Below are 142,756 nucleotides of genomic sequence, written 5' to 3' on the forward strand. Positions count from 1 at the left end.
TTCTAGGCAGGTTTTTTTTTGAGTGGTTGACTGAGTCTATTTAACCCCACTTCCAATAATTAACCTGGTAATAACATAGTAATAACAAGATAAGTTATGTAAGAAATGTAACCAAACTTGGTGCCCTAAGTAGTAACAAAATGCAGCAGCTGAAAAGGTAGAGCGCTCGAAGTGTCCTTGGGCAGTGCCAGCACAGAGGCTAGCGCGTTTGCGACACAGTTCTGAGGTTATGAGATCGAACCCTCCTGTGTGGAGTTTGTATGTTCTCCCCGTGCTTGCGTGGGTTACCTCCGGGCACTCCAGTCGCATTTAAAAAGTAGCTGTCAGCTAGTAAAAGGAGACCCCTGCAGTTCACCATACAGCGACATCTGGTGGTCAAATAATACGTACTGTCCCTTTAAAGATGGGGTGCGTTGTTTGAGGTATCCTTAAATAGTTGAAGGTAGAATATTTTCTGTAATATATGGTAATGCACAGATGAGTTTAAATAGCCTTTATGGGGTTTCTTTTCCATCGCACCCATCTGCTGTTATCTCACTTTTTACAGTACTACCCGCAACTCAAAACACATTAGAAAGCAGGACAGGGGGAGGGGTGGAGAGTGACTTCATTCAATTGGTTTTCTGTAAGTGTGACAAAAGAATGGTGAAAGTAAGAAAAGGACTGTTTCAAATGCAGTCCAAACAATAACCCTGACCCCAAAACAGATGAAAAAAAAAATGAAGTTTATTCGACCGCATCTAAAAAATGCACGTACTTCCATGCGCCACACAGGCAGCTTGACAGAGGGTGCAATGATGATTTAAATCAGAGGATGGCGTCAAAGTAAAAATTTCAAATTCTGGACAGCGCCTTTAAAGTTAGAAGGAATATAATTGAGGTGTTTTTAACAACTCGTTGGCGGGTCATTTTGACCCGAAGACAACAGCAGGGTAAGAAAATCTATGTATATATTGTCAATTAATAAAAGAAGTAAGATTCAGTTTGAATTGATCCAAAAATAAATAAAATAGGCTTTCTATAATCCTTATTTTATTTTTTTATGTATTTCTGTCAAAACAATTTCAAAATTGTCTTAAGTAAAAACAGATTTCAACAGAAAATGTGCAAAAGAAAACTATATCGGTAACCCAGAAACCTTGTTGCTCTGCTATCGATAATGAGCAATTATTAAAAAGGGACAGTGTGTGTCATTTGACCGCTGGACCTCGCCTTGTGGTGTAGTGCAACCAAAAACGAGTACTAAAAAGCAGAAGGAAGAATACAAACTACAGAGACTCAAGGAGACAGAATCACACTTTTTTTCCTTCTTAGTTTTCACTGCTCTGCCTTTTGTGAGGGGGGGTCGTTACCTGTAGCAGCAAGATGACGGACAATGGTGTCAGCACTTTCTAGGTGAAGCTCATATACGAAAGCAAATTTCTCAACCTATAAATATTTTTTAAGAAATCCATGTTTATATGATATATCATTTATTTTTGATTTTAATGTAAATTAATATTGTTTCTTTTAATAAATGAGTTTTTTTTAAATAAAACAGAATATATGTACATTGTCTATTTCTTTTTATATTAATCAATTTGATTTTTATTGTACACTGGGGTTGGAAACAAAATGTAATTGTCATTTTTTAAATGAAAATTACAATAATTAATCTTTTTTTACCACAAGCCTTGATAAATAATACACATTGTCCCTTTTAAAACCTGAAAGTGATTTGATTGCTGGTCATTATGGGTGCAGTGAATCAAAACAAAGTCCTTAACGTGTACTATTTATTTTATTTAGAAATAGCATTAGCTGTACCCTGCAATGTGCATGATCATAAGAAAGCATCCCCCCCACACCATTCTCCCAATAATCTGTTTGGTTGAGAGGCAAATAGTCCAGTTATCAAAATCTTATATACACTTAAAAACATAAGTAGCTGTGGGAGGCTTTGAAGGAAGATCCGCAAGATGGCATTTTGCAAGGTTTGTTTTTTTTCCCTAGTCTGGCATGATACCGATATCAATCGTCCAGGCCGGGCGACTCCCCTTGTTGAATTCTTGAAGCTATTCGAATGGCTTCTTCCAAAGATGGCTGGTCGCTCAGCTGCACACAAAAAAAGAAAGAAAAAAAAAAAGAGAAAAATGTATTTAAAAGTACTACAAAACAGGCATGTTCTACTCATAACAAAAAAAAAATATATATCTTTGATCCTTAGAGCTTTTTGTGCCATGCTTTTCTATATTAAACTTTGAAAGGGATCAAAGTGACATATTGAAGTTGATCAGTTTCTTCTGTTGCCTTTCAACCTCAACTTCAAGTTTCAACTGAAAATGACTTAGTCCCTTCAAGACAATTCCTTGCCCAGTCGTGTTTATGTCGTAATTAGCATGACAAAAATGCGAATACCGGGTTTTTCCAGATTAGACAAAAGGCTCAGCGACAAAGTGGAAACTTTTGTTGTGACAGAAGACCCTCGGGTTATTTCATAGCCAGAAATCGTATTGCATAAGAGTTCAGTTTTTTTGCAAATCGACAAATTTTGAATGATCTCTTGCTGATGAGCATTTGGGCAGTTTTTGCCCAAAATCCAGATTTGGTCATTTTTTTTGTGCAACCCCCAAAAAATAATTACATGATCTCAGTCTTAAATGTTAAACAAAAAGTTTGTGGTGTCGGGTAAGCTTACCGTATGTTCCAAACTATAAAAGTTCATCTACAAACCTTAAATTGGCCAAGAAATTTGAAAGTGCGCCTTACGATCTGGTGCGCCCTCTATACTGGAAAATACTATCTACCTTGGCCATATCCCTCAAGAGGGGTGCCCGACAGCAAGACAAACACGTACAATAACAAAGAAAATATAAAAGAAAAAATAGCAAAGAACACACACAAAGATTTTTGGACCATGGCCAACCCAAATGCCCAAACACTCAAACAAGTTAGGCACCTCGGCACCTAAATTGGTCATGATTTCGTCCCTCCAGATGAAATGGGACACCAGAAAGCGGCCATGTCACTCAGGTCAGGGTGACACAACACACTCTTTTGTTCAACAGCTGAGCCCGACAGCTTTCACTGGTTTACCCCTGCCGCATCATACGGGTGCCCAGCCCATCCTTAACGTGTCCACAATCCCACTATCCTTTCACAACACCTCTCCACTCCTTCTATCACCAACAAGAGCTCTAGCTTCCATTATTTTTAGACCTCTTTCCTGCAGTGCACTCATAACGCCATCCATCCACGTCAATCGCGGCTTTCTTCTTGGTCTCCTTCCATTGACTTCTGCTCTGTAGATCCTTTTCAACATCCGCTCCTCATCCATCCTCTCCATGTGTCCAAACCAACCGAGTACTCTCTTATCAACACGCTTGCTCAGTTCCACAACTACTCCAGTTCTGTCTCTCACAATTTCATTTCTCAATCTAGCCAATCTTGTCACTTCTAACATACTCCTCAAACACTTCATCTAAAAAATTTCCTTCTTAAATCTGCGTTCAGGCTCCTAGTCTTTGCACCATATAACACAGTCGGCAAAATCACACTCTCATACAGTCCCCTCTTAACATCCATACTCATACTCTTGTTGCTCATCACTCTCCTCAGAGCACCCAAAACCTTGATTCCTTGATTCACTCTGTGCAATACCTAACATTCCATTCCACCAACTGCAGCCACATCACAACCCAAGTACCTAAAGCTTTCAACTTCTTCCAGCACCGGTCCATGCAACCTGATTTCTAACGTCATGCCCACTCCATCACGTGAACACTTCATCACCTTACTCTTCCCAACATTGACACATAACTTACGCCTATCACATACTCTTTCAAACTCCGTTACCAACCTTCTCAATGTTTCCTCAGAATCAGCCACAAGCGCTGTGTCATCTGCAAACCACAACTGACTTAACTGCCACACTGTTGTCCATCATCTCTACACCTCTGCCAAATACTCTTGCATTCACCTCTCTCACCACACCATCCATGTACACATTAAACAGCCATGGCGACATCACACAGTCTCACACCAGTCAACACAGGGAACCACTCACTTGTCTCACTCCCTACTCTTACACATGCTCTGCTGATCATATATAAACTCTTCAATGCTTTCAACAACTTTCCACCCACTCCATACATTACCATCACTCGCCACAACGCCTCTCTATCAACTCTTGTCATACGCCTTTTCCAAGTCTATGAAAGCCAAATAAACATCCTTACCTTTTGCAAAATATTTCTCACACCCCTGTCATACTGCAAATACCTGATCCACACATCCTCTTCCTTTCCTGAAACCACTCTGCTCCTTCATCACCACCTCATTCGTTCTTTCTCTCGCTCTCTTAATCAAGACTCTTCCATACAGCTTACCCGGCACAGACAACAAACTGATACCTCTCGAATTGCTACATTCATACTTATCACCTTTATACTTATACAACGGCACCACACATGCACAACACCAATCAACAGGAACCACACCATGTACTAACCAGTCAATCATAGCTGTGCTACCTTTTTTCAGGCATTCAGCAGTACAACCCTCCAACCCAGGTGCCTTCCCCCCTTTCATTTCTTTCACTGCCTCTTGCATCTCCCATGTTTCCACAGGCTTCACATTTAAATCACCCAACACGGGCATTCTCTCCATACCATCGATCGCCTCGACTCTCACTTCTTTCCCATCCTCCAAATTTAGCAACTCCTCAAAATACTCTGCCTATCTCGTCATGACTGCACTAACGCTAACCAGCAATCTACCATCCTTATCTTTCACTTTCTCTTCCTTTTCCAGACTCACTGCTTCTTACTCTTTTCATTTCTTTCCAGAACACTTTTCTCCTTTCCTCAAAAATAAATGGAAAATATGGTGGATAAAATTAGAAATGCATCGCTCCAAATAAATACTGTATATAGTGACTGTTCTGCCTTAGAGAAACATTTAGATCTTTCATCTTTGAGGGCCCTCTAGTGGTTAACATGTTAACTGCCTGTTGCCAAGATGAATTTCAATAGTGAAACCGGGTCTCATAATGTTAATTTGTGTTCTTTGAATTAAAATTTTAATTTAAATGCATTTCATTTTTATGCAACCCTACCTTTCATGTGCCTTATATTCTTATGAAAAATATATCACAAAAGGCTATTTTTGGAGGGTGTGCCGATAATCCAGGGCAGCATATGGTGCAGAAAATACGGTACATTCAGTATACAGTTTCACTCAAGAAATTGTCAAAGCAGAATTTAACTGGATTCAATCACTTTGTGTGAATACAACTCGACTCCAGCACTGTTGTCAATTTCCCAGGGTTAGTCAAAAATTGGAATCCAGTAAAAAAATAATATACTGTATCAGTGTCTGAAACTCGTGACAAAAAGTTAGCGGACACCAGGGCAGACAACTCTGAAAAGTTGCCTGACCAGCCATAAAGTTGCCTGCCCCATTTTTTACAACTTGAAACACAATAGGACGACTTGTCGCCAAAAAAAAAAAAACATTGTTGCAAAGTATTAAAGATTGATCATTGGAATATATATCAGAACAACACTTTAAATTAAGGTTTATTGTAAATCTACTTATAACATTAATTGCATGTATATGGCATCGCTATATTCCATCTGCCATCACCATGTACCTGTATTTACTCATCATCATTCATGCAATGTTTGCGTTGCGTCGTCTTCTACAAGCCATGTGAACTCCTCTTTCCATGATGCTTTTAATGTACGTTTACGTTTTGTAGCAGCATAAATTTTGTAAGCTTCTTTTGAATCTTTCTTCTGGGGCTGAGGTTTTGGCTTGATTCCTAACCACTTATCCATTTTTTTGTGTTCTCTGTGTGTCTAGTTTGCAAAATGATATGCAAATGCACGACCTTACAACGCTCGGGAAAGTCCAGAAGCACAAAGTTATTCGATGCAGGCTTCTGATTGGCTGCCGATTATGCAAATTACCGAACGAACCGAAATTTCCAATCCTGACGAAGATTTCAAAATCAGAATAACGCAAACATTTGATTTGAGGGGAAAAAACAAAACAAAAAACAAAAAACAAAAAAAAAACAACAAAATATTCTTGCGTTTTCTTGAAAAAGTTGTTGAACCACCCGGGCGGAGATGTTTTTGTAAGTTGTACGCCCGACGTAAAAGATGCACGCCCCGGGCGTCCAGGCAGGTGTTATTTCAGACACTGACTGAATGTATCTCCTATATAAAGAACTAACGCTGTTGCTAACCAAACAGTGGCACCAAGCTAGGAAGATTACCCGACCCATTTTTATAACTGACTATAATCATAAGAAATTTAAAATAGGCTCAGTCAACCACTAAAACATCTGGTCCCTGAATGATTTACATACATATAGTCTAATTGTAAAAAAACTGGAATTGGAATAATTGAAAAATTGATCATGTATTTAAAGACATTGATTATGTTAATTAGAAATCGAATTTCCTAGAATATTAGAAATATGAATTCCTACTGTTAATGACCCATCACAGTGAGCTTTATTCAGAACTGGTCTGAAAGCTTCAAATGTGTTCTAAGAGGGCACCATGTTGGCGATATTTGAAACACGGTGTAGTTCACAAACTCTTTGTTTCATTTACACACTTCTATTGCAACATCCATTGCAGCCTGTGCATCCTGGAAGGGTGATGACCTCATGTGTGGTCCCTTCATTTTCCTCATGTTGAGGATTTTGAGTTTTTCCTTGCCCTCGTGTAGGTTTTAAATCAGGGGATGGTGTAATAAGTCTGTAGTCTGTGCAGCCCTTTGAGACTCTTTGTGATTAAGGGCGACTTGACTTAATTCAAACACAAAGCCACGATCCATTACTCGTGAAAAATCAATGTGAAACGAAAAAACTAGCAATTCTGCATAATTGTTCGGACAAAGTTTTTCTAATACAAACCTGCACAGCAATGTGAGTGCCATTGGAAGTGGCCAGTAAGGTGACTGGGTGAATCTCTTCTTGCTCTTGATTGTAAGTGGTTTCCTCGACGCCTTCAAAGGAAGTCATGCCAGGTGTCATAATGGCCACCTGGGGGAGACAAATCCGCTGTAAATCAGTGGTGAGTGAGATAAAATGACAATCCGTCCAATTACGGTTTTAAGTCTGCATCAACGCTTTTATGACGTCCAATAATGATTCGTTAACTGCACTGAAGATAACTACGGGACTTTTCGGGTTTTCAATACTGCAGCAGAGCCATTGACATTATGAAGGGCTCTTCTCACCCACGAAAGCATCTCTTTGACCTGTTGCCCTCTGGTAAGGCAGATCGCTTAAAGACTAAGAGGCTCACAGACGGTTTCTTCCTCAGGGCAATCACCACCCCAAAAAAGAGTGAAAACTGAACAATACATCATGTGGCATAAATGGGAATGTTATTACTGCTCGATGTGATTCCACCATTGTTATGAGTCACTTTTTCATTGCTCTATTATTTAAACTTGGGCCCATCTCTAAGCACTACATTGTATTTTCTTTCCTAGTTATCTTGACAGTCGTTTAGGTTTTCTCTTCAGTCTTTATTACGTGTTTACTATTGAGTGCCATGTCTAACCTCGTCGCATACAATGTTTCACTACGTTGTTATCAATTACAAAAAAAAAAATCAATACAGACGCTCTTCTTCTTACGAAAAATGGCAGATACAAACTTTTTTTTCGGGATGTCGAAAAATATCCAGACATTGCTGTAGGTTAGATTTTGTGCACCTTTTTCAGAGTACAGTACAGTACTGTAGCACTTCTTTCCGCCGCTACCGGAGTGTGGCACTCTGAGAGCCCACCCAGCATCCACCCCGAACAAGAGATCCGCTTCCTCTTCCTAGTTTGTGTGTAAAAATTCTATACTGTATCTCCAGCGTGCTAAGAACTTTGATAGTTTAATATCTTGGGCATCTATTCAATATTGTTGGTGTAAAGTGTAAAGAAAAGGCGAGACATTTCTTTTGAAATGAAAGTGGAATAAGAAAGCTTGATGCGGTTGAGAAAATGGTTGGATCGCTTTTTTTTCGGCTACTTTTGTCCACGGAGGAGGACCTCTTGAAGCTCATCTTCTAAAAGTAAGTTAAACTTAACTTTATTTACCTTTATAGAGCATGTTATTGTATAAAATGTTTATTTTTTAGTACAAAACAAAACAGGTTATTTAAACAAGCCTTAAACATACGCATATAAACCTTGAACATACAAAATATAACACTAAAGCAACCTACGAAACAATTCAACGATCGCCCAGAACCGTTAGTAGGACAGCGTCCGTACTACATTTTTCACTCAGAAAATTAGGGAAGTAGGTATTTTAGTTGGAATTTCAGCATGAACCTGAAGCAAAAGGTTCATTACATAGCTGCCAAATATCAAAAATTGTTTTTCACGCAGAATTTTCAGATTATCAAAAAAAGTCACAATAGGATTTCAGAACGCCATTTTTAGGCTGAAAGTGACCCAGAGACAATGCTATCACTTAAAAAACTTGCAAACAAAAAAGTAGCAATTAATTCAATGCAAATATTTGCAATGAATATAACCGTTCAAACAATCGAACAAATTAAGTGTAATTAAACCAAGAGCTCCATCTAGATGAGTAAAAATGAACATTCCTTGATTTATCCCAGTAGTTTTCATTAAAAAAAATGCATATTTAGTCATTTACTATTAACTGGAATAGTAAACTGCAGAGGATTTTTAGTATTTTGTGGCTCTGTCATTACTACAGGATCATATACAAAATAGAAAAACACAATAGTGTCATTTTTACCTGGGCTCCCTGTGTGGAGAGTTCGTGGGCCGGGATGGTTATGGTGGTGCCTTCTTGGGTTACCATGGTGATAGTGCCACCCATTGCTTGCAAGTCTGCTTCAGTGATGCTAACCTGGGGAGGGAAAGGCCGTAAGAGTCAAAAAACACAATTTTTCCTAAATTGAATGTGAATATTCCTTCAAATATGCATCAGACCTGCTGTTGCGTCCCATCTGGCTGCGTCACTAAGGCGACGTGTTGCTGGGTGACCACCTCGTTGCTCTCTACAAGAACGTTCTCAACATCTTTGTCCTCTTTCTCCACTTTTGCTTCCTCTTTCGAGTAACTGACATTGGGGTCATCAATGGCATCTAGTAACAAGATGTTGCCCTTTAACATGTGATTTTAGCCATAATTATGTGAGATTAAAATTTTGTGTTGTGAATACAGTGCTGCGCTCACTGTCAGGGCAAAATCTCATCACTCACCTATGGGTGGCTCAAAGTAGGCCTCCTGTTCTTCCAAAATGGTCTCCGTGTCATTGTGGGCAGTGCGCTTGTGCATGGCCAGCGTTGAGATCTGCTTGTAGGTCTTGCCGCAGTGGTTGCAAATGTACGGCTTACATGGCGTGTGCACCACGTGGTGCTTGTAGAGGCTGGAGTACTCCGTGAAGCGCTTTTCGCATCCGGGCACAGAGCACACGTATGGCTTTTCCCCTGAGCAATCAGAAAGAGTAAAGATTAAAATTATATCACAGGAGTTGTGTTGTCCTTATTACCGTTTTTTAAAAAATAAATACCTTACTGTATTTGAATAGAAAAACATTGTGAAATAATACTACTTCCGGGGTTTCTGTGTCTCTCCCTATTCTTTGATCTAGTTGTCATCAGTAGTTACATAAAGGCTGACAGAACAAGTGAATGTTCTAATCGGTTTCCATCAATGTTGAAGAATTACCAAGGCTGGGGGTCAGTAAGTTTCTAAGTGTTTATATGATGTATAAACAACATATCTTGTAACTGTTTAGACAGATGGAAAGTTTAAGTACTCTATTTCTAGGAACCTATTGGAATATGCATTGTAATGTACTTTTCCCTCTTTTCACCATTCGGAGATGGAATTAAAAATACAGTTATAATTCCACTGTTGTCATGGTCCTTCTTTGATGGTTTAGCTCAATGACATATCAATGACACTACAGGAGTGGTTCCTGGCCTAAAAAAAGGACTGGTGAAATTACCAGTGTGGATCCTCATGTGGTTCTTGTAGTTGGTGGCGCTGGCAAAGGAGCGGCCGCAGTTGGGTTCGGAGCAGTAATATGGCCGCTCGCCTGTGTGCGTGCGGATGTGTACCTTGCGGATGTTTGAGGTGGTAAAGGACCGACCGCAGCCCTCCACCGGACACTTGAACGGCTTTTCTCCTGAAAAGACAAATTACATAAAAAACATACTTGTGTGACTAAAGTGCAACCTCTTATACATGGACAGTAATCCCACATTTTCCGTAGGGTTACATTCTAGAATCACATAATATTGGTGGAACAAGGCAATGATTGCTCAATATCGGTGAGAACATGTCACCTCTGTCCATGCAAATATACGCCCTTGCCAACATGTCACCATCAATTACATAAGTGAACTATAAAGGACAGCTCATAAATGGGTTCCATTCTTGAGCTACTAGCTGAAGTTTACAAAACACGAAATTGCGATTTAAATGCATATAAGTAAAATAAATTTTGCAAGCTTTTTACGTAGGTGTAAATATTAAACCCCAAGGTAGAGAAGAGGTGCATTGACTGTTTAGCCTTTTGGAATGCAGAATTCAATACACAATTAAAATCCGAAAAGTTAAAAAAAAAAACCAAAAGTAAACTGTGCAATAGCAAGGGATTCACGTTCACTAAATTATTCTTTGATTGGTGAAATTGGTGTTGTCACTTGACCTCAGCTAATCATTATCAAAAGTTATAAGATGAACGTCATTCACAATGGAAATAATGAAAAAATAAAATGAATAAATAAATAAATTTAGGCCAGATTGGCAAAGCTTCGGTTCTGATCAAAGTTGTGGTAGCTTACCTGTGTGTGTTCGAGTGTGCTTTTGAAGGTCTCCCGAGGTTTTGAAGGACTTGCAGCAGTTGAGCTCTTGACATCGGTAGGGCTTCTCGCCAGTGTGCGTGCGCGAGTGACTCTTCAGGCCATATCCTTCAAAGAAAAACATTACATTTGTGAACAAAGTAGATATTTGGTTAATTATCATAAAATACATGATCTTTGTAATCACTGATTTAAAAGATGCATTTAAATAAATCTTTAAAACTTTAAGGACCGCTTCTATGTGAACTGCAATTGGGTGCAACCCAATCATGTTGATACTACTTTATTTTCTAGACTGATACCAAAACTCAATTCACGAATAGTCAAAAAATACAAATAAATGCCATACACAACTACTACTACCAAAAAAAAACCCTACAACACGAAAGACTAAAATCAGCAACCTTTGACCTAAAAAAATGAACCGAGATAAATATAATTTATTATTCCTCGTGTGTAGGTACTTAATCCAAGCCAGGTTCACACTGCAGAGCGTAATACTCAATTATGTTTTTTGTGAGATTGTTCACATTTACAAAATAAACAAGTGTTCATCTTCCATGAATGTGGGATTTAATGAAACTCCGTTATATAGATATAGCATTGAGTCACAGTACACAAACATAGTAAACATTAATAAAAGAGAACATTAGGTAACATGTTGAAATTTGTCCGGAAAGTGCATGATGTAATAATGACGCCCTAAACCTGTAAAATAGTCCAAAAAGTCCATAACATATGAAAGGGGCCTAGGTCTGACCTGAAACAAGCGAATAGTGGTGGACTGACGGACTTCATTAGATCAGATCCAGGGCGCGCCTGTGCAAAAATATCTGATATCCCTGCAGTCTGAACCTAGTAAAAGTCAGCCTCCAGAGGGCAGCCAAAACTTTATCCGCCGCCACCACCCAAAATACCAATTCCCCTCTTAAAGTAAGGTTGATATCAGCACAGATACACTCACCTGGTTTCGCTTACATGCCCATCCCTAGTCTAAAGTGCATCCTGTTTCTCTGACAAAATAAATCTTGAATTTTGGCCAATAGTTTCAGTTAGAGATACTGATACTACTAGTGCCAGCACTGAATCAAGGCCATTAATCAAGCTTTGGGAGGTCTTCAGTGACCTAGAAAGCAGTATATAAATGCAGACCAGTAACAATTGATACAACAAAAATTAAAGGACATAGATTTTGAGAATGACCATACATCTGAACGAAGAATTTTGCATACATTTTGATAAGTTGATTTAATTTTTTTGTTCTGATTTCTAGTTGAATATCCTATACTAAAGGCCGCTGACAACTGAACATGTTATCTTGAAATTAGCCACAAAAAACTTCTTTTGATAAACACCCTTCCTTTTGAGATGCAGTATAAAATAAACCATGGTATATTTTTACAGTACATTTCATTGATTGTGGGGAATTTCTGGTACTACCTGTTGCAAACTTCTTCCCGCATCCTGAATAGTCACACATGTATGGCTTGTCTCCGGTGTGAGAGCGCTCATGCACCTAGATAGACAACAAACATACTCAGTCAAGAGGAATTAAGAGTTAAAATGGTACATACAGTGCATCCGGAAAGTATTCACAGTGCTTCACTTTTTCCACATTTTGTTATGTTACAGCCTCATTCCAAATTGGATTCATTTAATCTCTTATCTCAAAATTCTACACAAAATACTCCATTATGACAATGTGAAAACGTTTTATTTTTACTTTTTTTGAATTTATTAAAATTAGAAAACTCAGAAATCACATTTACATAAGTATTCACAGCCTTTGCTTAATACTTTGTTTATCCACCTTTGGCAGCAAATACAGCCTCAAGTCTTTTTGAATATGATCCCAAAAGTTTAGCACACCTATCTTTAGGCAGTTTTGCCCATTCTTCTTTGCATTAGATCTCAAGCTCAATCAGGTTGGATGGGAGACATTTGTGCACAGCCATTTTCAGATCTCTCTAGAGATGTTCGATCAGATTCAAGTCTGGACTCTGACTGCGCCACTCCAGGACATTCACGGAGTGGTTCTGAAGCCAATCTTTTGAGATCTTGGCTGTGTGATTTGGGTCGTTGTCCTGCTGAAAAATGAACCTTCGCCCCAGCCTGAGGTCAAGAGCGCTCTGGAGCAGGTTTTCATCCAGGATATCTCTATATATTGCTGCATTCATTTTTCCTTCTATCCTGACTAGTCTGCCAGTTCCTGGTGCTGAAAAACATCCCACAGCATGATGCTGCCACCACCATGCTTCACTGTAGGGATGGTATTGGCCTGGTGATGAGCGGTGCCTGGTTTCCTCCAAACATGGCGCCTGGCATTCACACCAAAGAGTTCAATCTTTGTCTCATCAGACCAGATAATTTTTTTTCTCATGGTCTGAGAGTCATTCAGGTGCTTTTTGGAAAATTCCAGACGGGCTTCCATGTTCCTTTTACTAAGGAGTGGCTTTCGTCTGGCCACTCTACCATACAGGCCTGATTGGTGGATTGCTGCAGAGATGGTTGTCCTTCTGGAAGGCTCTCCTCTCTCCACAGAGGAACGCTGTAGCTCTGACAGAGTGACCATCGGGTTCTTGGTCACCTCCCTGACTAAGGCCCTTCTTCCCCGATCGCTCAGTTTAGAAGGCCGGCCAGCTCTAGGAAAAGTCCTGGTGGTTCCAAATGTCTTCCATTTACGAATAATGGAGGTAACTGTGCTCATTAGGACCTTCAAAGCAGCAGAAATTTTTCTGTATCCTTCCCCAGATTTGTGCCTCAAGACAATCCTGTCTCGCAGGTCTACAGACAGTTCTTTTGGCTTCATGCTTGGTGTTTGTGCTCTGACATGCACACTCAACTGTGGGACCTTATATAGACAGGTATGTGCCTTTCCAAATCATGTCCAATTAACTGAATTTACTGCAGGTGGACTCCAATTAAGCTGTTGAAAGATATCAATGATGATCAATGGAAAAAAGATGCACCTGAGCTCAATTTTGAGCTTCATGTGAAAGGCTGTAAATACTTATGTAAATGTGATTTCTTAGTTTTCCATTTTTAATAAATTCAAAAAAAGGAGAAAAAAAAATGTTTTCACATTGTCATAATGGAGTATTTTGTGTAGAATTTTGAGATAAGAGATTAAATTAATACAATTTGGAATGAGGCTGTAACATAACAAAATGTGGAAAAAGTGACGCGCTGTGAATACTTTCCGGATGCACTGTAATACAAAACCAAGATGGTTGGCTTGTTAATATATAGTCAAGATCGCTTGCCTTGAGATGGTGTGCTGTGGTGTACAACTTTCCACAGTCCTCATGTTCACAGCGGTATGACTTCTCGCCGACGTTGGTCACTCTCCTGTTCTCCTGACCCTGTAGCACAATCTTGCAGATAAAGAAAAACAAATACTGTTATCATCGAAAAAAGACTAGGTTTCTGGAAATGAATGGTGATTGTCAATCAATCTATACCCGCATGTGCACGCCATTGTCGGCTTCCACTCTACCGAAAGGGATCAGAGGGTTCTCAATGTTCTCCACCTTGGAGAAGAAATGATGCTTGTAGGTTAATCAATGCATCTACAGAGATACTGACAATTCTAGGGGAGAAAAAAGATAAAAGGGACAAGAGGAGTTTTAAAATAGTATGTGCAACTGTGACAAGCTTTTCTTTCTTTTTTTTACTACAGGTTTCTTTAATATCACAGCTAAATTAAGAGACTTACAAGAGTTACAATTGGGTGGGATTTTTCTCGTAGAACTTTTACAGTATATTTTTCTGGCCATGTACTACAAGGACTAAAAGATGGGTGAGCGATGTGGCAAAAATATCAGATGAGTTTTTTTTTCCAACTTAAATAACAATCTTGCTTTTATCACAGTATTTTGGGTACACCCATTGTAGCTAGTGAGCAGTGTTAGCATCTAGCGGCAATGGTGCGAGTGCTTGAGGAGGGGTAAAGATAGAATAGATTTAATACATTTAGATTAAATTAAAAAGAAAGCCCTTTGCACCTACGAAAAAAAAGTAGCTCTCAGGTTAAAAAAGGTAGGTGACTCCTGCACACAGGTAAGCAGCTGCAATGCTAACATTAGTAGCTTTGTATACAATGATAGCATAAGACTACATTTGGCAGCCGCTAAAACGTTATGCGAGAGTTGGTAGCTCCGGTCACCTTGGTGTACTGCTCCAGCACGCTGATGGTTTCGGGGTCGATAGAAGTAGTCTCGCCCTGCAGGTCAGCAATGGTGCCATCGGCTTGGATGGCAAGGATGGTGTTAGCCTGCGGCATGTGCACTGTGTGCTGGATATAGGCCGTGCTGCCGTCCTCAAGCTGCACTTCCTGCAGACCGCCTTGCTCGTATGTTTCAGCTTTGCAACAAAAGCATGTACACTTAAACACGTGACATGCAACGTTTATACATTGAAATTGGACAAAAAAAGATCATGACAAATTTATATTTTGAGCAAACTAATGTAGTGTCCATTCCAACTCTGATGCACAAAAACTCCCCAACTCCCAATTCATTCACCGCATTTCCAATCAACTAGACACTTTACAAAACCTGCTGATTTTCACATTGAAGTGTCTTGATTATTGATGCCAAGACTTTCTCAGTTTATCGTATTATCGTTTTCCACCGTCTTTTAGGATTCTGAGGTAATTGACCAGCTCAGATTTTCTCACAGTATTGTTTCGAAACTAGATAATTGCGCGACACTGAGTAAATAAAAGACAATTCAAATGCATTTAAATACTATACTTTTGGGTGCATGTATATAAGCTGTCGTTCCGTCTTCAAGTTGAACCGCCTGTCCATCTTCAAGTTGTAAACTATCTCCGCCTGGAACCATCCACATGTTTTAATCAATTCCTTAGCTAATTACAACCGATGACAATGATCAATTACCTGCTTTAGGCACGGTCACATGCTGCACGTAGGCGGACGACCCGTCCTCCAACTGGATCATCTGTCCGTCCATGATCTGCGCCTCCGAGAAGGCCTGTTTAGCTTCGTGCTGGATGTAGGCAGTAGAGCCGTCTACCAGCGTGACTGCCTGCAGGCTCACTGTGTCCATGGTGTCCATCTGTTCGGCATCTAACAAGGAACACAACTTTGTGACCCACACAGAAAATGGCAGATTTGGCCTTCAACACAATTTTTCAGACGACAAGCAGGTATGAAATGATCATTAATAGCCTTGTAATAATCTAAAACTTAGCTGGAGGTTGTGTCACATAAAGGAACCTCACAATTTGTGAAGTATTTTTACACTATCTGACATAAATAATCAAAGCTGGAGTGGAGTAAGATGCCACCATGAGAAGTCATTAATCACCGTTTGTGGCGGTCTGCACATGGCACAGCCCTTTTTGTTTAAGTGTGTTACTCCATCTTTGTGGAAGCACGGCAGTTGGAATGAATACAACTTCTGTTTTAAATGGAAGCAGAGGGACAAGACACCAATTCCTTCTACGCTGTGCCATTGTTCATTCTGTGTGGTCTGCACTGACATTGGTTCTAGGTTGGACAGGATTAGGTTATTCAAAAGAAATAATCAAATAATCAATAAAGATTATACAACTATTATGAGTTAATATTGGTCACATAGGTTTTCTTCACATAAAAGACAATTTTGAAGTATAACATACTGAAATAAGGCTTATATGTGCATATTTAAATGTGTCAGCAGTAGCAAACATACGCACCCTGCAACAGAATATATGGTAAAAGTGTCCTGAATATCTGTAATTTTTTTTGTAAAACCATTTTAGCAATACATCATGCCTGGAAAAAAAATAAAACGTCTGTCCTATACTGCTGACTCAAGCTGAAAGAAATAAAGGCTGCTGGAGAAACAAGCAACCTGGAAGCAGCAAGAAAGTTTGACGTGTATGAAACCAATTTCAGACTATCGAAAAAGGATTTATCACTGGAAACTGCACCTAAGGCCAAACATGCAAAAAGGTGAGTGAAGACAAAAAAAAAAAAACATGGACTGTACCCAGAAATAGAGAAGAAGATCTAAGAGTAGTTAAAAACCCAAAAACAAAAGGGAAAGTGTACCTGCTAAGTGTTTGTTCGCAGGCTCTCAAGATTGCACAAGCCAAGAAATATGAAGGCTTTAATGCTTCCACAAGTTGGTGTACACACTTTCTTCGGCTTCGTTTAGTATGTGGCTATTTTAAAGCATTATTAGGGGTTCAGCTTATATGCAAGGGTATATGGTACTTCTATCAATCCATTAAAACATTATCTCTAAGTGGGTGACACTCTGTCAACAGAGGTAAAACATCTTTTTCGCCACCTTATCTCTTGTTAATCAGCGCCTACACACACGTGCGACTGTGATGCAACGATAGTTCTAACCAACCAATGTGCCGCAACACCTGTCTTTGGGACTCATTAGGTGACCAGACCACCCAATTTCAACCCCTAATGCCGAGCGCCAAGCAGAGTAATGGGTACCAATGTAGCAAGCCTTGGGTATGACTCGGCCGAGGCACTAACCAATTACCTCCCAATCTTGGAGTGGACGTCCTACCCCCGAACAGGGTAAAACATATTAGTTACATATGTAAATAGTTTTTACGTTTGAATAGCTAACAAGTTAATACAAAAAAATAGTCTGTGTGTTATGTTATCCTTTGCTGTGTACTTCCTACCATCTTATAGGTTAGAAAAAAATAGGAGAGCAATTATTTTGAAAAAAACTGCTCAGACAAATGAGGCCAGTTTTCGTAAGGTTACCTCCCACAGTCACTGTTTCTGTCAAGCACAGCGTGACCGGCTGCCCGTCTGCATCCTGAAACTCAGTCATTCCTTGGGAGTCTCGGTTGAGCTGCGCCAGGAGCATGCTTTAGCCGCTGCAAAGACACAATCCATGAGTGATGCATGCAGAAAAAATGGGCTGAGCACTCATCGGTGCCATTAGCGCTAATGAAGATACAAAGGCATACAACACATAAAGTGTAAAAGGTTGCTCTGACGACGTGACATATACATACATCATGCTCTGTTGACCCATCAACCGCTATGGAATTAAAGATGACTTAAAAAGTTTGGATCTTTGCTCCGAGTGTGTGATTATCAAAGACCGTGTTAAACAGCACCCAGACCCACCCAAAAATATAGATACATGTTTAGGACTATGTCAGAATTTGTTAGGAACAGCTTTGCAGAGGCTCAGAAAATTCCCATGACAAACCAAGACCATGTGCAGTAAATTTTGGTATTTTTTTTATCATTCCTGAAAATATCTGATCAAATATGACATTAAGCCAAAGAGGGCTTTACCCGAAAAAAAGCAAAAACAGAGGCACTCACACTATGGTTGAGATAAAAAAAAAACTTTGAATTCACCATGAACAGTTGATCAGAAAACCACTGTGTTTCAGCCTCTGTCAGCCCTCAATAGGGCAAGCTGCTGTTGAACGAAAGTTCAATTTTTTTTTAACCACAACTCTACATTCAGTGAATCTCATCAGTGTTTTTTTTTTTTTCAAATTTCAGGATTTGCAGCATATCCCTTGCACTTTTAGAAGAAACCAACAATCGTTAGTTGGCCAGTCTGAATTGTCCCTAGGTGTGAACGAGTTGTCTGTCCCTGTGTGCCCTGCGACTGGCTGGCAACCAGTTCAGGGTGTTCCCTGCCCACTTCCCGAAGATAGCTGGGATGGGATCCAGCACCCTTGCGACCCTACTGAGGATAAATGGTGCAGATAAGGGATGGATGGATGAATAACTCTGCTAAATCCATGACCAATCTGAAGTGTAGCATCATAAAAACACATGCTAGTGTAACAGAGTTGAAATTTGATTGATTATTGAGGTTTTTTTTTTATTCTCACAAAATCGGTTTTTGTAGCATTACTGTTAAAACTCTGGTACCGCATTCATTTGTTAAGCCAAGGGCGTGTGCGACTGTCTTTTTCGTTTGGCACTTTATTGGCTTCTGCGCTTCCCGTACCTTCAGCTATATCACCTCGTCCTGAAGGTAAGCTGTGCCCAATATCAGTTTGGGTAAAAGTTCATATTTTGCTAAATATAGGAGCTGCTTTTAAAGAACTATTTTTGAGCATACATGAATATAGGTTGTGCTAAATGAAGCAGAGTTTTAACAATAATGCAACAAAAACACTGATTTTGTGAGAATTTAAAAAAAAAACCTCAAAACTATCAAATTTCAACTCTGTTACACTAGGAAAAAAACGTTCTACTCCCTGAATGTGGACGTTTGATAAATATTACTAAATCTTTGGGTTAACGTTTTTAAGGCTTTTGGATTTAAGACATTTTATTGCCAATTAAGGCCTTGTTTTTACTATAATGAATTCAATGCCTTAAAAGACTTTTCAAGGGTCCGCAGGAACCCTATACGCCATTTATTACGATGTAATGATGGAACCTGACGTTTATATTAACTTCAAAGTGACACCAGAATATTGTGTTAAAACGCAAAAAAGGGGGCATTATGCTAAAATTGAACATCGATGCCATGATCTTAACAAGTCAGCCACTTTCATGTTTCTGACTATACGTCCTAAAAATTTATTTGCACTTTTGACACCCTGTATATAAATATTGTAGCTTTTAATTCACACACAGATATCGGACTCAGCTATGTCTTGGATCACACTTCTACCTCGAGGTAGCATCCATGCTGACTGCGGCAGCTAAGAGCTGTCACAGCTAAATTAAACCTTTGTTTTAATGTTTGGAAGTAATCTCAAAACTTTAGCAACTCAAAATGAATTTAACTAGGTTTGTGTACTACTTTGCACATAACCTAAGCGCTAGAAGGTAAGCTAACGATGGTTAGCCACCGAGCTGCTGCTGCTTCATACTTGACTAAGTCGAGCGGTCATCAACGATAACATTTTTCGCGCGCCGCTGACAACTCAACGTTTATTCCCGGGCTAAAAAACGACATTTCCCGGCCGTCTGACAAACGCCGGCCGCCGTCGGTCCCACCCTCCGTCAGGGTGACGGCTGTGGGAATACTGCACACTGGGTAAAAAACAATTTAGATACGAACCTTGGGAAATTTTTTCCAACAATTCCTCCCGTTCGACCACCATGCACCAGTGCAGGAAACACAAGACACCCGGAACATGTATGGAAATATATCGGTCCCGGTGAAGGCCCGCCTTTACCGTATTTACACGGATTCTGATTAGTTGGTTTTTAACAGGACGTCGTTTATTGGTCAGAAGGTGAGTCGATCTAACAATCGTGATTTTACCTAGTTTATGGGGTTGGCGCCGAGCTGTGATAAATCAGCCATGTTGGAAGGGGCGTAATTGTATGTTATTTCATCATACCTGTCACCCTGTACGATTTTGCCGTACAAAGAACGTTTTTAATGCATTTTAAGACGAGTACGACGTACAAGGAAATTTGTACGGAACAGAAGAGTGTGTTGTGTCACCCTGACCCGAGTGACACGGCCGCTTTCTCGTGCCGCGAGGGGATTTCCCATCATGCATCATTCCAGGAAAAAAAATATGGTGTACGATTATTTTGTACGGGAAAATACGAGTTTGTACGGGAATGGAGCCGTGGAGGTTGACAGGTATGTTTCATTGTCAACTTTATTGTCAAATATACTATTTGCACAATACGAATGAAATGACTTCCTCTTTCCTGCATGCAACAACACAATAAATAAGACACAAACTGAAACAACAATTAGGTTAGAAAATAGTATTCATATGAAAATATAAAAATTTGAGAATACATATAATGTGCAAAGTATAAACCGGAATCTCAAAAGAGCAGTTGTGCAGAGGGGTGTAAGAAGGTGGGGCAGGAAGAGAGTTAAGAACCCTGACTGCCTGATGGAAGAAGATGTCCTTTAGCCTGCTGGTTCTGGTGTGAAAACTCCGCGGCCTTTTCCCTGACAGCAGCAGGTTGAATGGATCCTTGCGGGGAAAATAGCTCAAGGTAGGGGTGGGCAAAGTATGGTCTGTCAGGCTTTTTTATTCCAGCCCACTGAACAAATCCCCTATAAGTGAACACCCAATGTAAATATCTTCTACTTTTACATGTCCACACTTTGTGAAAATATTTTGTGTTCATAAACATCCAAATTCTTTTTAATCTTTTATCTTTACACTTAAATGTGTAACTGGAGTGCCAAGTCCAATTTCGTTGTCACAATATGTTCAACCCATTTCGTAAAATGATAATAAAGGTATACGGCTCTTTAAATTATTTTGTTGCTTTCATCCATATATTATTGAGTATTATGTAACATGCACGAAAGGTAGGTAGGTAGGTAGGTAGGTAGACAGTGCATGGAAGGAGATTAGACATGGCACTCCAAGGTAAACCTGTATTAAAGACTTGAAAGAGAAAAAATAGATGACTGTTAAGATAAATAAACACAATTTAACATTGTGCTTAATGACTTAGTTTTAGCAGTTGAAAAGTAAATACATGAACTTTGTGGCAATCGAGTCGTTAAGATGACATCTGATTCGGAAGTTACATAAATCATGCTTCCCCATCCAACATGGCGGCGATATTCACGTCCCTCTCAGACACACAAGCGTCATGTTACAATGAGCGGAAATAATAGTCCTATACATGTTCCCGGGCCTCTGACAGGCGCCATTCCGCGTCGATTTTCGATTGTTTAACGCATTTGGACGCCAAATCGTGCCATTAAAACGTGTCGCTGTTACAAAAAGCGTAAAAAGTTTCACCCCACGACGAACGTGGCATGCCCCCGTCAATAATAGTCATCTCGACCGCGAACACGGGGCGAGTGGAACGTGCATGTTGAAAACAAGGCCGTATGGGAAAACACAAGGGCAGTGTGGGGGTTGAAGTTTAACGGACGCTACAACCTTTAAACGAATGATGAAAATTGATTGTGAAAAATGATGAGATGTAAAATTAACCGAATATGCTGTGTGTTTCCTGTTTGGGGTTTTTAAGGGTTATTGTTCTATCTTCGTTATTCATTATCCATTATCCGTTATCGGTCAGTTCATAATACGCTACAAAGCCTAGGAGCCGGGACACTTACTCTCAGCCAAAAGGCCAAGCTAAGGTCCTAGCCCTAAAGCATTGCTGCGATCATTGCGAATGCACCGTTCCCGGAGGTACTGCAATACCGGGCCGATGCGTGGAGTGGACAGAGCAAGCTCTTATTCCATCTCCGGATTGCAAAAATCAAAGATCATGGCAAAGGCCAAGCTATGTTGAGTCCTAACCACAGGGTGACTCTAATTCTGTTAAAAGCGAGGTGCGTCGTATGATGTGTCCGTAAAAGGTTAAAAGTAGATTTTACCCCTCTATTAGGTATGTGTTAGTGCCTAACTGAGTTCAAATAGCCTCTTTTTCCCACCGCATCTGCTTTTGTTTTACTCTTATCATCGTGTTCCGGCCTCGTAGATCATTACGTTGGATGAAAGGAGGCGAGCTGATTGGCAGGAGGAGTTATTTCACGCGCGTGCTCGTGGTTTTCTTCGATTCTAGGATGAAAATGGTGAAAGTAAGAAAAGTACTGTTTTAAATTTGGTTAGTCCAAAAAACAAACTGCAACCCCAAAAAAGGTGGAAAAAGAGCGCGTCTAAGAAAGCCAACATACTTGCGCGTGCAGCAAAAGGTCATGACATAGGCTGCAATGATAGTTTTAGCCAGAAGATGACGTCAGTAAGTAGAATATTGTGACGTTACGGTACACCACCTTTTAATATACTGTATAGACGGATATTAAATGTTACCGTAATGATAAAAGGAAACTTCACAATAAAAACATCAGTTTGTAAAATACTGAATTCATACAAATAAAACATCATTAATTCAAACAAGCAAAAACACACATACTTTTTTTTAATTTGTATTTTCATAATACAACTTCCAAAACGCTGTGGGCCCACCCAACAACCCGAAAAGTCAAGCAATGACCCGTTTTTGGATGGGCTCATATTTGCGGAAGCTAAAGCTTGTACCATACAATCGTTTGATTCCAGTTTCGTTTAATTTGCCACCAACACATCTCTTTATTCGGGATTTTTTGAAGAAGTTTGATTTGGAAACACAAGAATGTCACACTTTACAAAACCACAGGGCCCTTATTGCTATTGTGCAAGAGCGAGCTACAGTAAGCCCTGTGCGGGGGCTTGCGTTTGGCGAATCCACAACGGTTTGGAGCAACGTCAATCATCCTGCCCTCCCAAACAGACTACGAGACTTGTCATGGATGGTGGCTCATGAAGTTCTCCCAGTCAGAGCTGTAATGCACCACCGAGGAATGTCAGCGACTTCGACGTGCCCTCGACCTGGCTGTGGCGCCCAGGAGTCGGTGAGGCACCTTTTTTGTGAGTGCAGCGCTGCCCAGGTCTTGTGGACAATGGCCGAACAACTAGGAAAGTTCCCGGACTTGCCAGCAGGAGAGGTCCCTGATGCACAGTACGTGCTTTACGGGGTGAGTCGGTCGAGGAGGCCTCGGAACGACTTTGCCAGGGACTGGCTCACTCTCGCCGCCATCAAGGACGCCATCTGGACCTCCAGAAACCTGCTGGTATGGAGGTGCAGGCAGATCCCCCCCGTGGCTGTGCTCCAAATGGCTGCAGATACCATACAATCTGCGAGCGGCGGGCCTAGGACGCAGCCATAAAGAAGACTCGTCTGCACCCACCCGGAGGGGGGAGCCGGAGCTACACTGTGGGAGTCCCGGCAGCAACGGCCTGGGTTGTGGAACCCAGAAGGGAGAGGACCCACGCAGAAGGGAAAGGACCCACACAGAGGACTGGAAGAATGCTGCTTGGGAGGGTGGGATGGCAGAGCTATGCCCTTGCACAATAGTATTGCCTTTTACACGCTGGTTAACTACTGTTAAAAGAAAATAACTCTGACATTGTTTAATTGATGTTGAAAATGTCAGGAAAAAATGTTAAAACGTCATATCGTCACGTCATATTGTCAAATATAAAAAAATTGTGAATATGCTTGATGGCTGTGTTTTGCTGCTTTTGGTGTCGGTGGATTTGTTCAGACCGAGGACAATCGACTTTGGCCTGGACGGATCTATTGACACTAACAAAGATGTTATATAATGAAATTGTGAATATGTTTGATTTTCGAGAAGGTTTGTTCAAACCTCACTTTGTGTTTGCTGTTAAAAACGTAATATTGGAATATAATGTTGTGAATGTGCTTAATTGCTGTTGAGATTGTCATGATTGTTTTCTGTTTTTAGTGTCAATAAATTTGTTCAAACCAAAAAATACAACTTAAGATACCATTGGAAGAAGCTGATATTTTTGCTGCCATCTTACCTCTACGGGAGCCCGAATGACCATTTTGCGAGATTTGCTTGTTCTAGTGGTGCTTTTAGTAATAAACAGCCACTTCCAAAGTTTAGTGCTGCTGAATGTCTACTAAACTTTAAACTTATCTGTCTTATATAGCGACCCCTAGTTGTCTCATTCCTTTAAATTAAACACTATTCATTCAAAAAATAGGCAAAAACACACGTACAGTACTCTCATAAACATTAATTCTTTAACGGTTTGTCTGTTTGAAAATTTGTCATTATATTACACAACCCGAGACGCCGTTTGGAGAAGATTACATGTTTAGCTGCCATCTTACAACTACTGAAGCCTGAATAACAATTTTGCAGTCCTAGTAGTCAAGTCATGTTTATTTGTGACGCCCTTTATCCCAATGAGTCTTAAAAGGCTGCATAGATTACAAATTATTGCAAACCACAGACTATTATTACACCATCCCCTGATCTAAAACCTACATGAGGGCAAAGAAAACTCAAAAACGACAACATGAGGCAAATGAAGAAACCCTGAGAAGGGACTGCACATGAGGTAATCCCCCTTCCAGGATGACCAGGCTGCCATGGATATACTCAGATATTGTCATCATGAAATATAGGTCATTCATAAGCTATAGAAAAGAAGTGTGTTTTAAGCCTTGAATGGTTTTTAACACTGAAATGTCACCCCCACAGCTGAGCCCATAATGCTTGTATCTTGGACTTTTCCCCCCACTGTTTCCTTCTCTAGCCTCTCCTGTGAGCCACTTGGCAGAAAGCTATGGCTCACTGCTATTGGAATGGTACCCTTCAGTGTTTTCTAGTTCCATTCTAAGTTACAACGACCTCTAATGGTGAATTATTACACATAATAGCTTTAATGCAATGGAACAGATGACAAATGTTTTAAAAATATCCTATGATATATATTTTTTTTTAATCTGGATGGTAAACGAAGGAGTAGAAGCAAATAATAAAATAAAACATTTCAACTTTTATAAATTGGCCACACAAAACACTTGGGGAATTATATTCATTACGAATGGTACGCAAACTGCTGCTCTTCTTTCTAGCGACCCAAATAAAAGTAGGACATTTTGCTAAAAATAACACACAAAAAGACAAATGTGTCACGACGAGAAAGGACATATATATATTTTTCGTGTTATTTATAGCCATACACTGTGGAACTCCTTTTTAGTGGAAATGAGGTCTATTTAAAAAGTATCACTATAATGTATAAAAATGACAGAATGCCGTGAATTGATGCATCTATATAATTTAAATTTCTAAGACAACCTGTAATTACGATGTAAGATATGCACGTACTTGATGAATGGGCGTACTGAGGCTGTGATCATGACTTTAAGCCAGGAAAGTTTTCAATTCTGTACAGCACGATAAGTGGTTCAGAAAATTGAAAAATATGATATTTAATCAGCTATTTAGTTGAAAAATGTATGTTTGTTTCTCACGAAAATATTCAATTTCCTTCCTCTACTTACGAATTCAATATGTTCTGGGAGTAGCTTCGTGACCTGAAATCTTTGTAAGTAGAGACGCATTTTGAATATAAATGTGCCAATCCGTTCCAAGCTTGTTTGTATAGTATTATATGTTTTTAGTACATCATAAAAGAGCATCAGAACATGAAACAAATACCCAGACCAAGAATCTAACAAGGATCTGATTCTTCATAGAGCTCCATATCAAAGTTGCGGAAGAAATTGGATTATTCCTTTGGTCTTGACTGTGGAGGACTAAACTTTGAGAATCAGAGTACTTTAAGAACATACACATGGATTTGGGATACCCTAAATTAGAGAACGTCTAAGTTCAGTTTTTTTTCTGCTTATTTTCTGAACTCTTTTGTCATTCATCTGAATTGTGTTGGTGTAATAATAGTCTGGAGTATGTGCAGGTCTTTGAGACTTCTTGTGATTAAGGGCTATACAAAAAACATGGCATGTAAGTGAATATACTGGACTGTCTCAGAAAATTAGAATATTGTGATAAAGTTCTTTATTTTCTGTAATGCAATTAAAAAAACAAAAATGTCATACATTCTGGATTCATTACACATCAACTGAACTATTTCAAGCCTTTTATTATTTGAATTTTATAACAGCAAAACTAAATCAAACATTTGAAAATGTCCATTGATGCACTCAGTACTTGGTTGGGAATCCTTTTGCACGGATTACTGCATCAATCCGGCGTGGCATGGAGGCAATCAGCCTGTGGCATTGCTGAGGTGTTATTGATGCCCAGGATGCTTCGATAGCGGCCTTCAGCTCATTTGCATTTGTAGGTCTGGTGTCTTTCATCTTCTTCTTAACTATACCCCACAAATTCTCGATGGGGTTCAGGTCAGGGGAATTAGCAGGCCAATCAAGGACAGTGATGCCATGGTCAGTGCACCAGTTACTGGTGGTTTTGGCACTGTGGGCAGGTGCCAGGTCATGCTGGAAAATGAAATCCTCATCTCCATAGAGCTTTTCAGCAGATGGAAGCATGTAGTGCTCTAAAATCTCTTGGTACACAGTTGCATTTACTCTGGACTTGATGAAACACAGTGGACCAACACCAGCAGCTGACATGGCTCCCCAAACCATTGCTGACTGTGGGAACTTCACACTGGATTTCAAGCACTTGGATTTTGCTCCTCTCCAGCCTTTCTCCAGACTCTGGCGCCTTGACTCCCAAATGAAATTCAAAACTTGCTTTAGTCTGAAAAGAGGACTTTGGACCACTCTGCAACTGTCCAGTGCTTCTTCTCCATAGCCCAAGTCAGACGCTTCTTCCGTTGTCTTGAGTTCAGAAGTGGCTTGACCATGGGAATACGGCTATTGTAGCCCATTTCCTGGACACGTCTGTGAACTGTGGCTTTTGATACCTGGACTCCAGCTTCAGCCCACTGTCTTTGAAGCTCCCCCAAATTCTGGAAGCGTCTCTTCTTCACAATTTTGTTAAGGCTGCGGTCATCTCTCTTGGTTGTGCAGCGTTTCCGGCCACATTTTTCCCTTCCAACAGACTTTTTGTTGATATGCTTTGAAACTGCACTCTGTGAACAGCCTGCTCTTTGAGAAATTTCTTTTTGTGTCTTACCCTCCTGATGGAGGGTATCAATGATGGTCCTCTGGACAGCAGACAGATCAGCAGTCTTCCCCATACTTGTGATTTAGTTTACTGAACCAAGCTGAGTGTTTTTAAGGCTCAGGAAACCCTCGCAAGGTGTTTCGTGTTAATTAAATGATTCAGGTGATTAGTTGAATAGCCTACTTGTATACTTTTTCATGATATTCTAATATTTTGAGATAGGATTTTTGAGTTTTCTTAAGCTGTAAGCCAAATTCAGCAATATTCAAATAATAAAAGGCTTGAAAGAATTCAGTTGATGTGTAATGAATCCAGAATGTATGACATTTTTGTTTTTTTAATTGCATTACAGAAAATAAAGAACTTTATCACAATATTCTAATTTTCTGAGACAGTCCAGTATATCGGCTTTCAGACTTTTTGACCAGTTGTTAAGCACAAATGTCATTTAGTTGGATACTCACATGAGAAAACAGGAAGTTGCTTTTCAAAATAAAATTGGTTAAGTCACAGATGGCTTTCATGTACTGTTATTTTCGTATTGCATTGTCTTTCCCTGTGTAATGGATTCGCATCCAAATGTTTAACACAGTTTTTAATCTTTTTTGCAATATTTTTTGTTCATTGTGATTTTTTTTGCATCCAAGTGAAAGAGGTTGCTTTTATTTATTGTTATTTTTACAGTTTGCAATATTTTTTGTTTACCGGCATTATTTGTATTCAAAGTGGGACTTTGCTTTTATTAACATCTTGTTTACTGTTGTTATTTGTTTGCATATGGATGCGCGATGTTGCTTTAATTACTGTTCTCCTAGTCCGGCGCCTGTATACAGGAAATGCAACAAATTAAATTCATAATGTATGGATTTCTATAAAGTGAATAAGCAAAAAATGTGAAGTTTTTTTGACTAGCTATGTGGTTATGTAGCTAGCTAGCTAGCTTCCTACCTTTTTAGCTATTTAGCAAGCTATCTAGCTAGCTTTTTACATTTTTTTTCATGCTATCTATCTAATACTTTATCTTTTTTGCGAGTCATAAAGTTGAATTTTGGTCTAATTTCTAGCTTGCTATCTAGCTTTTTTGCTCTAGCTCATTGTTTGGCTATTTAGTTGGCCTTTTATTAATTTAGCTAAATATCTAGCCCCCTTTTTAGCTACCCGACAAGCTACTTTTTTTTAGCTATTTATCATGCTATCTAGCTAATATTTTATCTTTTTTGCTAGTTATAAGGCTAAATTTTGGTCGAATTTGTAGCTCGCTATCTAGCTTATGGCATTATCTCAGGAGGTAGAGCGCTCGTCTTGAGATCAAGAGGTCGCAGGTTCGATTCCCGGCTCCTCCGTGTTATATGTCGACGTGTCCTTGGGCAAGACACTGAATCCCTGATGCCCCTAATGAGCAGGTAGGCGCCTTGCATGGCTGACTCCCTATTGGTGTGAGAGTATGTGTGTGTTAATTGGTAAGTGTGAAGCACATTGTAAAGCGCTTTGGGAGGTCTTCATTGACTTGAAAAGCGCTATATAAATGCAGAACATTTACCGTTTATGTTTTTATTGTTTACCTTTATGATCTATTTGTATCCAAATGCATGATAATACTGCTTTGTTTGTTTAACATTTTGTTTAATGGTATAATTATTTTTTAACCGAATGCGTGATGTTCCTTTTACTTACTGTTCTCTTTGTTTGCAGTGTTTCGTTTACCTTTATAATTCATTTGCATACATATGCGTGACGTTGCCTCTATTAACTGCTCTTTGTTTGAGAAACGTTTGGTTTACCCGTGTACATCCTTAATTTTTGCATCCAAATTTACGCCTGAGAGGGGGTGCCCGTAACTTCCGTATTTTCTGGCTGAAATCCTCATCACAGCTCATTTTGTTGCGTGTGCAAATATGCTCAATTCTTAGACACGCTCAAATACACTCGTCCTTTCTCCTCTCTTTGGGGTTTGGGTCGGCATTTAGACTGTGTTTGAAACAGTCGTTTTCTTACGTTCACAATTTTCATCGCATAATTAAAATAAAAGCGCCAAGACACGCGTAAAATCGAACCCTAACAACCTCACGGTTGTCTTGGCTTCGCACGTGGTACAATCATCTCCGTGTGTCACAATACCGTAAATACTTGCACAAGATCTATTTTATCTCCGAGCCTAATGTACTCATGTAAAGAGCTATAGATGGCTCGCGAGCCATAGGTTCCCGACTCCTGATACAGCAGAGAGGCTCGATGTAAAAAATATATTCTGTAAAGGCTCCTTGAACTGAGTCAGGCATTATTAAGGCATACCTAAGAGTGAAAATATTGAATTTTAAACATTTTAAAGACACCCAAAGTATGCACCCCTTTTTAAAAATGGTGACTTTTGCGATTAAAGCATATATAGTACGATGAAATACGACTGTGCATTTGACGTTCCCTTATGTTGGGTGGAGATTTTCTTATCGTACGTTGATTTTCTTTCCTACAGCACATCGAATTGCATTTCGGTGTCTGAAAAGTGATATCCTACTCCATTTTCATTTGACTTGTTATCCTTGAATTTATTTTGAAAACCACTTCCGGCAACTCGCCGTCATCAACGCCAATTGGAGGGAAAGGGGAACGTCCTCGTCCTAGGTGATATTGACGTCACTCGGCCAGGGATTCCTCCACGATCGAAGGCGGTCACGACTTTAAAATTCATTTTAAAAATGTTAACCCTGATGATGAGAGAGAACTGCACCGAGCCTCGCGAGCCAAAATCGGCCGCCGTGGATGCTGCGACGCTGAGGCAACAGAGGAGACTGAAACAGGCCATCCAGTTTTTGCACAAGGATTCTGCAGACCTTCTACCTTTGGATGGACTTAAAAAACTTGGAACGTCCAAACAAGGAGTAAGTTTGCCTGCTAACTACGTGTGCTTTCCCCCGAATGTATGCTTTTAATGACATGGCCGGACATCCATTTTTCGATACATGTCAAATTACAGGCACAACGTACGGTTTATAATTCTAAGAGAAGTATTTCTATTGCCCACGTTTTGAGTCCCCTTTTTGTTTTTCCTGACAAGTCAGCGAGACTTCGGGTCCGTTTAAAAGTCAAGCGCGCTTTAATGCAACCGGAAGCGCACGCGGAAACAGGAAGAAACATTGATTTAAATAAGCAAAAATACACAAGGTTTCAAATGAAAGTGCATTTTAAGTACTCATAGGTCGTAAAATTCGCATGTATTTTACATAATGCAAGCCTCACTTAGAGTGTGGGATGATTTTCCACCAACTTGCTGCTTCGGGTGTCCCCAAAAACAAAAACCTTGCACAAATATTTTCCGATGAATAACAGTGGAGTTTGGTCACTTTGAGTCTCCGTAGTTTGTATTATCTTGTGATTTCTAGCATTCGTTTTCGGCTGCATGACACGATGGCATGTTCCGTAAATTCCGGACTATAAGCCGCTACTTTTTTCCCTAACTTTCAACCCTGCGGCTTATTCAGTGATGCGGCCAATTTATGTAATTTTTCGAGTGTTGCTACCATTAACTGCCCTGTCAAAGCTATATTATTATTATTAAAGCTTTGAAAACTCTCTCGGTGTACCGTCTTTCTTTGTAAATATGTGTAACCCATGTATAATATGTATTTGCAACTGCATATTTTTGTAATGTATTTATTTGTATTTATTTTAGACACTTATTCTGATATGTTTTGCACGGGTGAACGAAAAATGAGGGGCAGAACAAACGGGGGGTGCCGAGTTTAAGTGGGGACCGCTAAAGGTGAGGGACAGACAAGGAAAGAAGAGGGGGTAAAAAGTTGGTTAAAGAAAAAGGAGTTGCGTGAGTAAATGTGTTCATCTGATATATTTTTCCCACCCTTACCTTTGGAAATAAACATTTTTTTCCTTGGATTACTTCCAACGGGACCTGGACTCTGCAGGTCTGCATCAAACCTTGAGTACCGGTATCATTTCCCGTTCATTTTGCCGGCTGTGATTTTTGGACTGTGGACTTTAATGAAGAACTAGGCTTTGTAGTGTATTATGAACTGACCGATAACGGATAATGGATAATGAATAACGAAGATAGAACAATAACCCTTAAAAAAAAAAACATTATTGTTGGGATATGATATAATGAAATTGTGTGTTTAATTGCTGTTAAAAATGTCGAAAAAATTGTTAAAACGTCATATTGTCAGATATAACAAAATTGTGAATATGCTTAATTGCTGTTAAGATGGTCGAGAAAAATTGTTCAAACCTCACATTGTTTATTTGCTGTTAATAGTGTCAATAAAATTGTTAAAACAAAAAAAATAGTTTCAATCGCGGGACTTGAAGTCGGGTTTGGGTTAATTCAGGTGCGGCTTGTGTATGTACATAATCGGTTTTCCTCTTAAAATGTGGTGGGTGCAGCTTATAATCAGGTGCGCTCTATAGTCCGGAATTTACGGTAGTTTTCGAATAATATGCACTGTAGCCCGCAGGCCAAACGTGGTCCACCATATCAATGTCGAGAAGCAAAAGAGATAAAGTAGCTGGATCGTGTCAAACAGTGACAGCTTTATCTTATTTTTATCATCTGTGTTCAGGCCTCAGAGCGCATTACTTTAGGGGGAAATAGGCGAGGGGGTGAAGGAAGCAGAGTTATTTTAAGCGCGTACTCACGGTTTTCTTAGATTCTAGGATGAAAATGGTGAAAGTAACAAAAGGACTGTTTCAAATTCAGTGAGTCCAAAAGCCAACTGCAGCCCCCAAAAGGATGGAATAAGAGTGAACATAATTGAGCGCACAACAAAAGGTCATGACGAAGAGTGCAATTATAGTTTCAGCCAGAAGATGGTGTCAGAAAGCAGAATATTTTGAAGTTTTAAATGTGTACCTGGGTGTCACTCAAGCCAGGGGCCACTGGAAAAGCACCCAATTTAGCTGTGATGGCTACTATTTATCAACCAGAGAACATTGAGGTAACCCACCTTGAAGTTACTTAAGAAAAAGTACCTGACACACTGTTTAAAAGGACAGTGTGTATTATTTAATGCGTCCTAGTGGCACAAAAAAAGTAAAAACAGTGATTTGAATACTAGGCATGTATACATGAACTATTATACCAATGTTCATTTTTATAAATATTCATAGGTCGAGAAATTTGTATTTCTTTTACATAGCAAAATCCACACCTCAGAGTCATCGCCATGTTTGTCTTGCATCTTGCTGCTTGACAGTGCTCATTTTGCACTGTTTTTTTGTTGGCATCAGACAATAGAGAGCCATCTAGTGGTCAAAGATTACACAATGTACCTTTAAGAGGAAACCGAAGGAAGTAGAAATGCTGTGGGGGAATTTCAGCACACTCTTCTTTGCAAAATTGTTTCAAATCTGCCATATTGGGGGGTTTTCTAGCATGAACTACCCGTTTCAAGTCACACCGCAGCTTTTTAAATGGATTCAAATCCTGACTTTAACATGGCCACTCCAGAACCTTCAATTTGTTATTTTGAGCGCTTGAGTTTGAGGGCACAAACTGACGTTTAGATGTTCTCTTTCGGGATCTTCTGATAAACTTCATTATTATTCTGTTATATCTTCATTATTCTGTAAACCACAGCTAGTTGTCCTAGTCCTGATGTAGCAAAGCAGCCCCAGACCATCACACTACCACCACCATTTTTTACATTTTTTTTTTGCATCATGTTCTTTTTGTCAAATGCTGCGCCATTTTTACGAGATTTAACGGGCTGCACACCTTCCAAAAAGTTCAGTTTTTGACTCATCAGTCCGCAAAATGTTTCTCCTAACATTTTGAAGGTAATCAAGATGCCTTTAGGCAAATATGAGATGACTCTTTGTCTTCTAATGTGACTGTAGTGGTTTTCGCCTGGGAACTCTCCGATGGATGCCATTTTTGGCCAGTTTCATTTTTATAATGGAGTCATGAACACTGACCTTAACTGGGTTGCTTTGAGGTCGTCAGAAATTAAGGTAGCGCTTAGGGAAAAACTGCAGACTTTTATCACAAAAAGACACAATTGGACGGTTAAGGGAGATGCTCGATGAAAACTGAAACATTTGAAATACATTCTGAGACTCAAACAGAAACTACAATCGCTGGATCGCTATTTTATGTCTCCAGGAAACGAACCGGCACAGAGGGTGGAAAACCTTGCAAATACATTTAACTGACTTTTTACATTTTTACTTTTTTTTTTGACCGTTCTTTGCTAATAAAGTTTGGTACTGTACAGTAAATGTATCTTTTAAACTTCCTTATGTCAAGACCAGAACGAAAAGAGGACCCAATTGCGTATCGTTTACCACAAGTTTTATTGAAGGAAAGAGGAAGGGCTGCGCCCACGATCCAGTGTTTGCTGGGCGCGAGAAGAAAGTCGCTCTCGTACTCGGATGCTCTGACCGCGGAAGCGGATCTTCCGTAGTTAGCGATGTATGCCAGGGACGGAAAAACTGGCTGGTAGCCGGGACTGGGAGAGGAAGGTCTGGTCGGAAACCAGTCGTAAGCCAGAACGAGGGAGTAGACGTAGTCGGGGACAAAAAGAGGTCGTAAGCCGGGACAGGAGAGTGGACGTGGTCAGGATCAAAACAGGTCGGAGACGGACGGGAGCAAAAACGGGACTGGTGGGAGTCAGGGTCAGAAAATGCTTGCCAGGGTTCAAATAGTGACAGGGAGCCAATCAGAACCTGCGGCGGTTGGCGCCAAATGAGCAGGGCCAGGTGAGTCACATCAATAATCATGACACCTTAGCCTTATTTGTTTTATTTATAGTATGTGGTATATTTATGAACATTGACAGAACAAGTGTAGTTGATTTAATGGGGGTTTGGTTGGATTTGATGACCTCGGAACAGATGAATCCTGTTTCACTTCATTTCAATGGGAAAACGTGTTTCAATTTACAACAATTTCATGACATGTCACTGCTAAACCAGTTATATTAATCAGTAAAGGCACCACAGTATTTTCCAAGCTCATTTCTTCTTGTCTATCTGTTAGCAGCCGCGTCACATCCTTCAGAAACGCCTGCTGGAGGCCAAATTAACCCGGGGATGGATCAACGGAATCAACATGACGTTGCCATGCAACAGCACCAAGAGCGTCCTCCTGAAACACAATCCTCCAAACTCTCAGGAAAGGAACAACAGCGATGAAGATGACTTGATATATGTTTCTTGTGAGGTGAGCCCCGTTGCAGCTGGCAAAGACCTCCACCAAGGCCTGACGATTTTTTCCACTTTTGTAGTGTTTGGGGCAGGACCTCAACGTGTTAATTGACAGCGGCTGCAAACACAACTTGATGTCCTCAGCCACTGTGGAGAGATTAGGGTGAGAATTTTGATATTTTACTGGAATGGAAAACAGGTCAAAAAACTATTTGGGGCGGCCACTAAAGACTATTTTAATAGTCGACTAGTCACGGACTGTGCTAACGATCCGTAGCCTAATCAAATGATTTGTTATTGCTTCAATGTATCATGAAGTTGATGTAATTATACAGTAAATTATAAAAAAACACAATGAAAAATAATTATTTTGTAGAACATACTTTGGATTCTTACAGAAATTAAACAAAAACGCCCTCTCTAAAACCAATGAGGTCAGTAGAGACATGAAATGAAATGAGACATGAATCCATAAATAAACTTCTGCTCATTTTTAGGTACAGGCAAATAAATGTTAAATTCAAATCAAGTAAAAAAATACATCCCTGTATATTGAGAACAGGCTCATTATCAGCAGCAGCGGAACAGTAAATAAAACAAATATGTGCGTTTTGTGAAGTACATTCAGTGGTCGACTGCAAAGTCTGTAACAAAAGTACTTTTGAAATCAAATGGTTTTAACTGACGTTTGTTCATCAGACTGCATTTATTTTATTTTAAATCCAGTTTCGTAGGCACAGTCGGGAATAACGCTCAAGCTCTTTTTCTAAAGCAAAATATCTGCATAGAAAATGTACAGTGCATGTCATCAAAACCGTATTGGCTTAGATGTTACTTGAATCTTCCAGAGGCGAGTCAGACTCTGTTTCGTCCAACTGTTCTTTAAATGTGCGTGCGTCACTGAGGTACTGCCATGATACGCAACAGACTGCTTACCTTACAAACTTTGCAACTAGTCCAGGGGTCGACATCCTTTTTGATGCTGAGAGTTGCTTTTTGTTATTAGTTAGGACAAAAGGCACCCACTTTAATTAACAGTCCTAAAATAGCAACTTAGCTAGATGGCTTGTTAAATAGCTAAAAAGTAGCTTGGTAGTTAGCTAGAAAGGTAAACAGGTAAAAAACCAAAATGAAATGATCTGCATTTATATAGCGCTTTTCAAGTCAAGACTTCCCAAAGCTTTTTACAGTGTGCTTCACATTTCCCAATAGCGGCCTTGTATTGCAGCCATGTAAGACGCTAACCTGCTTATTGGGGGTATTAGGTGTTCAGTGTCTTACCCAAGGACACTTCGACATGTAACACGGAGGAGCCGGGATTCAAACTGCAATCTCTTGATCCCAAAACGAGCGCTCTACCTCCTGAGCTACTGCCGCCCCAAAAGGGTGCTAGATAACTATCTAAAAGAGTAAAAAGCCAACTGAATCACCAAACAGAAAGTTAAAAAAGGGTAGATAGCTAGCTAGAAAGAAAACCAAAATTTAGTTTGATAACTAACAAAACTGTAAAATGTTAGCTAGATAGCATGTAAAAAGCTAGGTAGGTAGCTTGCAATTAGCTATAAAGGTAGACAGACACCTAGCCAAAGAAAACTGCACATTTGTTCGGTCCTGTGAAATAGATAAAAAGATGAATGGTTGGTTGGTTGGATCCCTTAACCACTCGGGTCGTAGGGGCACCATTTCTTGTGGTGTGTCTTAGGCAAGTACAGCCTGTGGCGCCCATCCCTGGCCAACATATGTTTCCGGGGACCTTTCCTATGATAGACTCAGTCAACCAATAAGAAAAACATTTTACTAGAAAATCAAAAATGACCCATCACTGATTTTCAGAACAGGGCCGCAGGGGGCCTCAGGGGGCAACCTGGTGCCCGCGGGCACTAGAATAGAATAGAATTTACTTTTATTGTCATTCTTTGTAACCATGCATACGGAACGAAATGTCGATACAACTGACCCGTACAGTTAAACTGTAGCGAGCTAAACAGGGCGCAGCCATTTTAGTCATTAGGTGACCAAACCCCCCAATTCCAACCTTAATGCCGAGCGCCAAGCAGGGAGGCAATGAGTACCAATGTTGTAAGTCTTAGGTATGACTCAGCCGAGGCTTGAACCAACGACCTCCCAGTCTCGGAGCGGGCGCCCTACCATCTAGGCTACCGAGCTGGAGACCTCTGGACTAGTCAATACATTCGCCGTATCCAGGCTAAAATACGTCCAAACTTTTGAAGTTTTGTTTTGAATACGTGATGTTGATGCCGTTATTTCGGTATGTTGCTGCCCGAGACCGAAACGGCATTGCGCCTGAGCGACTATCAGCAACAGACTATGTTCATTGTAGAGTAAATTGCTTTAAATTACCTTTATTTAATCCAGAATCTAATTTGCTGGTTACCGATTTGGCCAGCATGTAGTACTCACGGTTTATCACCTGAATTAATTTGACATAGCCTCATATTGTCTCGAGCATTTATTATGTAAGAAGCAATACTCACATTTTAATCTTACTCCTAAATTATCGATTTTTCAGTTCATAGATATGGATGATGATTGATCAGTCCAGAAGGAAAATAGTACGAATACTCAAGTCAAGTCATTTTTATTTGTATTCATTTGCCCTTAATCACAAAGAGTCTTAAAGGGCTGCACAGACAATTTTTTCAGACTATTATTACACCATCCCCTGATCTAAAACTTACAAGAGGGCAAGGAAAAACTCAAAAACCTCAACATGAGGAAAATGAAGAAACCTTGGGAAGGGACCGCACATGTGGTATCCCCTTTTCAGGATTACCAGACAGCAAAGGATGTTGCAATTACAAATAATACACAGATATTGTCCAAAAAAGTATACAGGTAGGTTATTCATATGCTATGGAGTAGAAGTGTGTTTTTAGCTTAGATTGAAACATTTCCACTCAAATAAATAATGCACGTGTTTGATACAAACAATCTACATTTATTTACATGAAAAAGGAGAATTGAATCACACAAAAGAATAAAAGGACAATGTGGACACAAGCCTTCGTAGTCTTAGAAGGCGGGAACGGGGAAAGAAATCCGGTAGCAATAATGACATTTGAGCTCATTTGATGGAGTTATTTTTAATACATGTCAGAAATGAAATATTGGTTGCCCCTGCAAGAAAACAGTCAGTTGTGAAATCTTTTCTTGGTTTACCTCACTGGAACCCAAAGGTATCTTGTTGGAAGAGCTTGTTAAGAAGGATGGCGGACCAGAAGACACAGACCTTTTGCTTTCAGGGCCGCGAGGAGTCTCGGCCTTCTGAAGAAACAAAGGTCAGCCCGTGTTCTCCCAAGGGGGAGTAGAGTTGGTCAGGGGGGACCTTGGCGGGAGAGCTGGTGTCGAGCAAGGCGCGTGTCGGGAGCAAGAGGGTGAGGTCGTAGTGTGCGTGGTGGGAGGCGAGGTTGTGACTTTAACATGATAGGTCGACCCTAGGCCAACCCATCCCTTGTGGAGTTCAGTCACTACTTCTAAGTGGAGTCGGCTGGCGGCATTTCTCCTCCATCTTGTAGAGATGGAAAAACATGTCTGGCGACATTTCTATTATTGTTTTTTGTCGACGGTAATACACCAAATTGCTGGATGGCAACCGCCATTAAACTCGAAGGACAAATTTGTTCTGTTTTTCCAGGTTAAAAGGGGTGAAGGAAAACAACAAAATAGAAACAGACGTGTTCCCGCTGCATCGCAAATTTCACGTCGTCGCCACGATCGAGGAGCTCAGCTTTGTCATCGGACAAGTAAAAGAAGCGTGCTCCTTTCTCGTCGTAGGTGAGTAACCCGGGATTCCCGACTTGTGGCTTATAACGCTAACAAACTTTTTTCGCAGATAGTAACAAGCCGCTTATGTCTCTGGGGAGCAAAACGTTAAAATTGTTCAAGGTATACGAAATAAGATATACATCACAACTTCGTGATTAAAGTATACTTTGATTTCGAAGACTTTTGTGTGATTGTTCGCCACAGTGCGTGATCGATATGGACAACCAGACTTTTACGTTCGGGAGGACCACACAGGAGCAAGTTCGGTTTGTGAAAATGACATAAAGGTAAAAGGAAATTTCCAGTATTTGGTAATCATTTCTTTTTTTATTGTATTTTTTTTACATATTTATATATATATATATATATATATATATATATATATTTATTTTTTTTTTTTTTTTTTTTTTTTACTTTTAGTAAAATATGAATCAAAATGATGAAACTGATTAGTTTTAAAATAATGCTTAAGTTTATATTGTTTGTTACAAGTACAATACAGACGCTTCCTTACTTATGAATGAGATACATTCGGACAATCGTTCGTAAGTTGAATTTGTTCGTAAGTTGCTTCAGTGCTATATTTTGTATGTTTATGGTTTATGTAAGTATTTTTAAGGCTTGTATAAGTAACCTGTATTGTTTTGTACTAAAAAATACACATATACAAAAAATACAAATTAAAAAAAAATTCATAAAATAATATGCTCTATAAAGATCAATAAAGTTAAGTTTACCTCACTTTTGTAAGATGGGCTTCAAGAGGTCCTCCTCCTTGATAAAAAGTAGCCAAAAAAAAGCGATCCGACATTTTTCTCAACCGCATCAAGCTTTCTTTTTCCACTTTCATTTCAAAAGAAACGGCTTGCCTCCTCTTTACACTTAACACCAACCATATGGAATGGATGCACGAGACATTAAACAATAAAAATGTCAAAGTTCTTAGTGACCTGGAGCCACAGTATAGAATGTTTACACACGAACTAGGAAGAGGATTTCTTCTTTATGGTGGATACTGGGTGACCTCTCACAGCGCCACACGCCGGTAGTGCCAGAAAGAAGCACTACAGTACTGTCCTGTACTCGGAAAAGGGTGCACCCAATACAAGATCTGACTTACAGCAATGTCCGGATATTTTTCGACATCCCGAATATATGTTCATATCTACCGTTTTACAAAAGTCGAATGGTCGTAAGTAGGGGAGCATCCATATTCATATTTCAAAATTGTGGTGAATGTAATAATAGAGTCAAATTGTTAATAATATTAAGCTCTTAATCACAAGGAGTCTGGAAGGGCTGCACAGACCACAGATTAGGGCTGCAACTAAAGATTAATTTTTTAAACGATGGATTGGTCAATTATTTTTTTCAACGAATCGTATTGCAAATTTCCCCCCTATTCATTCAAATATTGAAGTTTTGTAGAGATGGACGATGCACAAAACAAAATATTCTATGATATAAAACAATAAAATAAATCCTAATCCTAAGTGTTTGTCAGTTAATTTGATCATTTAAAAAATGCATAGAAATGCATACTATACACTTGCAAATATGTAAGATACTCTTTTCCTACCATTAATCTAAAGATAATACTATTTTTGGACTTATCATACAAAACAAAAAAAGAAAAATCAATACATTTCAATTTGTTTAAATTTTTTTTTTTTTTATCCCCGGCCCTAAAAAAATCAAATTTTGGGGTTTGAACAATTTTATTGACACTATTAACAGCAAATAAACAATGTGAGGTTTGAACATTTTTTCTCGACAATTTTAACAGCAATTAAGCACATTCACAATTTCGTTATATCTGACAATATGACGTTTTAACAATTTTTTCCGATATCTTTAACAGCAATTAAACACACAATTTCATTATATCATATTGCAACAATATGAGTTTTTATCAACACTTTTAACAGCAATTAAATACATTCACAATTTCATTATATCATGTTCTAACAATGTGGTTTGAACAATTTTTATCGACACTTTTAACTGCAGTTAACCAATGTGTAAAGGGCAATACTGTTGTGCAAGGGCATAGCTCTGTCTTATGCAGAGTACGAATGGGATTTAATATATTTAAATATATTATACCGTCGGTGCCATGTGTTCATTATAAAAATGGTCCCGGTGTTGGATATTAGAGGGTTATTTTATGAATACTTGTTTTTATATATCGGTGAATATTAAATGTATTGTTGCTTTCATTTTTTCTAAATATGATGTTTTCTAGATAAGCGATTTTCACATGACAATATACATAAGTATGTGAAGTCTGGTTTCACATAACTTATCTAACTTAACAAAACAGGGACGTCTCACTCTTCGTGAAACAGAATTCCAAAACAGAACGGATACAATCATACAACAAACAAGATTCTAACCAGAAAACAATCTATAAAATGTACGCGATTAAAAAATATATACATATATTTTCAGCATGGTAAGCTCACTTTTAATAGCAACTGTGATATGTTGTCGACAAACAGGAATTATTTCATTATATGATTTATTCATGTCTACGGTAAAAGAGAAAAAAAAACAAAGTTTACTACTCGTCAATTAATAAAAAATTGTTCTCTCTTTACAGAAAAATGTAAATGAGATCAACACAGCGGTGGAATGAAATCTAATTGTGTCTTCATGTAGCTTTGGAGGATCCTAAGCAACCTTGTAGCAGCATCTAGACAACAATGTTCTCGACCAGGAGCATCAAGAGTTTAGATCAGGGTTCTCAAATTTGAGGACCCCAGGATGATAGTTTAACCCCCCGCCGTAATATGAAATTTGAAAGGATGGCGTGTATTATTTGCCCACTAGAGGTCGCTGTACTCTGTCGTGCCACCGAAAACGAGTGCGAAAGCACAACGGAAGAAGACAAAAAAACGGAGCTTCTACGTGACGAAAAGGCACCTTATTACTTTTGACAAGAGAAATAAAAGGAAAGAAGACAAAATAAAGAAAAAAAGGACAAAAAAAAGGAAAAATGAAAACACAAAAAGTAAAACTCAGGAAAAAATTAAGTAAAATTAAAGAGAAAATTGCATTTTTTTTTTCGTTTTTGTGCCTATTCTCTTTAATTCCTTTATTTATTTTTTTCTGTCTTATTTCAATTTTACTTTTTTTGCTTTCTTCTACCAGATTTTTACTTTTATTCACATTTTCTTTTTTGCCTTTTTTCTTAGTTCTTCCCTATTTAATATTCCTTTAGGAATACTGTATATTTATTTTTCCCTTCTTTTTGTCTTTCTCTGAAAAAGGCTGGGTAAAAAAACAGAAGAAAAGGGTGCTTTTTTTGAGAAGACGTCGTTGGGCGTCACCCCAAAATATACGCAGACAGAAATATGACGGAGAGGGAATGTCCTTTATTCAGCATTCATTCAACAACGTTCATTGTTTCTCTTTTCACGTCGGCAATTTTAGCGTGTTCAAAACAAACTACAGTGGGACCTCGCTACTTTGCGGTTCCACGTTCGCGGGTTTCGAGCTTCGCAGGTCTAAAAAATAATAATAATAAAATAAAATAATTAAAAAAAAAAAACAAAAAAAAACATTTTTTTTCCTTAAGCATTAAGCGTTTTCATTTGTATAGCCCTTAATCACAAAAAGTCTCAAAGGGCTTCACAGGTTATTACACAGACTATTTTTTCAGACTATTATTACACCATCCCCTGATCTGGAACCAACATGAGGGCAAGGAAAAACTCAAAAACCTCAACGTGAGGAAAATGAAGAAACCTTGAAAAGGGACCGCACATGCGGCATCCCCCTTTCAGGATTACCAGACAGCAAAGGATGTTGCAATCACAAATAATACAGAGATATTGTCCAAGAAAAGTATAGGTTATTCATATGCTATAGAGTAGAAGTGTGTTTTAAGCTTAGATTTAAACATTTCCACTAAGGTTCCAGAACGGATCTCAGGGGGAAGAGCATTCCACAGCACCGGTGCCCGGATGGAGAACGCTCTCGAACCAGCAGAACACTTCTTGGCTCTTGGGATCAACAGAAGACCGGCGCTCTCAGAACGAAGGTTTCGGACCGGAACATAAGGGGAAATCAGATCTGAAAGATATAAGGGGGAAAGTCCATGTATGATTTTGTATAATACTAAGAGAACCTTGAAATCACATCTTAGGCTAACAGGGAGTCAATGCAGGTTAGCCAAAATTGGGGTGATGTGATCGGACTTTTTTGTCCTAGTTAAAAGCCTCGCTGCGGCATTTTCTACCAGCTGAAGAGACTTGATTCTAGACTTTGGGAGACCAGAGAGTAGTGCATTACAGTAATTGAGACGGGAGGTAACAAATGCGTGAATAATAATCCCCGCATCCGACTGAGACAGTACAGGACGAATTTTAGCAATGTTGCAAAGATGGAAGAAAGCGGTTCTAGTATTTTTCTTCACATGTGTTTGAAAGGACAGATCGTGGTCAAATATGACACCTACATTTTTAAGTGAGTCACTCTGTGTGATGTGACATTTGTCAATGTTCACAGCAGTTTTAGAGAATAAGTCGCGGCATTTAGATGGACCAATAACTAACATTTCGGTCTTTTCAGAGTTAAGACGCAAGAAATTGAGTGACAGCCATTATTTTATCTCAGTGAGGCAGGCCTCCAAATTTCCACAATTTAGTGTGGCAGACTCCTCCAACGGAAGATATAGTTGAGCGTCATCTGCGTAGCAGTGGAAATTGATATTATAATTTTAAAAAAAGCTATTTTTTTAAGCATTTTTGAAGGGGCGTCGCTACTTTGTGGTTCCACGTTCGCGGGTTCAGAGCTTCGCAGGTCCCAAAAATAATAATAATTTAAAAAAATAATTAAAAAAAAAAATGTTTTGTTTTTTTTAAAAGCATTTTTGAAGGGGCATCGCTAATTCGCGGATTTTCACTTTTCGCGGGTGGTTTTGGTCCCCATTAACCGCGATAACCGAGGGCATACTGTATGTTTATTTTCCGGCCAGCTCGCTCAGCATAACAGCTTGCTCCCTTTTAGTCTTCCTTGGACTCATTTTTGCTTGCACTACACATTACAGCGGCATCTAGCAGACATGGGGACTTGAGACTTAGTGACTTGGACTCGAGTCGACTCGAGTCGCTGTTTTTATGACTTGTGACTTGACTTGGACTTGGAAATCTAAGACTCGGGACTTGACTTGTGACTTGACTTGCCCAAGAAAAAAATACTTGGGACTTACTTGGGACTTGAAGGTGAAGACTTGAGACTTACTTGAGACTTGCACATGTGTGACTTGGTCCCATGTCTGGCATCTAGTGAATAAATGCAAAACACTTTCCTTTTAAAAACAGCGTAATGTTTTTTATCAGCGCTGTTTTTGTGGAAAACTCCATTTGGCCCAATCTCACCCGAACCCTAGCTTCAGCACTCCCCGACTCAATTAAGTTTGAGACCCCTGGTTTAGAAAAACGTTTTATCCCCGTGTAATGTACGCCATCTTGTGGTTAAGTAAATATACGACTGCACCGGATTAACATACGCGTGATAGAGTTTAAGCATGGATATCAGAGTCGTGAAGTAACTTTTCTATGTTAGAACGATTTTATCGAAGATTTATTATAAGTTACTTGTATTGAGGATGCTGCTTTGTACGAAACCCAGATGTGATACTTGAATGTAGCGAATGAAAATGGTATTTATTGTGTATTAGAAAAAAATAAAAACTCTTCACTCTAAGTCAAATAAAATGTTCTATTTGTGCATTGGACATTGATAAGAAAAAAAAAACTTTTGGGTACAAAAAAATAGGAGATTCTGACCAAATCCCCAGGATCAAGGGTTAACATCTTGGTTCGAAGCCGTGGACTGGGACGATTGGGGCTGAGGGTCCACGATCCGAAAACGTCGAAGTCGTCCGCCGGTGCACCTTGAATCTGGGCCTAAAAACCAGGGGTGGGGGCGGGAAAACTAATAATTACCCAACGAGGTCCTTCATTTTAGGATACAATGAGCTTTAATAGCTTATTCTCCAAAGATGAAACAATTTGTTTCAAGAGAGGTCCCTTACCATTGGCTGTGTGGCAGTCTCTCCCAAACGAGTTGGAGTTCTGTCAAATAATAATCATTTTAAAAAAGGTACAGTGAGTAAGCAAAAATGAATGATGTCATCATGTCACAATCGGCAAGTTTTTTGCTTTCCTGCATCGTAAACTTTCCATAAATGCAAAAATAAAACCCTAAAAAAAAAACATAGAAAACTATTGAAATAAGTAATCTCCACATCTCCAAAATGTTTCTTTTGGGCCACATAAAGAAAAATTGAAAAATATCTAAATGTACTGTATCTATTTAAAACAAACCCAAATATATTTTAATTAGGTCAGTTTAAAATGTTTAAAAAATTATAAAAAAGTAACTTTTTAGAAAATGTGAAAAGTTCAGATGCATTTTTGAGTATACATCTTTTTTTTAAAGTGTATGAAACTGTAAGGGAAATTATAGTCTAAATATGCCTTTTATACTACCGTATATTTTATACTCTAATACCTTTATATACTTTTTATACTCTTACTTTTTTACTCTTATATCTTTTTACGTTTGTATTTTCATAGTATACTCAATAAGTGTGTGGTTTTACGATTTTGAGTCAGTTCTAAAATTTTGGAGGAAGCACTGTCTTCTATTATTTTTTGCATTTTAGTTTGATTACATGGATTTTAAATATACCCCAATTCAACAATAAGAGTACATGAAAGGCTACAGAATTTCATAAGGCTTTTCCACAAACCTACTATACTAGATTTCAGTAGTGAAATAATTCTGACATATTCATCATAAATATCTCTGGCAGCGGTGGGATTCGAACCCACGCCTCCGGAGAGACTGGAGCCTAATTCCAGCGCCTTGGACCGCTTGGCCACGTTACCTCATATGCATATGTCAACTATATTCAGACTTGGCATCTTTGTGACTACCTGAATATGTATTAAACAGAATTAAACTTCAATTCAATTCAATTCACACGATTAAGATTGAAGGTGCAAGGGAATGAGATGACATATTCAACAATACTGTTCCAATATTCTGTGGTCTGTACAGCTCTTTGAGACTCCTTGTGATTAAGAGCTATACAAACAAACATGGCATGACCTCAGAGGCAAGCGCCTCCAAGGTCAAAAGAATGACCAAAAATGTGCCTCTAATTAAAAAGCTAAAACTTGAGAGGCCACTAGCAGCTTCTCAGGCTACTCCTATCTATTATCAAACAATTAACTACTATGGGGTCCAAAACTCCTCTTGCTAAAGCCTATCACATGAATCGTTCTGCTCCTGGGAACTGTTAGATAAAAAGGAAGTCTGTGATACGCTAAAAGAAGGTACAGCCTTCGATAAATATTGTTATGTTAACTTGCTCCTTAGTGGAAGAGTGTACTCTCTTCTTTCCATGTTTATTAGATTAGAATACCCTTTAGTGGCCAGCAGTGTATATCACACCATGTAACCGAAAAAATTGTCCAATCAGAATGCTTCTTGCGTGCGTGTGATATATTTTATCCTCCAATCCGGATCCTTGTAGCGGAATAATAAAGGCGCTCAAGCTTCAGTCCGTGGGATTTTTTTCATGGTAATCCAAGAGTGCGGTAGCCTTGTGCTTGCTTTTGTTTAATTAATAAGTTTGTTTGTGACTCAAAAAGAGTCTCTTACATCAACCTGACATAACACATTTTATTACAAGCAATGATTTGAAGTACACATTTCAGTACATATAATCTCCCACGGGCCTTAGTTTGGACATCCTTGGAGGTAAAATGCTTCGAAAGGTATATTTAAAATCTCTGATGACTAATCTCTTTATTAAAATAGAGATCATTTCCGGTGTTTGTGAAAAGACATGAGGGTAAAACAACATTGAAACATACAGTAGATCCCAGAATACAGCAACCTCACCGTATGATATTTTCACTTAAGTTGTGGTATAAAATGGGCCTTCACCTCCGGTATACAGCATTTTCCTCATTATATGACATCAACAACAAAATAAGTATTGTATTATAAAAATATAACTTTGCAGTGTTTCTCTTTGAAGTGTTAGATCCCTAGTATGCCTATCAGCTATCTATCCATGTCATAAAATGCTGGTCCGCTATTGGTTTGCGTTGCATAATCATAAAAATACAGAAAAGCCATCGGCTGAACTACCTCCCACAATGCAGTTCTATTTTTCAGTTTAGAATTTTGTGTACTTTGTAAAATAATTTGCGTATTGGAGATACGAAAGTCCTGTAGCTTGCAGTGATGCTAAAGGGAGAAGTAAAAAAAAAAAAAAAAAAAAACATGGAAACGAAGCCTGCAATTATGAAGAACTACAAAGAGGGCACACGAATCACAACATTTGCAAAATTGCATGGCCATATCCAGTCTACAACCGGGACAACTTTTAAATTTAAGGAGGCGATCAAAGCGGTGGCAGGCCGGCTGAGTGGATAGTGCGCGTCCGTGGTACAGTTCTGAGGTCATGGGATCAAATACAGTTAACAGCCTTCCTGTGCATAGTTTGTATGTTCTTCCCGATCTTGCGTAGGTTTTCTCCGGGCACTCTGGTTTCCTCACACATTCCAAAAACATGCATGTCAGATTAATTGTCCGGTTCCAATTGTCCCCTTGGTGTGAATGAGCGAGTGAGTTGTCTGTCTCTGTGTGCCCTGCGACGGGCTGGCAACCAGTTCACGGTGTCCCCTGCCAAGTGCCCGAAAATGGCTGGGATGGGCTCCGGCACCCCCATGACCCTACTGACGATAAGCAGTGCAGATAATGGATTGATGGAGGCTGTTAAAGCACAAGATAATCTTCTAGTGGTTTGACCGTCCTCCTCTGTGTAAGGTTTAAAATCTGTTTTAATTTTAAACTGCTTCCTACCCTTTCTGCATTCACCCGCTACTTTAGTCAACCAGCTTAAGTCCTGTCACATTAAAGGTAAGACCAATTTCTATTTTCCTTCACATGTACATTTATTTTTAATGTTATCTAATCATATGTAGGTATATTACTCACAAGTGGACTTTTGAACTATGTATGAAATAAACTTTTTAACATTAGCTAATTAGCATAGGTTTAGATCCTTTGCTATAAGGCAATTTTACTTTGCCAACCCCACATTAGAATGAAATAATGTCGTATCGCAAGGGTCTACTGTAATTATGATGCAATTGGAGTGCGGTGGGGTGGGGGTCAATCAAATTAATTAAAACAAATTCCTTCGTTTGAATCCCTCAAAAATGAACTGCGTATGAATATTTGCACTTACATTTTGGCCAGTTTGAGACGAGGGGGTAACCCATGTGCACTTATGGTACCGAGGCGGGTGTCTCTTCTCAATATTGGAACCAAAAGCATATCCCACAGTGTCGTAGAACTTCTAAAACAGAAATACAAAAGAATAACCTCAAAAACCGCGACAGAGTTTGGGGATGATCATGTCACACACTTTGCATTGAATGTGTGTCCCCGCCATCAAGTCCAGGACAGAGGAAAATGCTTCATGAATCTCCACTTTAGCTTTCTAGAATAAAAAAAAAAACACATTTAACTTCTTAAATTATTCCCAATTTTTACATGAATGGATGCTTTTTGTTCTTAAAGCCACTCACTATGTGGTATTCCGCCACCCTGTCTTCCACCGACACAGGTTTATTGACCTTAAGCTGCAAGGTGTCCCAGTCTACTCTGCGCCTGGAGGCTCGCTCCAGAACTTCCAGTCCTCTACGTGTAGATTGGCGCAGAGAATACTCCAGTCCGACCAATGTCGCCATGAGAAAAAAACTGTAAAGCAGTGAAAGCTCAACTATTCCGACTTCAGGACCAACCCAATCATCTATAACATGAACCGTGACCCAAATCAAGAAAAAAAATCCACTTCTCAAATAGATCAAATTAAAGGATTGTGCAGTTTAAAGCAGAGATAGTAGAATAGATTCACTTTTTTCTCTCGAAAAAACAGAATGACCAGTAAAAACAAAGCAACTTCAATTACCATGTAATGTTATAAGCCAGTGTTTTTCAACCAGTGTGCCGGGGCACAATGGTGTGCTATGATGCTCTGTGTAGTGTGTGCGTAGGAGATTGACCAATGTTATCCTTGCAAAAAAGCATGCCATTGCTCAATACCGATGCTTTCTTCCGGTGACCAGCCAAGTAACAACCATTTATCCTTACTGGTAGGTTGCAGCAGTTTAATTTTATCATTCTCTTTTTATATTTCTAATGATTTGTTCATGGGGTAGAACTGTATATTTAATAACCCTTTTTGTTATAGGAAGCTGTCTAAGGTTGCACTGCAATAATTTATATGAAAGAAGGTAAAAAGATTGCACATGAATTTGCCGATTTTAATTTTTAGAAATGACAAAATAGTTGGACTATGGTAAAAAAAAATTCACTGACTGATATTTTTTGCTTATTTTAAGTGCATGCTAGTTTTCTAATATATATATATATATATATATATATATATATATATAGTTAATCTTGAAACACAGGTTAAGGTTTTTGAGTTTTTCCTAGCCCTCGTTTAGGTTTTAGATCAGGGGATGGTGTCATAATCTGTGCATCTTTTTGGGAATTCTTGTGATTAAGGATTTTGATTTGACATTCTAATATTTTGAGATGGGATACTTGCGAGTTCGCCATAATCAGCAATATTAAAACATATATTTTTTTTGTGCTAAATTTCAGTTATTTTGTGATAAATCCAGAATGGATGAGATTACTTTTTCTTGTATTATCGAAAACCATTTGATCACGATATTTATATTTTCTGGACAGCCCTATACAAATAAACAGTACGTGTAGAATTCTCTTACAATATTAGAATGTCTTCTCATGCTTTACTTACCAGATAATATAAAAAAAATAAAGTGTCGACTCTCAAAATGACCAAGTTCATGCAGCTGGATAGTCTGGGTTCAGTTGTTTTAAAGTTAGCTCTTAGTGTTAGTAGGCCGCACCATTTTCTCAACATAAACATCTTAAAAGTTTTTTCCTCACATGTGACAACAAAATTGACCTCCAGCTACATGTTAAGGACTTCATAAGAAGTTGAATAATAAGCCAATTGTCATTTTAGCGTCACTTTTAGAGCGTCGTCGGGAAATCTCGCGTGAGATTCTGCAATTAGCGAAACGGAGACACGTTTGGGCGATTTTGAAACGTCGACATGTGTCAAAGTATTGGTGCAGAGAATACTCGCCTTTGACTCGTCACCTTAAGCCTTAGAAATTACAATTTACACACACACAAAAAAAGAGCAGAGGAAGGTAGAAAATCCCTCCTTTTTAAGATACGCCTTCCGGAAGTGAAAACACAGCGAGTGCCAGCAACTGTACGTCAGGACGTCGGCCATATTGGATTGGGTTACTATGTCTCTCGTTGACTCGAATGATGCCTAAATAGAATATTTTTCCGAAGAACAGGATACAGCATATCATAATAAGCACAAGGGTAGACAGCTATTGCAGTTTATGGAACCATAATTTAATTAGTCCTTTCTAATTCAAACCTTCATAAAGATAAAATATTTTAGTTGTACCTGAAATAGTATTTTAAAAATCTATTATCATAAAGACAAGGCAACAGCTGGAAGTAGCAACAATTTTGCCTAGTATCCGATTGAAATCCAAAACAAAATTTAAAACACTCAATTTTTGGGGAACCTTTACAAGACTTACTGTAATGTCATTCAAAACCTATACGTTTTTAAATGCTTTAAGTACAGTGCGCATTAATTGACCACTAGAAGTTACTCTAGTCGAAAACCATTTCTAAAAAGCTCAAGAATACAAATGAGACTGTGTAGGAAGATTTACCCTTTGCAAAGAGAACCAAAAATGTCTGGCCCTCTTGGTGAGGCTCATGTTATATCAAATACAATTTCTCAACTCACTAGAACTAAAATTGCACCGTTGTATGATACAATTCATTTCGCTCATTGTTTGTTTTTTTTACCACTACGGGGTGTAAAATAATACACTGTTCACCATTTCAAGAGAAAGAACTCCACGATCGAAAAATACATAATAGGAGATTGAAACAGGTCACACAGTCACTTGTGTGTTTAAACAGTTTATTCTTTCCCCAAAACGCAGATGAAGCATTTACGCCATCAGAACACAAGCTCCCCCAATGGACTTGATCTTCTCCTCAGCCCGTCGGCTGAAGAACTTGGCCTTGACAATGACGGGCTTTTTTGGAAGCTTGCCTTTGCCCAAAACTTTATAGTAACCCTGAAGATGAAAAAGGAAAAACCTTTTAAGATCTGATTGCCGTCGAAACTTGACAGGGGGTGCGAGGGGGCACTCACGTGTTTCACGGTGTTGATGATGGGTGCAGGCCCATCTGGCTTTTTGCTGAAATTGACAATAGTCTCCTCTTTCACCAGCGTCCACAGCTTGTCCAAATTGATGGTTGGGCAGTAGGTGGTGTTTCTCTTTAGGTGGTAATGTCTCATACCAACTTTACCAAAGTAGCCAGGGTGACTGTGGGAATACAGGATTTGGATGAGCACGACATTTCAACAAAGATCCTTGACTTTCCCTTTAATCAAATAGGACACCAAACAAGATTACAAGGGTACAACTTTTTGTTTCATACAGATGATGGAATTTACATTCGAAAAACACAAAATAAAATGGAAAAAAACCACAAAATCTAACCTTTATATTATTATTTATATTTATTTGCCTAAAATCCCAAACAATCTCAACTTAAATGAGAGAATATGAACGATTTTGGTCTCTTGAAAGTTAGCACTTTGAAGCGTTGTCCCCAACTGCAATGCTACTAACATTGAGTAATCCAAGTTGGAACACAAAGAAATGGGTGTTTGTTCTGTCTGAATGTTTTTAGAACCACATGCCTGCAGAGGAGTGTAGCACGGAAATCTTAGCTGAACATCACATTCATGCCAAGTACTACGGTTCTGCCATAATGAGTATGGTTATCTTGAACAATGCAAGACAAAGTGGTTTAGGTTTTATGTTCGCCATTACATTCCCGAAAAGTGATATAAAAGTGAGATAAAACTAAGTAAAAGTGGTTATAGTAGCTAGGGGATGCCAATCTCGGCAGGGATGCATTTCTCGGCATAACACCGGCGCGATGAGGGGGCCCTATCGTGGATGCAGTGCCGCAGCTAAGGCTAAGCGGCGTTAAAAGTCTTCTGTACCATCCGTAATCATGGCAAATGCGAACTAGACCAAATAATTCCGAGGAACTGGCTGTGCTGGTGAAAAAGCGCGCAGGAAGTGCAGTTTTCTGTGTTTTACGGAAACGTGGCTCACGTCTAGCATCCCGGACGCTAACATGGAGCTACCTGGAGCAGCCGGTAGCTACTGGAGTTAACCTCCTCTCCGATTCCCGGCTGCGGGAATCGGAGAGGTGGACTCGCTAACACGAGGTGGTGTATGCCTGGGCACGAAGATTAATATATATATATATATATATATATATATATATATATATAAATTTTTTTGTTTCTTATTGTATCAAATATTGAAAAAAAAAAACTGAGGGTTTTCCATGACTTTGTTGTATTAAATACATTATTTAGCGTTAAAGAACTTTCATTTATTTAATTGAAAGGTCAGCAGCTACTATTAAAAAAAATAGTATCTAATCAAGGAAGTTTTTTGGGGTAATCATAATTGTATTCCATTAAGGCACAATCGCTAGACCTGGGGCTCCCAACCCAGGCCTCGAGAGCCGCATGTCCAGCATGTTGTTTGAGTTTCTTTGCTCCAATACAGAAGATTTCAATCACCCGGATTGCTGTCAAGCTACCAAACAGCTTGTAAATGAGCTTATAATTTGCAATACCCATTTAGACAAGAGAAACAACCAAAACATGCAGCTCGCAAGGACTGAATTGTCCGACATTAAAACAAATCTCTGTACTATCCAGATTTCATTTTACACTTGGTGTTCTAATACACATTTATCCCTATAGTGCAGACCTGGGCACTCCGGTCCTGGAGGGCCGTATGTTCTGCATGATTTTTGAGGTTTCTCTGATCCAATACAGGTGATTCCAATCACCAGTATCGTTAACGAGCACTTGCTAGCTTGCTAACGAGGTTATAATTTGTATCACCTGAGTTAAAGAAGAGCAAACTTCAAAATCTGGCAGGACGTATGGCCCTCCAGGACCGGAGTGCCCAGGTCTGCTATAGTGTCTTGTCTAATCTTGCTGTACACTATATTGTAATAAATGACAATTAAGATAATTCTTATTCCACAGACATGAGCTGCACTGTCAGGCAGACACCATCTATCCCAAATAACTTTTGATCACAAAAGCTGCATCATTGTTTTCACACACCAAAATACAAGCAGAATACTACTGCATGTGCAGGTCACATCTTTGAGAAATGAGTCTGAGATTAATGTGGTAAAACAAGCATTGTCTTACACCATACAAACAGTTCGACATAAGTCTTATTTGGATGTCTAAACAAGAAAAACAGTTATACACCGTAAGAGTTAAGTTTGATTATTACTGTAACTGCACTATGTCTAATCACAAGCTATTGTAACCTAGCTTTGCACCTGGATAAAAGACAAAACAAAAATATAACCATTCACAATGGCCGCTCCAAACTAAAATAAACCTCAACTCAAGTCATACAGAACTTACTATTTGTCGAAGTTAATCCTATGGTGATGCATGCCACCAGCATTTCCACGACCTCCGGGATGCTTTCTATGTTTTCCTGTAGATGAACACAACAAATTATCTCTTGTCGATACGAAAAGTAAACAATAGAGATTAATAGATGAACTTACCAACACGACCGTGTCCGTGGCTCACATGCCCACGGAGCTTCCTGGTCTTGGACTTTTTAGTCGGCTGTGAGAAAAGATGATCATCAGTTAACATGAACACGATCAAAAGAGAAGTTTATTGCTGTCACAGGAGACATAGATAGCATAACCAAATTTGAATTCCGAATGTCACTACTGAGGTATTCGGATAATAATCATCACTTGTTTTGGATCATGCAAGATCCAGCATGCTAGGTGGCTAAGTGCTAACACCAGTACCATTATACGTGAGAGTGAAAATGATTTCCCTCCTACAATTCAGCTTTGACTTCGGTTTACTTTATAATACCCATAAAAGATAAACCCGATAATACAAAAAAACATGGGTTCATTTGACACATTCGGCCAGAAAAGGCCGAAAACGGTTCACTGAGAACCAACAAACCACTGGTCAAATGATCAATAATTCCTGATAATATTCAGCCTTAGCTTTGAAGATATCATTATTATGTTATTTTAATCTATATGATAGTGCCAGTTAATATTTTAAAAGGTGGATGGACATAGATTTGCGTGGCTACCAGAGCACAACGATTAGCAGGATGTTGCCTACCATCTTTGGAGGGTGATCGAAAGAGGAATAGGATTCGCAAATCACGCGGTTTTACGCGAGGTTTGGAACAGAGCGACAAATAATTGGCAGCGACCTCGGGTGGCCGGATGACAATAATCATTCGAAAAGCTTTACAGAATTGTAAAGAAATGATATCGGGGTTTTGTTGTAAATTCAAAAAGAAAAAAAAAAATCTAAGTCAATTTTCATAAGAGCGTCCTCCATACCAACGTCCCTAAAATTTGTTATTACAATACATTGTCGACATACATATTTGGTGGACAATTATTCTTTTAGATTTTGCAGTGTTTTTTTTAATAGTTATTTACATGTATATATAATTGACTGGTGGCGTATTTTGCCGTGATTCTTTAAATTATAAAACCTCAGTAATACACAAAGAAATCCCTAAAAATAAAAAATAATATAATACTGGCAATACTATCAATAAACATTAATAATACAAAATATATTCATTCATTTGGTAACATTATTGTTTTAATTAACCCATTATGTATTTTCCTGTCACTTTTTTTCAATCATGCACCCTTAAAAACACAAAATAACCTCCAATAATAATAATACTACATAATACAAAAATAATATTAATAAATATTTTCATTATCTTAATCCTAAACTAAAAAAGATATGAATTAATATTTAGTAACATGAATAAATGTCTTGGTTGACCTATTTTCCTGTCATGGTTTTTTTAACCGCACACACTGAAAATATTCTAAAAATACAAAAAAAAACCTCCAATAATGATTACAACATGTTGATGATAACAATAGTCTGAATAAAAATATGAAAAATGATGATAATAAACTAAAAAAGACACGTATTTCTTATATTTAATAACATTAATGTTTTAATTGAGGCAGCACGGCGGCGCAGTTGTTAGCGCGTGTGCGGCACAGTTCTGAGGTCGTGGAACCTCCTGCGTGGGTTCAAATCCAGCTCCCGGCCTTACTGTGCGGAGTTTGTATGTTCTCCCCGTGCTTGCGTGGGTTTCGTCCGGGCACTCCGGTTTCCTCCCACATTCCAAAGACATGCATTTCAGGTGAATTGGCCGGACCAAATTGTCCCTAGGTGTGACTGAGCGAGTGAGTTGTCTGTCCCCGTGTGCCCTGCGATTGGCAGGCAACCAGTTCAGGGTGTCCCCTGCCTACTGCCCGATGATTGCTGCGATGGGCTCCAGCACCCTGCGAACCTGATGAGGATAAGCGGTGCAGCTAATGAGATGAGAATGTTTTAATTGTCATGTATTTTAAACCATGCATCTTAAAAACTTTTCAAAAATATACAAATAACGATAATAATCAACCAAAATACCCAGGTTTTCTTTGTATTTCCATTCCTGTCATGCTTTTTAAATCACACACCATAAAAAGCTTCTAAATATACAAAAAAAACTGTCATGTTACTCAATGCACTCACCTGTGCCCGCTCGTTTGGCACCAGCTGCTGCTGATTCCCCTCCTATTTATACCCAGTGTTCCAGTCAATTCTTGTCAGTCCGTCAGTGAACCTCTGCATACGCAAGGCAAGTGACTCTGGCTCCCGTCAGTCCTGTCTTCATCCTTATCTTACTCGTCTGTTCCTGATTTTCCGTTTGTCTCCGGCTATCGACGCGTTTTGTCCATTTGACCACGCTCTCATCTCCCGCTCCGGCTACCGACCTCTTTTTAACCACGGACAACGCTCTGATCTCCTGCTCCGGCTAACGAACCATTTTTGACCACAGACCACGCTCTGATCTACCACTCCGGCTAACAACCCGTTTTTGACCACCGACAACGCTCTGATCTCCTGTTCCAGCTAACGACCCGTTTTTGACCACTGGCCACGCTCTGATCTCCCGCTCCGGCTATTGACCCGTTTTGCCCATTTGACCACGCTCCGATCTCCCAGCCCTGGAAATCCACTCCCGCATTCCGATCATGCTCCGATCCCGTGAGCTGCTTGCTTCCTCCGTCCAGTGAGCACCGGATCGCTGGCGCATGTTGCCTCCAATATCCCAATAAACTTTTGAGTAAAATTTTAGGCGTTTGGGTCTACCATTTGTCCTTGTCCTGAAAAAACCCCCACCAATAATAGAAAAAAATAACACTAACAATATTACTTATACATTTACAGTGATACAGTGCAAGCATGCTATATAATGGCTGGACTGATGTTTTACATAAGAGGTAACCAACAGGTTATTGGAAAAGTCCATCAAGGTTCGAAACTGTAAACGTGCACTCAGTCTGCTTGTTGTTTGTGAGCATAGAACGCCCTGGAGAACAAGGAGACATCATTAGCAAGAGACTTACTTATGGGAATTTCAGATTTAGTCCAATCAAATCCGTCTGGATTCCTCCCTCACGACACTTCTTAAGACAACACTGTATCTCTCGGTGTCACCTCTCTTCTAATCTGGAAAGAAAAGTCGGCAGTTTGTCTCCGTTATAACAAGGTAAGTTGTTTTTGGCGGGGAATGTGCGTTTATTAAAAAATACATTGTTATAAATTTATTTCATACAAATGTCATTTTGCTTTTTTGACAGATTACCACTATGGAAAGAAAGCGCAAAAACGGAACGTATCCCTCTAGTGGAAAGCAACATTTTGCAAATACTTTATTAAGCAAAATAAGGTAAAACTATGGAATTTTATGAAATATTCAGTGCTGTCTAGTGGTCAATGATGTAATGCAGTCAACATTTACTAGAACTACGATTATAAAGAAACGTAGGTGGAAGTCATTGTCTCGAACTTCTGTTTCTTTAAGCTACTGTTATTAAGGAAGGTATTGGACCTCTTTGAGTCTGAAAGTGGGTTTGTTGTACTGTAATAATGAAATGTGTCACTACCTATATTCATTAATTCATTTATAATATGAGTCTTAACAAACGCCAGCGATTCAGTGATCGCTGGGGAGTAGAATCAGGAAGCCCACGAGATCGGAGCGTGGTTGGAGGGTGGAAACGAGTCAAGCAGCCGGGACGGGAGATTGAGCGTGGTTGGTGGACAGAAACAAGTCGGGCAGCCGGAGACGATCAGGAATAGGATACAGGATAGGCCGGGACCGTCGGGAGCCAGTGTCAAAAAGTGCTTGCCTTGCATGTGCGGAGGTTCGCTGACGGACTGACAAGGAGTTAATGGGAGTGTTGAGTTTAAATAGGAGGGTAACCAATCAGGAAACGAACCGCAGGTGGAGCGAAACGAGCGGGCACAGGTGAGGGCAATGTGCAAATCTTGACAGAGAACCTACTTTCTCGCTACCAGGAATCAAAAGGAAGAAGAAAAAGATGGTTTACAACAGCCCTGTTCTGGGTTGTTTTTGAAACGTAATCCCTACAAAACAACAAGGTTTTACTGTAATTTTGCTTTCTCAGGATTAGACCAGAAGATGAGAAAATTCTGAAAAATTCAGGCGAAGCTGTCGTGAGACTGGAACGTCTGAACCTGGTGTCCTTGGTTCAACCGCCGTTCCAAAACCGAGCTGAGCTCTCAGAAGAATGCTTGGATCTTCCTTGGCGGGTGCGAAAATAAAAAAATAAAGAATATTGGATCAGGAATCGATTTTTTATGCGTTGCTTCCTTTCTCAGAATGAAGTAAATATAAGTCAGGGGTCACCCACCTATTTAAATCTGAAAGCTACTTTTTTGCTAATGGTTTCCAAAAAATATCAGTTTGATATTTATTTCTAAAATAGCAACTTTATGTTCTTACTTGTAGCTATTCTGTTATTACCAGGTTGCACTTATTAGAAGCTAGAGTTAAACAGGCTTAGTCAACCAACAAAACATCAAGCCAATGAGAAATCAAACACTGAAGTGCTATCTTCAAAAACGTCAGCAAGCTACTCCGCTTTTCTTAGGGGGCTACCTGGAGCTCACGGGCACTATGTTGGTGATCCCTGAACTAAATTCATTTGAGAACATGAGGAACCAAAAAATCAAGGTGGGGCACTAGTTGGGTTAAACAAATGTTGACTTCACTACTGTCTGATCTCTGACAGGATGACAACACAAATATTACCAAGCTAGAAGCAGTTTATCCTAACGGCTCTCCAAAACCTAAACCACCGTACATCTTGATTCAGTCCGGAAAGGCTTACCCAGATACCTTCTACTTGGATCCTGACCAGGAGATGATAATGGTGTTGGGATCAGATCCCCAAAAGTCCATGGAATCACCTCCAAATGAAGAACCGGTCCAAAACGAAAGCCAGAAAATGGAGAACGAAGATTTCTGTGCCGTGTGTCTAAATGGAGGAGATCTGCTGTGCTGTGACCTTTGTCCTAAAGTTTACCACTTGGCCTGTCACCTTCCTTCGCTGCTTGGCTTCCCCACGTGTGTGCTCCACTACTATTTGTAATAACTGGTAAAATTACAACATAGTAGTTACTATGCTAGCACATACAGCATAGCAACCAAAGTTGGATGCTACTTTAAAAAAGGGGTAAACAGACTTTAAACATTTGATAGGGTAGATCCCCTGGGTCACCAACCTTTTTGAACCTGAACAATAATTTTTTTGCTACTGATTTTTTTTTTGGTAACTGTGTTTCTGAAATAACAACTTATCATGTTATAACTGTTATCACTATGTTTCTATTGCTAAAATAATAGTTAGAATAGGCTCAGTCAACGACTAAAACACATGCCTTGTATAGGGGCAGTTATTTTCATATAAATATTAAGCTAATTTCAAAAATAATTTGGGAAGAATTGGTTGTCATGCTAGTTACAAATCAGATTTCTTAAAAAAAACTCACAATTATCTATCAATGGTGAGCTATTTTTTTAACTGGTCTGCTGGCTAGTGAGGTATTCCGAGGAACAGGGCAAGAACATTTTAGATGACTAATGGGAATGATTAAATATTGTTTTAATTGACAGAATCCAAATGGATGTTATGCTAATTTTGGAGAGGACGTCGTTGGGCATCGCCCGAAAATATAAACAGAGCCGAGAAATGACAAAAAGGGAACGTTGTTTATTCAACAACATTCATCCACGTTCAAGCCCGTCTCAGAGACGGTCAGCTTTTTATACTGTGCCCTCGTGGTTACGTAAGGTTTTTTTCTCTAACCCGACAGTGTTTTTCCCGCCCAGACTTGGCTCAGTCAGCACCATGGTATTTCCTGGATCAACATTGTTTCATAACATCCAAATGTGTTCTATCAAGCCGACTTGAAGTTAATCCACAACAATCCACCCCTTGGGAGTTAATCTCCCACACAGACAAACAAAAACAACCAAAAAATGAAATTTAAAAAATAACACAGAGTAAAGGTAAAGTATACAAAATCATATACGCGGACACAATGACCCGAATTGTACTTTTAGTTGCTGGCGCGTCAGCCTGCTGTATTTAAATGATTTAACTTTTATTGTTAACGCTTTGCTTAAAAATCTCTGGCACTTCAACATTTACTTGAACATTTCAAACCATGCACTAGTCCCCCTCTTTTATTTGTTTATTTATTTTTGACGTTAATCCACAACACTAACATGTAGCACAGGAGTCACCTACGTGGCGCCGGTGGGCACCAGATATCCTCCAAAGAACACCTGGGTAGCCTGTGGATTGGTTCTAAAAATAGATCACCAATGATGGGTTTTTCAAGGAAATTTTACTTCTAACCCATTTTAACTCTCCTTATAGTAATTACAACCAGGTAGAAACTTTATAACAACACAGTAACAACATAGTAATAACATGATGTTATAATTTTAGAAACCCATATCAAACTGGTAGCTTTTTGAGCTAAACTGTTTAAAAATGTAGCTCACTGCTTCCAAAAGGGTGGTGATCCCTGCTTTACTAATATACTGAGTCGAGAATGAGCTAAATCTGTCAAATTGTCGTAATAAAATGCTTACGTTGTTCTAAAATGAAGCTATGCTGTTCTTTAGGGGTGACTGGGCGTGTACATTGTGCAGGACGGACCCAGACCCAGCTGAGAACGTTTGCCACGAGGGGATGGACACTCCTTATGCTATGTCACACCGTGACCAAAGGGTGATCATTGCACAGTAGTGTAATAGATTACATCTTAAAGTATTGATATCCTACTCATTCCAATGCATTTAAGTATGCAGTATCAATATATTATTGAGTAAAATAGCATAAGGTACTGTACAATACCATGATCACACTATGTAAAATGATATCAACAGGAATTACACATTGTACTCTTGAATTGAAATTGTTTCAGATGTGGTTCTTCAATTCAATTATATTTCCCAACATTTTTGAGTAAACAGTTGATCAAATTGTAGTATAGTGTCTCAAAATACAGGTTGGTAAAACGTATAATATTTCATTGTTACTGTAATATATGACAGCATGAATAAACAGGATGCACATCTCACACTTGATGTATAAACATAGCAATGGTTAACTTATAATACAATGCGGGTAATGCATTAGCGCGTCATGCAACAAATTAACTTAGCCCAATGTATTGTGTTACACATAATATCTTTTAATCTCATATCTTAATGTTAATTTTTATGCTCAATTCGGTAAAATATCTTAGAATGAAATAACGCATTACAGTACAACATAATATTGTAACATTGTACTTGAGGACTGTCATGAACCGGAACAGGATCAGGACCCAAATGCGTGACATTTCTCACACAAGCCTTTTATTTTACGGGACACAGGGAGTCATCCACGTTAGGCAGCAGTCTGGCGTAGAATGATAGGAAGCCAGAGGCCGACGAGATCGATACCAATTGCCAGAGTAGATATCGGACAGATGGGGTCGATACCGGACAGGACGGGACAGACAGGATTGATATCAAAACAGGATATCAAAAATAAACAGGACAAACTAGACGGGAACAAAACTTGAAACCGATATTAAATAATAGGACAGACAGGATTGATATCAAAACAGGATATCGAAATTAAACAGGACAAACTAGACGGAAACGAAACTGGAAACCAATAATAAACAGGACAAAATAAACGGGAACAATACCGGACAGGAAATACCAACAGGAAACAGGACCGAGTTGAAACCCACGTCTTGCGGGACAGAGGTTCGTTGACGGACTGACAAAGGAAGAGTGAGAGCACTGATCCTAAATAAACGGAAAGCCAATCTGTCAACGAGCCGCAGCTGGCGTCACATGGGCAGGGCCAATTGGGGGCCATGGCAACCGTGACACGGACAGCATAATCACTAGCGCAATGTATGTACGGCAGGCTAGCTGAGTGTTTGCCAACCTTTTTTGAGCAAAGAAACATTTTCATTTAATACAGATTATTTGGAGTAAATATTTAACTTATTTTAATAAATGAAAATGATTGCATTCAAGATAGGTCATGTGAGCTAAACTCAAAATTCAATTAATTTCCTTTGTTTTTATAAAATAAAAAAACAATACTGAAAAAGTATTTGAATTATAAGCAAAAATATAATAAAGGACTTAAAAGAGAAAAATAAGATAAAACATTATATGCGAATAAACAGGCAAATACAATATATGTAGTGCAAATGTGCACGTGCGTGTGTACATGGTTTAAGTGTGAAGTACATTGTGAAGCGCTTTGAAGGTCTTCAGTGTGCTATACAAATGCAGTCAATTTACCATTTGATGCGCAAGATAAATAAATATATATATATATATATATATATATATATATATATATATATATATATATATATATATATATATATAATTATTATTATTATTTCCACAGACATGTGTACTTGCTCTGTGGAAGAAGATGATTCTGAGACAAATAGCCCTTCTCTTTAGTGTCTGCCAGGGGGCAGCAGGTCAAAGGGGTGGTGGGAGGGCTCCTTAGTACAGACGCTGCCCTACTTACGAACAAGGTTCTGGACAATCGTTCGTAAGTTGAATTTGTTCGTAAGTTGCTTTAGTGCTATATTTTGTATATTTAAGGTTCGTATAAGTACATTTTAAGGCTTGTATAAGTAACCGTTTTTGTTTTGTACAAAAAAATAAATATTTCATAAAAATAATATGCTATATAAGAGATAAAAAAAAGTGGAGTTTAACTTACTTTTGGAAGATGCACGTCAAGAGGTCCTCCTCCGTGGTCAAAAGTGGCTGAAAAAAAGCATTCCGACCATTTTCTCAACCGCATCAAGCTTTCTTCTTCCACTTTCATTTCAAAAGAAACGGCTTGCCTCTTCTTTATACTTTACACCAACCATATTGAATGGATGCACGAGATATTAAACAATGAAAACGTCAAAGTTCTTTGCGCCGTACAGAGTCAATACAGTATGTTTACACACGAACTAGGAAGAGGAAGCATATTTTTTTACTTCCGGGTGGATGCTGGGTGACCTCTCACAGTGCCACCACACGCGACGAAAAGGAGCACTACAGTACTGTCCTGTACCTGAAAAAAGGTGCACACAATACAAAATCTAACTTGCAGCAATGTCCGGACTTTTTTCGACATCCCGAAAAAATGTTTATATCGACTGTTAAGTCGAATGGTCTTAAGTAGGGGAGCGTCTGTAATGGCTCTGCTGCAGTATTGCGAGCCCGCAATGTCCAGCCAATGATTTTCTGGGTTGTGTTGATGACTCTCTGTAAGATTTCTCTATCTTTATGTATACAACAACAACAGCAACATTTTATAGTTTTGTATTCCACTTTGATACTCCGAATACACTCTGTAGCTTCCTTTTTCACCTTTTAGGAGTGCAAATCGAACTTTTCCTTCCCACAGAGATGCGAGAAGTTGACATTACTGATGTACATCCACCCGCTAAGCACTCCTTTCCACGAGCCCGTCAGTCGCCTGGTGGGTAAGCCTAAACGCTGCCAAGGCATTTTCTCCTGACGTTGAAGAGGTCTTTTTGGATGTGCTTCAGGCCAGGAACTACTACCAGGTCATCAAGAGGCCCATGGACCTGTCGCTGATCCGCAGGAAATTGGACCAGCGCAACACTTTGCACTACTTCATGCCAGAACTTTTTGTCCACGACGTTCTGCTCATGCTCAAGAACTGCGCCACTTTTAATTACGTGAGTCTGAGTTGGCAATGATGAATTATTGGGTTGGATGGGAAAGAATTTTCACATCATATACTTTACGTGTTGAAGTGTTTCTTAAACTTTTTCCGATTTACCATTGATTCACTATTTTTTTTCTTCAGCTAAGGTCCCACCAAACGAGTGCTTCACTTATAATTCTACACGGCAAAAAGAAACAAACAAAAGAATACAAAAACAACGAAAAAATAATAAACGATTTTCAGATTGTAAAAGGGATTTCTTTTGTTTTGAAATATTTTGTATATTCTCTAGATAGCAGATAATACTCAGTATTGTTTTTCTTATGTGGTAGACGAAACATGTTTTTTTTCTTATTATTCAAAAAATAAATAGTTAAAGGAGCAATATTCTCCTCTATCTACGGCACTAGATAATGTTGCTAATTAAGGATTACATTACAAAAAATAAATTAGATATAAAGTTTTCATTCATTCATTCATTCATTCATTCAATTATTAACGATCTGCCATAATCTTTTATTTGTTTTTTGTTGCTGAATTATTTTCTCTACTTTTATTTTATCTTTTCAAACCCGAAAAGAAAAAAAGATAACTGGTTGAAGTAAAAGGCTTACAGAAAACCTGTTATATTATTATTTTTATCATTTTTGTTATTTCTAAAGTAATTTTAACCTTTTTAACAACATCATTTTTTTATGGGTAAATGTCGCCAAAGGTCATTTTTGGTGGGATAATAGTGATTTTTCTCTCTTCTGAGGCAGAAAACAATAGAGAAAAGGGTTTTCAACATAACAATTACAATTTTTAAACTTTTTGTAAAATTGGAACAATTCATCCATCCATTATCTGCACTGCTTATCCTCAGTCGGGTCGCGGGGGCGCTGGAGCCCATCCCAGCCATTATTTCACTCTGAAATGGGGTTGGCAAAGTAAAATTGCCTCATGGTGAAGGATCTAAATCCATGCTAATTAGCTAATGTTAAAAAACTTTTGTTCATACATAGTGCAAAAGTCCACTTGTGAGTAAAATACATACTCACAACAACATACCTATACATGACAAGATAACATTTAAAACAAATGTACATGTGAAAGAAAAATGAAATTGGTCTTACCTTTCGTGTGACAGGGCTTAAGCTGGTTGACTAGAGTCGGGGGTGAATGCAGAAAGGGGAGCGGCGGTTTAAACACACACACAACTCATTCGCTCATTCACACCGAGTGACCAATTAACCTGACATGCATGTTTTTGGAATGTGGGAGGAAACCGGAGTGCCCGGAGGAAACTCTTGCAAGTGAACATGCAAACTCCACACAGGAATATTTGATCCCATGACCTCAGAACTGTACCGCACACGCGCTACTCACCACGCTGCCTTGCTGCCCAAAATCGGATCAATGATTACCTTATTTTCTAGACTATAAGGTGTACTTGATTATAAGGCACACTATCAAAAATACCGCCATGTAAAATATATTTTGTTTTTTTATATATAAGGTGCATCAAACTCTTAAGCAAAGAGACAAAAAAAATCATTCAATCACACATTTCACAAAAAAAAATCCGTATCTCCGGTTCTATAAAGGGTCACCGGATTATAAGGTGCACTTTTGAATCTTGGGCCTATTTGGGTTTGCTTTATAGTCCGAAAAATACAGTATATGATAATTTCTCCAAACGTTAAGGATTATTTTTCTTATATTATTCATAAATCTCATTCACTGCCAATGACAGCCAGAGAGGTTTGGGGCATTGACTGATCCACAGGCAATGACTGCTGTAAACATCAATGTCAGTTAATGAGTTAAAATCAATTGAAAACATACTGCAATTAAAAAACGAAACAAAAATTGAGCAAAATGAATTGCCTGTCGGCAAGAATTATTTGTTTTTTTGTGTGTTTAAGGTAGAGGTGAAGGAAGTGCTATGATTCTGCGTTAATAATACATTTCAATGTATACTGAAAAAACCTCAAGTAGTGTCCTCAAGCCCCCCCTCAGAGTTAAAACACACCCCAGTCAAGAACCACTGCTCTACAGCATCAAAACTCATTAGACAGTATGTAGTTGACCTCATAACTTATAGCAGTTTCTAATTAAAGTCGTACAAGTTTTTGTAAAAACAGAAAGGACTTTCAGGAAACATATCAGCTCTCATTAGAGTCCCTGAGCGCCAGTGCTTTAAAAGTCAACTAATCAGGGCCTCATTAGCGGTTTGATGTTGAAGTCACATAAATGTAACAGGCTCTCTGACCCCTCCCTGCAGCCCGACTCGGAGGTGGCCCGGGCCGGGCGGAACCTGGAGCTGTTTTTCCTGAGCAAACTGAAGGAGATTTTCCCAGACAGGACCATTCTGTCAACCAACCGGGACAGGATGGAGTGAGTTCGCCTGCGGTGGAGGCGCCAAGGGGACGAGGGAGGGAGATACAAGCTCCCGGAGTTAGGAAGATTTTTTTTTTTTTTTTTATCGATAAAATCAACAGTTTTGGAAATTGGAAACAATGATGAGAAATATTGTTCTTTCAAGTTTTGTGAAATGAAAATAAAATAATGTCAGAACCAGAACAAATGGTAGACCCAAACGCATAACGTTTCACTCAAAAGTTTATTGGGATATCGAGGACACAAACACCAGCGATCCGGTGCTCGCTGACAGGGGGAGTAAGCAGCTCACGGGATCGGAGCGTGATAGGAATGCGGAAGTGGATTTGCCGGAGCGGGAGATCGGAGAGTGGTCAAATGAACAAAACGGGTCTTTAGCCGTGGTCTGTGGTCAAAAACTGATCAATAACCGGAGACAAACGGAAATCAAGAACAGACGAGTTGGATACGAATGAAGACGAGAGCCAGAGTCAAAGTGCTTGCCTTGCATATGCAGAGGTTCCCTTACGGACTGACAAGGAGTGACTGGAGTACTGGGTATAAATAGGAGGGGACAGGCATCTAGCAGCAGCTGGCTCCAAACGAGCGGGCACAGGTGAGTGCAATGAGTAATCATGACAAATAAAGATTCGAACTTTGAGTAACACTAATAAGGCTGCGTCCCATTCTTCTCACTTTCACTCGCTATTTGCCCTAGTCACTCGGTTTTGCGCGTTCAAGTGAAAATGGGATGTGTCCCAATACTCTCAAGACCGAGGGAAAAGTGCCCTCAACCTATGACATAACCACTTCAGATCGAGGGAGGTCGGTACTACCCAGAAGGCTTTGCGAATTCTCAATATCGACAAACATGGCTGGAAAGGAAACACACAAATGTAAGTAGTTTTCCACAACTACGCATGTATTTGCAATGAAATATATTGAGTTATCTTAGTTTGACGCAAATGCAATAGAAAATCGTATTTTTGCGTTAAAACATGAACATTGCAAAATCGCTACTTTACACAGTGAGCAAATCTACCGAGGGAGCCGCAAAAAACTCCAAACCGTTGAGTTGGATAACCACAGAAAATCACGGTTCAGCCTATCCCTGTTTTTATCTTAAACGAGTCGTGCTTTTGCATCTACATGGCCAGTCGCTAAAGCAGCATAGTCACAATAACGTTCTGGATAAATACGCTTGTTTACTGCACACAATTTCGGGTGTCGTGTTTCATTTACAATATGATTCTTTCATGTGAGATCAGAATGCATTAGTTTTCATCATGCATCATGAGTAATGTCTCCGAATTTCACGAGGAAATACAGTTGAAACAAATAACTATCACATAGTCCACAGGCTTCTCTGTAAACACATATTAAATAAACTAATAAACTTCTCAAAATGTTGTCCAAATGTGGAGACAATTCTAAAGCATGTGTGATGCTGGCCAATAGAAGGCTCTTACAGCCATAAGAATAACATGTCAGGTTTGTGGTTCTATTCACTATCAAATAATTATCCAGAAGACATCCTATAATTTCCTGTCTCACATCAACTTGTTCAGCATCCTATACACAGTTGTTTTTGTACAATACACCGGCATTAAGTAATTCTTGTTTTTTCCACCCAACCTAAAGACCACTGTAGAACGTCCCGTGGAAGAGCTGGTCACCATCACAGCTACCACACCATCCACACCACTGGGCACGTCGTCATCTTCCAATCCGGCGCCAAACCCCAAATCACCCAGAAAAAAAGGAAGCACGATACACTCCTTGACTTTTTGAAAGAGGAGTCTGCCAGAGTGAAGAAAAGGCACGAGGAAACTGAGGCCAAAGCTGAGCGGTTCCCGATCCTTTTTGCGAAGCTCGTGGACACATTTCCAGAACAGTGACATCTCTGCAATGTTTCCCTTTGTTTTATAACATGAAAATATTTTATTTTATTATGAACTCAATGAAGTTCCAGTTTGTGTTTTCCAGTTTTATGGAAGTATTGGTATATTTTTATTAAATTGTGTGACACATTATTTATTTACTCTTATGTATTTCGGCCAATGTGAGTTTGTTTTTCTGAAAGTAAACTATTATTTAACCTGGAGTTATTTGTAGTTGTTTTCTGTCCAAGAGTCACATAGTTCACACACAGTATCTCACATCATTTTGAAATAAACCACCAAGGTGTTACTCAAAATAAAGACGTTTATTGAATAGTAATGCAGAAAAGCACAGGATGCAAATGTGGGTCTGACTCTCAGAGCCTGAAACATGGCTTTTGGGCAATTTATTCCATATTAACTGCGGACAATTCTGTGTACGGTGGACCTGGGAACACTGAAGACTCGTGACACCACACGGTAGGACAGACCGTGGGCCAGCCAGTACACGTAGATCAGGACCTCCAGCCATGGCCCTGTTCCCTCTTCAGCAGCTCCTGCAGGGCCCACAGTACCTTCTTGCTCAACCTTAAGTCCTGAATGAGTTCTGATTCCACATCGAACCATGAGCACAGGATGGGAACACCCCTACTATATGTCATAAAATAGCATTAAGATACTAATAAGTAGGTTGTCATTTATGTCTACACAAACATAGGGTATTATGTGAACGTGCGTTGTACGTTAACCCTTACTGTATTTGACCGAACGGGTCATTTTTTCAAATGAGTGGACGTACCTTGTAAAGATGAATCAGTGCTACATGGCGCCGAAGCAGTCTTCAATATCGCGCATTTCTCCTCCGTTGATTGGAGACACGGAAAAGCTTCCAGGCAATCGGTAATAACACAACTGTAGCGGGCATTTAAACGTTGCACGGACTCTCCAACTGCCATACCACAGGTTGAGACTCAAGTTGTTTACATGTGACGTAGGCCAATATGTCACTGAGGTCTACAGCCAATTCGTATTACGGCCATCTACTGGACTGGGGTGGAACCTTGCAAGTCCCGTCCAATTTCTTAGGGGACAATCTTCACTTTGCACTCCACTCACCTAGGGGACTTCCCTATGGAGGGACCTCACTGGAGGGTTCTCAGGGCCAAGTGAGAGGAATGGGATTGGGCCATGGACTCTCACAGCAAAACTGGAAAAGAAAATCCAGGCTTGGGAGATGTAATGCTACAGGAAACATCTAGGACTTCCTGTATGCATATGGACACGATCTTTCTGCAAGGCACAGTCCAAGGGGTAGAAGAAGAGAAAAAAAAACAAAAAAAAAACTGGGCCGACAACATCAAGGAATGAACTGGTGCCAAATTTGCTATGACCCAAAAACAGGCCAGGAGCCATCGACAGTGGAGGAAACGGTCCAGAGTTGCGTCCTCATCTGTGCCCCGACGGGCTATGCGGTAAAGGGATACGTGAACCGTGAAATATCGGAAACAATCATCAAAAATGTACTAATTTGAGATTGGTAATTTAAAAATACGTAGACTCTAGTGTAGAGTATTGTAACATTACGTAACAAACTAATGTATTGTGTAAAAGTACTGAGGAGTGTCATAAATCTTAGCATATTAACAGATACTCTACAGTCTACACAGTGTGGTATCTTATTATAACGTATTGTAAAGCATGATAAGAACTGTAGTCCTTTAAGAAAAATGAATATAAAGAATTTAATACTCTAGTGTTTTGTAACATTTGGTGTCATTTATTGTATTATATAGCGAACTGGTTGTTTTATTGTGAAAATCACATCACCTTAGTAGATAGATAGATAGATAGATAGATAGATAGATAGATAGATAGATAGATAGATACTTTATTCATCCCCGAAGGGAAATTCACTTTTCCAGCAGCATCCCTAAGCTGAGAACAATCGAAAATAACTGAGAACAATCGAAAATAACACGGGAGCTGCTGGAGTGGCTGCCATTCGTGACGGCGCCGGAGAAACGATTCAATTTGAATCATGTACAAACAAACAAACAATTGAATCATGTACAAGAAACGATTCAATCTGAATCATGTACAAACAAACAAACAATTGAATCATGTACAACAAACAAACAAAATATTTATGTTTCAATAAGTGGAGTGTTAATAAAATGGGGGGAAAATAATTTCTGATACTGATATGACCAGTATACTTTGACTGTCAAAATGCATGTGTCACAATTGCCCATTGCCCTCACCTGTGCCCGCTCGTTTGGCACCAGCTGCTGCTCGTTGCCTGATTGGCTCCCCTCCTATTTAAACTCAATGCTATCATTCACTAATGGTCAGTCTGTCAACGAACCTCTGCACTTGCAAGGCATGCAGTTTGACTCTGTCCGATATCCTGGTCGTGTATCCAGTATCGATCCCGTCTGTCCCGTCCTGTCCGGTATCTTGCTCATGTATCCAGTATCAATCTCGTCTGTCCCGCCCTGTCTGGTATCTTGCTTGTGCATTCATTATCCAGTATCGCTCCTGTCCGTCCCATCCCATCTGGTATCTTGCTCGTGCATCCTGTATCGATCCCGTCAGTCCCGTCCTGTCTGGTGTCCTGCTCGTGTATCCAGTATCGATCCCGTCTGTCCCTTCCTGTTCGGTATCTTGCTCGTGCATCCTGCATCAGGTATCGATTCCGTTTGTCCCGTCCTGTCCGGTATCTTGCACATGCATCCTGTATCTGGTATCGATCCAGTCTGCCCTGTCCGGTTTGGATCTCGTCTGCCCCTGGCTTCCTGTTTTCCCGCGCCTGACTTCTCCGTCTCACTTCTTCTGCCCAGCGATCGCCGAATCGCTGGCGTTTGTGTTCCCGCAGAGGACTGCCCCATTTCCGTCAAATAAAGCTTGGTGTGAAAACGTTATGTGTTTGGGTCCACCGTCTGTTCGTGTTCTAACAGCATGATTGACAAAAAGTAAATGACACTACAGAAATGTAGCAAATATTGCAAATGTCAACCACACCTATGGCATTTGGTGAAAGTCTGGTGTCAATTATTTAATTACTCTATATAGCACCCTGGTTGTTTTATTTTGAAAATTGAATCTAATTGCGAGTCAAAATGTGTGGTCGACGAAAAATAAACAAAAATGTGGGGAATGTTGCAAACGACGACCACAGTAATATATTTTTGCAAAGGTTTGGTGTTTTCGTTATAAAGATTTCCTGGTTGTTTCATATATGAAAATCCGATCAACCTTAATTACAGAACATTGCAACATGCTGTATCATAAGGTCCAGTGTACTATTTTAATTATTGGAACATATTGTAATGTATAAATATTTAACATACCGCAAACATTGCTTTTCTTTTTTTCCCCAAAACACTCTTTTAAAACATTTAGCTTGAACGTGAAATTATTTGTCAGAGAAAGAATCATAAACAGACATTCCGGGGGAGAAACTGTACTGATAAGGCAAATCTGTAAACGCTGGCTCGGAGATTAGAGAGAAAAAACACGAGGGAGTATGTTTGGATCTTTTAAGGGCCCTGTGCATCACAATCAAATATGTTAAAAGGAATTGAGCATATATATATATATATATATATATATATATATATATATATATATATATATATATATACGGCAGACACGTCCCCGCCTTACGATGTTTCCTTTTTAGAGTGTGTAATAAGATGTTTTAGATAAAATGCAGAGAGGGCACATAAATCGCTACCCTCGCTAAATTGCAGATGCTATAACCAATCGACGATCAGGCATGTTAAAGTTTTAAAATCAGACTCATTTTTAATGCCCCGTTGTCGTCTCCTCCTCCCTCTGCATCCGCCTTCTTCTCCACTCAACCAGCTCAAGTCACGTCACACCAAAAGTAAATCAAATTTCATTTTTCCCTTGCATGTTAAGTCTGTTACTATTGGATAAGTGCAAAGGAAATTTCATGGGATGCCAGTTCCTTACTTAGACTCACTGTTGTTGGTTGTTTTGACTATTGCATTGTCGTCACTATTAGCCAATCATATTGGTGTTCTTGGATTTTCACGCCCTTTAGGGCTGATCTGCTTTTTGTAACTTTGAAGATTTAATAAAAAAAAGAGGGGGCTCAGAAGAGGGCTTTATAAAGTGATGGATTTTTTGTTTTCTGAGAGCTCTTCTTCCAGTGTTTTGCTAAAACGTCCTACCTTGTGGAGACATCCTACCAATGCCGAGTGCACAAGCGCAAAAGGCTGATTGCGATTTTCTACGGAGAGTACTTACAATTTTAGTTATGATTTAGTCCTATTTGACTCTTTCACTGCTTCAAAATACTGTTGTCTGACCTAACTTTTAAGCCTGGCTTGTTTTTCTGAGGTAGATTTTTAGCATGGTGAAACTGTGTATTATTTGTTATTGCAGCATTCGTTGCAGCCTGGTCATCCTGGAAGGGGGATTACCTAATGTGCAGTCTCTTCTCAAGGTTTCTTCATTTTCCTCATGCAGAGGTTTTTGAGTTTTTCCTTGCCCTCATGTAGGTTTTAGATCAGGGGATGGTGTCATAATAGTTTGTGCAGCCCTTTGAGACTCCTTGTGATTCAGGGCGTCACAAATAACCATGACTTGACTAAGATAATCACTCACTGTAGGTATGCAAGCCAACTCTTGTATGTCATGAGTAAACATTGTTTGCAATAATTTTGAGTTTCAGTGTTTTTAGTTTTACTTGTAAAGAAATTAAACAATAATGGCTGTCAGATTAGCCCACAGTAGGAAGTTTCGGCAGAACACCGGTCCTCCTTGCAAGTTCAGAATCCATTGATATCTTGTCACCTTATTTTGAGTGTCAACTTGAGTTTAAACTTAATACATGTATTTATCTGTCAAGAACTGGAACAGGAGGAGGACCCAGATGCATAATGTTTCCCACACAAGCTTTATTTTATGGGAATGGGGCAGTCATGCACATTAACACAAACGCCAGTGATTCGGCGATCGCTGGGCGGAAGAAGAAAGACAGAAGTCTGGCGTGGAACAACAGGAAGCCAGAGACCAACGAGATCGATACGAGACGATATTGGTCAGATGGTGTCGATACCGGACAGAACAGGACTTACAGGATTGATAACAGATATAGGAGGCAGATATCAAACAGGACGAGATAGACTGGAACGATACCAGACAATGGAGACCGGAGACCGATATCAAAACAGGACGAAATAGACGGGATCGATACCGGACAGGATACAAAAACAGGAAACCGGACAAAGTCAAAACACACGTCTTGCGGGTGCAGAGGTTTGTTGACGGACTGACAAAGGGCGAGTGAAAAAACTGAGCTTAAATAGGAGGAAAGCCCATCAGTCAACGAGCCGCAGCTGGCGCCAAACGGGCTGGGCGAATTGAGGGCCATGGGCAACCGTGACATTTATCTATAATGTTACTTATTTACATACATGTTATGTATATTACACAGAAGTTGTACTTACTATATACTATTCTGTTATTTTAAGATTTCTATCTGTTGTACAATAGCTGCTATAAGGCAATTTAACTTTGCTATCTCCAACTCAGACGGATTCATTTTGTATCCTGGGGTTTTCTGCATATATGTATATATTTTTAATCTCTTGCGCCTCAACTGTCCTTTATTCCATCCAGTAAACATTACGTTTCTTTAGGACCTGGAATGTTTTGCTAGCACATCAAAAGAATGAGTGATGAAGATGAAAAAGAAGAGCTTCATATGATGTTTATGAGGAGGTTGTCTCTCCTCCTCCTCGTGTCATTCGGGGTCACCCACGCTCATTTCCTCCCTAAGAAGCCGCGTTACGATGCAGGATAAGTGCGGGATGTTTAGCTTGGATGTTGAATCGGTCTGTTGGCTAGATTGAAAATCGTAATCGGGGACTTTTGAAAGTGCAGCGCCGGGGAGCTTAAATAAAAATGCACAAATAGAACGGCAAAAGTGACCAAATTTGGGGATAACTTCAAGGCGTTTTTTTTTTTTGTTCACAACTGATACTAGGAAAATGTTTAGCAGTTGACTAAGCCTATTTTAACCCTGCTTATGATACAGCCTGGTAATAACATATTAGAAACGTAGTGACAACATACAAGGAGTAATAACTCGATAAGGTATGATTCTCATGATTACCGATGTGAATCACCTATGCCCGCTCTTTTGGCGCCAACCGCTGCGGGCTCTGATTGGCTCCCTGTCAGTATTTGAACCCAGCCTTGCCGTTCCCTTTTTGTCAGTCCGTCTGCGAACCTCAGTGTATACTAGGCAAGCCTTTTTCGACCCTGACTCCCACCTGTCCCGTTTTTGCTCCCGTTTGTCTCTGGCTACGACCTGTTTTGATCCTGACCACATCTGCTCTCCCGTCCCGGCTTACGATCTCTTTTTGTCCACGACTACGTCTACTCAACCGTTCTGACTTACGACTCCTTTCTGACCCCGACCACGCCTTGCTCTCCCAGTCCCGGCTACCGACCAGTTTTTCCATCTCTGACACCGCCATCGCTCGCTACGGAAGATCCACTTCCGTGTTCGGATCACAGTCCGAGTACGAGAGCGACTTGCTTCCCGCGTCCAGCGAACACCGGATTGTGGGCGTGGCCCTTTCTCTTTCCTTCGATAAAATTTGTGATACGCTACGCAATTGGGACCTGTTTCCATTCTGGTCCTGACAATGATATGCATATCAAACTGGTAACCCTTTGTGCTAATCAGTAACAAAAAAGCTTCAAAAAGGTTAGTGCTGTCGGTTTTAGTGCCCAAGAGAGTAGTAATTTTGTCTAGACTAGCTTCAAATTTGGAAGATAATTGAAGAGACAAATTTTGAATATTTATATGATTTATTTGGCCCTTGTCTAGAAATCACTCGTAACATTGCAGATTAAACAGCTAAGCAGAATAAACACAAAACTTGCCAGACAGATGACTCGATGCAAGCGTTATGTAAACAGATTGCTTTTTAAAGTTTTTTTTGCATAAGTTTTTTTATTCTACTCCAAAAGAATAAAACAAAATGAGTTTTGTGGAAAAATATATCTTACTGTGAATATGTATTATTATTATTATTATTTTTAAAATTATTTTTTCATTTTTTACTTTTCAATTATTTTCTCAAACAGATAACATTTTTCTCAAGGATAAACAACTTGTAAGGTTACAGCATTAGAAAAATGAAAACATTTACTTTGTGTAACTGTCAAAGTTGATGATTTTTCTTTTCCTCGTTCCAATTTAAAAAAAAACAACACTATTTCTGTACAACCAAACATTTTTCGGCATCCTATTTTTCCCCAGATTATTCAGATAGAACCAGAACCGGATCAGGACCCAAACGCGTGACGTTCTCACACAAGCCTTTTATTTTACGGGAACTGGGGAGTCATGCACGTTAGACAGCGGTCTGGCATGGAAATACAGGAAGCCAGAGGCCGAGGAGATTAATTCCAATTGCCCGAGCAGATATCGGACAGATGGGGTCGATACCAGACAGAACGGGACAGACAGGAATCATAATGAAACAGGATATAGAAATAAACAGGACAAACTAGACGGGAACGAAAACTGGAGAGAATAATAAACAGGACAAAAATAGAAGGGAAAAAAACTGGAAAACGATATTTAACAGGACAAAAATAAACGGGAACAATACCGGATAAGAAATACCAGCAGGAAACCAGGGCCGAGTCAGAACCCACGTCTTACGGGGCAGAGGTTGTTGACGGGCTGACCAAGGAAAAATGAGAGCACTGAGCTCAAAGACAGAAAGCTAATCTGTCAAAGAGCCGCAGCTGGTGCCACACGGGTGGGGCCAATTGGGCGCCATGGCAACCGTGACAGATGTCTTTGAAGTTCTGTGCTTCTCTTTTGAGTCCTTTTAGCAACAGAAAATGAACATGTTAATCACAAGAGGCCACCAGAAGACCACTCAGTATGTTTCTCAAAGGCAGAACAGTTACGGTATGCAGTATTGTTTAATTGTCACTACTCATTTCAAATTGTATCCTACCAAAGTTCAGGCAGACGGATTATGAGAGCATTTATGATATCCGGACGATTTGGTGGAGGTTTTTTTTTTTATATAAATTTGACCGAGATTTTCTCAAGAGTAGTGAGAGGTACCAATATCAGGTGTTGTTATCCGTGCTGTTACCAACAATTTCTCAAGAATTATTTCTCACAACAGTAGCCAATACTATCATGCCTGGTTGCTGTTTAACAACCTGAAATTAGAGGCAAGACAAATAAGCCATGAATAAAATGTGGTAAATATATTGTTATACAGCACGGCGGCGCAGTGGTTAGCGCGTGTGGGTTCAAATTCAGCTACCGGACTTCCTGTGCGGAGTTTGTATGTTCTCCCTGTGCTTGTGTGGGTTTCCTCCGGGCACTCCGGTTTCCTCCCACATTCCAAAGACATGCATTTCAGGTGAATTGGCCGGTCCAAATTGTCCCTAGGTGTGAATGAGTGAGCGAGTTGTCTGTCCTTGTGTGCCCTGCCATTGGAGAACGGAGCTTGGGTCGGGGATCGATACAGAAAACAGAATCAGGATACGATAGCCGGGACAGGAGAACGGAGCTTGGATCGGGGATAGATACAGGAAACAGAATCAGGATACGGGCAGCCGGGACAGGAGAACGGAGCTTGGATCGGGGATCGATACAGGAAATGGGTCGGGATCAAAACGGGAGCCAGAGTCAAAAGTGCTTGCCTTGAGGTTCGCAGACGGACTGACCAGGTGTGATTGAGAAAGACGTGTTTAAATAGGACGGGAACCAATCAGGAAACCAGCAGCAGCTGGGACTAAACGAGTGAGCGCAGGTGAGAGCAATGGGCAAATCATGAGACAATTAAAATGTTATTATTGAAAATCTATAGCTCTGATTATAATTCTAACCATGAAAATAAACTTGTTAGACAGTAACTGTAATATTATATAGGCCACATTTTTTAAATCAATAATCTTTTCACCTTATTAAAAATAATTTTGGGAAAAAATGTTTATGTTTCTTTTTTTTTCTTCCAGATTAACTTTAGCTTTTTAAAAGATATACCCATAGAAATATATTCCATTTTGTCTAATACAAATACACCTTTTCCCCACCTAAATTGTTCCTATTTCAGTGTGGCCCTCGTTTCTAAATCTGGGCTTGATTATTTCGCCCTGCAAAAGAGTATAAGTGATTTCTAAACACTGCTGAGTAAAGCGAACATCATTCGGTAAACAAATCCGACGTATTCATTTCATCATTCGACCTGGGCACGCAGTAGCCGTCGGAGCGTTCAATAAATTCAACACGAAACATCCAAAAAAGGCTAACAAGTTTGCTTGATTGTCTAATTGTAAGATTCTCGAATGAATTTTGAGCTGCTTTGACTACCGTAAACATCCAAGATCATGAGCTCGTGTTTCATAAACAATGCTCATCTACTTGGTTATAATCGTTTTAGTTGGGAGAAAATTGGAAGGTTGCATGCAACGAAGCACCAATAAACGAGAACTTGGAAAGGAGAGCAAAGTGGCGTGAAAGCGGGTCCGCCTAGAAGAAAAATGTGGTTTTGGTCTCAGGAACAAGAGTTCTGTTGCTCCACATGAAATGTAAGGACATGTTAGGGGATTTATAGATCGCGTGTGCCACTTTTTGGGAATTCTCACGCGATGTGTGTCTGGGTAACGGTGTTCCTCCTGCCGAGTTTGGTCCGTGAAAAAATAGTCAGCATTTTTTCCTGGTGGTGTCACCAAATGAGAATTCCATAAATTGTTTATGATTTCCATAAAAATGACTTTCCTTGGAAGTGACTTTTATGATGTCTGGAGCGAGCAGAAGTCTTAACCTGAAAAAATGGTCCTTTGATGGGTACTCAATAGGAAGCCTGAACTATATGAAATTCCAAGTCCTGGAGGTAGGTAGTTTTTCAATTTTGAAGCACTGGTATTGGCCAAAACATGTCTGCGGACTGGCTCCACTTCCTGAAAGTGAAAAACAACCCGGAACAGAAGCTTCTGGTGTCCCTCTACAGAGAGACAGAGGAACAAGAGGACCTAGCAGAGAGTCAGCAACACAGCCCAGCAAATCATCTTCCCAGTCTGGAGCACATCACAGTAGAGCCGACATCATTAAGAACTTCTCACACCTTGGCCACCACCCTTTAGACCAACTGCCTTCTGGCAGATGCTACAGGTCCCATAAGACAAAGTCTAAGTGCCCAAGAGATATTTTGTCCACCTAGATAAACACACAAAACACTGGAAAAAAATATCTATTCTGCCTATGCATAGAAAAAAATTCTGTATTCATATTTCATTTCTGTTACGACCAGAACAGAATCAGGACCCAAATGCGTGACGTTTCTCACACAAGCCTTTTATTTTACGGGAAATGGGGAGTCATGCACGTTAGGTAGCAGTCTGGCATGAATTGATAGTCAAGTCAAGTCCAGTCATCTTTATTTGTATAGCCCTAAATCACGTAGGAAGCCAGAGACCGACGAGATCGATACCAATTGCCCGAGTAGATATCGGACAGATGGGGTCGATACCGGACAGGACGGGACAGACAGGATTGATATCGAAACAGGATATCGAAATTAAACACGACAAACTAGATGGAAACGAAAACTGGAGAGAATAATAAACAGGACAAATATAGACAGGAACGATATCGGACAGGAAATGCAGGCAGGAAACCGGACAGAGTCAAAACCCACGTCTTGCGGGGCAGAGGTTCGTTGACGGACTGACAAAGGGTGAGTGAGAGCACTGATCTTAAATAGAAGGAAAGCCAAACTGTCAATGAGCCGTAGCTGGCGCCACATGGCCAGGGCCTTGGCAACCGTGACAATTACTCGCCACTTATTTTAGAAATATGTTGCTGCTTTTGACATTGCCCTGTTTTTCATTGCATTTTTGTTCTGATGCGCTTACAACTCAGGTCAGTCTCCCAAAAATATATACAGTACATGTGTATATACCGGTATATCTTGATTATATATAGGAAAATCAGAATTCATATGTTATTATCTATTCTTATTTTTACACAATGTTGCTGTTATATGTCATTGCACTATTTTATGATGCACTTACAATTTTGACCAATCTATAAACATTACCTTGTAAATAGTACCTATATGTCTCATTGGTTTTAGTTTTTTTCTTTTTTATATATGTCTTTATTACATGATTATCCCGAAATGCCACAACAGAAGTTGTTGTAAACAATGTACTCTATGTAGTCAAAAATGACAATAAAGATTATCCTATTCTATTCTATTCTATTCTATTCTATTCTATTCTATTCTATTCTCATCTCATCTCATCATCCGTACCGCTTATCCTCATTAGGGTCGCGGGGGGGGGCTGGAGCCCATCCCAGCCATCTCCGGGCAGTGGGCAGGGGACACCCTGAACTGGTTGCCAGCCAATCGCAGGGCACACAGGGACAGACAACTCATTCGCTCATTCACACCTAGGGACAATTTGGAAACCCACGCAAGCACGGGGAGAACATACAAACTCCGCACAGGATGTCTGGAGCTGGATTTGAACCCACGACAGGTTCCCATGACACTAACTGTGCCGCACAAGCGCTAACCTTCTATTCTCATCTCATCTCATTAGCCGTACCGCTTATCCTCATTAGGGTCGCGGGGGGGCTGGAGCCCATCCCAGCCATCTCCAGGCAGTGGGCAGGGTCTATTCTATTCTATTCTATTCTATTCTATTCTATTCTATTCTATTCTATTCTCTTTTGTTTTGGTTCATTCTAGTCTATTCCCTTTTGTTTTGGTTCAATCTAGTCAATTGTATTTTATTCTATTCTATTCTATAAAATGAAACACGTATTTTCCATACGATCACCCTTTTTCCAAAAATATTTGTTCAGTTTATTTTTTAGTATATTTTTTCCTTTAAACTTAGTTGAAACAATAAGCATAATTACTAAAAACACTATTTGCTATAGATACTATCACTTTTATTTACCTTTTTTATTAGCTGAAAACATACTGGTACAATAAGTATATCAAAAATGAGCAAAATTATTTAAAAGAGAAAATCTACTCATATTATTACTTTTTACTAAAATCTTTTGTACCTGTTCTATTTAACATTACAAATACGTAGAATTGCTTTCATGTGAAAAAATGAATGGATCCAAAAATCATTTTGGTATGATTGGTTTTTATTTTCAACCTCGTAAATAAAAGATAAATAGATAAAATAAATAAATTAATTAACCAATTTTGGAGATACGTGTTTTCCACACATAGAGATGATATTTAAAAATGTAATGAAACTGGTAAAATGATTGTGTAACACTGCTCATTTTAGGGTTTTTTGGGTCATATTTTTGTTCCTTTGGCCCATTCACTGCCAATGACGGCCACAGAGATTTTTGGCATTGACCCATTCACTAACATGATGGATGTGGACGTCAATGGCTGTCAGAACCCAAACAGATGGTGGAACCAGACGCGTAACGTTTTCAGACAAGTTTTATTTTGCGGGAAACGGGCAGTCATGCGCGGGAACACAAACGCCAGCGATTCTGGGCAGAAGAGATGGAAACCGGACAGGACAGACGGGATCAATACAATATACATGTGATCGATACTGGACAGAAACGGGACGGACGGGATCGATACCGGATGCTGGTTATACGAGCAGGATAACGGACAGGACAAGACAGATGGGATCTATAACGGATACTGGATACTGGAGCAAGATACCGGACAGGACGGGATCGATACCAGATACTGGAGCAAGATACCAGACTGGACGGGACAGACAAGATCGATACCGGATCCTGAATACACGAGCAAGATACCGGACAGGGCAGGACAGACAGAATTGATACCGGATACTGGAGCAAGGTACCAGATACTGGAGACTAGAGCAAGATACCGGACAGGACAAGACAGAAGGGGTCGATACCGGATACTGGAAACTGGAGCAGGATACCGGACAGGACGAGACAGGCGGGATCGATACCGGAGACTGGAACAAGATACCGGACAGGACGAGACAGGCGGGATCGATACCGGATACTGGAGCAAGATACTGGACAGGACAAGACAGACGGCATTGATACCGGATACTGGAGACTGAAGCAAGATACAGGACGACACAGGCGCGATCGATACCGGATACTGGAGCAAGATACTGGACAGGACGGGAAAGGCGGGATCGATACCGGATACACGAGCAGGATACCGGACAGGGTCAAAATACAAGTCTGGCCAGGGCAGAGGTTCGTTGAAGGACTGACAAGGAGTGAATGAGAGCACTGAGTTTGAATAGGAGGGAAGCCAATCAGGCAACGAGCAGCAGCTGGTGCCGAACTGGCGGGCCAAAGTGAGGGCAATGGGCAACCGTGACAATGGCATTGAATAAGTTAAAAGTAATCTGAAGCATACAACAATATGAAATTAGCAAAATTGTGGAAATATTATTTATCTTCCATACTATCACCTTTTTCCTTCAATTGTTGCGTCAAAGAAACCGACCCATTTCATGTTTTAGTAAAAATTGTATCTTATGTGTATTTCACATCATTTCCGTTCACATTTAAAATAGCACATGCATAAAAATATCCACCTGGAATCTGTTGTTTGGACTTCACCATTACATTTGCTGCCTCTTGTTCCAAGAAACAGGAATGCTAACAGCTCTACAAGACGTCTCCTCGCTGGTTTCCTGACAGGAGAAAGAGAAATATCAGTGCAGGAAAGGAAATAAGGAAACCAGATGCCCCGGGACAAAAGAGGACAGAGAGAGGGAATGACAGAAACGCAGAAGAGGGGAGGGGAGCGCTTGTTTTCCCTCCCCTTGCCTCTTTTCTTTTTTAAGACGAGCTTTGGTCATAAGAAATCAATACACCGCAAGAGAACAGACGGGCGAGGATGAACGACATCAAGTTGGCTCTGCTTGGAAGTCCAGGAACTGGAAAATCAGGTAAACTTCTGTCTTGAGGAGGTTAATGAATTGTATTTTCTGTCAAGTTGTCAATAATAGGCCACACTTAAATGACATCAAATCAAAATTAAATCCAAATTGATTTTAAATGCATTTTTCAGGGAAAGAGTTGACACTCAAAGTTCTATATAAAAACATTCAGTATAGTTGAAATGATAACAATCATGTTGCTTATGTAATATAGTTACATCATGATTTGTTTTTGACAGCACTGATGTGTTTCTTAATTCAATTAGACTTAAGGAGTGCTGAACTTCAAATATTCAGGGCAAAGAATATAGAAATAAATAAATCACAAGTACATTAACATTTTAACTATCTAAGAAATACAAAACAATACCAATAATAATTATAATAACTTATATATAAAGCAATATTCGCAAAAAAATCCTTTTGCATTAAAAAGATATTTTTGCATATAAAAAATAAGAAAGAAAATAATATTAATAGGTTAAATTTTTCATTCAAACTAATAATTTTTATGACAAAATACCTTTTACATAAAAAATGATTTGATGACTTCAGCTTTCATATACATATTTTATTATGATTCAATATTGACAAATCCATCCATTTGGGGGGGGGGGGATGTTGGAAACAATGTATTTTAAAAGATTTTGGGTCATATTAAACTAAATTGTGTTCATATCTACAGACAGAAAATTGAGTTTCTTTCTAGTGATTGATTTATCTAAAACATTATTAATTACGAATAATTATATATATATACAAACATATATATTCATTCTAGTAGTTGATAAAAACATTTCTAATTAAATGTAATAAATATATAAATATGCTTAAAAAAACGCTCTAATCCATCCATTATCTGCCCTGCTTATCATTAGTAGGGTCGCACGGGGGGTTGGAGCCCATCCCCAGCTATCTTCGGGCAGTGGGCAGGGGACAGGCAATACACTTGCTCATTCACACCTAAGGACAATTTGGACCGGCCAATTAACCTGACATACATGTTATTTGGAATGTGGGAGGAAACCAGAGTGCCCGGAACATGAGAACTCCACACAGGAAGATTCGATCTCATGACCTCAGAACTGTGCCGCACATGCTCTCACCACTGCGCCGCCTGGCTCTAAACATTTTGAATTTTATTTTTCATCTTTAGTTTTCTTATTTAGAGCTCACAATAAAATGCATTCTTAATGATTGCAGTTATTTGTTTGTGTTTGTATTATTTAGTCTTTTTCATTCTGTATATTCATTCATCAATATTATATATTTTCTGTTTTCACAATTTATTTTCACCATTAAAAATGCCAGAATATTAATTTTATATTTTTTAAATTTTGTTTGTTTGTTGTATAATCATTGGATGTTGACCACTTTTCGGTTCTAGAAGAAATTAAATCTTTTTTATATGGATGCAAATTTAACAATAGTTTTGGTAGGTGAGGCAGCTCTCAGTATGCTGCAGTGCACATCGGCTAAAACAAAGGGATTAATAAAGGAACGCCTCATTAAGTGGTGCAGGTGTATCTAATGTTGTGTCCACAGAGGATCTTGAACAGCACTCAACACTTGAGTTGCTGATTGAAAGTGATGTGGTACAAAGCCGCAAACTTGGCCCACAAGCAAACAAAAAGCTCGGCAGGCCCTCCAGCCGCCTCTTTTATGTGGTCCTTGGCTTTCACTCCGACGCTTGCAGGGACTGTAGAAACCATCTTTGTGCAATTATATTGAAATCCTGCTCCACACTTGAAACCTCCATGATACTGGTTACGTTTACATGCAGGCATGATTCTGATTGGAACGGGACCATCGCCAGCGGTTGATTTATCCAGTACATTTCCTTTTTATTTTCGGCCTCTATGGACAAAATGCTACAGGTGTATATATATATATATATATATATATATATATATATATATATATATATATGCCATGTTATTCCTCGTTTGTTACAGTTAATATTGACTACGATATGCAAATGTCTGCGAAGTAATCCCCCCCCCAATTTTTAAATTGGGCACTCACTCCATTCCCACTTGCAGTAATAGTTATCCGGGGATAATGTATCGTGGCCGCTTACAAACTGATATAAAATTTAAAAAGCGCTTCCAACCAAATTTCCTTCTCCTGGTTCCAGCTCACAGCAATACGAGATTGGGGATCGCGGACGCGCAAGTGCAGTTTATTTTAAACGAAATTAAAAAAGTAACGGCAAAAAAAGAAGCTGCCAGGCTTGACAAAAGTGCAATCTGCCGGTCCCCTTTTGCAGCAATATGTGATCAGGGATAAAGGATTGTGGCTACACAAATGCAGTTTACTTTTTGGTGGACAGAAGGGCAAAAAAGAGCTGCCAAGCCCAACTAGAATGCTGGCACCTGCTCATAGCAATATGCCATTGGAAATAATGGATCCTGGAATATTTTAGCGAGGGATTACAGTTTTGGATGTCACAGTTGTATCCATATGTACAAAGTGTAAGTCTATGCTCTTTGCTAGCTACGTACAAGCATGTCTTGAAAACACACGAGAAGCAGAACTAGAGTTCACTTTTGGATGCGGGTGAAACAATCACGGTATCTCATAGAATTTGATGAAGACATGAATGAACTCATCCTTTATCTAAAGTATAAAAGTCTACTTGCACAAAGATGTCGCATTCGCCCTTGTAATCGGAACACTTGCCAACACTAAGTTTACATGATTATTTGTTTGTCTCTATGCATGTTAACGATTTCTTCAGTTTGCTTCCAAAATCCGACATTTGATCCCAGTCCGACTATTGCTTGCGTGTAAACGTAGGAACTGATATTCCTCAATGTGTCTTTCTGTCCAGCTGTCCTTGTACGCTTCCTGACCAGGCGTTTCATCGGAGAATATGCGTCAGACACCAGTGAGTGGACAAACGTTTGACAACTTGATACAAATTTATAACTTCTTGTAAACATTGGAATTCCTGCAAAACAAACATGAAAATGAAAATTTTCTTTTAAGGCTATCTTGGCTTGCTGTTTTCATCATGTTTGATCTTGCGCAGACAAACTTATTATGGAGGGGTAACCAACCTTTTTGAAGCTGAGAGTCCTTTTTTGTTACTGATTAGTGCAAAGGGCTAATTACTATGTTAGTCACTATGTTAGTTGTCATTATTAGTACTACATTTTTCTCCTTTGAATTAGTATCACAATAAACTATCACTGGTGAGCTATTTTCACAACTTGTGCAAGGGCTACACAGGAGTTTTCAAGTGGATACCTTTCGCCCATGTTGGTGACCCCTGCATTCACGTTACGTAATTCTGGAGAACCTTGGCACATTGGCATCCAGGAATGAGACGAGGAGTATGAAAACAAGAGCCACCCTGCAGAAGAGTTTGCTCTCTCTTGTGGTTTGAAATGTCAAAAAGAATTTCTTGATACTTCAGTTTGTTGCCATCCAACAAAAATGGGTCTAAAAAAAACCCACACAGCCATCATCTATGACTTTGATTGCTTCTTTGTGGATCTTGGATCCATCCCGTTTCCATCAGCGATTAGGATGAAGTTCAAAGTATCATTCATGACTCAGAGAAAAATCAATATTTTGCCAATTTTCCAGAGTACATCTTTTGTTGGGACTATGAACTTTGGCAAGTTCGGGATTTATTTTACTTTCTTGTTTCGTGGCTGTTTAGGAACACTAGCTGGTTCATGAACAGTTGTCTTCTCGGGCTTGTCATGGATGTCAACAGTATTTTCAAATTGTTTTCTCATCTCTCAATATGTTGATGTCTGTCACAGCATCAGCACTTTTTGTTCTTATCCTGTTGACACCAGGGCTGTGGTCTGTGGTTGAGTCTTTGGCAACTGTTATATTTAGTTTTTGGTGAGCTAGGATTTCGACACGACTGGGGATTTTGCCAATTCTAGCATTTAACACAGGTTGAAATCTGGGAATGGTTCCATCATTTCTCAACACGACTTTTGTCCTTAAAAGAAAACACACGGGAGTATGGCATTCAACCAAGCTGAGAACAATAAAACATTCTATGTAGAGTGAAGCCTTGTATCTTATATCTCATAGGTAAGAAACAATGTTTACTGGATGGAATACAAGCCAGTCAATGGGCAAGATAAGAATAAATATATACTGTAGACCCCCCAGGATAGAACATTAATATGTTTTGAGGGGGGAATACAAAGTGAAATTGCATCATTGTGTCAGGAACCAGGAACGGAGACTGGAACCCAATTGCGTTAGTTTCTTAGTTTTATTTGAAAAGAGACATAAGCTGGCACCCACGATCCAGTGATCATAAGTTGTGGGGAGCAGGTCGCCCGTGACGCGGAAGTGGCACTTCTCTGGCGAGCAATAGCGGTGTCGAAGAGGGAAAAGCAGGTCGGGTTACCGGGGCGCAGGAGCAGAGACGTGATCAAACGGAAACAGGTCGAAGCCGGGAAACGTACAGGAGTCAAAAACAGGGAGTCAGGTTCGGAATGAAGAGAAAGGCCATGTGGGAGGTAGTTCAGCCTATAGGATATTGTCAAATTCGTGATGCTGTGACACAAACTGTTGACCAGCTTTTTATTTGATGTTGACCAATGGCAGACAGACATCTTAGAGACCTATGTTACTCAATATATGCACAGACACTGCAAACCTGAAGATTATGGGATTTTGTGCACGCAAAACAAGTTCTTGCTGATGTTGTATATTAGGGAAAATTCCATCAGGGGTTCAATCCACAGAACCTCTATTTCTGATAGATGGTCACTTTTCTAATCAATAAATAGTTGAAGTTATTTATTAGATGTTATTGCGTAAGTAACAAAATGCTGATGACAATGTCATGCGGTGTCTGTTAGTGATGTGTGTAGGTGTCACCTAACTCTAGCATTTGCTGGGTAAAAATGCTAGCTCAGTTTTAGAGTGCCTGCTTCGTACAGTATGTATGAAATCATGGGTTAAATCTCCACTATCGCCACTTCTTATTGTCCTTCATGACATGATTACTAATTAGCATCACCTGTGCCCGCTCATTTGGCGCCAGCCGCTGCAGGCTACCTGATTGGTTCCCTGTCCCTTTTTAAGCCCAGTCCTGTCACTCTCTGGTTGTCAGTCCGTCAGCAAACCTCTGTTGTTACAAGGCAAGCATTTTGACCCTGACTCCCGCCTGTCCCGATTTTGTCCTCGTGTTTCCAACCGTCCGTTCCTGATCTCCCCATTTGTCTCCGGCTCTGACACGATCCGATTGCATGAGCGGCTTGCTTCCAGCGTCCAGCGAGCACCGGATCGTGGGCGCTGCCCTTCCTCTTTCTATCAATAAACTTGGTTAACGCTACACATTTGGGTCCTGATTCCGTCCTGGTCGTGACACTTCACAATAGCCATTTACAGGGTATAACAATATATGAGATTACTTTTGGAAGTCCTAGCAACAGAAATTTGTTGATATTTTGAGGTACCAGAAGAATCTAGATTTTTACGAATAATTTTTCTTTTAGGGACTGATCAGTCAATCAGAATGCAGTACACACTAGATGATGAAAATCTGTGAAGCAACGACAGTGGACGGTGACCAGCGTTATAGCAAAGAATCACTGTAGTTTTAAGTTCCAGAGATTAAAAGAACCATTCGCTGTATAGATTAGATTAATTTTAATCAACGTTTTCTTTACTGCAGATTCTCTGTATCGAAAAAGGATGTCCATTGATGGAAGGCAGCTGAATCTGGAAATGTTTGATCCTTGCTCACAGGTACCACTTATTCAATGTTTACCTCAGAGCATCTTCTATTCTGTGCTAGCTTAACCTCATTATTTTCCCTGACTTCATTGAGTCACCTCAAAGGCATAACGCATCTGTTTTTGCTTTCATAATTGCGGTGCATGGTTGTGTCTGTTATGCCGTCTATTAGCATTGTGTTACTATCAATTCAACACGCTTTCTTAGCTTAACAACTTTGTTTTTCTTAATTTTCTGGTGTCTCTTCAAAGTTACAGTACTGCTCACCCTTCTTTCTGGAATGGATTTAGTGACAGTAACACATTCATTTTGCATTGAAAAATAAAACGAAATTCAATATTCCATCATTTGATTTTTAGGAGTAAGGAGCCAAACCTCAACTAGTAGATAATTCCTAACATTGAGTAAAACAGAACCGCTAAATAGACAAGATCAAGGTAGTTTTCCATGAGAGAATTTTATACAAGTTTCCAGGCTAAATGGAAATCACTTTTTACAGACCTGAAATTGAACTTTGGCAGCCGTGACTTGATCAGGAATGAAATCCGACACGATCCACACGAGTATCTGAAGGCTATACATCTGCTGTCTCTTTGAAGACAAGAAACTCCTAACTCCTAAACATACAAAAAAGTTTAAATTAAATGGCCTCAAGCTCTGTAAACATTCTTCCATTCTATGGAGCTCAAAGACACCATGAAGACATTTTGTTGGTTTAGGTACAGGACCTTTTTGAATCTGACTTTGAAGGTTGGGTTTCACAAACAGTAGGAGAAAATACTTCAGAACGGGCATTTTTGAGAATGGAAAAAACATGGCAAAGGTTTATCAAATGAGTTCAAGCAGATCGTTAAAAAATGATCAGTACAGGGATGCACACAACATGATAGAGCCACCCAGCCTTAGTGTACTTAAATGGTTCATGTGAAATCATCCACTTAACTAATAACTAGATGCAAAAAAATGGTTGTCTCCAGAACACAAACTCTGTAAGTGGCAGTGCTGCTGCTTTAGTAAGTATTTCAAGGGTTCATGTTTTGTGTTGTCTGTTGTCAGCACTCCAAGACCAAATGCATACTGGATGAGCCGGTGGCGTGGGCAGACGGCTTTGTGGTGGTCTACAACATCAGCGACCGCTCTTCTTTCGTCGATGCAAAAAATATTTTGCGACAGATCCGTGAGGCCCGTCACCGGGACCAATGTAAAGGGTCAGAACCAACCCCCCAATCTTCAAATTAAGTTTAAATCTTTAAATACCATACCATGGATGGAATCTTTTAATCAGTGTTTGCCAACATTTTGGAACCTGAGAGATACTTTTTTGTTACTGGTGAGCGTTAAGGGCTCCCTTTAAAAAAATTGCAATTAATGTTATTAATTTGTTGTCATTATGTTTTTATTATGTTATTACCAAGTTGGAATTATGAGAAGTAGGGTTAAAATATGCTTATTCAACCACTAAAACATATGTCTTGTATAAGGGCACCTAGTGATTTACACATAAACATGATTGGATAATTATTTAAAAAAAAATGAAAAGAACTGATCATGTCAAAAATATCTCATAACAGTTAGAAATCCATCCATCTTTTCTAGGGTTGCAGGAGCCCATCCCAGCTATCTCCGGGCAGAAGGCAGGGGACCTTCTGAAGTGTTAACCAGCCACTTGCAAGGCACACAAAGACAGACAACTCCCTCATACATGGGGATAATTTGGACTCTCCGTTTACCTGAAAATGCATGTTTTTGGAAAGTGGAAGGTAACCAGAGGGGCCAGAGTGAAGCCAGGCAGGCACAGGGAGAACACACAAACTCAGCATGGGGAGGCTGGTAACTAGAATTGAACCAAGGACCTCTGCAACGTGGGGCTGTGCTGAGCCGTACTGCCGGTTAGAAATCAAAATTCTTCCAAAAATAACAATAACCCATCATTGGTGAGCTATTTTCAGAACTGATCCGCAAGATACTCAGATGTCCTTACAGAGCTACCTCGTACCTGCTGTAAATTATGGCATACATCTAGCTTTTTCAGACCTATTCTTTGGACATGTTGAGATAAGCAAAAAAAAATTGTTTTTAATCTTCATGAAAAAGTAGTTTCCTCCTGCAAAAATCCCAAAAGTGAAGACATGAAAATAATAATACCGCGTGCCTAAAAGATATAAATAACATTAACAAAGGGCTTGTCTACTTCCTTTGAAGCTGCGCATAGCACACTGATCCTCATGCCAGGATAGCTAGTTGGAATGCTCCCATTACAGCTGCCCACTGATTCCTGATGGATTGATTTTCTTCAAGAACAGCAATGGACAAATGCAGTGCTCAGAGGCCAGAGTTTTTCTTATTTTTGTGTTCCTGTTTTCTAAAACAAAGATCATGAATTTACTAGGCAAGGGTGGTGCACCAGGGAGTCAACTAAGAACACTGCTTTAGTCCAAAGACTGGTTCTGAAACTGGCTCATTAATGATGAAACCTTTTAACTTTCTAGGATATTTTTAACTGGCATGATATTTTAGTGGTTAACTGAGCCTATTTTAACCCAACTTCTAATTACTACAAACTATTGATATCATCAAAAAACATGGTGTCAACTAAGTATTGACATAATAAGTAATTATTTTCAACATGCAAGTTAAATGGGTAGCCTGTCGCTTTAATCAGTCACAAAAAGTAGCTTTTAGCCTAAAAAATGTTAAAAAATGCTTTGCATGTATGAGGTCCTGGGTTCAATCGGTCCTGGGTTCAATCCCTAGCATCTCCATTATAGTAATGTCTACTGTTTGATCACAATTTACTGAATTTTGTAGCAAGGACCCAAATGTGGTGCACCAGGGAGTCAACTAAGAACACAGCTTTAGTCCAATGACTAGCTCTGAAACTGGCTTATTAATGATGAAACCTTTTAACTTTCTAGGATATTTTTAACTGGTATGATATTTTAGTGGTCAATTGAGCCTATTTTAACCCCACTTCTAATTACTACAAACTAGTAATATCATCAAAAATCATGGATGAAAACCAGGGTTGGGTAGGGTTACTTTAACTTGATTACTTTCAATTACTTTTGGATTACTCCAATACCAAATATGCTAATAAAAGACAAAAGAAACTAAATATGAATAAAATTATAACTTACAACACGTGGTAAGCTTTCTCTCCTGGCTTTGATCTCTTTGATCTCCGACAAAACTAACATAAAATGCGACAGAAACAAAATGAAAATAAATCCAAACAGCTTGCCAACATCATTTTTTGCCGTTCCATGTATTCCGTTACTCCTCAAGCCTGCACAAAGTTTAGTAATTTTATTCATATTAAGTTTATTTTGTCTTTTATTAGCATATTTGGTATTGGAGTAATCCAAAAGTAATTGCAAGTAATCCAGTTAAAGTAACCCTACCCAACCCTGATGACAACTAAGTATTGACATAATAAGTAGTTATTTTCAACATGCAGGTTAAATGGGTAGCCTGTCGCTTTAATCAGTAACAAAAAAGTAACTTAGCCTAAAAAAAGCTAGAAAATCCTTCTCTAAAGTCAGTGCGGGGATGTAGCTCAGTGATAGAGCGTATGCTCCGCATATATGTCCTTGGTTTAATCCCCAGCATCTGCATCATTATGATGTCTATTGTTTTATCATAATTGAGTACATTCTATAGCAAGGACCCCAATGTGGTGCCCGTGGGCACCAGGAAGTCACCTAAGAACATCGCTTTAGTCCGAATACTAGTTTTTAAACTAGCTTATTAGTGATGAATCATATTAACTTTCTAGGATATTTTTACTGGCATGATATTTTAGTGGTTAACTGAGCCTATTTTAACCCAACTTCTAATTACTACAAACTGGTAATAACATCAAAAAACATGGAGACCAGCTAAATGGGTAGCCCATCGCTTTAATCAGTGACAAAAAAGTAACTTTTAGCTTAAAAAAAACTTGGAAAACCCTTTTCCGAAGTCAGTGTGGGGATGTAGTTTAGGTCCAGTCCCATGGCTTGATTTGATTTCCATATGCCATGCAAATCTTGGATCATTTTACGCCAACTTTCAGGTCAGGTTCGGACCGACACTTTTCAGGAAGTTGACAGAAAGTTGCCAGGTGGATCTAGCTTAGTGGTAGAGTACATGCCTCACATGTCTGAGGTCCTGGATTAAGTCCCTGTCATCCCCACCTTCATCATTGTTCTGAATCTCTATTTTTTTCCCAGGGAGCCTCTTGTTTGTCTGCTTGGGAACAAGCAAGACCTGTGTCATGCACGGCAAGTCCGCGAAGAGGAAGGCCGCTGCCTGGCTCAAGAACTCCGCTGCCAATTCCAGGAAGTGTCAGCGGCCGAGAGCTACCAGGACATCGCCAGCCTCTTCACCCAGCTCATCAGGCACATAATGGAGCATTTGAAATATCGTGCTGACCGCCGTCGATACAGTGGCTCCAAATCCATGGCCAAGCTCATCAACAACGTGTTCGGAAAGAGGAGGAAGTCCGTGTGACCGACAAATCACCGAAGCTTGTGGAGACGTTTTTAATTGAAATGGGAGATTTTATCTGCAACTGTGCATTTACCTGGATATATCTTACTTTTTTGTATTCATCCATTTTTATATTTTGTTGTTTTTAGGCAGGAGGTTGATGTAAATGTGAATAAAACAATGCTTATGAGATACTAGCTGCTTTATTTTGGCAAATAACCAGGTGGAAGGTAACTATGCTCATACTAAATTGAAATTTACATACCAGTCTGGAAGCTTGGAAGCTGGCCTTGTACAAATAACCTGTGATGACTTGTGATACCTTACATTGCATCTCCATTAGGTCTGCAACAAGCAATTATTATAATAGTGACCATAATACGTTTGGGATTGGTATTCAAACATCAAATTGTACAATTGAAAATTGAATAATTTTTTCCACAGTAAAAATAATATTAATAGCAGTATTTATTTTTATACGTTCTTATGCCTTACAAAAAAAACTAAACAATGGCAATTACTTAAATATTGACATTATAAAAATGAATCTTAATAAAGATACAAGTATAAGACAATTCTAAACCGTTAACTTTACCTTAAAGCATCGGTTCGATCTCAGACATTCAAATTTGAATAAACTGTCGATTATCCTGTCCATTAATCGATATATTGGTTAAACTAAAAATTATTTCATTTCAATCCTCCATTTGTAAAACATATCAACAATTCACATTTACATTAATAATTCTTATCCCGGAATAAAGAAATTCACTAGTGTCATGGTAAATCCACATAATAATTATTCTAATAACAGTCAATCATTTTTAGTTTGAAAATATAACCCCTTCGTGTGTGTGTGATATATATGGAATTTACCAGGGCAGCACGGCAGCGCAGTGGTTACCAAAGTGATGCCCAGAAGCACAAGGTAGCCCCTAAGAGCACCAGTGATAGGTCAATGCGATTATCTAGGATATTGAAGTAATCTGTGTCTTTCAATAGATTATCAATTCATCCTGAATTATTTTTAGAGTTTGCAGATAATCGATATATGTTAATCGCTCAGTCTTTTTATACAAGGCAGATGTTTCAGTTGACTGAGCCTATTTTAACACTACCTCTGATAATTGCAACTTTTTAATAATATAATAGTAACATTACATGATACCATTTAATTTTAGAAATGCATGTCAAAATGCTAGCTCTAATCAGAAACAAAAATGCATCTCCCAGATTCAAAAAGGTTGGTAACCATTATCTCACTCACCCCAAGACCTTAGTCGAACACACTCAAAGACAAGTTTTGTTTCCCTGTTGCTTTAGTAAAGGTCAACAGTATTCACAACCATATTGTAGCTCATCTTCTGTTTAGTGTGTGAGTGTGTGTGTGAGTGGGTAAGTGTGAAGCGCATTGTAAAGCGCTCTGGGAAGTCTTCATTGACATGAAAAGGTCTGTATAAATGCAGTCCATTTACCATTCTATTTATTTTAGGTCTAAACTAAAATGCTACACTTTGAAGCAACTTTAGGCAACCAAAATGGCCGCTAGATGACAGCAAAGACATTTTTTAGACCGTCTGAAAAATAAAACGACGGCTATAAAACAAGTTTGTATCAAAAATGTTTTATTTTCTTACCATACGTTGGTGAAGCTAATACAAGAGATTTTAAGCGTTTCCAACACCACTTTAATAAGCCTTTACCTTCAAAAAGACCCCAGTTGTGCATTGATTGTCCGCATAGTTAAGTTATTATGGCGGATTTTTGTCGAAGATTGCTGCTGAATATAGAAGCTGCCGCAAAGACTTGTCGTTAAGTGAACGTTAAAACTCACTCATTTTTTGGATATGAGTAGTAAACAATAACGGCTATTTTTACCATCGAAAATTATTATAACTGTTTTTTTAATTAATGATAAATCAACAAATAAATTCAATAATTACACTATAGAATCGTGATACTAATTTGAAAAAAATAAAACAAACATACCACTACTCTCCCAAACACTCTACTACGACTCCTACTACTAATAATAATAATACTTCAATTATTCGTATTCAAACATTTGAAAAATATAAAAAGAACATGAGTGGCAAAAATAACAATAATATTTTATTTTACATTTCAAAAAATAATAATCAATACAAAATACCTTATTTAAAAAACGGATTTGGTAACTTAGACTTTCATATACTTTAATATTATTAGATAATAATAAATCAATACATATATTTTTCAGAAACCGTATATATTGTAGAACAGACATATAAACATTTTAGAAAAACATTTTAAAAATAGAAAAACAATAAAATTATAAAGATGATATAATTCATTTACATTTAACAAAATCATATTTATGACAAGGGCAGCACGGCGGCGCAGTTGTTAGCGCATGTGTGGCACAGTTCACGTCTTGGGAACCTCCTGCGTGGGTTCAAATCCAGCTCCAGACTTCCTGTGCGGAGTTTGTATGTTCTCCCCGTGCTTGCGTGGGTTTCCTCCGGGCACTCCGGTTTCCTCCCACATTCCAAAAACGTGCATTTCAGGTGAATTGGCCGGTCCAAATTGTCCGTAGGTGTGAATGAGCGAGTGAGTTGTCTGTCCCTGTGTGCCCTGAGATTGGCTGGCAACCAGTTCAGGGTGTCCCCTGCCCACTGCCCGGAGATGGCTGGGATGGGCTCCAGCCCCCCCCGCGACCCTAATAAGGATAAGCGGTACGGCTAATGAGATGAGATGAGATATTTATGACAAAATACATATTGCATTTATATTAAAAATGATTTGATGACTTACTTTCATACAAATATTTGGATTTTACTTAATATTTAAAAAAAATCAACCCGTAATTTTGTAGAGAACATATTTCAAAACATCATTATTATTATTAATTTTTAAATAAATGTTTTATACATTTTTATATAATATTTATGAATGAATTTCCTCAAGTAAAATGATTATTTCCTTCTGTCTTGTGGTTGATTTATGTAAAAAAATGCCAATAGATTGTTCATAAAAGATAAACACAGGAATTCCAAAATATTAATATGATATAAAAGTATGACTAATTAAAAGGATAGTATTACTATTCTATTCCTGATCATTTAAATAATAATAATAATATATTTAATATCTAATCGAATAACTATCGGCCGGTATCAAACCTGCCTGTTTTAGGGAAAGTCCTTGAGAGAGTTGTTTACCAACAGCTCAGTGATTTTCTTCTAATAAGCAACTGCTTTGATAATTTCCAGTCAGGCTTCAGGCCCCATCACAGCACTGAGACCGCTCTGATCAAGGTGACAAACGACATCCGTCTGAACACTGATGCGGGTAAAGGCTCAGTCTTAGTCCTGCTGGATCTGAGTGCTGCATTTGAAACAGTCGATCATGTGATCTTGTTGCAGAGGTTAGAGGACTGGGTAGGCATCTCTGGTCCTGCCCTGAAATGGTTCCAGTCTTACCTCGAGGACAGGAAGTATTTTGTTCGGATGGAAGACTTTGGGTCAGACCAATTGGCAGTGATCTGTGGGGTCCCCCAGGGGTCCATCCTAGGACCCCTCTTGTTCAAATTTTACATGCTGCCCCTGGGCCAGTTAATACGCAGTAATAACGTGTCCTACCATAACTATGCAGATGACACTCAGATTTACATCTCGCTGACAGCAGAAGAACATGGGCCCGTGAACTTTAGCGCCTTACATGGTTGCAAGGCCGCTATTGGGAAATGTGGAGCACATTGTAAAGCGCTTTGGGAAGTCGTTGACTTGAAAAGCGCTATATAAATATAGATCATTTCATTTCATTTCATTGTCTTTGGCCCACAAAACCCAGAGAAAGTGTCATCAGTCATCTGGAATCACTTAGTTTAAAAGCTAAAAATCAGGTTAGAAATCTCTGGGTAATAATGGACTCAGACCTAAACTTTAACAGCCACATTAAATCCATAACATCATCAGCCCTTTACGATCTCAAAAACATTGCCAGAATCAAATGTTTACTGTCTAAACCAGACTTAGAGAAACGTATCCATGCATTTATCTCTAGCAGGTTAGACTACTGTAACGGCCTTCTGACTGGACTTTCTAAACGAGCTGTAAGACAGCTTGCAGAACACCCAGAACGCTGCTGCTCGAATCCTGACTAGAACCAGGAAGTACGACCATATTAGTCCTGTGCTCAAGTCTCTGCACTGGCTTCCTGTCGCTCAGAGAATAGACTTGTGGAATGCTCTTCCCCCTGAGATCCGATCTGCAACCTCAGTGGAAATCTAAGCTTAAAACTCACTTCTACTCTATAGTATATGAATAACCTAAATTTCTCATGTGTAATAACCTGTGAAGCCCTTTGAGACTCTTTGTGATTAAGGGCTATACAAATAAAAATGACTTGACTTGACTTGACTTTAAAACAGCTCTGCTGGTGTATAAGTCTCTTCATGGTCTAGCACCAAAGTACATCTGTGACATGTTGGTCCCATATGAACCATCTCAGACCCTGAGGACCTCAGGGACAGGCCTTCTGCTGGTGCTCAGAGCCAGGACTAAACAGGGTGAAGCTGCGTTTCAGTTCCATGAAGCTAAACTCGGGAATTGTCTTCCTGATGACGTCAGACAGGCGTCTACTCCGACAGTGTTTAAGTCTAGGCTGAAAACAGCTCTGTTCAACTGTGCATACAACTGAAAGTGTTCTATCTGCACTTTTAATTTTACTTTATTGATTTTATTGTGTTTTATCTGTGGTTTTAATGCATTTTAAAAACCACGTTTTATTTTTCTTAAAGTCTTTTATTGTGTGTTTTTAACCTGTCTGCCATTAATTGTTTAGCCGTATGTCACGGTCACCATGACGACCAGTATGCCACGCCCCCGAACTCAAGCTGAAGCAGATCAGCTGATTGCTGTTCTGCTATTTAAGGCTGGATTTTGGGTTTGGCGGGTGCTGGTTCATTAATACTCATTATTCACAATCCCGGTCTGTTATGCCTTGTCCTGTTTTAGTCTGTTATGCCTTGTCCTGTTGAGTTCGTGCCGGAGGAACTCTGTATTGTTCTGTTTTGCCTCGGAGTATTGGGCGACTTTTATTTTATTAAATAAAACCTATGGATCGTCAACGCATTTGAGTTCTCCCTTCATGCCTCCTGCTTCCGTTCTGGTCCGGTCACCTTCCTCGCCACCACGCTTCGTGACAGAATGAACCAGCCAACAAAAAAACCAGCGAACGATCCCAGCGCGACTTTGGGAGAGCTGGAGTGCGCAGTTTGGCAGGCGCCTACTGAGTTGGCCTTCCCTGCCCGTTCGAACCACGGCCCCGCCCGTCGTGGCCCTTGCTGTGCCTCGAATGGGGTCCCAGGAAGAATTGACGCCTGCCTGCCCGACTCCCGTGCCGATTGCCTGCTATTCCCTCTCCCCTGCGTGCAAGTCCGACTCCGACTCCGCTGCCCGTCGGGCCAACTCCGACTCCGCTGCCCGTCGGGCCGACTCCGACTCCGCTGCCCGTCGGGCCGACTCCGACTCCCAAGCCTGCCTGTTCGACTCCCAAGCCTGCCTGTTCGACTCCCAAGCCTGCCTGTTCGACTCCCATGCCTGCCTGTTCGACTCCCATGCCTGCCTGTTCGACTCCCATGCCTGCCTGTTCGACTCCCATGCCTGCCTGTTCGACTCCCATGCCTGCCTGTTCGACTCCCATGCCTGCCTGTTCGACTCCCATGCCTGCCTGTTCGACTCCCATGCCTGCCTGTTCGACTCCCATGCCTGCCTTGAGTCTCCCTGTACTGATTTGGTTCAGTCTTTCCTGTCCTGTCTTGTCTGTTCTGAATCTGATCCCCCCTGAGTCTGACTCTTCTGAATCTGATCCCCCCCTGAGTCTGACTCTTCTGAATCTGATCCCCCCCTGAGTCTGACTCTTCTGAACCTGATCCCCCCCTGAGTCTGACTCTTCTGAACCTGATCCCCCCCTGAGTCTGACTCTTCTGAACCTGATCCCCCAGAGTGCGACTCTTCTGAACCTGAACCCCCAGAGTGCGACTCTTCTGAACCTGAACCCCCAGAGTGCGACTCTTCTGCATCGGCCTGACCTGAGTGCGACTCTTCTGAACCTGAACCCCCAGAGTGCGACTCTTCTGCATCGGCCTGTCCTGAGTGCGACTCTTCTGCATCGGCCTGTCCTGAGTGCGACTCTTCTGCATCGGCCTGTCCTGAGTGCGACTCTTCTGCATCGGCCTGTCCTGAGTGCGACTCTTCTGCATCGGCCTGTCCTGTTTATCTGTTCTGATTTTGCCTGTCCTGTTTATCTGTCCTGTTCTCGTCGGTTCTGCCTGTCTGTCATCCCCTGTCCAGTTGGCCACCAGACCCCCCCTGCCGAGCGCCGATTCCGATCCGCCCGACGCAGATGGCGCCTGGCTCTCCCCGTTCCTGCGTGTTCGGAGGAGGGAGCAGGGTTGCCCCAATCGCGATCGTCAACATTCCGGGGCGCGAGGTAGTAATTTTTTCTTTTTTGGGACCTCGGGAGCTGTCCCTTAAGAGGGGGGCTCTGTCACGGTCACCATGACGACCAGTATGCCACGCCCCCGAACTCAAGCTGAAGCAGATCAGCTGATTGCTGTTCTGCTATTTAAGGCTGGATTTTGGGTTTGGCGGGTGCTGGTTCATTAATACTCATTATTCACAATCCCGGTCTGTTATGCCTTGTCCTGTTTTAGTCTGTTATGCCTTGTCCTGTTGAGTTCGTGCCGGAGGAACTCTGTATTGTTCTGTTTTGCCTCGGAGTATTGGGCGACTTTTATTTTATTAAATAAAACCTATGGATCGTCAACGCATTTGAGTTCTCCCTTCATGCCTCCTGCCTCCGTTCTGGTCCGGTCACCTTCCACGCCACCACGTCTCGTGACACCGTATGTATTTAAACAGTAAACAAACGTAGAAAGCTCCATTAGTAACAAAATAATTTACTTTGAAATATTTTTATTCCTACTCATTTAAATAACAATAAAAATATGACATATTTAAAAAATGTCAATGATTGTTTATTCACTTCTATTTAAACACTTATCAAACGTAAAAACAATAAAATTGTAGAAAAACAAAGAAAACACTATTATTAATAAATTAGTTTGTTTAAAATTAATGACTAAATATGGTACAAATATTATTGTATTATTTAAATAGATACATTACAATATAAAAAAAATATTTTGGGGAAAATATTTCAAAAGACATTTTGGTCTTTTAAAAACATTTACAGTTTTAAGTATGTCATACCCTTAATAATATGTATACAGTGGAACCTAGGTTCTCGACCATAATCCGTTCCAGAACCCTGTTCGAAAACCGATTTGGTCGATCACCGAAAATCGTTTTTCCCATTAAAAGTAATGTAAAATCGTTTTAATCCGTTACAACACCCTGAACGTTTACCATGAAAGTAAACATGAAGCTAACCCAGGCTAATCGTACTTTCGCGTTAGCGTAATCTTCCGTACGAAAGATTACGCTAACATGAACGTGTAAAAATAAAAAAATCAGGTCGTTTACACGTCATTTAGCACCCGGGTCTCCACAACAAGTGGTGACCGGTTAAAGGATAGAGAAAAGATTTATGTATAGGCTTTCTTACCTTTGTGGCGCTCAGCAGAAGCCATGCTGTATGTATAGCAAGATCGGAAACCCGCACACCTCCTTCATATTTTGCTATTATTTCTTTCTTAAATGCAATAGTTGTACGAACTACCCTTCTTTTTTCACCTGTAGCAACTTTGCTGCTTGCACCGACCTTCTTCGGAGGCATAATTAGGGGCTAAAACACTCCATTCACTGATATATAAAGCAAAAGCGATAAGAAGTGCGCGCGCACGTCATAACAGTTCTTCACGAGGGGTGGGGGCAATCTACACCCGTACGCCGCGCAGCGTCGCCCCTAGCGTACCGGTGTTCGAACTCCGATTTTTTGAACGAAAAGCGATGCAAAAATTTCTCGAAATTTTTGGTCGAGAACCGATTTGTTCGAACTGAGAGGCGTTCGAAAACCGAGGTTCCGCTGTATAAGTATTTTGGAAAGTATGTGATATCAAGTAAACTACGTCGTACCTTTCACAATATTTATAAAGTAATTTTGGAAAGTATTTGATTTAAATTAAAACTATATCACACATTTCATAATGTTCATGAAAGAATAATCAAAATGTGATATTTTCTAAAATGAAAAAGAAAGAAACCAACCCTTTTAAATCCCTCCTTTTGGATAAACCCGTCAAAGTCCCGCCCACTTGCCGTTTGATTGACATGTAATTTCAGGGACTGGCTGCTGAACAAACCAAGATGTGATTAAAAAGGAGTGAAAAAGAAATCACACACTTAATGCAAAACTATCACCTCTTTTCCCCCAATTTCCTCCGTAATACTATGCTGGTGTTTGTAATTTAAGTCCCTTCATGTTTCCTGGCCCTCAACGTGATGTTTTTTTCCCGCAGACAAGATGGAGACGGCGCCTCCGAGCGTGGCCCTGAAGCTTCAGGTCAGTGCTCTTATTTGGCCCCCGTGAGGAGGAAGAATTGCTTTTGAGGACCACGGGGGGATTGGATGCTTGGTGGGCCGCGGCTTCAGCCAATCAGGACGGCCATCGATCAGTTCTTCGCAATCTCACAGCTGGTGAGCACATCCTCCGTCGCGCCAATCTCAAAACTCTGCAGCAAATTGGATGACTTCCAAAAGACGGGGATCTTCATGGAAACGGACGCCGACAAATCGAGATTGCTGCATTTTTTTAAGTCCGTTGCAAAATAGTGACTTTGGAAGAAAATGTGCCATCCCTTGATGTTTTTTTCGTCTCGGTAGACATTTTAAAGGCTTGAGGGGTCGTTGCGGTCATGCTCTGTCTGGACACGTTTTTACATATTACCTATGTTGTTTATTTTTATTGATGTTCACTATGTTTTTTGCATTGTTACCCAAGGTTATTGCACCCTGGTCCTCTTGGAAGGAGATCACCACTTGTGTGGCCCCTTCTCAAGGTTTCTTATTTTCCTTGTGCTGAGGTCTTTGAGTTTTACCTTGCCCGCATGTTGGTTTCAGATCAGAAGATGGTCCTTTGAGACATTTTGTGATTAAGGGCTAACAACAAATGTGACTTGACTTAAAAGGAAATGAATTCAATACACATAGGAATAAATACAATACATTATACAAAAACATCTATTGTTGCTTGGTCTTCCTGGAAGGGGGATGACCACTTGTGAGGGCCCTTTCCAAGGTTTCTTATTTTCCTCATGCTGAGGTCTTTGAGTTTTACCTTGCCCGCATGATGGTTTCAGATCAGGGGAGGGTGTAATTGTATTCCTGTGTAGTCCTTTGAGAATCTCTCCAGAAACTGGGGGTATCTGTCTCTAAGTCTAAAAAAAAGAGAAGACTTAAAGCCCCAGTGTGTAATATTTGACCACAAGATGGCACTGAATTATCTAGTGCGAACGTAAACCAGTGCCATGGAGCACAAAGGAGCAGCAAGATGCCAGACAAACACAGCGGCAACCTTAGGTAGTGATTCCAGTATTTAAAAGGAATGCAAATTTCTCGACCAGAATTTTTTAAATAAAGATCATAATTGGCATGATACTTCATGTATTTGTCCCTAGTATCAAAAGCAATGTTGTTGTTTTTCTTTGAATGAAAGTTTTTTTTAAAATCCCAATTTAAGGGAGGGTGTGAAATATCAAATGACTCTTAGTTATACAAAAAAACTTTTGTTGAGTTAAAAAAAACCTTGATTTCAATATGGGGCAAAAATACATGAACTATCATACTAATGTTTATTTTTATGAACTCAAAAGGTGGAAAAATTAATATTTCCTTTACTCAGTGAAAGCCCCACCTAGTAGTTTCCACCATTTTTGTCTAGCATCTAGCTGCTACGCAGTGATCATTTGGCACCGGTTATCTTTCGCATTAGACAACAGTGCCCTCAAGTGGTGAAATATTACACACTAGGGCTTTAAAATAAGAATAAACACACTCAAAAGTTATTTTCTTTCCTTTATTTTTAAATCTTGAAAACATTTTTTAGAAAAATTCAAACATGGTAAAATAAGAAAATAAAACAAATATTTTTCATACTATATGTTTGTAAAAAGAGTAAGAAATATAATTTTGAAAAACAAACAAAAATAAAATGAAAATGAATATACCTAAAAGGGTAGTTTCTTTAACTATATATTTTTAAATATAGTGTCAAAAATAATTATTTTAATAAAAAAAGGAAATAATGAAATGAAATGATCTGCATTTATATAGCGCTTTTCAAGTCAAGACTTTAAAGTGTGCTTCACATTTCCCAATAGCGGCCGTGCAGCCATGTAAGGCGCTAACCTGCTTATTGGGGGTTCAGTGTCTTACCCAAGGACACTTCGACATGTAACACAGAGGAGCCGGGATTCAAACTGCGATCTCTTGATCCCAAGACGAGCGCTCTACCTCCTGAGCCACTGCCGCCCCAAAATAAAGAATATAGAGTCTCCGTACTACTATATATTGTTTTGAAATAGGACAATAAATGGTGAAAAAAAAAAAATCAAACAAGGACAATATACCTACTAGTGATCCCAAGAGCCAAGAAGCAGGTTCGAGAGTGTTCTCCATTCGGGCCTCGGTGCTGTGGAATGCTCTTCCCCCTGAGATTCGATCTGCAATCTCAGTGGAAATGTTTAAATCTAAGCTTAAAACACTCTTCTATTCTATAGCATATGAATGACCAATAATTCATGTTGACAATATCTGTGTATTATTTGCCCTCATGTAGGTTTTAGATCAGGGGATAGTGTCATAATAGTCTGTGGTCTGCAATAATCTGTGGTCCGTGCAGCCCTTTGAGACTCCTTGTGATTAAGGGTGTCACAAAAAAACATGACTAGACTTGACTTGAAATGGTTTCATCAATTATTTGTCATACAATAATTTGGGGTCATTTTAAGTATGATTTTCCTATTTACTTGGAAAACCAAGTTAAAAATCGAGTAAAGTAATACTTAGAATAAGCAAACTGTGGTAAATGGAGCAAAAATGTAAGGGCGATATGAAGAATATTTGCTCCGTGTAGAACAACCCAATATGGTGAAACTCCGTCGAAAAATAATCAGTGCGGCAATCAATTCGATTTGAAGCAGTGTCATTATCCAAACCTGCTTTTTAACTTAATACCCGATCCCCGAGAGTTTCCTAAAATTGATACTGGGTATCGCATTAAGTCACATTAATTGATATTGTGACAAAAACAGCCGTCCGCTATCAACAACAGGCAGCTGCTTTGAGTTGAGCTGACTAAATATGTTCTATATCGGTCTTTGCCCTTTGTTTTCTCCCCACAGAGGACGCCAGCAGATGGCCAAAAAGCTTTTCCTATTTCCACGGGCGGCTAATTAGCGCACTAACCTCAGCTCACCTTTAATGTCAGCTACAGACAGCTCTTAGCGCAATTAGCCTAATGGTGCCCCCGCGTCTGAGAATAGGCCTCCGTGTTAAGCCGTTGGCGTCTTGGCTAAAAGTAGCAAAGTAATTGAGTAGATTTTTCCAGCCTTTTTACTTGATAAATATGTTGACAGTGATAGCTCGGCCGTCGACTATAAACAGTCCGGAATCGATGTTCGACCACCGACTTGTTCGCGCGTTCCAAAATATCCAAAATAAGAATCAAACATCTACCTAAACAACGATAATTAATTAAATGTGTGGATAATGAAGATTAAACATAATGAAGATAATACTGTACGCTTGAGCAGTGATTTGATGGCTGACACTTAGCATAATCATTCATAATAACTCAATCATTGTTCTAATTTTTTTTCTTTTCTATGTTTTAAATGCTAACTTTCTTGGGACCCATTATGAGCAGAAAAGCTATAAAGCATGCTAAATCAAAATGAATCCTTCACAAGAGTAGTCAGACTTATAATATTCTGAAAATAATGCTAACCGACAGGAGTAGCCAAGATGGCCGATCATTGTACTCAGTCACATGTTCAGCTTTGTTCTGCCGTGTTCAGGTCTCGATTGTTTTTGCATCCAAATAACGAAGCAAAAATTATTCGAATGTTTTGGTCGAATACGCACAAACACCGCAATGTTAGAATTTGTATATTTTTGGGCATGTGAGAGAAATTTTTGTTGATGTCGTCAGTGGGGAAAATGCGATAACAAGGGTCTGAAAAAATATTGAATGAGCCATGATTACTGATGTGATTCACCCGTGCCCACTCATTTGGTGCCAACCGGCGCGGGTTCTGATTGGCTCCCTGTCACTATTTGAACCCAGTCCTGTCAATCCCGTTGTCAGGCCGTCTGCGAACCTCTGTGTATACAAGGCTAGCCTTTTTTGACCCTGACTCCCTCCTATCCCGTTTTTGCTCCCGTCTGTCTCCGGCTATGACCTGTTTTCATCCTGACCACGTCTGCTCTCCCGTCCCGGCTTACGACCCGTTTGTCCCCGACTAGGTCTACTCTCCCGTTCTGGCTTACGACTTGTTTCCGACCCCGACCACGCCTTGCTCTACCAGTGCCGGCTACCGACCAGTTTTTCCGACCCTGACACTGCTATCGCTCGCTACAGAGGATCCACTTCCGTATTTGGATCACAATCCGATTGCGAGAGCGACTTGCTTCCCGCGTCCAGCGAGCATCGGATTGCGGGCGCTGCCCTTCCTCTTTCTTTTAATAAAATTATGAGAAAACGTTACGCGATTGGGTCTACCCTGTGTGCTGGTCGTGACAGAATGACTTATTGTTACATGAAAATATCGTTAACTAGAGGAGCGGGGAGAATGCTTTAACTAGGGGCTGTAGTACATCATATCCCACGTAATGTCACACATTTTAACATGAAAATATCGTAAACTAGTGATAAGGGGTAAATGTTGTAACAACTGGCCTAAAAAATATCTTATTCCACATTGTAACTTGAAAATATCATGAACAAGTGATGCTGGGAAAATGCCTTAACGAACACATGGTTACATGAAAATATCGTAAAGTAGGGGAGCGGGGAGAATGCTGTAACAAGGGGGCCGTAGAACATCATATTCCACATTGTAACGTGATTATATTGTGAACTAGGGATGCAGGGAAAATGCAGTAGTCATGGACCGAAAAACGATTTTAGAGTATTTCACTTTATAAGGTAAAAATATCGTAAACTAGTGACAAGGGGTAAATGCTGTAACAAGTGGCTGAAAAAATGTCTTTTAATCAAAAATGTAACCTGAAAATATGATAAACAAGTGATTCTGGGAAAATGCCTTAACGAGCTTCTAAAAAAATATAGTATTACAAATCATTACATGAAAATATCGTAAACTAGGGGAGCGGGGAAAATGCAGTAGCGAGGAACGGAAAAACAGTATGTGCAGTATGTCATTTTGCAACGTGAAAATATCGTAAACTAGGGACACGGGGGAAATGTTGTAACAAGTGGCCGAAAAAACATCGTATTCCACATCGTTACATAGTAAGTATTTTAAACTATGAATGCGGGGAGAACTCGAAGGGACTTAAAAACATTGTATCCCAATTGTAAAATAAAAATATCGGAAATAGGGACACGGAGAAAATGTTGTAACGAGTGGCCGAAAAAACATCGCATGTGACAATCATCATGTCAAAATATCGTAAATAGGGACGCGGGTAAAATATGTAATGTATTGCAGAAAAATCATTGGATCTGACATCAGTACGTGAAAATATTGAAACTGGGGATGCGGGACAATACCAAAATGAATGTCCGAAAAAAAATCGCATTTTAAATCATAATGTGAAAATATCGTAAATAAGGATGCGGGGAAAATGCCTTAATGATTAGCTGAAAAAACATTTATAAAGTCAAAGTATCGTAACTAGGGATGTGGGCAAAATCCCATGAGTGGCCGAAAAAATCTCATCTGACATCATTATGTAAAAATAACGAACTATGGATGTGAGGAAAATGCTGTGAAGTGGGGCTGAAAAAATATTGTATCCCACATCGTAACGCAAAATTATCTTAACGAGGGACAAGGGGAAAATGCTGTAATGAGGGGCTAAAAAACATTGTATTTCATAAGATTCCACGTCCTAGAGTGAAAATATCTAAAAAAGGGACACAGGGAAAAGACTAATGTGTGGCCAAAAACACATTGCATCCTACATCGTAACGTGAAAATATAATAATGTAGGGATTCGGGGAAAATGCCGTAACATGGGATCAAAAAACATTGTATTCCACATCGTAACATGAAAAAGTCAGAAAGTAAGGATATGGAGAAAATGCCATCACAAGGGTTTGGAAATAACGTTGTATCCCACATCGTAAAGTGAAAATATCTAAACTACATGCTGTAAAGCCTGTAACCAGTTGTCGAAAATGCCTTGTATCCTACATGGTAACGTTAAAATATCGTAAACTAGGAATGCGGAAAAAATGCTGTAACGAAGGGACAAAAAACTTACTATTCCACATCGTAATATGAAAACATTGTAAACTAGACCCCCGTAACTCTGAGGGTCTGCTCTTTAACAGAAAATTATTCGGAAATAAATTGTGTTAACTTTCACTTCAAAGAGAGAGTAAATTATACTCTTGCCAAAAACTTTGTAATTATATTGTGGAATTATCATAAACTAAGGATGTTGGGAAAATGCCGTAAAGACTGTCTGTAAAAACGTACCCCACATTGTAACGTGAAAATATCGTAAATTAGACATAAACTGCTACTTTAAAACCGAACCCTGTTTGGAAAAAAATTGTTAACTTTCACTTCAAGAAGTGAGTAAAACATTATCTTGCTAAAAATATCCCGTCCCACATTGTATTTACATGTAGAGTGGAAATATTGTAAACTAGACAGTATGTGTTTGCCTTGCTGTCTGTCACTCCTCTCGAGGGAGATGACCAGGGTAGATAGATAGATAGAAAAATTGCAACCCGGGAGGTCTAAGCAAAGTCGTGTCTTCACTATGTCACCAGTCACTGAAATATGTCATTGGAAAACATAAACTCTTGGAATTCAAGAAATGTCCACCATTTCAAAATGTACTCATACAGAAACATCACGGTAAGTCTGAAACAAGGTACCGGAAAACTACAAAGCCGGGAAAGCTCACCAATAAGTCCCCTGGAGGTCACCTCATGGGATCATTTTTTGCAAACGTGGAGTGGTTACATATAGGACTGTCCAGTGAATCCAACCTTGTAAAATATTACACACGATAATGCAGACAGATAGAAAAAGGCCGCCTAAAAGCATTTCTGCATCGGTTGACGTGCAATCGGTCTTTTTCGACACATAATTTCTGTTTGTAAATAAACAGACTTATTGAATTATCTCCAATCTAGCCGTTATCCCCTGACCTTTTAATTGACACCACTCTTGGCGAATAGCAAACGTTTTTCACGGTCCACAGCCCGCATTAGCCTATAAGGGCCTGTATTGAAAAAAACGGAGATCGCATTCTTTAGTTCCGAATATCTTTAGCCAGTAGTAACCGATTCAAATGATGATTGACACATTGGTTAATCAATGATAGTCTCAAAAGAACGATATGCAGATATTCAGTGTGTATTCAAATTACACCCCAAAATAAACATGGGTAAGGCCACTCAAGACTCATTTTTAAGCAACATTATTATGCTCAAGTGTGCACAATCATTGATTGATTTCTGGAAAGAGAAGTCAAACATTTACAACGCTTTCAAAATGTCTAAAAATGTCGTTTTTCAGATTGTGATCAAATGTGACAAGGTACCAGTTAAGGCCTTAAACTGTTGTCTCACCTGCTTTCCAGCTAAGATGCCGATGCTACTCTTTTGCAAGCATTTTGCAAAAAAAAAAAAAAATCAGTCAAGAACAAAAACCTTCTTTTTCTGTGTGTTCCAATTCAGATTACTAATTGTTAGTAGCACTTGCCGTGATTATTTCAGTTTGGGATAAGATTTCAGTGTGTTACCCTTCAAAAGAAAAAAAACGTCCTTTTTCACCAAGTGGTTCAAGAACAGCATTCAATTTACCTGGGGTACGTCTTGGAGCGGGATTTGGGGCAAATTCTACAGGAACATTACGGTTACCAGAAAATTATTCGGAAATCGGTTGTGTTAACTTTCACTTTAAGGAGAGAGTAAACCACACTCTTGCCAAATACAAATAAACCAGGGATGTGGGGAAAATGCAGAAACAAGTTGCTGAAAAAAGACTGTGTTACGCATCTTAGCTAGAAATGATCGTAAACTAGGGACACCGTAACCCTGAGTTAACTCTATAACCGAAGATTGTTCCGAAATAATTTCTGATAACTTTCACTTGAAATAGAGAGTAAACTACACACTGCCGACTGTTTGCGATAGCTTGCAAAATAATGACGCAGCGCCCATTTTTCACGGCCAAGATGATTACCAGGAGAAACTATTTAATTAGGCGCATTAATAATGCAACTAATTAGCTCCCGTGTGGGCCGCTAAAGACGATGAGCGTAGGGGAAAGCGCACCTCATCAGCTGATTAATTAGCGCTCCGACGGTTGAGCGCCTTGACGGCCTACATGCGATCGGATGAGAGTCGGCATAATGAGAGTACATTGGGTCGATGGTGCTGGTTAATTAGCGCGACCTGATCCGGGGGCCGATGTTGTTTACGCCGCAACGTCTAATGAGCTCGGCCGAGAGGCTGCTCGGCATTCGTCTGACCAGAAAATCATTGTCATGTTTCGATAATCTATCTGCAGGGGCTAATAACGCGCTCGATAGTAATGATAAGTAATGACCTCGCCACTCTTTGTCCTATTTAGAATCTCCACTAATGAATAAAACGACTCGAAAGATGCCTGCGGGGCCCAAGGCTGCCAGGCGATCAAAGTTTTATTTAATAAAGTTATATAGATTTGAAAGGAATCGATGCTGTGTCACAGATCCTCCAGCAGGTGGCACTGTGTTGAGAAAAACAAAACAAATAATGACTCAACTCTAATGTACTTACTCAAGCTCCCGATCGACCCTTTGCATGTGATGTCAAATTGCGTACCCGGAAGTATAAGCGCCATGACCGACGGCAAAAGCACCTTAGCGAACAGCAGTTGCATAAACATTTGAGTGGAAACAAATATCAATAACCATGGCGGAAGAATATAACCACGACTTTTTACTATGGTGATTTTTTGCTGTGAGGTGGGCTGTGCGAAGCTGCAAGGTTCTAAGCCCATTTTGCATTTAATCGTGTCTCTTTTGATACAAACAGAAGAAGGCGATGGATATATGCAATCAATCAAAGTACTCCAGGACTTGCAGCAAGCATTATTTACGAGGTACGCTTTCTTTATTTCAGAGCAATTTTATGTTTCGTAGACACGAGTCACGTCAAAGACACTCAATGTAGCTACCAATAAGTCAGCTACTGATGCTGTAGCTAAATAAATAAACTAGTCTGTTTGTTAGTCGATTTGAGATTTGACGGCACCCTGAATAAAACATATTAGCATATACAGATAACGTTAGAGTCTTACCTTTGCCATTATGGGGTACCTACCCTTAACATGCATACCGTTAATCCAATCAGCTTTTATAGGCTTTTATATCAGCACCGGTGTATGGGGATACTCCATTTACAATGGTCGTGTGGACTGAAGTCAGGCAGACTGTGTCACGGTTGCCATGGCGCCCAGTTGGTCCCAGCCGGGTGGCGCCGGATTCTTTCGCGGTTGCCACGGCGCCGAATTTGCCCCGCCCATGGACACCAGCTGAGACGCGTTGACTGATTGCTCCTTGGGAGCACTTAAACGCGGTCCTTTGAGCCGTTAGTTGTCTGAGCATCTGTGGTACTTCTGTGAGACTTCTGCAAGACTCCTGTTAAACTCTGTGTTAAATGTCTAGTTCTGCGAATCTGCCTGTGTTTGATCCTGCTTTATTTTTGGCCTGATCCATTTGTTTTTGACAACTTATCTTGTTTGGATTTCAATCCTCTTCTGCGACCATCGATCCCCGGATCGAGTGCGCGCGCATTCCTCCTCTCCCTAATAAATTGTGAGTACGTTACGCTATTGGGTTCTAAATTCTGTTTCCTGCCCTGGTCTTTGACAGACTGGATGTTTTGGTTAGATCTGTGAATATGTTAGCTGAAAGAAGGTATAGGTCGGTAGCATAGCACTGACATTTTTGTCCGTGCGCAGTTGAAAACGGCTCTTCGTATGGTCCAATGTGCCCTCAGATGGTATCCTGCACCGTTTTGTTTGTCACATTGGCTAAGTAGCTGATGTCTAGAAGTTTTCTGGAGCATCGGATCTCCAAGGCCTAGATTTTCTTTTCCCGCTTTGCCGTGAAAGTCCATGTCTCTCAAGCGTAGAGGAAGATGGAAGTAACCAGCGCTTGCATGAGTTCACTGCTCTGTTCTTGTCCCTCCAGATGGGTTTAAGTCTGGCAAGTGCGGGTGTGGTTTGAGCGATCCTGGCCATGATCTCTGGTTCTGACCCCTCTTCTGATATGACAGCTCCAAGATGTTTAAATTTGGTGACAGGTTCGAGCTCTCTGTGGTTGATGGTGATGTTTGCAGTGATAACTTGGGGATTGTTGGTTCTTACTTTAGTTTTTTTCTGTGTTGATTTCCATCCCATACTTGATGCTTTGTCCAGATTCTCCGTGCTTTACTGTTCTATTACGTGCCCCCCAAAATTAGATACAAAGTCATTTTAATAGTGTTTGCACTAGGGGGGGCATTTCATGCCGGGGGGACAATTTTTAGAACAACCGGGGCACAGGCATCGCGGTATATATCCCACCGATCATATTCTTGTTTGCGCGACACTGTCCACCCGTGCGCCTCCAGCAGATCGTCTGGTGTGTGTCGGCGTGGATGCCAGGGCGCCCCAGAGATAATTGCTGTCCTTGGAGTTGAATAAGCTCATTCGAAAGCACCTCAGGCCGAGCCAGTCCTGCATGGTGTGTGACTGCGTATTGAATAATTGATTCGGGGGAGGAGGCGGAGGGCTTGCAAAAAGGGGGGCTTTTTACTATCAGAGCCCAGCGTAATGACTTCATATAATTAGACCGAGAGAGCGACAGAAGGGGAGAGGGAGGTAAAGTTCTAGAGAGGGGGGGTGGAGGACGGATGCAGTGCACAAAGCCCCAGCCTCCATGAGCGTCGAGCGGGAATGCTTGAGCATTGACATCAGCTCAGATAAGACGCAACATTCGGAGGAGGAGGAGGGAAAAGGGATCTTGGGGTGGACCACTCAAAAACAAAAACAAACGGCAGTGGACGAGTGGAGGAGTGGAGCGACTGGAGCTACTTTCACGCTTGGCAAACTTTTTTTAAGAGGGTTGATTGCTTCCCGAGAGAGCAGAGTGGAGTCAGTGCGGTGCTTGGAGAGGACGAGGATGGTGCTGGACAAGGAGGACAGTGAGTGATTGTCTCTTGTTGTTTGTTTTGGTCAAGGGGAGCGTGCAGGTCCCTATGCGGTATTAGTTCTCTATGTTGGATGAATCGCAAGGGGAAAGTGGACATGTTCAAGATATTGAACTGTGATGAGTTATTGAAGCGAGTCTTCTTTCTATGATAAAGATATCAGAAATACAATTTCTTAATCAACAGGGGATTTAAGACTCTGGTATTTCAGCACAGGCTGGTCACTTTGGAGCATTAGTTCACCATGTTGAATAAAACACAGGGTTAAAGGGGCACAGTAGAAAAAAAAATCCAGAATGTTGAACTGTTAAGTAAATGAAATGAGGTTTGGCTTCTACGATAAAGACATCAGAAAGAAATGACATAATCAAGAGGGAGATTTAAGACTGGCGAGTCTCAGGAAATTTGTGCCATTAACTCACCCTGTTGAATTGCATTATTAATAACACTCTAACACCCAGCGTTGTGAAATTACAACAGTCCCATTTTTCCCAAAAGTGGTGGGGATGTCTTTTCTTGTTGACTTTCTTCACAGTACCATGACATTGTGAGCTATTGTTGGGACTCACAATCATTCTGGGTGAGAAATTTGTATTGAAGCCCCTTCCACATGTGCAGAACATTCACAACCTGCAAAACTTTGCCGATTCAACACTTTGTTACCTTGGACTGGATTTATCGCATATAAGTATAATAAGTATAATAACGTTCCAATCAAATTTTACCCCTCAAAATTTGTTTTTGCAAACATTTCATTTTAATCTCCAAAGGCCTCCCACAACACCATATAAGTGGTTTAAGGATGTTATTTAATGGTTTTTTCCATATCTGTTACTTACAGGGTTAAAAGTAAAAGTGTCCGAAATGAAGGGTCTGGGTTCTCCATCAGAAAGAAATGGCATAATCAAGGTGTGATTTAAAACTGATCTAAGCATGCAGGTCAGTCACTTTGCGGCATTAGTTCACCATGTTTGAATAAAGCGAAGGGTTGAAGAGGGTCTTAGTATGGGAAATATGTCCAAGATGTTGAACTGTGTTCAGTAAATGAAAAGGGCATGGCTCCTACAATAAAGACATCATAAAGAAATGACATAATCAAGAAGGAGATTTAAGACTTGGGGGTGTAAGCATAGAGGTCAGTCATTTTGAGGCATTAGTTCCCCATGTTGAATGAATTGCATTCTTGAAGACAGAAGGTAAAAATGTCAAATGTTGAGTAAAAGGCTTATAAAATAAAGACGTCAGAAAGAAATGACATGATCAAGGTGTTGTTTAAGACTGATCTGAGCATACATGTCAGCCCCTTGGAGGAATAAGTTCAAGGTACAAGAGGGTCTTAGCACGGTACAAATGTTTAAGATGTTGAACTGTGATGAGTCATGTCAAGTCATGTTTATTTGTGACGCCCTCAATCACAAGGAGTCTCAAAGAGCTGCTCAGACAGCAGACTATTGCAAACTACAGATGATTATTACACCATCCCCTGATCTAAAACCTACACGAGGGCAAGGAAAAACTCAAAACTTCAGCATGAGGAAAATGAAAACACCTTAAGAAGGGACCGCACATGAGTAAATGAAAGGTCAGGGTTTTACGATGAAGACATCAGAAAAAAAATTAAATAATCAATTGGGAGATTTAAGACTGCAGTGTCTAAGCATGCAGGTCAGTGACTTAGTTCACCATGTCGAATGAAGGGTAGGAGGTCTTAATAGAAATCTTGAACTGTGATGAGTAAATGAAAAGATTATTGCTTTGACGATTAAGACTTCAGAAAAAAAGAAGACATAATCAACAGGTGCTCCGAATTTGAGACTCCTGTCCCAGACTATTTTGAAAACAATGTTTTTTAGGTGTTGATACAATCTGTTATGACTGACAACAAACTAAAAAAACTATGATCAATACATTTAAAGCAATTTTAAGAAATTCATATCTCACCTGCTATTCCAAAGGCGTGTCCCTGGTGTCCCTCCAGTCCAGAGAGAAACCACGCGGCTGTGCCGGCTGCAACAACAGGATCAGGGACCGCTTCATGCTGCAGGCTCTGGACCGGTTCTGGCACGAAGACTGCCTCAAGTGCGCCTGCTGTGACTGCCGACTGGGCCGGGTGGGCTCCACCCTCTACACCCGAGCCAACCTCATCCTCTGCCGCCGGGACTACCTCAGGTACCCTGACAACAGCATACCCAAGTATTTACTGCGATACTTGGTACTGTATTTATAATGGATTATTATCTACGTACAGTGAGCCTAAAAACGGATGAGCCTGTTAAGTTGAGACAAAATCTCAGACCTGATGACCAGAAATTTAAGGTGCCCAAATCAAGCTGAGAAGTTGGGATCACTTATAGACCAACTATTTTAGGATACATGGCATAAGGTTTCATACCTGCCCGAAGACTGTCGCACATGGTGTTGCTATTCTCACATACAGTTAACTCCAGAGCTTCTTAGTCTAGAATAGTTTCACGCTACAATACAGGACATCATGTTATTACAACCCTTTATTACAACATTTGCCTCCTGTCCCTAGTTTACTATATTTGCGTGTTACAATGTGGAATACGATGAGTTTTTTTAACCCCTTGTTATGGAGGTCTCTCCGCATACTTAGTTTATGATATTGGGACTTTTAGATTTTTATTGAAAAAATAATATTGGGGTGATGACATGATGTTCTTTACTTTTGTGACATATTAAAGTCTCTATGTCCGGTTAAGGACATTGCGTAAGAACCAAGACTTAAAAGTTGAGAGTAGGCCAATACTTGAAGAAAGTGACACAAAGTGGTCAAATTCTAGTCTTAGAAACATTAAAACTAGAGATCAAGTCCATAGCCAAACCCGATTTTTGCTAAAAACAGTTGAGGGTCCACAATACTGACACCAGCCTCCCAAAACTGGCTTAGAACAAGGTGTTGGACTTAATCAAATTTTACCTTAGGCTTGCTGATGATAGGACCAAGACTTTAGGGACTTAACATAAAGACCTAGAATTAAAAGTTGAGGGCAGACTTATGAAGAGGTGAGAAAAAGTCAAAACCAGCACTTTAAGGTACCAGAAAAGGCAAGAGGAATAGCTAGAGTAGTAAAATTCAAGTATTGCAATATTGAAACCAGAGATCAAGTCTATGGCCAACCCACCTTCTTTCTAAAAAAACATTGAGGGTCCAAAAATCTGACCCAGCCTCCCAAAACTTGTAGAACAAGTTGTAGAACTGCATTAATTTTTACCCTAGGCTTGCTGATGATAGGACCAAGACTTTAGGGACTTTACATAAGAACCTGGACAGAAAAGTTGAGAATAGGCCAAGACTTATACAGAGGTGAGACACTGTCAAGACCAGGACTTAAGGGTGCCTGAGAAAGTCAAAAAGAAGATCCTAAGTAGTCAAAATGTCTTCGAAACGTTGAAAGTAGTGATCAAGATTCCAAGGAAAGAAGTCAATGGCCAACCCCCTTCTATCTAAAAACTGTTGAGAATCCACAAGACTGACCCCCAACTACCTAAAACTGTTGTAGGGCAAGTCGCAGATCTGATTCCAATACTACCCTCGGCTTGCTGCTGATAGTCAGGACCAGGACTTTAAAAGGTACCCGACAAAGTCAAGAGGAAGATTGAAGTGGTCCAATCCAAGTTTTGGAAACGTTGAAACCAGAGCTCAAGTACATAGCCAACCCCCAATTTTCTAAAAACAGTTCAGGGTCCATAAAAGTGACCCAGACAGTTGGAGAACCGAATCCAATTCCACCCTAGGTTTGCTGATAACACTTTGCAGCCATTTCATTTATTTTTTGACAGGGATACCCTAGCCCTAACCTCAACCATGAACTATTTAGCAGTTCTCAATACAACATCGTTGCTAGATCTGGAAGGCAACTACTACAGCACACAGTCCATAACAAAACCAAAACAACAACAACATTTTCATGTATCGAAACCTCCAAAATCCCCACCGCCCCCTTAAAGCATGTAGCCGTCGCCAATCATCATAGTACGTCCGGGCTATCTATTACGGGATAGCGCTTGTTTCCCCGTACGAGTCCTTCGAGACTTCTTTGGGGCGAAATAACGAGCTCAGCGGTCAGCTGCACACCTCCTGATTCGCCAAACTCATGCTCGGCGCGCGCTCCATCTGGATTTGCTGGCCGCTAAGTCGCTCATTAGCCGCGCAACGCACTTAGCCCGGCAGAAAAAAAGAAAAGGGGAAAAAAAAGCCCCCTTTGACGGTTAAATTGGCCCCGTCGCCTCCTGCTTTCCTCGTCATGGGCCCGGCCCGGAGCCCTTTGAAGAGTGGGATTAGAACCATGTGATTTCTTTTAATTGGGCCATTAGCGGAGAATTAGCATTGAGCCGCGTAGCCCTCGTTAAACGGGGGGCAGAGGGAACGGACCCCACCGGGTGCCGAACACTCGTTAGATGACAACGTGGCGGTCGCAGAGGCTTTTTTCTCTCCGCTCGTTCGTTCGTTTTCTTCTGGGCCTACTGTTGAGCGCTAGGACTCCGCAAGATGAAGGTTTATCTTCACGCTTGGGCTTGATGTGTGTTTATTTTTATGTAAAAGCAGCACCGGTGAGGCTGCTAATGAGTCACCCTGCTAGAATTCAAGACTAAGTTTATCATAACGATGACCTACCGTGTTTTCCACTCTATTTGGCGCACCGGACTATAAGGCGCATGAAATCAAAACTACTTTAAACTGTGTATATTAGAACAATGATTGATCAGTTGAAAACCATCACGGATCAAAAACGCCAAACATTGTATGCAAAGGGAATGAAACCCAGGTCTTGGTGGTGAAATAACCAACACTTAACCACTAGACCACAGGTGTAAACTGGCCCGCCAAAGGTTTTAATCCACGAGACAACATTGAAAGAAGCGCAAGAGAAAAATGAGCTGCAATTTGAAAGATGTCCACTTCATGTCAATTTCTCTCTCTCCCTTTCTCTCTACCTATTTTTCTCTTTTTTAGCTCTATTTCTTACTCTTTCTTTTCTCTCTCTATTTTCCTCTAACTTTCTTTCTTTTGTTCCTTCTCTCTTTTCTTTTTTATTACTCAACCTCTCTCTCTCTTCTTTTTCATTTCTCTCTCTTCTTTTTAATCTCTCTCTCTCTCTCTCTCTCTCTCTCTCTCTCTCTCTCTCTCACATTCTTTTGATCTTTATCACTTTATTTCCCTATATATTTTAAATTTTTCTTTTTCAGTCTTATTTGTTCTCTCTTTTTATTTTGTCTCTCTCCTTTTTCTCTCTCATTTTTTTCTCCCTTTCTTTAGTGCTCTCTCTCCCTGTTTCTCTCCCTTTCTCTCTCGTGCTTGCTTTAATTTTTCTAACTCTTTCTATCTTTTCCGTCTCTCTTTTGTAAACTTTCTTGGGGCCCATTATTATGGGAGGTAGAAGGAAAAAAATCACAATAAAGTGAAGTGTGGTCCCCCTCAAACACAGTTGGGACGGTGCTGATTGACTGAACAGGAAGAAAAGATCAAGCAGGGCACCATCTACTGTTGCGGAGTGTTATTAACCCTTGTTTTTTTTCTTCTTTCCATTATTTTGCCAATGCAAAGACCCACGAGCCACTGAAAACAAGGCAGGAACGCACTTTTGGGCCCCCGCCCATAAGTTGAGACACACTGCACTAGACAACCATCCATCCATCCATCCATCCATCCATTATCTGCACTGCTTATCCTCAGAAGGGTCGCGGGGGTGCTGGAGCCCATCCCAGCTATCTTCGGGCAGTGGGCAGGGGTCACCCTGAATAGTGCCAGAAATGAATGGTGAAAAATGGAAATAACAAAGTCGCCTTCAAACATATAAATAAACACAAAAAAGCAAGACGAGGGAAACGACTTTTTGATGTACGTGATAATAAATGGAATTTTGCAGTTTTTTTTAATCTCCATTATCTAACATTTGTTAAGGCACCACGGGTAAAACTGGTGTGATAATGAGATAAAACCAGATTCCTTTTCATATGTCATCTGTACCCCTGATGTTCTGATGGACAAGTGTCAGTACTCTGTGAAACAGTGGTAAGCACATTCGCCTAACACATGAAAAGTCCCTTGTTCTAAACTGGGTGAGGAGAAATGGGCGCCACTGGGCTGTACCTGCCGAAGACGAACCACAGAAAATGGTTGGCCAAATGACCCCAGTGGTGAAGGGAACACTCTTATCCCAGCGACCCAGGTTCAATTCCCGTTGCACACGATGCTTTTCGATTGATCAATTATTGCATAAATGCGGTAGTAACCGTAACACCTCATAGTAATGAACACAAACATAAACATTTATATCATGTATATAAGGCGCACCGGGTTAAAAGGCCCATTATTTTTAAATTTTAGGTGCACCTAGTCTGGAAAATACGGTAATTTATCATAACGATGACCTACTCCTGGCTGGAAGCTTTTCGTGATTTGGAGTTTAATAGGTCTATAAAATGGTAAGTTTTTGCAAATGGGGGGATATTTTTAGGGGGAGTCAATGGAGTTTGGCGTTCGGATTGTAAACCAGTTTAATAGTGAAAGGTTATGACAAGGGTTAAGGCTTCTCCTGATTTATAAAAGAAAGTGAGCTTTTGAAAGACTCCCAGCCCTAAAACAAATCCTGAATTCCGGATTTATTGGGTGAGAAATTTGCAATGGTTTGGGGTTACGCAAATTAGCTTGGTGGAGGTCTGAGCATGGGATTGACTTGGTAAGGGAATGGGATATAGCGGACTTATATTCTTTTTTTTTAACCAAAATAACTATTAAGATTTTGTAAAGATTTAAAATAGAGAAAAACTCTTTTTGCAACAAATTAAACTCTTTCCAACAAATTTTTTACATGTTTTACTCATAAGGCATTGATACAAAGAAACTAGCATTAGCAGCAATCAACCATGCTTGTAAGGCTAGCATTAGTCACGAAATTATTTAGTATTAACTACCAACATGATGCTAGATGCTAAAACTATATTCTATTTACATTTCCGGCAATTTTTATTACATGTTTTACTATCAGGCATTGATGCAAAAAAAAAACTAGCATTAGCAGCTATGGAACGTGCCCGCGAGGTCAGTATTAGCAACAAAATTATTTTGTATCCACTACTAACAAGAAACTAGCAGCTAAAACTTTTATTTATTTTACATTTCTGACAATGTTTCTTACATGTCTTACTATTAGGAATTAAGGCAAAGAAATTAGCATGAGCAGCTATCAACCGTGCCTTTAAGGCTAGCGTAAGTCACGAAATTATTTAGTTTTAAATTTTCTTTTAAAGTGAAAATCTGAAATTTTAGGTATTGTATCTATCTTGTGAATATGGTTTGGATTAATTTGTGCATATTTCATTGAAATTTAAGAGTTAATATTAGGACATTAATGCAAAGAAGCTAGCATTGGCAGCTATCGACCGTGTCCACAACTTCTGCAACACTACCAATAGCTACAAAGTACTAACTGCTAAAGTGCTAATAGCAGCAAGCCGTAAGCCAGCCACAAGAACGATGCTATTTGCGAAGGCGACGAGCGGCTAACGCAAATAGCATAAACTTGTTTACCGTAAGTTCTCACGATTGAACATCATCATATCGCCTACCCAGACTTACGTTTTCTTTTCTTTGTGTTTTTTTTCAGGCTTTTCGGCGTGACGGGAAAATGCGCCGCGTGCACTAAACTGATCCCCGCCTTCGAGATGGTGATGAGAGCCAAGGAGAACGTTTACCACTTGGATTGCTTTGCCTGTCAGCTCTGCCGCCAGAGGTGAGATTAGCAATAGCATGCTAGTTAGCATAGCTGACCATATGTTGGAAGTAAGAGTATTGCACTGATTAGTACAGTAATAGGTTTATTCTCTTTTTAATATATGACACATGAAAGGGAGATAGTATAATATGCCAGTTCATTATTTTGACTAGTATACTTCACTATAATTTGTTATTTGGACTATTATGCACTGTTTACTTCATTGCTGCTGTTGGCTAATTATGTTGCTTTTTTTTAGGTTGGACTTTCTTATTTCAGGGTTTTGGTCTCTCCTGTTCTCCTTGCAATTTCAAAATCCATTGATGTCTTCCCTCCTTATTTTGAGTGTCTACTAAATTATAAACCTATTGTTTATCAATTTGTTCTACTAAATTACATGTGTCAAAGTCATAGCAAGTGAAAATGTTTGGAATTTGGCATTGTGAGGTTTTTCTTGCTGTTTCTTTTGCCAGTTTAATATTCACTGATGTCTTCTCTCCTTATTTTGAGTGTCTACTAAAATATAATCTTATCACATAGCGTAGTTGCTATGATAATCAGGAAAGAAAACATTTCGTATTTTTTCGTACTTTAGACATTGCAGTAAAAACAAGTTGTCTCGTGGGTCCAGGTTTTGCGTGGGCGACCGTTTCTTTTTAAAGAACAACATGATCTTGTGCCAGATGGACTACGAAGGCGGCCATCTTAACAGCAACGCGGAGAAGCCGTCTCAGTGACGGGTAAATGAAACACATGTTGTTATGCATTTTGATCAATTCACCGTTTTGTTTACAAAACAAAATCGGTGTTGAATTCTTCTTTTGTTGTTAATTGTAAGCGACTTCTTTATTTCAGTTAAAAAAGAGACTGGATGAGACGCTCTTTGGACTTTCTGGAGCTTGTGGAAACTTTTTGGAGGCAAACTGTTTTGAATGAGAAGATGTCAAGACATGGACGCACAAACTAAAGGATCAGCACGTAAAGGACTCTGTTGTTTATGATTCTTTTTAAATAAAGCTTTATTTAATGGTGAGTTCGTACAGGAGTCGTGAAAAAGCTGAGAGACCATCAGGTGTTTTTTTATTGAATCAGTTCAGCGTTTTTTTTTTTTTTTTGGTACATCTGAGAATTTTGGCGTCAATTAAACCAATCAGGGAGCAGTCTTCCTGGGTGCTGATTGGAACAAGCATAGATGTCACAACCAGAACGGAATCAGGACCCAATTGCATAACGTAGGAAGAGGAAGGGCAGCGCCCACGATCCGGTGCTCGCTGGACGCGGGAGCAAGCCCCTCACAAAATCGGATCACACAATCGGATCTTGATCCTAATACGGAAATGGATCTATCGTAGCAGGAGATGGCGGTGTCAAGGACGGAAAAACAGGTCGATAGCTGGAAAAGAGAGCAAAAACGTGGGCGGGGTTTAAAAACTGGGTCGTAAGCCAAGACGGGAGGGACAAACGGGTGCAAAAACTGGACAGGCGGGAGTAAGGGTCAAAATGCTTGCAATGCAAAAGTCCGAGCTCCAACGATCGCATTAGATTCTGTTTTGATAAAAGTATGCCAACATGCCGGCTTTTTTTTCTTTAAGGTGGTGTATGTAACTTCAAAATATTATATTGCTGACGTCATCTTCTGGCTGAAATCATCATTGAAGCCCCTGTTGCAAGTGCAAGCATGTGAAATACTTTGACGCAAATAAACTCTTCCTTTTCCATCTTTTTGGGGGTTTGGGTTGGCACTTGGACCATATTTAAAACAGTCCTTTTCTTACTTTCAGCATTCTCATCCAAGGATAAATGAAAATCGGGGGCATCCCGGTCACCTTTACCCCATAGTAAGACGCTCCGTGGCCGGAACACCGAGGGTAAAAGTAAGATAAAAGCTGATAGACACGGTGGAAATCGTATGGAAAATGTATAAAGGCTCTTTGAACTCAGTTGAGCATTGTAAACACATACCTAAAAGCCCCAGTGAGTAATATTTGACCATTAGATGGAATTGTTGTCTAATGCGAATAAAAATCAGTGCCAAATAAGCACAGTGTAGCAGCAAGATGTCAGACAAACATGGCGGAAACTACTAGGTATCGGTCCCACATTGTAAAAGAATACAATTTTAATAATAAAAATTCACATTGGTATGATAGTTTGTGTATTTTTTCCTTCTATTCAAATTGATGTATTTTTTTTAACTGAATGAAAGTTCTTTTTTTACCACTAGGAGGCAAATAATATTACACACAGTCCCTTTAATAGAGAACATATTTAAAGATGGGGTGCAACACATCAAAAGTTAACGCTGCAATCATGACTTTAAGCCAGGAGATGGCAGAGTAACACATAATGTGTGTGCATTTCTTACACACGCTCGAATAAACTCTTTTTTTTTCCTCTTTCGGGGGTTTGTTCCGCCCCAAACTGGCCTGATAAATGCAGGTAGGCACAAAGGAAAATAAAGCATAAGATCTCAGTTGGACATTGTCACACATACCTAATGAAGAAATTATATAACTTTCAACCATCTAAGGCATAGGTGTCAAACTCAAGGCAAGCGGGCCACATCTGGCCCGGTGTACAATTATATCCGGCCCGTGAAATCATGTCAAGTCAAGTCAAGTCATTTTTATTTGTATAGCCCTTAATCACAATTAGTCTCTAAGGGCTTCACAAGTTATTACATATAAGATTAGGTTACTCGTATGCTATAGAGTAGAAGTGAGTTTTAAGCCTAGATTTAAACATTTCCACCGAGGTTGCAGATCGGATCTCAGGGGGAAGAGCATTCCACAACACCGGTGCCCGGATGGAGAACGCTCTCGAACCAGCGGAACACTTCTTGGCTCTTGGGATCACCAGGAGACCGGCGCTCTCGGAACGAAGGCTTCGGGCCGGGACATAGGGGGAGATCAGATCTGAAAGATATGAGGGGGAAAGTCCATGTATGATTTTGTATAGTAGTAGGAGAACCTTAAAATCGCATCTTAGGCTAACAGGGAGCCAATGCAGGTTAGCCAAAATTGGGGTGATGTGATCGTACTTTTTTGTCCTTGTTAAAAGCCTCGCTGCAGCATTTTGTACCAGCTGAAGACTCTTGAGTCTGGTCATCGGAAGACCGGAAAGTAGTGCATTACAGTAGTCGAGACGGGAGGTAACAAACGCATGAATTATGATTTCCGCATCCGACTGAGAAAGTATAGGACGAATTTTAGCAATGTTACGGAGATAGAAGAAAGCGGTTCTAGTAATTTTCTTCACATGTGTTTGAAAGGACAGATCAGGGTCGAAAATGACACCTAAATTTTTAAGTGAGTCACTCTGTGTGATGTGGCAATTGTCCAAGTTCACTGCGGTTTTAGAGAAAAAGTCACGGGACTTAGAAGGACCAAAAACTAACATTTCAGTCTTTTCAGGGTTAAGACGCAGGAAATTGAGTGACATCCACTCTTTTATCTCAGTGAGGCAGGCCTCCAAAGTTCCACAGTTTAGTGTGGCAGATTCCTCCATCGGGAGATAGAGTTGAGTGTCATCTGCGTAGCAATGGAAACTGATATTATACTTACGAATAATATCACCTAGTGGAAGCATATAAATGCTGAAGAGAAGGGGGCCAAGCACTGAACCCTGCGGAACACCACAAGTAACACTAAATGGCTCAGATGTCAATTCGCCATATTTAACGCAGTGTGTCCTATCTGAGAGGTAGGATCTGAACCATAATAGGACGCTTCCTGAGAGACCAATCCATTTTTCCAACCGTTCTAGCAAGATAATATGGTCCACTGTGTCAAATGCAGCACTAAGGTCCAGCAGCAGCAAAAGTGATGATGTGCCCGAGTCCATTGCCCGTAGGAGATCATTGGTTACCTTAATCAGAGCTGTCTCAGTAGAGTGGTTAGCCCTGAATCCTGATTGCATTGATTCAAAGAGATTGTTCTCGGACATGAAATCATTCAGCTGCTGTGCCACTACTTTTTCAAGTATTTTAGAAAGAAACAGTAGGTTTGACACAGGTCTATAATTACATAAGTTTTCTGGATCTAGGTTGGGTCGTTTCAGTGTGGGTTTAATGACAGCGGACTTAAAAGCAGCTGGAACTACACCTGAGGCGAGTGATATGTTTAAAATATTTAGAACTGAAGGTGCAAGAACGCCAAAGAGACCTTTGATAAGTGAACCTGGAAGTGGGTCGAACTGGCAAGTCGTCGGTTTGGCCGTATTCACCATCTGTTTAAGATTTTCGAGTGACAGTTCACTAAAACGGGACAAAATACCTAGACAGCCACCATGTCGTGCATCTAGAGATTTGAGTGCTTTAGTATGTGTTGAATTAATACTGTCTTTAGCAATCTCTTCCTGTATGCTTTGGATCTTCTTAGTAAAGAAGACCATTATGTCGTGGGCAGAATGGGTGGAGCTATCTGGGATAGTCTGTTGCCTTGTTAGCGATGCTACAGTGTCGAAAAGGACCTTGGGATTGTTCTTTTGTGACGCAATCACTTTCGAAAGGTAGGCTGATTTTGCAGAGGCCAGGGCCGCTTTATACTTCAACAAACTATCACACCAGATTTGATGGAAAACTTCAAGCTTGGTAGCGCGCCATTTTCTTTCAGATTTCCTGCATTCTCGTTTAAGGGATCTAGTTTCATCATTAAACCAAGGTGTGCGTCTTTTAGGTCGTGATTTATGCCGGATGGGCGCAACTGAATCCAGGGCATTGGCCAGGGTAGCGTTAAATTCATTTAGGAGTGGTTCGATGGAGCCTATGTAGGAAGGAAAGGACGCAACTGCTCCTGGAAGAATATCGGAGAGTTTAGAAACTGTGCACATCTACAGTAAGGGCCCGGCTCTATGAAACGCTAATAACTGTTAAACTGCAGATCCCACAATGCAGCGCTTCAGCTGCCGCCACAAGTCTTTCCGGAAATGGTCAATCGAGTTGGCTGTAGCCTGACGAGCGCAGACACTTTTTAAACTATCGACTTACAAACAACACGTCGGCCAGTTGAAAAACATGATCGACAAATGCATTATAGTAAGTGTTTAGCGTCAGGAAGCAGAGACGCAATGCCCAGGGACGAACTTCAATCTATCACCGTATAACGGAAGGCTAAACGAAGAAAATCAGGGTGCTCTTTCTGTTGCTGTGCATTACGCCGATGTTAAATCCTCACATTGGCCGAGAAAATCGTTGATTCTGAAAACAGCCTTTCAAAACCGATCGGAAGATGGGCCTATCTTTACTGGCATTGCCGGTAAACCCATGAATCTTCTCTGTGGGGATTGCGTGGCCGTAATTAAGGAATTTGATGAAAAACGCCACTCCAAGACAAAAATTCAGAGGAAATACCTGAATGCACAGCAGAAAAAGAAAGTTGAAGGGTTAAAGAAGAATATGAGGACATACAAAATCCCGAAGTGAAAAGCACAATTTTTATTAAATTTCCATTTTTTTGTTCATATTTTGAATTTATAGAGGGCTCCGCGCTTTGTGCTAAAAATAGTAACACGGCTTCGTGCCTCCATCTTGGAAGTCTGTCGATTACAAGCGGTGATAGCGAGAGGAGCAAATATTTACTCAGTTTGTCTATTTATTTACTCAACTAGCTTCGTTTGTGTACGGATTTTGTCCATCAACACTATGGAAAACTACGTGGAGAGTTTAGACAAGCAAGCACGCGAGCGGTACGCTGCGAAGTTGCATTTTATTGGAAAATTGGATCCCTACAAAATTAAAAACAAGGACTGGAAGTCTGATCCCGATTTGTTGCCGTGTGTGACTTACATCGAACTTGTTAACTATCTTATTTTCCACCCAAGTCCCTTTTGTGAACTGAAGGATTTTAAAAATTACAAAAGTATGGAAGCCTACGACAGATTTGTTGAGGAATCCTCTTACTGTGTTTGTCAAGGTTTGTGATGTGGCGAAAACATGCGAACATTGGATGATACTACACTGAAACTCAAAACGCTATTCTGCCCCTCTCAGCCATTGTAAATTAAAGGTGTTAATTATGAGCCTTTCATCTAAACAAAGATTGAAAATAAATACAATTGCAAACAGCGCATACTTCATGTTTGTTTGATACATGTGTATGGTGAAGTAGTTATTTAATAATGTTATCCACTGAGAGAGAAGAAATATCTCATCAAAGTGGATGAAATGCACATTTACTATGTATTCTTGGTATATACTTGTTCAACATCTAGATCTTTTAAGAATATTTTTTTCAGAAATGTTACTCAAGAAGCAACACCTACAGTATTTAACCTAGCCATACTTGAATGGTGTCGACAGATGTACATGAAGTGCACATGATGATGATCTGCATTTCTATAGCGCTTTTCAAGTCAATGACTTCCCAAAGCGCTTTACAATGTGCTCCACATTTCCCAATAGCGGCCTTGCAGCCATGTAAGGCGCTAACCTACTTATTGGGGGTATTAGGGGTTCAGTGTCTTACCCAAGGACACTTCGACATGTAACACGGACGAGTCGGGATTCGAACTGGGATCCCTTGATCCCAAGACGAGCGCTCTACCTCCTGGGCACATGTCCCATAACCTTTTTAAAATGTATTTCTACATCATAAATAATTCAATTTACCTGTCAGAAAGTGGTCAGAACAAACACGAACACAGTCAAGCTTTGGCAAATTCGACCGGTTGATAGCTGCCAGCCACATTCGTCTTCGCCGTTCACTTTTCTCCTGAGCTTCAATCCCCTGATTGTAAACACACTTCGGAAGTCTAAAGAAGCCCTTCCCACCCTTTACCCCTCGGCTACAACAGCCAACAATAACGCACGTATTCGGCATTACAATGTAGAATCTAACTGGTTCGCTGAACAATAACAATGAAGTGAAAAGTTTTGTGGACTTCCAAAATGGCCGCCAGCAATGCATTGTGGGTAATCTTAGGACCTCGAAGCACTCTATAGAGCTTTGATCAGCTCGGTGGCCTTGGGGGTAGGGCGCCCACCCCGAGACTGGGAGGTTGCTGGTTCAAGTCTCGGACGGGTCATACCTTACATTACAACATTGGTACCCATTCCCTCCTCGGCATTATAGTCACCTAATGAATCAGTTGGGTTAAGCGAGGGGGCTGGGAACACCCTCCTCTGTCACAATTTCTCAGAAAGTGTCAAAAATGTGAATGTGTTCTTGACTCTAGCCCCCTCCCAGTGCTAGGGGGATATGACTCCGATACATATATATTACATATAGTTTTGACAGGAGATATTTTTATGGAGAGCAAAGTTGTTCAAAGTATTTTAATGTTTAAGTATGTTCATTCTGGAATAATGTTCCTGTCTGTTTTTGATTCATATTTATGAATAAAAAAGGCAAGTTTTAGTGTATTCAATAAATATTTATCCCGTACGGCCCGCACGCGACCAAAAGTGTGGTTTGAGTTCTGTCCCTCTGTGCAATTGAGTTTGACACCCCAAATCTAAGGACACTTGAAACTACGCACCTCACCTTTAATATTAAACTTTTTAAGGAGACCTCCAACTACGCACCCCCACCTTTACATATTATCATACCTGTCAACCAGTGCGGTTTTGCCATACAAAGTACGTTTATTATGCATTTTAAGACGTGTACGACGTACGAGAAAATGTTCGCAGCGGAAGCCTCTAACTCTGTATCGTTTTTTTGGTTGAAAACGAAGCGAGCGGTTTGATGTAGTGCAAGAAGTCCGTCTCTTTTTAGAGAACCAGCTTTTTCGGCTCAACGCATTAAAGAGAGCAGGCTCTTAAACGGCTCACTTGCTTTGATAAGTAATTACGAATTATTATGTTGTATAGAGAAGTTAAGAAAAAAAGGAAGTATAAAAGGAAAAAAGACAGGTTTGTGGTTATCCCTTTAATCGGTATATTATCAACAATAATTCAATGCAGAAAATGAATTCATAATTTGAATAAGAAAATGTATTATTCTACTTAATTATATTTGCATGTATTTTTTCCTTCTTCAGTGAACGTCCAAGCTACTTCATTTTTGAACTTTTTTTAAAATAAACCTCCTTCATGTCGAGCAGATCAGGATCTCACAACAAAATGTTAATTAACAATATATATGATATAACGAAACACGTGTACATGTTAAACTACATAAATAAACACGTATGGTGCAAGATTATTTTGTAAGGGAAAATACGACAGTTTGTAAGGGCATGGAGCCGTGGAGGGTGACAGGTATGTATTCTGGAGACGGATTGTGTTTCGCGTGAAAAAACAGTGCTCGATAACATCTACCGATTTTTAATGTCGAAACGTTGACATCTATGCAAACTGGAGAGAAAATTCCTGAAACAAAATACTGTAATATCAAATAAATGAATGGCATCCTATGAGCTGACTAGGATACTCATGCAGCACTTTAGCGTCACCCCGTGGCTGATTCCCGCTAGTACATCAAAGCGCCCACTTCCGGTTCCGATAGGAAACCCAATCGCTCGGCGACCTGTGTGAGAAGGGAAAGGACAGAGCGAGCATCCGCAACTGTCATTCAAAATCCGATTGACAGCTGTCAGTTTTGCCGGATGTTGCCATGGTGATGTCCACCTTTCAGAAAGTCACGCTGGCCACGTGTCTCGTGCTGTGCGTGGCTCTGCTGCTTCCAAGGATGCTGTTGTCTCGCGGGAGGAAGGATGCCAGCGGTGGCGAAGGTACGTCGCTCAACTTAAGTCACAAAAACGATTTTGCCCTTAACGAGATGGAATATCGACGTAATGTGTTATAATACAGACATGTTTTTTTAATCTATTTAAGGAGGAAAGTGGAACTGTGCTACAAAATACTTGCAATTACACTCTCCTCCCAGAGAAGGAAGGGGCGCCAAAAACACCACAATCTCAGGAGCGCTCCATGCCGATGTGTAATAGTCGTATTTTGTCAGGGGGAATCAGTTAAGACAACTTACAGATTAACAATTAAGATAAATCGTGTTTCCTGCCTTCGTGTTATTGTCTTTTAACACTAAACATTCTCACAGTAGACGCCCCGGGTACGACGTTAATCCATTCGCAGAGTAAAATTCCCTTATCGTAGCAAATAGCTGCCGGGTTGGAAACCCCCAAAAGCCAAGATCAAAACATTAAAATAAACAAAATATTTTATAGTAACTACTAATTGTGTGTAACACAATAGTCTTTAACAATTTGTCACTGATAACAACGTAGTGAACCTTGTTTGCGTAATAAGACATGGCGCTGAAAGGGGCAGTAGGCAATATTTAGTGCCTCCTAGAGTACAAAAAAAGATATCTTCATTTGGTGAAAAACAAAAACATTAATTTCAATAAAAGGCACAAATACATAAACTATCATACTCATGTTTTTTTTAAATAAAAAAAAAATCATGTCAAGAATTCTTCAATAGCAGAATCCATACCTTAAATTACACAATGTACCTTTAAGGAAAAAAACAAGACAAACGCAAAATAAATATTGGGGAAAAAAAAAAAAAAAATATATATATATATATATATATATATATATATATATATATATATATATATATATATATATATAATATATTATTGATATTCACAAGGTAGTGAGTGTGCTCGGAGTCTGGTCTAATTCGTAAATGTGATTTCTTTTTGTAATAATAGTGCAATAAAAAGTTTCATTTAGTAGCAAACCCATTTTCCAATACAGTACAACTTTCATGATATTACAAATATACGTGTATATAATACACTAAATATAAGGGCAAATAAAATTGTCATTAATTTTGGTGTGAAATGACTGGATCTGGTCCAGTGGAGTACCTGGGGAATGAGACGGCATATTATAATTAAAACAGATTTTTCAAATTCCACTTGTGGGGATTGTGCTGCTTTAATCGCTTCCTTATCTTTAATAATAGTACCGATTGTCGATTCAACTTGGCGAGGGTAGTGATACATGTGCTTTTTTTTTGTATTTCTTGATCATCCCAAGCTTTATTTCAATGGTTATCATGTTTTTGAATCTCCCATTACATTTCAGTACAAAAAAATACAGTTTTGCATGATATAAAGGATTAAGTATTACCTACTAAAGTGATGCTAGCAGCTAAAACTCTTTTTTTCTTTTTTTAATTTCCAACAATATTTTACTACGCTGGCTGGGATGGGCTCCAGCACCCCCGCAACCCTAATGAGGATAAGCGGTACGGCTAATGAGATGAGATTTTACTACGCCCCCCTTAAAATCTGAAATCTTCAGAAATGTATCTGTGGACAGGGTTTGGATTACCTTGTGCGTGTATTATCAAAATTTGTGCCATTTAACATTAAGCATGAACTCAAAGAAACTAACATTCAAAAAAATTGAAACTGGTCTTAAAACTTCCACTTGAAGGACTGTATTGCCCCTAAAAATAGTCTCCATCGGTGGTTAAATAGGGCCATGCAACTTTGCGAGGGCAGCGATTCTCATGCCCTTTTTGTGTTTTTAATAATTGCAAGCTAAGTTTTGACTGTTATCATGTATTTGCTTCTCCCCTTCAGCATCACTGCATGTCTTGGGACCCATGGCTTATTAATTCAGTACGAAAAACTACTGTATTGTATCGCCAACAATAAAAGTCTTCATGAAGCACCCCAGTGACACAACCCAATAGCAGACTGGCATTTGATATGACGTCGACAAATAGTAGAAGTGCATTTTATAGAAGTAACTTGTCATTGGCATGAATGTCCCAAAGTTTTTTGTTTTTGGGCAAGCAAAATAAAGTTGTTGTTGATGTCCCATAGTGGGAAAAATACTGTAAAGAGGAGCGAAAACAACATGTTATTTGACATCGTACAGTGAAAATGTTGTGATGCCTTATCCCATAGGTCTACTCTTGGTTGGTTGGATCCCTTAACCACTATGGTCATAGGGGCACCATTTTCTATGGTGTGTCTTGGGCAAGTACAGCCCGGTGGCACCTATCTCCTTAAATGCCAACATGTTACCACCCGGTCTATTCTACTGTATATTAAAGAATTGCATTTACATCTGTAGGAGGTCATTTCCCACCTATGGTCCACCGTCAAATGGCCCCAGAGAGTCGAGGCCAGAGGGCGACGGCGGGGCCCTCATCCAGGGGCCAAAAGACAGAGACCGGGGCCGCCCGGGGTAAAGGAGCTGGAGGTGGGCTAGGAACATCGGCCAAATCCAACCTGGCTGGACAAATCATTCCAGTGTATGGATTTGGTATTTTACTCTACATTCTCTACATCCTCTTCAAGGTCTGTAGCCCACACAAGTTCATAAAAATTACATTTTGGGGTTTTTAATTTGAAGTGTTGCCGTGTTTGTGGTCAGATTACATCCAAAGGAAGCAGTCAACCTCCGTTAAGTAGAATCTCTTCATTACGCTCAGAAAACAAAAAGAGAAAGATCAGTGAGTTGTAAAACCCAATTTTAACATCTATGAAAAATTATAAATAAACATCTAACACATCATTTCCCCTTTAGCCGACTTTGAGCTTGTTCAGCTGCAGGAGAAGCTGAGGGAGACGGAGTTGGTGATGGAGAACATCGTTTCCAACTCGCAGGACGGACCCGGCAGGTGCTAGCTGATTCAAAGCTAATGCTAATAGGCTAATGCTAGGTCGACTGCTTAAATATGGAGTGTGCGTTATAGGGAGAGTAAGGGAGTGAGCGTGGACCAGGAGAGTCTCCTGCAGCAGCTGACAGAAATCACTCGTGTGATGCAGGAAGGGCAGCTGGTGGAGGGCGTGGCTGCACCCAGAAACAACTGCCGGGGACACTTGGAAGAAGGTATGCCATTGACAGACGCAAAATTAAAATTGAAAATAATAAAATGCAGGGAAAAAAAAAAACACTTCACACTCTGACGAAAATAGAGTTGTTACGTAAGCCCTAATCATTAAAACATCAGGGAAACCCTACGAAAGCATTTGCAATGTTTTCAAGGATAAAAGGGGGCATGAACATAATGAGGGTAACAAATTGTGTGCCCTTTTCGTATTTCTTGACAATCATAAGCTTTGCTTCCATGGTAATCATGTTTTGCTTCTCCCTTTAGCATCACTGTAAATCATTGGACCCATAGCGAATAAATACAGTACAGTTTGATATGAGCTCAAATGTGATTGGTTCATTCTTAGTACAGTGAAAAAACTCCCTTTTTTCCCCACAACCATAATCCCTTAAATACGGTCACAAAAAATAGTCATGGACAGGGGTGTATATACTTTTTATATGTGCTTTCTACACCAAAGAATAATCATTTCAATCAGACGCAAATAAACTGTTTTGTCCGATTTTGTTTTTCAAAGTAAGAGCAATTTTAGAATAAAATAGTGATTCAAAACAAATATAAAAATTATTTATTGTTATATTGTTTTTCATGTCGAAAAGCTGACATTTTGTATAAAAATAACAAAAAAACAAACAAAAAAAAGGTTATCAAGAATAATTTGGGGAAAAAGTTAGTCGTTTTATTATATTTATATCTGAATTAACAAACCCATTAAGGTAGGACAATCAGATTTTAAGAATTTACTCCTTTAGTGCCAAAGACAACTTTTCATGATTTTGATATTTTTCTCCGAAAGGAAGAATCTATAGACCAATAGATTTTGGGTTTTAAAAACATTAGCACTTTATATTATGTCAACCAATAGCCGACAGCATCTAACAGATGTAATTGAACATATGCATGAACACCGCGCAATTAAAGGTTTTATCATGCTCTAAATATAGTGGAAGCTAGAGCTCTTGAATGAGTGGGGAGGTGTTGTGAAAGGATAGTGGGATGTTTGGACGCGTTCTAAGGGATGGGCAGGGCACCCGTATGATGCGGCAGGGGTAAACCAGTGAAAGCTGTGGGGCCCTGCTGTTGAACAGAAGAGTGTGTTGTGTCACCCTGATCTGAGAGAAATGGCCGGTTTCTTATCTCCCGTTTCATCCGGAGGGACGAAAGCATGACCAACTTGAGTGTCGAGGTGCCTAACTTGTTTGGGCAATTGGGTTGGCCATGGTCCAAAAATGTTTGTTTGCTGCTACTTTTTCCCTTTTTTAAAAAAAATGTCTTTGTTTTGTATGTGTTTGTCTTGCTGTCGATCACCCCTCTTAAAGGATATGATCAGGGTAGATAGATGATCATCCTCTTGAAGTTTAAATTCTTTTAATTTTGGGGCGCTTGAAATAATTTGTTGATGTTGTATTGTCAGGAAAATGCAGTCAAGGTGTTGAAAAAACATCTTAATTAACAACATTGAATCAAAACTTTGTCAGGCGCGAACTGTATATGAAACTTAATGAGTTGTGTTGTACTGCAGACGAAGAAAATGATCCCCACCATTTGTGGGAGGGCCTTCATTGCTCCTGTCAGCATCCTCCCTGCACATCACAGACTAAAACGGAAGAAGCAGTCAGGTCCGACCAGGCGGAGGACATCCCAGGCGACGAACCAAACACCGATTTAGGAGCCAAAGAAAAGCAGCAGGGAATCCACCTGAGTAAGAAGGAGCAATCAGAATGCGAGTGCAAGGAGGAGCAGTTCCAGCTTGCCTTGGCTCAGGAGGAGCTGACGGGCGTGCTAAAAGAACTGGAGCTCACCTTGAAGATCACAACAGACGCAGGGCCGAAAAAGACAAGGGAGACGCAAGACTCGTCCCCCGTTGGTCCCATCAGAAGACGGAACAAGAGAAGAAGCAAGGAGTGTCACTGACTTACAGATCGGACAGAACTGGTTTTGCCTGAGTGGGACCTTTGACAGAATCTGCACCCAAAATCCTGCATGGACTTCACTACCTTAGCTTTTCTTGATAGTGCTAGCAGACTACAGCCTTTGTTGTGACGTGAAATTTCCTTTCTTCTGGGGATATCGTGAAGAAAATGCAAGGATAATAAGGACAATTTGACCAATGTTCTTTTTAACTTCTGGCAAAAACAAAACAGTTTACCAATATAATATTCTCCTTGCCAGTTAGTATAAACACTATTTTTTATATTATAACTGTGAAAAAAAAGAATCAAGCCTTTCAAATGTTATCCAACACTGCCCCCTGCTGTCGAAAGACAAAACCTGCAAATAGGTGATCATTTTTATGTATTTAATATATTTCAGCTCAAAGGGAATTACCGTATATATTTTAACTCCAGTTAAAGCAGCAGCACAGTATTTTCAATGCATTTTTTAACAGAGAAATAAGTTTAAAGTACATTTATCTCCTCATAGGGCGGAATCTTTGTTTTAACACAATCTCAACGTAAATAATACATTTTTAAATGAAGCGGCAAAAGCAGAGTTACTGTTATGCTGCTATCCTATACCGCCACAGTTAAACATTTCTTACATATAAAATCAAAAGACACAGAAAAATCTACTGTTACAAAGTGCATGCATCTAAAATAATTCCAATTCATGAGGCAGACCAAACCTTATTCAAATAGTCTCTTTGAGGAGCTTAAGACCTCTGTCTAAAAAGAAGTATTTTATAAAAGTTGGTTTTGTAAGCTTACAAAACAAACAATCATGTATTTAATTTTGTCTTTGAAATCTGTGCAAGTATTGTCACCCTTTTAATAAAAACCTTAAGTCACAGAAGCCTCATTTGAAGTTTGAATTGATTGAAATTCAACTGAATTATTTTGAGTGGAGCTAAAATTGTTAAGGTGTATGTGACAAAAATGCATAAAACAAGTGAAAAAGGGGCATTTATTAGTTGAATCCATTTTACATTCTACCTGTACAAAAGCACTCGCTGACTGATGCTGGCAGAATATGGAAGGGATGATGTTTTTAGGCAAGTGGCACATTTCTAATTCTTTTGTCACAAACAGAAGTGCATCATTGTTACACTCCGCCTCAGTGCTCCATTGGCTCGTCTGGCTCCGCTGCAGGGGCGGGGGCCTCGTCATCTGCGGGCGCGGCCACCTGAAGCAAAGAAACATTCATCTGCAAATGATTTCCTTGAAAACATGCTTTATCTAGCAAGCTGACATTCAGAGTGCTGAATAAGGAATATATACTGTAAGGATTATTCTAAACCTTAAGGGACATGTGCTAAGAAGTTGACATTTTCCTGAACTAACAAGCAACAGAACACGAATCGCCCTTAATACTGAGGACATCATCACCTTCCTCTGCGGCCTCTCCTCCAGACCCTCCAAGAAGGGGGCCACGTCGTCATCGTCGTAAATGGTGAACTCCATATCCTTCCCCACAATTCCGATGGAAACATTCTGAAACATGGATTTGTTCACAAATCATTTTTATGTTTGCATGAAAACACATCATTATAAAAGTAATGAAACAAAAAGGTCTGAGCTGACTTCGACCAGTAGATGGTAGTGTGCTGAGTACCTTAGTGGTGAGGTCCTGTTCGGTGGGGAGAGTCTCTCTAAGGGCTCTTAGGCCATGCTGGACCAACTCATTCAGGTTACCTGAATAATAAATACATGTTTAAATGCAAATATGACCACAAGATCACATTTATTTTAATTTGTTTTAAAGGCATTGTCAACATTATTCGCTGAAATTAACAAATCATGTTTAGAGCTGTGATTGTCTTAATGTTTACCATATTGTAGAAATGGAACTTTTTAAAAGGTTGTTCAAAAACGGAAACTAGTGGCACTAGGTAGTACCTTAAAAACACCTGGAGAGCCCAACCCAGTGATTGGTTATTGTGATTTTCTAGGAAATCTGAAAATGTAAACAATGGAAAAGATGTACAAAAAATGTTTTATATTGGTAGTACGTTTTTGGCTGTCATAAGAAATCATTAACTAATGAGTAGAAATCGAACTATTCCTATAACTCTGAATACATCTTTTTAAAATCAGCCAATATATTTCTTTGTAATCGCCTAATATTTTTTTCGGAGGATGATGCTTTTGTAGTTGACAGAGTCTATATTTCTAATTTACAACATCAACCCAGTAATAACAAAGTATATCGAACTGGAAGCCATTCACAATAACCTGTAGCAAAAAGTAACTCAAGTAGCTTCATGAAGGTTGTTGGTACCGGTTCTTAAATCTCTAAATGAAGGTTTTGTTTTGCCTGCAAAATATTCCACGCCTGTCAAACGTCCGTTCATAGTACAATCAGCTAATAAAATGTGATTCATGGAGTATCCCACTAGCTACTGTGCTTGTTATGTCCTATGTGTAACTTGATATGACGCTCACAGTCTGCAAACTTGTCCATGCATCTCTCCAGGTAGGTGCGAGCCGACTGTGAACGGGCCCCTATGGACATGGCTTTGCAATCGAAGTAGTTGGCTGACGGGCACGTCTGGAAGATGTGGGGGCCCATGTCCTGACATAAGCAAATGCACGTTAAACCAGATTTATGCACAACCCAGCTATATTGATTAGGCAAAACTTGTGAACTCACGTCATAGCCTGCAATGAGAAGCCCAACACCGTATGGTCTCCTTCCATATCGTTGTGTTGGGATTTGAGTTTCTGAGCTTCTGTCAAGGACGTTGGCCACTGCTTCTGTGTGAACCCACTCATAATCGAAAGTCACGTAGCAGTAATTTTTAGGCGTGGAAATGCCACTTACAACCAAGTTACTCAGTGCCAATGTATCATTATAAAAAAAAACCTTCAGACCATGACAAAGGACAGTTAAATTAGTTCTAACTTTATATTTCATAAACAGAGTTCTGAAAATATGAATTGAGGGTAGATTTTTAGTTGAGTGCTGCTTATTAAGTGCACCAGGTAGTGCATTGTGCATGCTCTTCCCTTCCCTTAATCACATTTATTTCTGTGAAACTAAAGGTCTTTTATTATGCTCTTGATTGAACAATCTACAAAAATAACCAATGCTGCAGAAAAAATGTCATCAGTTTAATTTAAATATGTTAAATTGATACTGTACACAACTTTAGAGAATAACATAGCTTTGGATAGACATCCAAGGCCAGATATAAACTGGATTTTGAATAAAAGTTAAAGATAGGCCATGATTCAAACTGAACACTAGCTAAAAATTCTGCTTATCTGTGCTTAATCTGATTGTGAGGATACTGCTGCCGACGAGATGGACAAGTCGTGACGCGGGCAGGGGGCGGTCAAAGACGTACCTGGAGTCCAAACACTCTTGACGCATAAAGTTACTGCAAAAAAGTAAAACAAGTTGTTGTGTGTGTGGTTTTGTGTTTGTACTTCTCCTTTCATAACATTGAAAACAACCATAGCAGCCTGGCGTCTGCTGTGAGTCCAGCGATAGAGATGCCGATGTGGTTATCAACATGAAGAATCTTCTTCTGGTGGGCTGCTAGTTCAGACTGAGCTCTCTACACACAACACATGCATATAATATCAATCAGTAGATTTGCTTTAATATTTATATTAATTAGGTTATATAGTTTAACTGAAAGCTTCCTTCAAAGTCCACTTACAGCAAAAGTAATTCAAATGTGAAAGGGCCACTGTACCTTAAGCGCAACAAGGACCGCCTGGGTTTTCGATTTGAGTCCGACGGTGGCAGAGCCTTGCTTCACGGCCTCCATGGCATACTCAATTTGATGAATACGACCCTGAAAAAAATCAACAACATTAAGATTGCTGCGTATGAACTTTTTAGTGTCTCAAAATACAACTCACCTGCGGGCTCCATACGGTCACATCGTTGTCATACTGATTGCGAAACTGTACATAAAAACAGACGAATGAACAAAAACAAAATAAAAGACGATAATGAGATTCAATGTCTTACATAAGTTTCTTGAATCGCCATTTCCTCCAAACTAAACCTAACTGCTGCTGAATGACTTGAGCACAAGTCGTTTCTAGACCAAAGGCTTTATATTACAGTTTAAATAATGAATATCAGTAATACGAGAGGCTCTATAACAGCAGTTTCCAAACTACAGATATAAGAAAGGAAAAAAGAGGGGATATGGAATTACAAACGTTAGGCAGATAATCAGGAATAAAATAAAATATTTTGATACAGCATAATGGTGTGGTATGCTGAAAGCACAGCTACAGACAGGAAAACCATTATCAGAGTCAATAAAATCATCAACTGCCCAGTCTGGAGATTTCCCATTTGAGATACCGCAGGCGAGAAAACAACATTATGAACGACTCCTTTCGTCCCGGCTACCAGTTATCTGACCTGCTGCCCTCGAGCAGACGCTACAGATCACAAGTAAAACAAGGACTAATGCGTTTTCTTCACAAGACAATCGCTACCCTAAAATAGCACAAAAGATCTTGCCTGTGTATAGCAAAATGTACACACATTTTATTTGTCACCTCTTACTTAAGATGATGCTGCTAATTTAATTGCACTATTTTCATTGCACTGCTTTCCGTTGCCCATACAGTTTAGGCCAGTTTATAAAGCACTACTTTGTAAACTACTACTGTAAACTAGTGGGGCAGCAAGGCGGCGCAGTGGTTAGCAAGTGTGCGGCACAGTTCTGAGGTCATGAGATCAAACCTCCTGGGCGTGAAATGAAATGATCTGCATTTATATAGCGCTTTTCAAGTCAATGACTTCCCAAAGCGCTTTACAATGTGCTCCACATTTCCCAATAGCGGTCGTGATCTGTGCAGCCATGTAAGGCGCTAACCTGCTTAATGGGGGTATTAGGGGTTCAGTGTCTTACCCAAGGACACTTCGACATGTAACACGGACGAGCCGGGATTCGAACTGGGATACCTTGATCCCAAGACGAGTGCTCTACCTCCTGAGCTATTGCCGCCCCCAAGTAGTTTGCATGTTCCCCCCCTTGCTTGCGGGGGTTTCCTCCAGGCACTCTTGTTTCCTCCCAAATTCCCAAAACATGCATTTTAGGTTAATTGGCCGCTCCAAATTGTCCCTAGGTGTGAATGAGCGAGCGAATTGTCCGTCTCTGTGTGCCCTGCGACTGGCTGGCAACTAGTTCAGGGTGTCCCCTGCCCACTGGCTGAGGATGGCTGGGATGGGCTCCAGCACCCCCGTGACCCTACTGAGGATAAGCGGTGCAGATAATGGATGGATGGATTTATGAATCTTAAGAGTGCCACGTCCATGCTAATCTCATTATCAACAATGTTCATCAAGTTATTAAGGACAATACAATGCTAATTCTTAAAATACTAAAACAAGGATACAAGTCAAAAGGGATTAAAAGGGATGATAAAAGATCCAATTAGAAGATTGACGAACAAAACAAATGAAAACAAATTTTACGTTTACAACTAAAACAGAGGGGCAAAAGGAAGCAGTCATTCAAAAAGGGGCGATTAGAAAGTACTTAAACATTAGATGGTCAAATTAATGATGCGAGTAAACAGGGACTGTGTAGTTTATATTGTTAAATGAATTAAAAATGAATAGTATATTCCTTTATCCCTTCTCTGGGTGCGACCTATGTCCTACTACTAAAGTAGAGTTTACAATTGTTTTAAATATCCAATATTGAATTAATTTGACTTAAACACAATTAAGTAAAGCGAACCACGAGCTTGACCGTTGCACCTAGCTCTATAATTGTACTTATTTAAATTCCACATCGACATGCTTAGTGTACACTCAGATATATTTCAGTGCAGCGTTCATAAAATAACTAAAAAATAAAATCAAGCGCGTTTGCGTAGATGTCGCGAAGCTAATGCTAGCTTCAGCCGGCTATGCTGTTTTGCTTACTCACAGTACGCTCCAAAGTTGGCTAGCTGGTTAGCTTACGTTAGCCACAAAGGCAAGCCCTCTATGTGCTAATTTTAAGGATTTATTTGCGAATCATTCACCCGGATGCCTAACTACAAAAGTTAACGTCGCGAAGAACGTTTTGCTAAAAGACATTTCATCCCTACTAACCATATTTGCGTCGCCTTAACGTGGCCTCTCCACTTCTTTGCCGGGTGCTTCTTCACTCGATTGGTTTTCCTAGATGGAGCGACGTCACGGGGAACGAAAAGCAATCGAGCGCCCATCGAAATCATGGATCGACATTTCTTTTATAATTCAGATTTATTTTCTCATATATTTTTTGAAAAAATTGCATATTATATAACAGTAAATAATAAAATATTTTTTTCATCCAAATAATTGTCACAGGTAATCCAATCTGCCATTACAGTACAAGTCTAATTAGCACTAGGGGACAGCATCGAACCAGAAAACGTCGCTCATAACCATTGAACAATGTGAATCATTTTGCACTGTATAAACATTAGTTCTAAATTGGTTTTACCCTGGGGAATATGTCCCCGAAGGCAACATTTCAACCTTTGTCAAAAATACATGTTATAAAAAAAACCTGCTGCCTCGAATCCATAGACAAATTATGACATGGTGCTTTATAATAGAATAGAATACTGTAGTCTTTATTGTCATTGATAACAAAGTGATGAACGCTGCTCACAAAGAGAATAGACGTGGCACTTCTGGATAAACATGAAAAAAAATGACTTAAAAAACGAATACATTCTAAAAGAAAATCAGGATAAATAGGCAACAATAACGGTGGGGCTTGCAGACTGGCCTGAGTTGTAAGTGCATCAGAACAAATAGAGTAAAGAGACACAATAGCAGGGTTGGGTAGGGTTACTTTAACTTGATTACTTTCAATTGCTTTTGGATTACTCCAATACCAAATATGCTAATAAAAGACAAAATAAACTAAATATGAATAAAATCACAAAATTTTGTGCAGGCTTGGGGAGTAACGGAATACATGGAACGGCAAAAATGATGTTGGCAAGCTGTTTGGATTTATTTTTATTTTGTCTCTGTCGCATTTTTTGTTAGTTTTGCCGGAGATCAAAGAGATCAAAGCCAGGAGAGAAAGCTTACCACGTGTTGTGAGTCATAATTGTATTCATATTTAGTTTCTTGTGTCTTTTATTAGCATATTTGGTATTGGAGTAATCCAAAAGTATTTGAAAGTAATCAAGTTAAAGTAACCCTACCCAACCCTGCACAATATTAATATTTTACTTTAAAGTCAAACTAATATCGTTATGGGACCGGTTTCGGGAGGTGGGTATGGGGGCTTAACCTTCTGTCAGCCTTTGTGTTCAACTCTTTAAAAAGAAATCCTGTTAGGATAAACGATGGCGAATAAAATAGATTGTGGAATAATGATCAAACAACTGTTAGTTTAAAGTTCAATTTGGCAAGCGATTTGAAAAAATCCTGGGCTGATTAAACTGGTTAAACTAATGAGAGATGGGATGACTTTGGTAATTTAGTATTCCAACCAGAATCTGTAAAACCACCACATTTGTAGTCTATTGCACCAAACTCCTAGTTAAGTACAGTATACTGCCTTTTCTTTTTTCACATATGATGTTAAACTGCTCTTTTGCCTGTCTGTTTTGTGGTTGTTTGGGGTGGGATTTTATTTTATTTTTGTATAAAAAATGGTTAAAACCTCAATAAACTACACAGCATTATCTCCAGACAGAAGAGCAGTTTCAGCGACAGACTGCTGTCACTGTCTTGTACTACGGACAGACTGAAGAGATCTTTTCTTCCTCATGCCATGAGGCTCTTTAACTCTACCCGGCAGAGTAAAAGCCCACATTAAACCACACCACCTACATTGCATATTACCGAATTTTATTGCAATATGTATTCTGTGTAGCAGTATTTAGATATTCTATATAACACACTACAGTGGGCATTTGCACGTCACACTGGGTATTTGTATATTGTATTTTTATTTTTTTTTTGCTTTATTATTGTATTGTTCTCAGCTCAGGGATGCTGCTGGAAATGTGAATTTCCCTTCGGGGATGAATAAAGTATCTATCTATCTATCTATCTATCTATCTATCTATCTATCTATCTATCTATCTATCTATCTATCTATCTATCTATCTATCTATCTATCTATCTATCTATCTATCTATCTATCTATCTATCTATCTATCTATCTATCTATCTATCTATCTATCTATCTATCTGTCTATCTGTCTGTCTGTCTGTCTGTCTGTCTGTCTGTCTGTCTGTCTGTCTGTCTGTCTGTCTGTCTGTCTGTCTGTCTGTCTGTCTGTCTGTCTGTCTGTCTGTCTGTCTATCTATCTATCTATCTATCTATCTATCTAAACACAAGTTAAATCATAGCATGTGATTCATAGCAATTCGTCCTTTGAATAGAAATCGCCTTACCTAGATTTAAATTATTTTACATTACAATATTCGTATTGGGCGGCTTGGCAGATGAGTGGTGAGCACATCTGCGGCACAGTTCTTAGGTCAGATATTCAAATCCAGTTACTAGCCTTCCTGTGCAGAGTTTGCATGTTCTCCCATGTTGGGTGGGTTTCCTACCACATTCCATAAAACATGTATGTCAGGTTAATTGGCCAGTCCAAATTGTCCCACGGTGTGAATAAGCGGATGATTTGTCTGTCTCTGTGTGCCCTGCGACTGGCTGGCAACCAGTTCAGGGTGTCCCCAGCCCACTGCCCGAAGAGAGATGGGATGGGCTCCAGCACCCCCGCGACTACTCAGGATAAGCGGTGCAGATAATGGATGGTTCGATATTCCTATTAACCTAAAGAAATAATAAACTCCCGATGTGTTCCTCAATGTTAAACCCAACATTTGACTTTTCCTACCCCAAAAGCTTCCATTCTGAATGAGTCATGTAATCATCCAACAATTATAGTTTTTGTAGCTACAAAAAGTCAAAGAAGTTTAAATGGAAGAGATGATGAGGGCTCTGACGAGCTGTCCCCCTCTGCCAAAGTGATGACACTTTTCCTTTCCTCCTTTGTGATTGAGATTGTAGGCTTTTTGCTGAGATCAGCGTGTTTCATCCAGGCGGCTTCATTTAAATCTGCCAAACGATCCCCCTTCCTCCCTTTCTTTTAATTTTTCAAATGGAAAGCCGCCTGAGTCACTGTGCGCAGTGGCCAGCCATGCCGTGCGTTTCAGTTGGCACACTCTGCCAGGAAGAAAGCGAGTGTGCAGGGTGGGGGACACACCCCGTTTTCTCCACATTTGTAAGGCCATTCATGATTTTACGACGTACCGATTGCTTTTAGACCAGTGGCGCCCGCGGACACCAGGTACCCTCTCACAATCGAGTATCCCGTGGACTGGTTTGTAATATAGCTCACCAGATGGGTCATTGCGATTTCCAAGAAAAGTTGATTTCTAACTGACATTATGTTTTAGTAGTTGACTTAACGTCTAATAATTACAACCTGGTATTAACATAGCAACATCGTGTTAAAAAAGTTTCTATTTTAGATTCCAAGAGCCAAGAAGAAATCGACTGGTTCAAGCGTGTTCTCCATTGCTTTCTTACTGTGGAGTGCACTGCCCTCAGTGGAAGTGTTAAATCTATCCTTAAGACATATTTATATTCAATAACTTATGTGTGATGTTGACCTCATACTCCTGTCTTCTTGTCCTTGAGGGAAAAGGATGAGTCTGGTTGTTGCACGGTGCATGCATTTTGAGCCATTGTACAGGATCTTAGACCTGATGTACTTCCATTATCTAGAACCAGTTGCATTGGTCAAGATTTTGGAACAGGAGGCTGTCCGCTGGACAAACATACTAAGTAAATATATTACTTTTTAGCAAATGTAAATAAAAAATAATACTGCTACTAGGAGAACAAAGGGTGATTAAAATAGACAACATTTAAAAAATTCAAAGGAATAAGAGGATTACAAAAATTACCATACTTCATGAGTTTATTCTGTTTTTAATTTTGGAGTTTGTATAGAATGCCAGTTGTTATTTTGACTATTAATGCACACTGTTGTTCGTTGTTTTGATTTTTATGCACTGTTTACGTTTTGTCACTATTGGCCATTCATGTTGCTGTTCTTTGATTACCACACTCTTTAGGGTAGATCTGCTTTTGTAGGAATAACAGGTTGGGGTTTCTTATCTCATGTTTGGGCTCTCCCCTGTTCTCCTTGCAAGTTTAAAATCCATTGATGTCTTCTCCTCTTTTTTTGAGTGTCTTGTTGGTCGGTTGGATTCCTTAACCACTAGGGTTGTAGGAGCATTATTTCCTGTGGTCTGTCTTCGGCAAGTACATCCTGGCAGCGCCCATCCCTTTCAAGGCCAACAAATGTTTCCACCAGGTATAGAACAGGGTGTGTTACACTAACCATTGCACTACGGAAACACTAATACCCTAAAAACGTATCAATATTAAGACAAAATGAAGTTTAATAAAATGAAGAGAATTTTTGACAACTGGCAAACATTTTTCCTTGATAAAGTCCAAACAATAATACTTAAAACAAAAACAAAAATGCAAAACACACATTCATATTTTCTGGCCACAATCATTATGGGTCCAAACTGAATAAAACTAAATTAAATGGAAAGAAAATAATTCATGTTGCATCATTTTCTCCTATTCGTGTGCTCTTTAACTGCTCAGCACATTCTTCCAATTACATTTGCTGCCAGTGTTTTCTTTTACATTTACAAGCAAACAATAAAAATGTTGCAAGCATGTAGTACAGCCCTGCTTCTTGACTACACTAATTAATAGTGACCAGCAAGCGCAGTGGGAGGGACCGGAACCTCCTCTCTGACTCATAGCCCCATTGCTGATGAATTTATTTCAATTCTTTTTGCGGTTGCATTTCAAGAGAAACGTTTCAGTAGCGTCCAGCTCTCAAGTCACGAGAGCGCCTTCATTGACGTCAAGCAAACTGGACGCAAGCCACATATGCAACAAGTGCAAAACAAGCAAAGGGGGAAAAAAGT

General features: G+C 39.8%; 9 protein-coding genes, 2 long non-coding RNA genes, 1 other non-coding gene and 1 pseudogene across 16 annotated transcripts; 5 read left to right on the top strand and 8 right to left on the bottom strand.

Moving 5' to 3' along the window:
• Window positions 1–1,761: 1,761 nt before the first annotated feature.
• On the bottom strand, window positions 1,762–20,026 carry znf143b (zinc finger protein 143b). The gene is made up of 15 exons (XM_088340484.1): window positions 19,878–20,026; window positions 17,591–17,706; window positions 15,749–15,937; window positions 15,602–15,682; window positions 15,013–15,209; window positions 14,309–14,377; window positions 14,111–14,221; window positions 12,288–12,363; window positions 10,830–10,955; window positions 9,989–10,168; window positions 9,237–9,464; window positions 8,965–9,119; window positions 8,768–8,881; window positions 6,911–7,039; window positions 1,762–2,094 (listed from the first exon to the last, which is right to left on the bottom strand). The coding sequence occupies exons 2-15, from the start codon at window positions 17,694–17,696 to the stop codon at window positions 2,011–2,013; spliced, it is 1,845 nt and encodes a 614-aa protein (XP_088196610.1). The 5' UTR covers window positions 17,697–17,706; window positions 19,878–20,026; the 3' UTR covers window positions 1,762–2,010.
• A 52-nt stretch (window positions 20,027–20,078) lies between these two features.
• On the top strand, window positions 20,079–41,258 carry LOC148362897 (nuclear receptor-interacting protein 3-like). Of its 2 annotated transcripts, none has more exons than XM_088340487.1 (8): window positions 20,079–20,414; window positions 29,698–30,103; window positions 34,219–34,398; window positions 34,463–34,545; window positions 38,038–38,177; window positions 38,236–38,288; window positions 38,373–38,455; window positions 40,771–41,258. In XM_088340487.1, the coding sequence occupies exons 2-7, from the start codon at window positions 29,921–29,923 to the stop codon at window positions 38,451–38,453; spliced, it is 720 nt and encodes a 239-aa protein (XP_088196613.1). In that variant the 5' UTR covers window positions 20,079–20,414; window positions 29,698–29,920; the 3' UTR covers window positions 38,454–38,455; window positions 40,771–41,258. The 2 variants fall into 2 exon arrangements, with proteins under 2 accessions (XP_088196613.1, XP_088196611.1); XM_088340485.1 differs by having other exon boundaries at window positions 20,085–20,414; window positions 34,216–34,398.
• Window positions 21,930–22,049, bottom strand: LOC148362898 (U2 spliceosomal RNA; annotated as a pseudogene).
• A 2,612-nt stretch (window positions 41,259–43,870) lies between the features above and the next one.
• On the bottom strand, window positions 43,871–49,536 carry akip1 (A-kinase interacting protein 1). Of its 2 annotated transcripts, none has more exons than XM_088339351.1 (6): window positions 49,390–49,536; window positions 47,792–47,963; window positions 47,629–47,703; window positions 47,449–47,559; window positions 44,212–44,251; window positions 43,871–44,083 (listed from the first exon to the last, which is right to left on the bottom strand). In XM_088339351.1, exons 2-6 carry the CDS (start codon window positions 47,951–47,953, stop codon window positions 43,977–43,979), a joined length of 495 nt encoding a protein of 164 aa, XP_088195477.1. In that variant the 5' UTR covers window positions 47,954–47,963; window positions 49,390–49,536; the 3' UTR covers window positions 43,871–43,976. The 2 variants fall into 2 exon arrangements, with proteins under 2 accessions (XP_088195477.1, XP_088195478.1); XM_088339352.1 differs by lacking the exon at window positions 49,390–49,536 and adding an exon at window positions 49,036–49,374.
• Window positions 44,989–45,070, bottom strand: trnal-uag (transfer RNA leucine (anticodon UAG)). The gene has a single exon. It is a non-coding gene; the product is annotated as a tRNA-Leu (tRNA).
• Window positions 49,537–50,245: 709 nt separating the features above from the next.
• Window positions 50,246–53,692, bottom strand: rpl27a (ribosomal protein L27a). Its single transcript, XM_088340549.1, has 5 exons — window positions 53,540–53,692; window positions 52,980–53,043; window positions 52,831–52,906; window positions 50,500–50,674; window positions 50,246–50,422 (listed from the first exon to the last, which is right to left on the bottom strand). Exons 1-5 carry the CDS (start codon window positions 53,690–53,692, stop codon window positions 50,294–50,296), a joined length of 597 nt encoding a protein of 198 aa, XP_088196675.1. The 3' UTR covers window positions 50,246–50,293.
• LOC148362902 (tripartite motif-containing protein 66-like) lies at window positions 52,316–65,066 on the top strand. 2 transcript variants are annotated; one of them, XM_088340489.1, is made up of 10 exons: window positions 52,316–52,355; window positions 55,711–55,763; window positions 55,847–56,032; window positions 56,124–56,212; window positions 56,955–57,099; window positions 57,582–57,916; window positions 59,486–59,591; window positions 62,295–62,369; window positions 62,440–62,592; window positions 64,849–65,066. In XM_088340489.1, exons 4-10 carry the CDS (start codon window positions 56,133–56,135, stop codon window positions 64,963–64,965), a joined length of 1,011 nt encoding a protein of 336 aa, XP_088196615.1. In that variant the 5' UTR covers window positions 52,316–52,355; window positions 55,711–55,763; window positions 55,847–56,032; window positions 56,124–56,132; the 3' UTR covers window positions 64,966–65,066. The 2 variants fall into 2 exon arrangements, with proteins under 2 accessions (XP_088196615.1, XP_088196616.1); XM_088340490.1 differs by having other exon boundaries at window positions 59,513–59,591.
• A 708-nt stretch (window positions 65,067–65,774) lies between these two features.
• Window positions 65,775–91,157, top strand: rerglb (RERG/RAS-like b). 2 transcript variants are annotated; one of them, XM_088340492.1, is made up of 6 exons: window positions 65,775–65,839; window positions 80,482–80,785; window positions 83,610–83,666; window positions 86,436–86,509; window positions 87,554–87,705; window positions 90,709–91,157. In XM_088340492.1, the coding sequence occupies exons 2-6, from the start codon at window positions 80,734–80,736 to the stop codon at window positions 90,986–90,988; spliced, it is 615 nt and encodes a 204-aa protein (XP_088196618.1). In that variant the 5' UTR covers window positions 65,775–65,839; window positions 80,482–80,733; the 3' UTR covers window positions 90,989–91,157. The 2 variants fall into 2 exon arrangements, with proteins under 2 accessions (XP_088196618.1, XP_088196617.1); XM_088340491.1 differs by lacking the exon at window positions 90,709–91,157 and adding an exon at window positions 88,094–89,781.
• On the bottom strand, window positions 86,999–92,758 carry LOC148362904 (uncharacterized). The gene is made up of 3 exons (XR_015850916.1): window positions 92,671–92,758; window positions 91,233–91,312; window positions 86,999–87,114 (listed from the first exon to the last, which is right to left on the bottom strand). It is a non-coding gene; the product is annotated as an uncharacterized LOC148362904 (long non-coding RNA).
• Window positions 92,759–108,776: 16,018 nt separating this feature from the next.
• Window positions 108,777–114,549, bottom strand: LOC148362905 (uncharacterized). The gene is made up of 3 exons (XR_015850829.1): window positions 114,459–114,549; window positions 112,301–112,533; window positions 108,777–110,504 (listed from the first exon to the last, which is right to left on the bottom strand). It is a non-coding gene; the product is annotated as an uncharacterized LOC148362905 (long non-coding RNA).
• LOC148362906 (rhombotin-1-like) lies at window positions 110,076–119,820 on the top strand. Its single transcript, XM_088339353.1, has 5 exons — window positions 110,076–110,353; window positions 112,315–112,528; window positions 117,991–118,116; window positions 118,730–118,838; window positions 118,954–119,820. The coding sequence occupies exons 1-4, from the start codon at window positions 110,089–110,091 to the stop codon at window positions 118,833–118,835; spliced, it is 711 nt and encodes a 236-aa protein (XP_088195479.1). The 5' UTR covers window positions 110,076–110,088; the 3' UTR covers window positions 118,836–118,838; window positions 118,954–119,820.
• A 6,718-nt stretch (window positions 119,821–126,538) lies between these two features.
• Window positions 126,539–132,212, top strand: ric3b (RIC3 acetylcholine receptor chaperone b). The gene is made up of 6 exons (XM_088340495.1): window positions 126,539–126,771; window positions 129,100–129,326; window positions 129,403–129,481; window positions 129,556–129,649; window positions 129,725–129,861; window positions 131,388–132,212. Exons 1-6 carry the CDS (start codon window positions 126,654–126,656, stop codon window positions 131,777–131,779), a joined length of 1,047 nt encoding a protein of 348 aa, XP_088196621.1. The 5' UTR covers window positions 126,539–126,653; the 3' UTR covers window positions 131,780–132,212.
• Window positions 132,213–132,750: 538 nt separating this feature from the next.
• On the bottom strand, window positions 132,751–138,002 carry psma1 (proteasome 20S subunit alpha 1). The gene is made up of 10 exons (XM_088340496.1): window positions 137,882–138,002; window positions 135,676–135,720; window positions 135,507–135,608; window positions 135,262–135,365; window positions 135,097–135,185; window positions 134,456–134,526; window positions 134,248–134,377; window positions 133,418–133,497; window positions 133,192–133,296; window positions 132,751–132,988 (listed from the first exon to the last, which is right to left on the bottom strand). Exons 1-10 carry the CDS (start codon window positions 137,882–137,884, stop codon window positions 132,920–132,922), a joined length of 798 nt encoding a protein of 265 aa, XP_088196622.1. The 5' UTR covers window positions 137,885–138,002; the 3' UTR covers window positions 132,751–132,919.
• Window positions 138,003–142,756: the final 4,754 nt, after the last annotated feature.

Source organism: Urocampus carinirostris, chromosome 7 (genome assembly GCF_059441175.1).
Source record: "Urocampus carinirostris isolate Australia breed hairy pipefish chromosome 7, RoL_Ucar_1.0, whole genome shotgun sequence".
Lineage (NCBI taxonomy): Eukaryota > Metazoa > Chordata > Actinopteri > Syngnathiformes > Syngnathidae > Urocampus > Urocampus carinirostris.

Coding starts and splice junctions, on each gene's coding strand:
- akip1 (XM_088339351.1), bottom strand. CDS start 47,953: ATGGCGACATTGGTCGGACTGGAGTATTCTCTGCGCCAATCTACACGT. Junction 47,704..47,791: donor GGGTGGCGGAATACCACATA/GTGAGTGGCTTT, acceptor TTTTTATTCTAG/AAAGCTAAAGTGGAGATTCA. Junction 44,252..47,448: donor CGTCTCAAACTGGCCAAAAT/GTAAGTGCAAAT, acceptor ATTATTTGACAG/AACTCCAACTCGTTTGGGAG.
- ric3b (XM_088340495.1), top strand. CDS start 126,654: ATGGTGATGTCCACCTTTCAGAAAGTCACGCTGGCCACGTGTCTCGTG. Junction 126,772..129,099: donor GGATGCCAGCGGTGGCGAAG/GTACGTCGCTCA, acceptor TTACATCTGTAG/GAGGTCATTTCCCACCTATG. Junction 129,650..129,724: donor TCGCAGGACGGACCCGGCAG/GTGCTAGCTGAT, acceptor TGTGCGTTATAG/GGAGAGTAAGGGAGTGAGCG.
- LOC148362897 (XM_088340485.1), top strand. CDS start 29,921: ATGTTAACCCTGATGATGAGAGAGAACTGCACCGAGCCTCGCGAGCCA. Junction 38,178..38,235: donor GTGCTCCTTTCTCGTCGTAG/GTGAGTAACCCG, acceptor CTTTTTTCGCAG/ATAGTAACAAGCCGCTTATG. Junction 38,289..38,372: donor AAACGTTAAAATTGTTCAAG/GTATACGAAATA, acceptor TGTTCGCCACAG/TGCGTGATCGATATGGACAA.
- rpl27a (XM_088340549.1), bottom strand. CDS start 53,692: ATGATTATTGTCATCCGGCCACCCGAGGTCGCTGCCAATTATTTGTCG. Junction 53,044..53,539: donor CTGCTAATCGTTGTGCTCTG/GTAGCCACGCAA, acceptor CTTTTCTCACAG/CCGACTAAAAAGTCCAAGAC. Junction 50,423..50,499: donor TCATCAACACCGTGAAACAC/GTGAGTGCCCCC, acceptor TTTCATCTTCAG/GGTTACTATAAAGTTTTGGG.
- LOC148362902 (XM_088340489.1), top strand. CDS start 56,133: ATGGAAAGAAAGCGCAAAAACGGAACGTATCCCTCTAGTGGAAAGCAA. Junction 59,592..62,294: donor TGTCACACCGTGACCAAAGG/GTGATCATTGCA, acceptor TCCTTCCCACAG/AGATGCGAGAAGTTGACATT. Junction 62,593..64,848: donor ACTGCGCCACTTTTAATTAC/GTGAGTCTGAGT, acceptor CCCTCCCTGCAG/CCCGACTCGGAGGTGGCCCG.
- psma1 (XM_088340496.1), bottom strand. Junction 135,186..135,261: donor GCAGACGCCAGGCTGCTATG/GTTGTTTTCAAT, acceptor ACTTTTTTGCAG/TAACTTTATGCGTCAAGAGT. Junction 134,527..135,096: donor TGTCCATCTCGTCGGCAGCA/GTATCCTCACAA, acceptor ACAGAAGCTCAG/AAACTCAAATCCCAACACAA.
- znf143b (XM_088340484.1), bottom strand. CDS start 17,696: ATGCTCCTGGCGCAGCTCAACCGAGACTCCCAAGGAATGACTGAGTTT. Junction 15,210..15,601: donor TTATATACATGCACCCAAAA/GTATAGTATTTA, acceptor TTTGTTGCAAAG/CTGAAACATACGAGCAAGGC. Junction 14,222..14,308: donor ACAATGGCGTGCACATGCGG/GTATAGATTGAT, acceptor TTTATCTGCAAG/ATTGTGCTACAGGGTCAGGA.
- LOC148362906 (XM_088339353.1), top strand. CDS start 110,089: ATGAGCGTCGAGCGGGAATGCTTGAGCATTGACATCAGCTCAGATAAG. Junction 110,354..112,314: donor GGTGCTGGACAAGGAGGACA/GTGAGTGATTGT, acceptor GCTATTCCAAAG/GCGTGTCCCTGGTGTCCCTC. Junction 112,529..117,990: donor TGCCGCCGGGACTACCTCAG/GTACCCTGACAA, acceptor GTTTTTTTTCAG/GCTTTTCGGCGTGACGGGAA.
- rerglb (XM_088340492.1), top strand. CDS start 80,734: ATGAACGACATCAAGTTGGCTCTGCTTGGAAGTCCAGGAACTGGAAAA. Junction 83,667..86,435: donor AGAATATGCGTCAGACACCA/GTGAGTGGACAA, acceptor TCTTTACTGCAG/ATTCTCTGTATCGAAAAAGG. Junction 86,510..87,553: donor TGTTTGATCCTTGCTCACAG/GTACCACTTATT, acceptor GTCTGTTGTCAG/CACTCCAAGACCAAATGCAT.